Source organism: Crotalus tigris, unplaced genomic scaffold (assembly GCF_016545835.1).
Source record: "Crotalus tigris isolate CLP2741 ecotype Arizona unplaced genomic scaffold, ASM1654583v1 scf7180000018867.1602434, whole genome shotgun sequence".
NCBI lineage: Eukaryota > Metazoa > Chordata > Lepidosauria > Squamata > Viperidae > Crotalus > Crotalus tigris.
The window spans coordinates 532,496-674,787 of record NW_024097246.1 but is presented as its reverse complement, the minus strand read 5'-3'; the positions used below and the strand labels follow the sequence as shown (position 1 = coordinate 674,787).

General features: G+C 43.0%; 7 protein-coding genes across 12 annotated transcripts in view; 4 read left to right on the top strand and 3 right to left on the bottom strand.

Moving 5' to 3' along the window:
- The window catches only part of LOC120314265, a 7,890-nt gene extending 5,085 nt beyond the window's left edge, over window positions 1-2,805 (top strand). The window contains exon 2 of the mRNA XM_039357167.1: window positions 1-2,805. This exon is cut by the window's left edge and continues 1,928 nt beyond it. Coding sequence (XP_039213101.1) covers window positions 1-722 — 722 coding nt within the window. The 3' untranslated portion in view covers window positions 723-2,805.
- Window positions 2,806-8,911: 6,106 nt separating this feature from the next.
- Window positions 8,912-17,141, bottom strand: LOC120314275. Of its 3 annotated transcripts, none has more exons than XM_039357199.1 (2): window positions 17,004-17,141; window positions 8,912-11,160 (listed from the first exon to the last, which is right to left on the bottom strand). In XM_039357199.1, exon 2 carries the CDS (start codon window positions 10,833-10,835, stop codon window positions 10,068-10,070), a length of 768 nt encoding a protein of 255 aa, XP_039213133.1. In that variant the 5' UTR covers window positions 10,836-11,160; window positions 17,004-17,141; the 3' UTR covers window positions 8,912-10,067. The 3 variants fall into 2 exon arrangements, with proteins under 3 accessions (XP_039213133.1, XP_039213135.1, XP_039213134.1); XM_039357200.1 differs by lacking the exon at window positions 17,004-17,141 and adding an exon at window positions 14,533-14,654.
- On the top strand, window positions 13,852-18,795 carry LOC120314274. Its single transcript, XM_039357198.1, has 4 exons — window positions 13,852-13,887; window positions 14,830-14,901; window positions 16,786-17,286; window positions 18,282-18,795. The coding sequence occupies exons 3-4, from the start codon at window positions 16,809-16,811 to the stop codon at window positions 18,779-18,781; spliced, it is 978 nt and encodes a 325-aa protein (XP_039213132.1). The 5' UTR covers window positions 13,852-13,887; window positions 14,830-14,901; window positions 16,786-16,808; the 3' UTR covers window positions 18,782-18,795.
- Window positions 18,796-22,398: 3,603 nt separating this feature from the next.
- CCHCR1 (coiled-coil alpha-helical rod protein 1) lies at window positions 22,399-49,177 on the top strand. Of its 4 annotated transcripts, none has more exons than XM_039357148.1 (18): window positions 22,399-22,530; window positions 24,911-24,997; window positions 25,857-26,064; window positions 27,537-28,041; window positions 28,862-29,004; window positions 29,092-29,212; window positions 30,217-30,327; window positions 31,551-31,700; window positions 33,740-33,850; window positions 35,420-35,526; window positions 42,644-42,756; window positions 43,859-43,931; window positions 45,274-45,404; window positions 45,752-45,961; window positions 46,943-47,044; window positions 47,470-47,621; window positions 47,716-47,821; window positions 48,468-49,177. In XM_039357148.1, exons 2-18 carry the CDS (start codon window positions 24,928-24,930, stop codon window positions 48,566-48,568), a joined length of 2,514 nt encoding a protein of 837 aa, XP_039213082.1. In that variant the 5' UTR covers window positions 22,399-22,530; window positions 24,911-24,927; the 3' UTR covers window positions 48,569-49,177. The 4 variants fall into 4 exon arrangements, with proteins under 4 accessions (XP_039213082.1, XP_039213083.1, XP_039213081.1 ...); XM_039357149.1 differs by lacking the exon at window positions 22,399-22,530 and adding an exon at window positions 22,537-22,669 and having other exon boundaries at window positions 31,563-31,700; XM_039357147.1 differs by lacking the exon at window positions 22,399-22,530 and adding an exon at window positions 22,537-22,669.
- A 2,908-nt stretch (window positions 49,178-52,085) lies between these two features.
- TCF19 (transcription factor 19) lies at window positions 52,086-58,117 on the top strand. The gene is made up of 3 exons (XM_039357144.1): window positions 52,086-52,454; window positions 54,858-55,494; window positions 57,186-58,117. The coding sequence occupies exons 1-3, from the start codon at window positions 52,181-52,183 to the stop codon at window positions 57,418-57,420; spliced, it is 1,146 nt and encodes a 381-aa protein (XP_039213078.1). The 5' UTR covers window positions 52,086-52,180; the 3' UTR covers window positions 57,421-58,117.
- A 6,603-nt stretch (window positions 58,118-64,720) lies between these two features.
- On the bottom strand, window positions 64,721-91,608 carry POU5F1 (POU class 5 homeobox 1). The gene is made up of 5 exons (XM_039357121.1): window positions 90,416-91,608; window positions 77,014-77,125; window positions 75,472-75,602; window positions 70,356-70,520; window positions 64,721-65,314 (listed from the first exon to the last, which is right to left on the bottom strand). The coding sequence occupies exons 1-5, from the start codon at window positions 91,055-91,057 to the stop codon at window positions 65,024-65,026; spliced, it is 1,341 nt and encodes a 446-aa protein (XP_039213055.1). The 5' UTR covers window positions 91,058-91,608; the 3' UTR covers window positions 64,721-65,023.
- Window positions 91,609-106,763: 15,155 nt separating this feature from the next.
- LOC120314258 (neural proliferation differentiation and control protein 1-like) lies at window positions 106,764-132,552 on the bottom strand. Its single transcript, XM_039357146.1, has 9 exons — window positions 132,446-132,552; window positions 127,566-127,718; window positions 120,195-120,308; window positions 117,873-118,088; window positions 116,520-116,586; window positions 116,179-116,263; window positions 115,014-115,090; window positions 111,545-111,638; window positions 106,764-107,977 (listed from the first exon to the last, which is right to left on the bottom strand). The coding sequence occupies exons 1-9, from the start codon at window positions 132,519-132,521 to the stop codon at window positions 107,912-107,914; spliced, it is 948 nt and encodes a 315-aa protein (XP_039213080.1). The 5' UTR covers window positions 132,522-132,552; the 3' UTR covers window positions 106,764-107,911.
- Window positions 132,553-142,292: the final 9,740 nt, after the last annotated feature.

Sequence of the window (142,292 nt, the reverse complement as noted above, 5' to 3'; positions counted from 1 at the left end):
CAGATATGATACAATCCCAGACAAAGATTCAAGAGAACCCGGCGTTCGCAGCGGAAAATTTAAAAAAAAAAATAAACGAAATTTTGGAAATGCTGAAGATGAGCCAAGACGAATACCACAAAAGTTTTGATAACTTAATACGACAGAATAAGGATTGGCTGGATGTGCTCAATGAAATCAGGGAATGGGAAGCAAAACAGAACGATTTTGAAACAGCCAAAAATGTGCTGATCAAAGGCCTGGATGCCATGGGACGAGTGAAAGAACAGTGGGAGAAAATGGTGTGTTTCTTCCAGATGATCTACAGTCTCACTGAATCCTATAGGAATAAAGATCTTACCGAATTTCTACTATCCGTTGAAAATATTTCCAAAATTTCAAGTTACTCCCAGCACCTCATAGATGGGTTCTCTAAGCAGGCACTCAATGCATCTAATATGTCTCACTTGGTAAACATGATATCCGAAACTTACACAGAAGTGTCCTCAGAATGCCTGATGGATAAAGTAAACATGCCAGGGAGGCTTATTTCCATGGACCCTTCCGATCCCCAATTCCAGATAGAGCGTGTCAACTTAGCAGAAGATTGTGACAATGCCCAACTGGCCATAGAGGACAGGGTCATTACGAAAAAGGAAAAATTTGAAAAAAATATCCTTGTCAGAGTGACAAAAATCTCTTCTGAGCTGAAGGCTGTCTTGCCAAAAATGACTGAAATATAGAGAAAAGCTACTGAACATAATGAGCAGAAGGGGATGAGGGAAAACCCCCAGGATAGAGCTGATTAATTAATTAAAGACTTGTCTTTCAATCCAGGAGGGAAATGGAGGCAGTCTAGGCTTTTCTATATTATTGTATTTCCCTCAGAATAATAGAATGTGAAGTGGGCAACTTGGTCATCTCTGTATTTGCTAAAACTAGAAAACTAAGAAACAGCTATAGATATTGCCATTTAGGATCCTTTCAAAAACCGTCTTGGCTCATCGTTTCTGAGGTAGGGGCTCATGTTAGCTCCTACTAAATATTTCTATTTTTGTTTCTACTTTCGCGTACCAGTTCCCTCTTCTCTCTCCAGTCAATTTTTATGGACCAATAGCTCTTCCTCTGAGCTGATGTGGCTACTAGTTTGTCTGCCCTACCACTCCTCTCTTTTGAGGCTTTTTCTACTAGAAAAAAAGCTGAAATGTGCCTTGTTTGCTTCTTTTTTCACCATCGTTTGTGTGTCTGTGGTAGAGAAAAGGGTTGAGAGAGAAAAGGATTGAAATATATGATGTCTAATTTTGACATGCCATTCATTTGAATTCACTGCTATTAATGCTATTATTGTTTTTGCTCCTATTGTCATTGCAGGCTTCATTCATTTTTGGAGTGAAGGAACAATCAAAAAGCATGAGTCTATCTGTCTGTCTGTCTATATACCTACCTACCTATCATCTATCTGATATTTGCATGTATCCATGTGCAAACCTATGTGCAAGCATGTAATATACACATACTATAATTTGTCATGTTTTCCTCTGTTTGAAAAGCATCTACTCTTCATTTTGGTTCAAACCTCTAAAATTCAGTTGGTCATCTTTACTCTAAGTAAATATATAAGTAGCTGCTCAGTCTCTCCCCTTTTATATAACCAGTCTTCTTTTTGATTATTACATTTTTTTCTGTTCTCTTTCTTTCTCTGGTGGGTAACATAGGAAAGCAAACCTGTGGAGTCCTTGGTGCTCTCTGATCTTGGTTGTTTCCTTGCAGACGTTTCATTACCCAGCTAGGTAACATCTTCACAGTATAATTCTTGAGCTACTCTTCTATTGAAAGCAAATGTATTGGGTAGTAAATAGACTGCTTCAAAATTCTTGAGTGGAAGATCTTCAATCCTTGATCCAACAGACCAATATGTCATCTCCAAGACAGATGTATCCTTAATGGGGAGATGGCTGCCTGGATTACTAAACCCATTGAAAAAAATAGGTGGGAGATTCTCAGTTTTCTTGGGTATAAGTGTATCTAAGGAGGAAAAGAATGACAGCTCAGAGAGATGCTCCTCAAGTACTTTCAGATGGTAGTTTTCCAGGAAATCAAGAGAAAGAGGTTGACCAGTCAGCCAGAATGAACTGAGTAATTAAATATTGAGCTTTTTGGGTGTAGTAGATGTTTTATTAATAGGTATTAACAAATATTAAAAGATGTTTAATAACAGGTCTGGTAGTTTTCCAATACATTGGCATGCCACCATCAAGAAGTTCAGTATCCAGAAATTGTTTGGGACTTCTAATCAATACAAATCAGAGTGAAATGTGAGCAATATTTGAAAAGTGTTGCTGTTCCTTCCCTCTAACCCAGTGATTCTCAACCTTTCTAATGCCGTGACCCCATAATACAGTTCCCCATGTTGTGGTGACCCCCAAGTGGGTGTGGCCACCAATAAGAGGGAGTAAGACAGCTAGGGAAAAGGGGAAAAAATGGCGGACAGCATGGTTTGGTGACCCCCGTGAAATGGTCATTCGACCCCAAATGGGGTCCCGACCCACAGGTTGAGAACCACTGCTCTAACCACTGTTTATTAGATTATGGCTATCACAAACGGCATTGGGTACATGTAGATTTTAAACCTGAACTTTTTTTTACTAGGTATAATACCAGAAAAATCTGATAAGCAAAAGGTTTAACATTGCATGTACTAACAGCAGTGAGGATTGTATTTGCTCAGCACTGGAAGAATGAAGAAACGCCACTGGTCACAGAGATAATCAAGAAGATATTGGACTGTGCTGAAATGGACAGACTTACATTGAGGATCAAAGAGTAAGAAGATACAGAATATTTTCAAACATGGAATTTATTTTATTAATGATTGGAAAAAGGGAGTAGAGACTAAGAATGTAACTTGTATTATTAAGCAAACAAATTAACCCAGACAACACAATGTTTATTAAGCACTAATCAAATGTAAAAATAGAAAATTAATAAAAAAAACCTGCATTACATGCATTTAATTCACATAGGCTTAAGATCAAATGAACTTTGCAAATCCAACCATTGAGTTTACAGCTGAACTGAAATTTTACCTGAATAACTCAAGAGTTTCCTGCATTGAGACACAATCTCCCACAGTACTTTACAGAGTTTTGACTTATGGCCACAATTATGGGATAAGAATCTGAGTCATTAGGCAAAATGGTCAGTAAGCAAGATGCCCATGGAACTGCTTCGCTCACTGACCGCAATCCTGGCACTCCCGGCTGCAGTCATGCAGTTGCGAGAGGTCGTGAAGCAGAGTGGAGGGGTGGGAGAGGCCCTGGGAGACCTGACACAGGCCATGTGTGGCTGGTGGGGTGCTGTAATATGGTGCAAAGCCACAGTCATCCCAACTCAGCCCTGCAGTGTGGGATGAGGCAACAACAGTTCCACACAGGACCTGAAGTAGAGGCCTGAGGCCTTCAGCAGTCTCAGCCAGCTGTCACCACTATAGTCTATACCAGGGGTAGGCAACCTTGGCTCTTTTATGACTCATGGACCAACTCCCAGAATTCCTGAGCCAGCTGGCTCAGGAATTCTGGGAGTTGAAGTCCACGAGTCATAAAAGAGCCAAGGTTGCCTACCCCTGGTATAGATTAAAGTTGTCTTCAATCAAGTCAAACTAAAAGAAGCAATGACTTAATAAGCTATTGTTAAGTCAGGTCGTGATCAAACAACAGACCCAATGGAATGTGTGAGGAAAGCTGACAATTGCAGCACACTTTCCATGGGGCTTCCACCCATCAAATTGCAGTGGTTTGAGCAGAAATGGACATGTTTCAGTGTACTTCAGAGGTTGCATTGGTTGCCGATTTGCTTCCAGTCCAATTCAAGGTGCTGGTTCTCTTGGTAGCCCTCCACAGCATAAGGGATCATCATCACGATTATTGCAAACCTCTCCGAGTTAGCTATCCTCATATCCCTAGGTAGCCCTATAAGATCTGGGCCACAAAACATGAGATGGCAGCAAAGCCCCACGTTTTGGCCTTCCCTAAAGATGCCTTTTCAAAGATTGGTCATTATTTCCAACAGAAAATAATAAATCCCTTTGCTTTTGTGCCCAGTTTGCTATCTTGACTTCTCCATTATTACACGTTTGGACCCCACAGAATTTTGGAAAGCAGTTATACATAAATGATCCAGACTTACAGCATCAGAGTCTGGTTTGGAAGCATCACTGCTTCAGACAGGAAGGCGATGCAGAGAGTGGTGAGGATGGCCGAAAAGATCATTGGCAGTTCCCTCCCTCCTATCCAGGATATAGCACAGAAGCGTTGCTTGAGCAGGGTCCATAAGATTATCTGGGACGCCACACATCCTCTTCACGACCTGTTTTCCTTGTTACCTTCTGGGAGGAGGCTTCGTGGTATCCGTAGAACATCCAGATTCAGCCGTAGTTTCATTCCATACAGTAGTAAGCTTGTGAAGTCTCAAGCTTCCTCCTTCCGTTATGTATTCAAGATGGACAGTATTTAATATTTATTTGTTATGTATATGTAGGGGTGTGGGTTTATACATATATTCTATATAGTGTGTTTTAGGTGTGTGTCACGTGTTTCACTTTGAGAACGGGCAACTAAATTTCGTTTTTGATGTGTGCCGTTGTGCCCACAGTAAAAAAAAAAATGACAATAAAGGTTATCTTATCTTCATCTGTTTACCTACCTTTCAAGATAATGCTCTGAAAATCAAAGAAAAAGGGGTCACATAGAGAGTGAAACCAGAAAAATAAAGATAGGGATTTTAAAAAGGCAGGTTCTGGAGCATTTCTGAAAGGTCAGCTTGGTGGGAGATGGGGGTTACAGCTTGAAATGCTGCCAACAGCTCAAGGACCCCCTCCCACCTTCTTCCTGGTCATGTGACCCAGAATAGCCTATACCAGTGATGGCGAACCTTTTAGTGCCCAAAACCTGTCCCTACCCCGCCCCTGCTCTGCTCCACCCCGCCCCCCTCCGCCTTCACGGCCTGCCGCAGCAGATCACTCAGGCAGCCCAGCAGCTATGGTGGCCATGTCCTCTGCCCGTACCCCGCAGCATCATCCATGCACAACAGGGCATGAGGGCGGAGTCTTGTCCCCACTGCCCACCTGCCATGTCCTTGGCTGTGCTGCTTCACACAGGCCACGCCCGGAGGCAACTCTCCTCCAGGGGGCTGCTGGTGAGAAGGGGAGTGTGGGGGGAAATGGGGTTGAGGCAACAGCATGCATGTCCACAGAGAGGGTTCTGAGTGTCGCCTCTGGCACACGTGCCATAGGTTCGCCACCACTGGCCTATATCCAGCCCAGACCAGCCTTTCCAGGGCTCATCACACAAACCAAGACAGAGGTAACAACCTCAATAATACTTAGACTTATATACCGCTTCACAGTGCTTTACAGCACTCTCTAAGACTCAGTGGTTTTCAGAGTCAGCCTATTGCCCCCTTGTACCTTCATTGCACAGAAGAAAATAAGAGATGTTCCTCTGAACACTGTTGATAAGAAGATAGCAAAAGGTTCAGGTTTACATCCTTATCCTTCTTGGCTTAGAAAAAAGTACAGTAAATAGAAGTTTAATAAATACGCTCAATCAATCTCCTACGTTAGAGGAGATGCTGGTAATACACATAGTCAGAAAAATAGACACAATTCCCATGAAACTGCCTGAGGTTTTCTCTATGTTTTCAAACTACTGCAGTGGCTCAAATTCCACATAAATCGCATGAATTTTCTGTTCTATCCGTGCAGGAGAGCACAGGTAGATTTCTTAGTGACTGCCTTGTTTATCAACCATTCAGTTGAGAACAGGAGAGAATTTATCCACATTTACCCATGTGGATGTCATAATAGTAAGGGTCACATTTTTTAATGCCGTTGTAACTTTGAAGGGTCACTAAATGAACTGTTGGAAGTTGAGGACTATCTGCATATGTATTATGGCAGACATGTCAAACACAAGGCCCAGGAGCCGGATGCGGCCCGCAAAGTGGTTTCATGTGGCCCGCAAAGCCATCCTGGAAAGAGTGAGGGAACGGCCCCCTCTGCCCTGGCCCTGGCCCAGGCCGGTTGGGAGCCAATGTACAATTTTGTGGTGGCCATCTATGCTGAAACGCATTTAGTCTTAGCTCCATAAGCCCCCCCCCCTTGCATGGCCTGAGGGGAACAGTGAGGCTGCTCCAGTGGACCATGCCTTGGCACTTGCCCGGGTCCCACCCCCTTCTGCCAGAGATCCTCAGATCTGTCCCACTTCTGCCCAGGCCCCCACAGGCACCCTTGACGCAAACGATGTAGAGCTGGCCACACCTACCCAGTAGGCCACATCCATTCCCTCCAGGCCCACCCAGTAGGCCGCACCCACCCTGGCCACACCCACCTGACCCCCCAAGGGCAACCGCAATGCTGATGCAGGCCTCAATGAAATTGAGTTTGACACCCCTGTATTGTGGTGTCATAAGGTGCATGGAGGGAATGGAGCTTGTGCAGCAACATCCCGAGGCTGCTTTCTTCAGTTTGACAAAAATGACGGATCCTGCAGATGCAAAAGCTGGTAAAAGATGCAAAAGCTGGTAAAAGAGCAGAGGTGGCGCAGCAGTTAGAGTGCACTACTGCAGGCCACTTTAGCTGACTGTGTTCAGCAGGTCAGCGGTTCAAATCTCACCGGCTCAAGGTTGACTCAGCCTTCCATTCTTCCGAGGTAGGTAAAATGAGGACCCAGATTGTTGGGGGCAATGTAAATATATATATATACATTGCTTACTGGTGTACACTGCTTAGAGAGTGCTTGCACTTAAAGCGGTATATAAGTCTCATAAATAAATAAATTTATTATGTGCATTTGATTCCCTTTAAATAAGATGTTGCTTCTCCTTCAAAATAAAACTAGCAATCCTAAGCATCTAAAGAAAGCAAATAGTTTTTTGAAAAGGCACAATAAAATAGCATAAAGCAACAAATCAAGATCTGTGGTCTCACTAAAAGATGCAATAGCCCAGCTGTGATGAAACTATTAAACGGTTTCTGTTTATTTTTTTAACTGAATAAGCAAGTGAGAATGCCCATCAATAAATCAAACTACAATGTTTTTTCACTATTTTACTGAACATAAACATATACAGGTAGTCCTCAACCACAATTGAGCCCAAAATGTATTTGTTGAGCGAGTTTTGCCCCATTTTAGGACTTTTCTTGCCACCGTTGTTAAGTGAATCACCACAGTTGATAAATTAGTAACCCGATTGTTAAGTGAACCTGGCTTCCCCATTGACTTTGCTTGTCAGAAGGTCGCAAAAGGGGATCACATTTAACCCTGGGAAACGACAACCGTCATAAATATGAACCAGTAACAAAGCATCCGAATTTTGATCACATGAGCACAGGGATGCTGCAACGGTCTTAAGTGTGAAAAACAGTCATAAGTCACATTTTTTCAGTGCCATTGTATTAAATGGTTATTAAATGAATTGTTGTAGGTCGAGGACTACCTGTAACTTTATTTCCAGAAAACATGTCTTAATTACCAGCTACTATAAGGAGATCAGAGTTATTATTTTTTTCTGCCCTTAAAGAAACTGGAAAACATATATAGGTAGTCCTCAATTTACAACCGTTTGTTTATTGACTGTACAAAATTAGGATGGCGCCGAAAAAAGTGACTTGTTGACCATTTTTCATACTTACGACCATTGTAGCATTCCCCAGGCGCCATGGGATTTACATTCAGATGCTTGATAACTGACTCACATTTATGACAGTTGCAGTGTCCTGAACTCTTGTGCTCCTCTTTTGCAACCTTTCAACAAGCAAAATCACTGGGGAAGCTAGATTCACTTAACAACCAGGTTACTAATTCGACAACTGCAGGGATTCACTTAACAAATGTGGCAAGAGAGATTGTAAAATGGGGCAAAACTCACATAAGAAATGTCTCACTTAGCAACATTTAGGCAAAAAAAATCATCACAGTTTTTGTGATGACTCAGACTGGAGAGGGTCCTGGAGATGCACCTGAGAGGATAAAGCACAAAATTAGACACCCAACATACTTATCACACCTTTCTACTCAGAAGGATCGCAGATACCAGGGAGGACAAATGCATCATTGGTAGCATATAAAAAAACAACAACAAAGTCTTGTTCTCATAAATGCTAGACATTTCAGATGCAAGTAAAAGCTTCCACACACAAAACTGAAAAATTATCAAGCTTTTTAAAAGCCCCTGGAAATCCACCATTTCAGCAAGGTTCTACATTTAGGCAAGAAAAACCAAATGCACAAGTACAGCATAGGTGGCACTTTGCTCAATAGTAGTAACTGTGAGAGGGACCTCGGAGTCCTAGTAGACAATCACCTAAATATGAGCCAGCAGTGTGCTGCAGCTGCCAAAAAGGCCAACACAGTGCTAGGCTGCATTAACAGAGGGATAGAATCAAGATCACGTGAAGTATTGATACCACTTTACAATGCCTTGGTAAGGCCACACTTGGAATACTGCATCCAGTTTTGGTCACCATGATGTAAAAAAGATGTTGAGACTAGAAAAAGTACAGAGAAGAGCAACAAAGATAATTAGGGGACTGGAGGCTAAAGCATACAAGGTACAGATGCTGGAATTGGGTATGATTAGTTTAATGAAGAGAAGGGCGAGGGGGGACATGATAGCAGTGTTCCCATATCTCAGGGGCTGCCACAAAGAAGAGGAAGTCAAGCTATTTTCCAAGGCGCCTGAAGGCAGGACAAGAAGCAACGGGTGGAAACTAAGCAAGGAGAGAAGCAATCTAGAACTAAGGAGAAACTTCCTGACAGTTAGAACAATTAACCAGTGGAACAACCTGCCTCCAGAAGCAGTGAATGCTCCAACACTGGAAGTTTTTAAGAAGAGATTGGACAGCCGTTTGTCCGAAATGGTATAAGGTTTCCTGCCTGAGCAGGGGGTTGGACTAGATGACCTCCAAGGTCCCTTCCAATTTTACTATTATTATTATTATAAATTTTGGGCTAATGGCAATTGTAAGTTGAAAACTACCTGTAATAGCCAAGTAAATATAACTACAGTGATCCAATTTTAAGGGGGGGGTGGGTTATATTGCCAGAACGGCCCTGTTCCTCCCTCCAAGTGACTGGGTTCAGTTCCTCGGCTTCCATGGCAAGCAGGTGCCCTAAGCTGCTCACCCGCTCCATCAGGTACTTCTCTGACACCATGGTGTAAGCCTCCGAAATCATGGCGACCAGCTGAGCCACACTGGAGGCATTGAAAATATGTCCGTAAACCAGATCAGCCATGAAAGCTTTGGACGAGTAGCTGGAGACCTTTTGGGCACTGTCTACGGTGTCGGCAAATTCTTTCACGCTCCACACCAGGCTGGTCTCGATTAAGTTGGAGATCATTTGGAAAAACCTCACCATCTTTTCCCATTGCTCTTTTACCCGACTCAGGGCTTCCAAGCCTTTTATGAGCATTTTCCTGGCCGTGTCAAAATCCACTTCCTTAACTTGGTACCTTCTCATGGTGCAGAGGATCTCGGTCAGTTCTTCATTCTGCTTCTTGAAATTTTCAAAGCTTCTTTGATACTCCTCTCTGGTGGCCTTCAAGGCCTCTCGGCTCTGCTGCACTTTAAGGCGGGCATTTTCCACTCCTGTGTTTCTCACTTCCCCCATCTTGGATACGTTGGGGGGGTCTGGGTGAAAACGCCGGTGATCGGGTGTATATTTTGCTGTAGGAGTCAAATTCTGAAGCCTTCTTATGGAGCTGGTGTATTCCATCCAGCAAACTCTTCCCCACTTTCCCGACGTTACCCACGGATGAAGCTATTTGCTCCAACTGTTGACAAATATCCAGGGCAGCTTGGCAAATCTCCTGGGCTTTGACTTTAGGGTCACACTCTTCCTCTTTGGCAATAGAGTCTCTCAGCCTTTGTAAATTCTTCTTCACCCACCCTGTTTTGATCTCCCCAGTCTTTTCATCGAGAATCATGGAGATCTTAATGTTTCTGTGATCATCCAAGACAATGGTTCTCAACCTTTCTAATGCCGCGACCCCATAATACAGTTCCCCATGTTGTGGTGACCCCCAACCACTTATATATCACCGGGTGCCGGGGCGTGGCCAAAGAAAAGGGGGGAAAATGGCAGACAGCCTTGTTTGGCGACCCCAGTGAAATGGCCATTCGACCCCAAATGGGGTCCCGACCCACAGGTTGAGAACCACTGATCCAAGAGATTTCTCAAGCTAGTAGCAAAAGTCAAAAGCTCAGCTGACTTTGAACATATGACACTGGCTGAAATGAAAGGAATCATCCTCTTCAGTCCTTCACCTCTGCCCATCTCGGCTGCTTCTCCAAGATTCTTCTGCTTCCCTGCTAGCATCCGGCTAAACTCAACTGAAAACGTCCCCAGAGTCTGGGTGAGAGTAGCAACCAGCTCCATTCCTACCACATCCCATCCTGTAGGGATGGAGTCCATGGCTTCTTTATACTGCTGGAAAGACTCCTCAACTTGCTCCTTCATCTGATGATGGTATCGTTCGGCCATCTCCTTGGCTTCCTTGGCTGACTTTTCTCGGATCTTGGCTTGTTCCAGAGCAATCTGCACTTCCTTCAGCTCCTTCTCATAGCCCCGCTTGGCATTGAGACAAGCCTCCAGGAGTTCTTGGATGAGGAGGATGACATCTGTGAACTTGGCCCTGACCGCCTTGGCCAGCCCACCGCATTGCTCTGTCGCTGCCTGGAGGTTTTTGAGCTGATTCGGAAGCAAAGCCGTGACGACCTCTGTGTCCTGGATGAGAGTCCGTACAATGGTTTTCATCTGTTCCGGGATGCTGCTTGCCAGCAGTCTAATCTTGTCCATGTTGACGTGGGCTTCGTTGAAGGCAATCCAGCCTCAACTGCTGACTTGGCACAGGGAGGCTTTGAAGGATTCTGGACATTTGAGGTGCTGGAAGCCTCCCTCAGGAGGTAACGTGTTGAGGGAGAAATCCCCCTGTCCTGTTGAGATGAAGATCAGCTTCCCTAGGATAGCAATGGAGATGGGCGCTGGCATGAGAATTTCCTCCCAGTTGGCATAAGACTTCATGAGAAGCTCCGTTTCTCTCCGTACATCTTGCCCTCTGCTCAGGGTCTCCACAGCTTTGACCACCGCATGCGATTGTCCTGCTGATGCCATAGTGAATAGCCTGCGAAGAAAAATAGACATCACTCTTAACAAAGGTGATTATAGGTAGTCCTCAGTTTGCAACCGGTCACTTAACAACAACTCAAAGTTATGACAGACCTCCCCACAGCAACTTACAACCTATTTTCACTTGCAACAGCTGCACACACTCACAAACCACGGTCGCATGATCTCATTTTGGGCACTTGGCAAGCAACCTTTATGGTTGTTTGCAGCTTCCCACAGTCACTTGACCACAATTTGTGACATTTTTTTTTTTTGCCAGTTTTCAGTGTTTATGATTTCTGGCAAAAAAAAAAAAAAACGCCCATTAGGGAAAACTGATTCATTTAACAACCATGGTGTTTGGTTAATGTCCACCGTAACATATTTTAAAAAAAATCTGATCTGGTCAGATACTGCCTCAATTTATGACTGCAACAACTTACCACTCACTTCTAGGCTTAATTACGGTTGTAAGTTAAGGACTAGTTGTAAAAGAATTATTCAGTTATATTCTGTACTGCCCCAGGGAGATACAAACATCAGAACCCTAAAGCTGGCAATCTGATGTTAGCAGCAATAGATTTAACAATAGGGCTCACAACAACAACATTGCAGAAAGCTTGACATTTCATGTTGCTTTGATCATTCCACCTAAAGTTTTGGTGCTATTGACTGCCATCCCAAATGGCCACAGATGAAAGAGCTGTTCAGGGCATTCATTCAAGTGATTCTTACTTAACTCCAGAGGACAAAACTAGAACTAATGGGATGAAACTTCAAGGCGGTAGATACAGATCACACATCAGAGGTCTTATAGTCCAACCTCCTGCTTAAGCAGGAGATCCTATACCAGGGGTAGGCAACCTTGGCTCTTTTATGATTTGTGGACTTCAACTCCCAGAATTCCTGAGCCAGCATGGCTCACCTTGGAAACCTCTCCCTTTCCCCTCAGCATGGCTGGCTCAGGAATTCTGGGAGTTGAAGTCCACGAGTCATAAAAGAGCCAAGGTTCCCCACCCCTGTATATACCATTCCAGACAAGTGGCTGTTCAGTCTCTTCTTCTTAAGAAGAGAAGTTTAAGATGCTCAGGAAGAACATCTTGACAGTAACAGGCTACGATAGGCTTCCCCTTTCTTGGTGTTTTTTATACAGAGGCTGGAAGTTATCTCTTAGGGATGGTGTGATTCTGCTGTGTGCAAGAGGTTGGGTCTGATGAGTTCTGAAATCCTTTCCAGTTAGAAGAAATTATATATTCTCTTCTCACCAGCTCTCTCCCCACTTTCCAAATTAAGATTCATTGCATGTAGTCTACTTCCCCACCTCCTGCCAACACCTTCCAATACAGAACAAGTGTATTGTCACAACAGAACCTGCAGAACTTCACATTATTTGGTCTACAGCAGACATGGAAGAAAAAATTCCTAAATTTTTGGTGAGCAGCTCAATCAGCTTAATCAATAAGGAGCTGAGAACCAGGATAGCCAAGTTTTGTGAAATGAGAGGAAAATACAGTCAGTCTTAAAAATAAGGGATCTTTTTTAAACAGGTTCCTAAACCAGAGGTCTCCATGCTGGCTGAGGAATTCTGGGAATTAAAGCCTACAAGTCTTAAGGTTGTCAAGTTTGAATATCCTTGTCCTAAACCGAGATAGGCTCCTCTTTTGAGTTGTTGAGCCTATCTACAGTTTGCCTAAAAAGAATGGAAGGGCTCAGACAGCCTAGGGCTATTATTACCTCATCATTTGTCATCTGATTTTTTTTTTTTAGTTTAGTTTACTCTGGATCAAAGATTGACAGGCCGGTGGATTGCAGCAATGCAAGACCAATTAGTCATCCTTCACTGAGATGCATAAGGGCAGCAGATTAGAAAGAGGCCAAGCCTTAACTCTTTCCATCTGGATGGGTTTATTAGTTCTTGCTTAATATGCCCTCATAAAAATTAAACAAAAGAGAGCTGTCTCCCTGTTACTTGGCTATTAAAATGTTTTATGCTGATAGGGATGGTCATAAGAAGGGAATGTAATCAGTTAAGAACTACACATACAAGTCAGCATTGAGACAAATTGCCATAGTTAAGTGGTTTTAAATTCAATTGTAACAGTGGTACAAGAGCATTTGCTGGGTTAAGGTCATATTGTGTTCATATTGTGTTATAATAGCAATTTTATTTAGTATGAACTTACAACTAAAGTCAGTACAAGTAAATTAAAAATACACAACAACATAAGCAAACACAAGAAAGCAATATAACAATCAATGTAAATAATTTTCTGACTGTAAAATTACTATGATGATTAAAATGTACTTTAAATTCTGATGGATTTCTGGGCTCAATTCAGGGAGCTGATTCTGACTTTCAAAGTTTTAGGTGTTAAGAAATTATGATTAAAACATTGTCAGTTTCTATATGAAAAAAATCCTCTTAGAAATGCCTATAGCAGGAGAAGCATAATAGCTATGAGGAAAGGGAGAAGTGGCCCTTTAGCTACCAAATGCCATTCAAGCTGCAGGCTAAGACTTTTTCCTCTAATGCTGAATTTGCTATGCTTGTTTTCCTGAGTGAAGTGTAGTAGTATAGAATAGGTTCTCTGATTTGCAGTCCTGATCAATGTTATCTACCATATACACAGGAAGAAGAAGAAGAAGAAGAAGAAGAAGAAGAAGAAGAAGAAGAAGAAGAAGAAGAAGAAGAAGAAGAAGAAGAAGAAGAAGAAGAAGAAGAAGAAGAAGAAGAAGAAGAAATGTATGTGCCATATCACTCTTTTCCAACTAAGTTGTTAATTGTCAAAGAAATATCTAATTTAGGCTTCAGAAATGCTTATCATTTCTTACATGTTAATGGCTGATTGAAGCTTTTTCATGGCTTCAGTTTTAACTTTAGATACTCTGTTTAGTTTTTGGCGTTCCCCCCACCCTGTATAATATAAATGTATTACATGAAATGTTAGATAAATACTCTCCTTCTAAACTCATTTTCTCCATGAAAAATTGTATTAATTTTGATAAAACTCAGTTTCAAGATAGCATGACACCCGCCCCCCCCCCCTTTTCTTTTTCAAAGGAAGCTATTTATGGAAGAATATGTAGTTTCCTTAGGAAAATAACTAAATAAATAATCAGGATACCATTACATCTCCCTCCCTTTTTCAATTCCATCCTGTTCTTGCTTTTTTTTTTTTAACAGCAATCAAAATCATTTGTCCCTTTCTTGCTTTCATTTCCTTTAGAGTCTTAGGATCCTCATTCCTAGATTCCCCTAATAGGATCAACTTTGCGCATTCTCCCATTCAGCCCACCCCCAATTTTGCCATTTTTTTCTTCTTTTTGGCGTACGTCTGAGAGCACATTGCAGATTTATATCACCCCGCCTTGCCCAAAATTCACTCACCTTTTACTGAACCAAACGATAAGGATAAAATATGCTTAGGTCTCAGTGCAAAAGCCAATATATGTGTCAAGGTATGTGCACACACACATAAAACTTCCAAAATCTTTCAAAATAACCTGACTGCACCAGGTTATTTTAGTTCCTCCCAAGCTGAGATTTAAAGTATTTGTAAGGCTGGTGGGATGTGGGACGGAAAAGTTTCATACCCAGGGAATTAGCACAAATACCCAAGTTGGAGAGATCTGATTGGTTGGTTGTCTCATCCATCACTGATTTTTATCCTTATGCCTGGAAAAGGAAAAGTGATATTGGAAACAATAGTGAGACTGCAAGCAAGAGGAGGGAACGCACTCAAGATTTTTCAATTGGGTAAGTTTTTACAGCACTACTCTAAAGAGGTAGGTGGGCAATTGCATTTTGTTTCTGATACTAAAAATACGTTTTAGGTCATACATGCTTTGGTTGAAACCAACTTGGTATACACATGAACAGGAGAGGAATCATACCTTGAGCACCCTACAATCTTCTCATGGCAGAAAGTAGTAGGTTTTGCTGATTTTTTTAAAAAAGGCCGAGAGAGATTAAATAGTAGGGGATGTGAAAAATTTTGCTTGGGTTCTGCTCGTCCAGCTGATGGGTAAGTAATCTGATATAAAGTTTCCCTATGCAATTTTCACAGCAACCCGGGTTTTTTTCAAAGCAGGCTAAACTTGCCTCAAATCTCTATGTGACACGAATCACAAGGGAACTGAAAGTCATGTCAGTTGGGAAAACAGAAGTACCAAGTGGGTGGAGATAGCTAATATGTTCAGCATTTGAAAAAAATATATAAAAAGATATTGTAAATGTTTTTTTTAAAATTTGGAAAGCACGTATTAGGCTATAGAAAATGAGTGAAACACATTGAAAACTACTCTGATCATTCTGATTTTAGTGCAAGTCCATCCTTAGTTTCTTACTGTGTTTAATCACCCTTTCTGACATGTATAATGGAAGACTAAATATCTTCTGCCAGTTTGAATATCATAAAATGCTTGCAAGTCATAGGTAATCTTCACGGGTCTTTTCTGCTACAGCTACTGTTAATTCAAGATCAATTCTCTTGCACTTGCTATGAGCTGCTTGTTCATATATCTTGAATAAATCTTTTCCCAAATCATGAAAACAGCCATGCTTGAGATCAGCATATTGTCAAATCATGTATTGTATCTGTTATCTACGGGTAAATGCAACATCAACCTCTGAAAAAAGGAATACCACCCACTTTCCCCACGGATTAAAGAAAAGTGAAAATATTATGACAATTTTCTAGCAAAAATCATAACTGACTATATTGGTGGAGCTACTATACTTCTATGAATGCACCAAGCTTTTGTATTCACAGCAATGGGTATATGTAGTTATGTGGTTGAGCAAGGAGTGATCCAGCTTTGAATGTCTGGTAAATGGTTTTGATACCAAAAATCACAATATTTCATGTTACTTTTAAGAAGGGCAAAAATGTTTTCCAGACTTGTAGTTTTCATTCAGGTGGACACTGAGTCCTAAGTATATAATCCAAGTTTACATAAATTGAATTTATTTTAAACGGTTCTATGGCCTTCCCCTTTTAAGACTGACTTGGGGGAATGCCCTAGATAGAATCCTCTAATTTAGTCTATAATCTACAGATAATTCTCGATTTACGACCACAATTAAGGCCAAAATTTATGTTGCTAAGCAAGAAATTTGTTTTGCCCCATTTTACAACCTTTCTTGCTACAGTTGTTAAGTGAATCATTGCAGCTGTTAAGTTAGTAACACAGTTGTTAAGTGAATCGGGTTTATCCATTGACTTTGCTTATCAGAAGGTCACAAAAGGTGATCATATGATCCACTGCAACAGTTGCCAACAGTCTGAATTTTGATCATGTGACCATGGGGATACCGCAATGGTTGTAAGTGTGAAAAATGGTCATAAGTCATTTTTTTCAGTGATGTTGTAACTTTGAACGGTCACTAAATGAATAGTTGTAAGTCAAGGATACATCAAGAATTCTAAGAATTGAAGTCCATACATCTGAAAATTGCTAAGGTTGAGAATTACTGATTTAGTGAGAACCCAACAGTTCTGAGAACTCAATGAGGGACTTTTAGATGCTGCTACTGGCCACAGTGCATCTATTCTAAAGTTTAAATGAATAGATTTTGAACACAAATAAACCAGTGTTCTTAATTTTAATACAATCTCTGTTGTTGTATTTTGCCTCCTAGCTCTGACTCCATCTCCACTTCTCATGGCTCCCTTGCAAAATGAGAGTTGTAATGCGTCCACCAAGGAACAGTTGGAGGCAGGAATGCAACAACTTGTGTTCCTGGCTGAGTTTCTACTCCTTGTACGGCCAGACGAAGAGACCTGTGTTAAAATCTGTAATTATGTTGACACAGCCCTTAGCTATTTTTCAGAGGCTGAACAGAAGGTAGCATCTCACCTGCTGCTGGTTGATTCTCAATCTGAGGCCCTGATAACAGTCAAGAAACTCATGCAAGATAATCTGAGGGAAAAGCAGAAGAACTTGGTGGATTTGAAAGTTCAGACTGTTGCCCTTCAAGAAGCTGAGGAGAAATCAAGGGGAATGTTGCAAACTGCAGAGTTGTACCTGGAAAACACAAAGGAGAGGCTCAAATTAGCTCATGAGGAAACAGAAAAAAACCGTGCAGGACGAGAGATTGGTATGCACTTGATGATCCTTCCAGGACTCGGGACAATCATAGGTAGGTCAGTTAATCCCCCAACCAATAGATTTTGAATCTGAAAGGGATTCCTTCAAGACTATAAACTCTTTCTCTGTAGAGATTTATAGCATATCTGTTATCCCTCATGCACAACTGAGGTAATATAAAGCCTGTCTTCATTGCTGTTAGTTTAATGCAACATTATTTAGATGATAAAAAATATTGTAAATAGTTCATTACTACATCCCATCAATTAAATGTTTTTTAAAAGTATTTTATTAGTTTTCTATCATTACAATTTATTTGTGCTTCATAAACATGTTATCCGAGCTGATTTTTGCCTAGTCATAACAATTAAGTTTTTACTCTCTATCTCGCTTTTCCAACCATCGATAAAATAAGTTCCATGTTTGAAAGTATACTGTATCTTCTTTCCCTCCCATCAATTAAATGTTGATTAACTTACAGCCTGTGCCCTGGAGATCATAGTTTCTGGAATTTTCTTGAGACCTGGTTTAGTTCCCAGGCCTGAGGTTAGAGTGTTATAGAGCCCCTGATGAGTTTTCATGTATCGGGGAAGTGTTGTTTTAGTCTGGGCAGTTATGTGTTGTTTAAAAATCAAGAATGTATCTTTTTTAGAAAAATGTTGCTGAATGAGGGAAAAAGGAGTGAGTGAAGCTTTGATTCAGAAATTATTTCAGCGGACCCAAAACATTTTTTTTTCTAAAAATAAACCCCCTCTTGATTCTTCTGGCAGCATGGCCACACATACAGACTTGGACACAACATAATCTGTACAGCACACTATAAAACAGATTCTCTAACAATCAATTGATTATTAATGTGATAATTGGTGATTTATTCTAACCAGTTTTGGTACTGACACCATGCTTGCTGTCCTTTCAGACAAAACTCCTTCCAAACTTTTCTTAGTTCAGTAGCTGAAATTTGGAGGGATTTTTTTTTAATTATTGTTGCTGATGGAAAACAACTGGGAATCAAAAGCCATATCACTGATTTATCTTTGCTTCTAGGAGCTGGTGTGTTACTTGGTTATCAAATAGCCCTGGAGTCAGCTGAAAATCTAGTCGCAGAAGCTCAACAAGCAGTAGAAGAATATACAACAGAAGTGGCTGGCTTCCACGATAAGATTACACACTTCTCCCAAAAGGAACAGAAATTAAAAGACGGGATAAATGCCATGAATCAGAAGATCATCCAAACCCAAGTCCAGTGCGATGAGCTGCTTGCTTTCCAAGGGGATGTTATAATGAAGCAGTCCTGGATCAGAAAATGCCTTGTGTTCCTGGACATGCTGGCAGGCAAGGTTCATGCAGCCGCAGTCATGTCTCACCATGCTTTTATCCCTGAGCTGCTGGTGGATATCTTAGGGGACATTGCACAAGTGATGGGTGAGAAGGGTGTGGAAGCGTTCCTTGAGAATCAGAAAATCCAGGCTTCGGTTCTAGAAATAAGCAAAGCAGTGAAAACTCTGAAAAGCAGAGGAGGAAAGAGCACATTGCAAGATTATTAATGTTTCCATGGCTTCCTTCATGCTTTTAATTAACATGACTCAGTACAGGTAGACCTCAACTTATGACCGGTTACTTAGCAGCCATTCAAAGTCATGACCAACCCTCCCACCCCAAAAAAGCTACTTATGACCCAGATTCGAAGTTCTGATGGCTACCCTTCCTAGTCACATGATTGCATTTCAAGTGCTCAGCAATCAGCCCACATGTATGGCCATTTGCAACATCCTGCGGTCACATGAACACATTATAGAATGATTTTACCAGAAACTGGCATTTATTTCTGATTTTTGGCAAAACTGGCCTATAGTAAACCACTGGGCAGTTTCCATTCTAGCAATAGCACTTACACTTATATACTGCTTCATAGTTCTTTACAGCCATCTCTAAGCAGTTTACAGAGCCAGCATATTGCCTCCCAACAATCTGGCTCTTCATTTTACCTACCTTGGAAGAATGGCAGACTGAGTCAACCTTGAGCCGGTCAGGATTGAACTGCTGGCAGCGGCCAGAATTAGCCTTCAATACTGCATTCTAATTACTGTGCCACCACAGCTCTGATTGGTTATAACCCAAGGAGTACCGGTGTTCATTCTATTTACCAGTCCCTTCCTTATATGGTGCCAGTTTAGAACGAATAATTTTCTAGCAGGTGCTTCCAAGATGAGTGTTTTATTATACAAATGCCCTGCCTCTTTGTCAAGAAGGTAGATGCTACAGTCTTCAATTTGAAAAGCTCTTGTGTTTTCTGGTCACTTTTGTCTCCCCCTCCCCAAGAAGACTTCTTTTCAGGTGAGAAACGTAGAATGAATGCAGCGTGTTATGCGTATGCATAACCCAAAGAGCCATCTTTGTTCTAATTCACTTTCCCCAACCTTTTCCCTTCTGACCGAGCGTTTTTGGAAACAACACTTCTGGACTTCCAGCTGAGGAAATCCATTCTAATAAAAATATTGTCATTTGCACTTTTAATCCAAATGTGACTGAATGCCTGCATTTACTTTTTTATTTGCAATCCACTGGAAAGTGGCCTTCGTGTATTTCTTGAAGCTTGCTTGTACAACAATGTCAAAGCTGCTTGATGGAAATACTGAGGCTTTGAAAAATGCCAGATTTCAGTGACAAGCTCTCTCTTGCTTTATGAACATATATACCTCTGCTACACCTGTAACCTATTGACCCAAGTATTTTTAGATGCAACATTAACATTCCTTCAAGAGAGGAACGGTCCCACATTTGGAAAAATATCAGGTAATTTGACAGGTGGCTCAGGCTCCTTTCACTAAATCCCAACACCCATAAAAGAGTAATTTTTTTCCCATAGCAGACAAAACAGCACTTAGGGGAGAGAAAAGAGGCTCTCCATCAAAAAGCAGCCACATTTGAAAAACATTATTTTGTCCTGTCCTGAATGAATAGCAACACCAGCACTCTCAGGAAAGGTGACTGGAGTATAACATGGTTTGGAAATGAAGATAACGCAGGTTGTTTATTCAGTTTAGTACATAAACTGCTTGATCGTCCATGCAATCAAGGCTTTTCAACCAGTGGTACAGGTACCACCTGTGGTACATTGGCACCTGGCAGGTGGTACGCAACCATCCTAGAAAAGTGGTAGTGGGGGAAGGAAATGAGCTGAATCGGTGGCAGCATCGCACAAGCCTGAGCGAGAGATGATTGGAGCTGCAGGGCTGTCAGGGCTCAGTGGAAGCGCCAGGATCAGCACCAGGCTCCAGCTGGAGCTCGGTGCTGATCCTGGTGCTTCTGCTGAGCCCTGAAGAAACACCAATCAGCTGGAAAGCAGCACTGATTCTGGCGCTTCTACTGAGCCCAGAAGAAGCGCCGATCAGCTGGAATGTTGCACATCTCCAGGGTTTTGTGATTTACATTCAGATGCTTGAGAACTGATTCATATTTTGACGGTCAGTGTCCCAGGATCATGTGAAGTGACCAAAACCTGCTGCAACTATCCAGCAGACGGGGGAATAAAAACCAAACACCCACCCACCCCATCCCTGCTGCCAATCCTCAACAGAAATGCTCACAATGAAAACCTCGGACAGGAGGAAGAGCACCGCCGGGCGGGCAGGCAGGTGTCTTCCTCGGCTGTGGCTTGGGAGGCACTTTTTTCAGTGCCATTGTAACTTCGAACAGTCACTAAGCTAAGTGTTGTAAGTCTAGGACTACCTGTACATCACTTTTTCCAGGTTTTTTTGGTCATCAAGTTTTTGACACCTTGCTAGGCAACTGTGGTACTCGGATATTTCCATATCCTAAAAGTAGTACAATGGGTGAAAAGATTGAAAAGCCCTGCATGCAATTCTAGATGACATAAATGATTTAAGAAAGAATAAAATATGTTAAATTTGGCTGGCATACTTTTCTTCTAGCTGAAGGACTGGATTAAGCCCTATTTAAAGATACCTGGCTGTATTTTAAGTGAGAAAATGGGTGTTATGGATTATTTGAGTTTGTTGACCTCCCCAAATGCCAAAGATCATCTTAGTTGCAACAATTACAATGAATCTCTTATTATCAAACTTCACATTATTTTCATCAAATGATACTGAACAAAACTGTTGAATAAATGTTAAATGTCACAATGGATGAAGAACTCAGATTCTTAGCAACAAAACTGTAATATTGTATTGCTAGTCATGTGCTGTTTATTGCAATGAAGAATATTTGTAGCTCAGGGTTGAAACGAGGGCTCCCTCAGCTTGCTTGTTTTCTTGCAGACGTTTCATTACCCTAATTAGCATTGGTGATGTTACCTAGTTAGGGTAATGAAACGTCTGCAAGAAAACAAGCAAACTCAGAGAGCACCAAAGACTCCTCGTTTATTGCAATGCAAACCAATATGCCCGCTGTCAATGCTGGACCTATACTGTACATCCCAGGTGAAAGAAGGCAGACATTACAAACACAACAATACCGAAGGTCAAAGAAGTGATAAAATGCACTTCAGGAATGATATTTTCTCCTTTTTGCAAAATTCTTTCACCTGCAGCCGAGCTTCTTCCTAATGAAAGCAAGCAAACTCTAGAGTCCGCTAAGATTACAAGCAGATTACAACTAGATTTGGAATCCTCATGTTTCCTGATTAGTTTCTGGTTAGTCTAAAAAAAAAAGCAGTGTTTCTCAAGTTTGGCAACTTTAATTCACGTGGACTTCAACTCCCAAAATTCCCCCAAAGAGCCATGCTGCCTCGGGATTTCTGGGAGTTGAAGTCCAAACGAATTAAAGTCGCCAAGGATGAAAAATACTGGTTTAAGAGTAGAAGCCGCACTTCCTTTTCCCTTAATTCACCGTTTTGGATCAGAACCATCGAAGTTCTCTTATTGGACGAAATCTACAGTATTCCTTTACCCTTCAGAGTCCCGTGCTCACTTATCTTAGCGCCCTCATCGCTTATATTGCTCTTCTCCGTTTTCATTGGCTTAGCGCTCGCGGATGGGCGTAGCTAATGCTTTCTCTTTCGGGAACAGAGGCTTCTTTTCCTAACTTCCAATCCACCCGCGGCATTACGCGCATGAGCAGTTTGGATCCTCGTCTGTTGACCGAACGTTAGGAACCGTTGGTGACGGTTCGAAAGGGGCGGGGGTGGAGGCGGAGTTCTGTTCTGGGAGGTGGCAAATTGGAACGAGGAACCAGCCAATGAAAAGACGGGAGGATCTGGGGAGCAGGGGTTCCAGCACATTACAGCCAATCAGAAAACTTGCGGATGCTGGATGCGCTGAAAGTGGGAACGGTGTGTAGGGGAACTGCTTTGAAGGGCGGGCGTTTGCCTTGAATCGCCAGTTTTTATTTCTTACTTGGGTTTATTGTTTCTCTCATTAAGAACTGGGGGACAAAAATTGGAATTGAACCAAAGGAGGCTTCATGCGCAGGTAGCTATGAAATGTACAGCAACGTAGCCAGGAGAAGTACATTACAACTTAATGTGGGGTACTGGGTTGTCTTGAATCGCCGATCCTGTAGGGAATCCTTAGTAGGTATGATTTATGCTGGATTTGCCAACCAGGAAACTAGATTAGAAGTATATACCATAAATTACTCCGAAACAAAGCACTGCATGAAGTAACGTGAATGATGTTTCATCAGATTGTTTTAAAAAACAGTCATAAGAGTCAGAAGATTTAAAAATCTAATAAATGAAAGGAAAAAAAAAAAACCTCCTGGAGTTGCCTATACAGGAACTAAAACTGAGAATCAGATTGTGGCTAAAACAACTTTCAGTGGAGATTGCAGCTTCTTGTCATGTGGAGTCCCATGTTGGTTGCCTGGCCCTAGCCTAAAGCATCTGAGATTGTAAGCCAGTTTTTAAGCCAGTTGTTTTTTTCAAACTTGGCAACTTTAAGATGTGTGGACTTCAACTCCCAGAATTCCCCAGTCATAGACACTCAAAAATCTGTTCATGTTATCCCTCTTGGATAATGGAAGGATCTCCCTCAGTGCTTGTCTACAGGTAATAAATAATAGGCTCAATGAGAAATAAACTGGAATGAATCCAAGCAAACTGAAAGGTTGTTTTTGTAAGGGGGCATGATCTGGAAGATGGAAGTCTGTTCCTCTTCCCAAGAAAAAAATATGTGATCTCAAGTGTTTCAGGCTGATGCTTTTATCAACTGAAACTCATTTGGTAGCTCCAGACTTTTCTTGGAAAAAAAAAACTTTAAACAGTGCTGCATCATAAGGTTTCCTGCAAAATAGAATGCTGCAATATGTGCTATACAGTGAAGCAAATATACATATCACACATCTGCATATACTGTAGTTCAGAAATTTCATTAAGGTGGCAGAAATTTTTTTATAGGGTTATTTAGAAAAAAAGTGATTTGTCTGTTCTTCAATAGCTAGAATGATTTCCTGTAGATTTCCAGATAAAATACTGTATAAAGCATTGGCTGTCATCTTAAACCCCTACATTAGGTTAATTTTACTTAAGAGAAGACCATTTATATATAATTGCTGCTCTGCAATAACAAGAAAGTACTGTATGCTATTTCTCTATGTCAGTGTTTCTTAAACTTTTTTTCTTTTAGGATTCCTTCCCATTTTTTAAAATTGTGGAGAACCCCCAAAAAGCTAATGTTTATATGGGTTATATTTATTGATATTTATTATATTAAAAATTAAAATTGATACATTCACAGCCATTACCACTTCTCACAACTTTTTTATAGGATTTTAATATTGTATTATCTTTCAACATAGGCTGGCAAATAATTTTGATTTTATGGATCACTGAGAGGGTCTTGGGGACCCCCAGGGATGCCAGGATCACCCTTTAAGAAATGCTGCTTTATGTAATCCTTCTCAGATAGTGGAATTATCTTGAAAGATACTCTTGAGTGTCATCAACGCATCAAATTGTGACTTGTGATCAGTCCACTGTCATTGGACAGCCATTTGGTATAGGGCAATGGTGGCGAACCTATGGCACGTGTGACAGAGGTGGCACTCGGAGCCCTCTCTGTGGGCACACACACTGTCACCCTAGCCCCACCTCCCCCCACGGCCCCCTCCACACCAGCAGCCCCCCTGGAGGAGAGTCACCCCCCCAGGCGTGGCCCGCACAGAATAGTGCAGCCAAGCACACAGCTGGACAGCAGGGACAAGACTGCCCTCGCGCCCCATAGCGTGCAGATGATGCTGCGGGGTGTGGGCGGAGAGTGTGGCCGCCATGGTGCTGCAGGGCTACCTGGGCAATCTGTGGTGGGCCATGGAGGCGGTGTGTGGCCCTGCGACTGGGCAGGGCAGGGCGGGAGGCGGAGCGGGGGCGGAGATGGTTTTTGGGCATTCCGTCTCTAAAAGGTTCCCCATCACTGGTATAGAGTCTCCTATTTGAGCAGAGGGTTTGACTAGAGGACCTCCAAAGTCCCTTCCAATTCTGTTATTCTGTTATTTTTAGTCATTGCCTTTAGGGTTATGGGCCATTTTTCCTTAATCGGGGCTCTAGCATCTTTAGAGTCCTGCAGAGAAGCCTTTACTTGTAATCGATTTAATTAATTTTCACATCAATGTTCTGTTCACTTGATAGTGAAATTTTGTTTTAATAACGTGTTTCAACTTTAAATTGCCATGAGTAGAATTGACATTATTATGCAAGGTGTTTGTATATTTTGAAGGACTGTGAAGTGAGGCCATGGCCAAGAGGAAAGATTCAGACAAGCACCTGGACCCCCCTGCTGTGTTCCAGACTACAAGGCCAACTGGTAAAGAATTAGCAAATTCCTTCTTAGAGATAACCTTGATAACCTTGATAGGTTGTTGTTCTGGTTGCAATTTCTAAGTCAGCCTACTTAATGCATTATGTGTGTTTGGTGGAAATGTACCTGAAGCCCATTAAGAACAAAGCAAATTTACTAGATTATTTCTTGAAACTAATCACAAAAGGCATAGCTTGCCAATTGGTTAAATTACAAAGCTGATCTGCTTTTGGTTGCAGTTTAAAATGTTGCCTATACAGCCTTTACAGGGCCAGTTTGGTATAGTTATCGAAACCCTAGACTAGAAAAATGGGAGACTGAATTCTACTCCTCCTTTACTCAAGCTGGGTAACCTTGAGCCAATCGCTGCCTCTCACTCCAGGAAGGAGGCACTAGCAAATTACTTCTGAAATCTTGCCAAGAAAACTGCAGGACTTTTCTAGGCAGTACACCAGGAGTCAATATTGACTTGAAGATGTACATGTACAAACACACACACACACACACACACCATACCCTTTAACAAAACAGTCCTATATCTCACTATGGTAGTCTCTGACCTCTGAAGGTTTCTGATACTCTGTGATAAATTGATCAGGTAGCCAGAAAAAGCAGAGAGAGATCTGAGTTTTTCATTTCTTTTGATTTTTTTTCACTCACATAATTTCCTTTCTTTAGTTTACAAAGGTAGCACAGGTACACTTAAACCAGCACCAGAGCTGTCTGGGTAAAACTAAGATCCCCATTCTATGTTTTCATTAACAACTAGCGGATTTCTTATCTGGTGAGAACCTGGTTTAGCATTATACATCCAAATAGAAATCCATTATCTAGGTGTTTTTTTCTGTGTTTTTTCCTCCCCTAGGATTTAGAGAATTGATTCCACCTTCACATTTCCAGAGCCAATCAGCACCACCTCCAACAGTGGCTACTACTGGGCCCTGGGGAGCCACAGCTTACCCTAGCTGGGAAGAGGCTGCTGAACTCAGACGAGAGAATTTGCGTTTGAAAAATGAACTCGAAAGAAGGACCACAATAGTAGATAAGACAGAAGACTCAAAAGATAAAACCAGGTGAACAATTCGGTATCTTATTTATTTTCTGTCAACCTTTTAATTCTGCGCGCAGTCAGTGAGCTGGGCGAGGAAATTACTAGAAGATGGCTTTGAGCTATTTCTGAGCTGAACGATTGAGAGTGGCACCTTTCAGATTCATTATATTGTTTTCTTTGGACAATCTACAGGTAGTCCTCCACTTACGACCACAATAGAGCCCCGGTTAAGTGGTGTTTGCTCCATTTTATGACCTTTCTTGCCACAGTTGTTAAGTGAATCATTGCAGTTAAATCAATAACATGGTTGTTAAGTGAATCTGGCTTCCCCGTTGACTTTGCTTGCCAGAAGGTCGCAAAATGTTATCGCCTTACCCTAGGACAGTGGTGGCGAACCTATGGCACGAATGCCAGAGGCGGCACTCAGAGTCCTCTCTGTGGGCACGCACACCATCGCCCCAGCCCCGCCTCCCCCCACAGCCCCCTCCTCACCAGCAGCCCCCTTGGAGGAGAGTTACCCCCGGGTGCAGCCCGCGCGAAGCAGCGCAGCCAAGCACATGGCAGCTGGCCAGCAGATGATGCTGTGGGGCATGGGCGGAGGCGTGGCCATCATGGTGCTGTGGGGCCGCCTGGGCGATCTGCGGCGGGCTGTGGATGGCCCTGAGGGTGGGCTGGGTGAGGGCGGGCTGAGCGGAGGCGGGGCGGTTTTGGGGCATTCGGTCTCTAAAAGGTTTGCCATCACTGCCCTAGGAAACTGCAGCCGTCACAAATACATGTCAGTTGCCAAGCGTCTGAATTTTAATCACATAACCACGGAGATGCTGCAACGGTTGTAGATGTGAAAAAACAGTTGTCAGTTGTTTTTTTTCCAGTGCCATTGTAACTTTGAGTGGTCACTAAACCAATGGTTATAAGTCAAGGACTACCTGTAAATCAGATCAACCCATTTATGGTCTCTCTGACTCATGGCTTTTAGAAGGAAAATCGTATGCATTCCGTTGTTCCTCTTACTGAATGAGCAGTTCCTAGAACTGTCCTTCCTAATCTAGATGCCCTTCAGATTGAATGGACATCAGATATTTGGATTCTCAGCAATAGCTATGATGGCTGGAAGATTCTGTGAACTGAAGCTCACACATCTAGAAATCTATGGAGTTTCTCAGTCATCCAGGTTATAATTGTCCCAAAGATGCTTTTTCACGAGGCAATGGGACGTTCTTGTTTTTCTTGGAAGATGTTTTGCTTCTCATCCAAGAAACTGGAAGGTTGCAGTCGGGATGGGGAAGTCTGCCTAGAGCAGGGGTCTTCAAACTTGGCCCTTTTATGACTTGAGGACATCAACTCCCAGAATTCCTCAGCCAGCATGGCTGGCTGAGGAATTCTGGGAGTTGAAGTCCACAAGTCATAAAAGGGCCAAGTTTGAAGACCCCTGGCCTAGAGCCTTCTCCCTTGAGATAGGAGAACGTCCTGACATCTTCCTCTCTTCTATCCAAGGTCCTTGGATAGGTTGGCTGAGCCTTCAAATGTGACCCTGGCAATGTCTCAACAGGCCGAAATCATCTCCCATCAGCTCCACGAGATCCAGCGCTTGGAGTCAGACGTTGGCGCCCTCCGAGTTTCCTCTGCCCAACAGGAGGCAACCATAGCTGCTCGGGAAAATACCTTGTCCAATCTCCAAGGAGAACTAACATTGCTCAAAAGCCAGAACCTTACTGAAGTTGCTGCCCTGAAGACCGAACTCGAAGAAGTCAGGAAAAGGAGCCAGCAAGAGAAAGAGGCCCTAAGGAATGAGTTAGAAGAGCTTAGGAAGCAAAGTCAGATGGAAGCAGGTTCCCTGAGGGAGGAACTGGAGTCAGCCAAGGAAAGGACCAACCATGAAATCACCCTGGCGCAGGGAGAGCTGCAGCAGATGAGGGAAGAGAGAGAAGTGGAGCGGAGGAGGCAGGAGGCCAGGGTTCAAGAATGCCGACAGTCAGTGCTGAAAGAGTACCAAACGAAGGTAACCGCAGAGTGCAAAATAGCAATAGCGCTTAGACTTATATACCGCTTCCTGGTGCTTTACAGTCCTGTCTGAGTGGTTTACAGAGCCAGAATGTAAACCCCAACGATCTGGCTCCCCATTTTACTGATCTCAGAAGGATGGAAAGCTGCGTCAACTTTGAACCGGTCAGGATCGAACTCCATACTATGGGCAGAGTCAGCCTGCAATACTGCATTCTAACCGCTGCATCGCCAGAGCTCTCAACAAAACATGTTGAGAGGTGATTTTTTTTATTATTTTTTAAGAAAAGACATAGAATAAAATAAGTTGCAAAGCTCTCCGGAAAAGAAAGCATTGGAGAGCAGTTAAAGGCAGTCCTTGACTTATAACAGTTCATTTATTGACGGTTCAAAGTTACAGCAGCACTGAAAAAAGCGACTTAAGGCCATTTTTCACGCTTAATCATTATTTCAAAATTTTGGCGATCAAGATTCATGGTCACATGATCAAAATCCGGATGCTTGGCAATTGACTCATATTTATGACGGTTGCAGTGTCCCGGGGTCATGTGATCCCTTTTTGCAACCTTCTGACAAAGTCAATGGGGAAACCAGATTCACTTGACAACTGTGTTACTAACTTAACTGCAGTGATTCACTTAACCACTGTGGCAAGAAAGATTGTAAAATGGGGCAAAACCCGCTTAACTGTCTCACTTAGCAACAGAAATGTTGGGTTCAGTTGTGGTCATACGTTGAGGACTACCTGTGGTTTCAAATAAGACTAATAGAGGTAAGCCTATGTATCAAGTCTCCAGCTTCTCTTTTTCTTCCCACAGTTGGATAAGCTGTCTGAAGTCTATGAAGCTGAAGTGACTTCCCTGAAGCAGCAGATCTGTGCATTCCAGCAGGATTTGGAAGCTCGGCGTAAGGAGGCCAGCCAGTTAAGGGAGAAAAAAGATACAATCCAGAACCAACTCAGGTTGATTTATTTCTTCATCCCCTCTTCACACCTCTCCCTTCCTTGGTTCAGGGATTTTATTCAAGGTCTCTGGTTTCTTTTTTCCAGCGTGACTGAGGCAGAACTGGCTTCCCAGAATGCTTTGGTGCTGCAGTTAAAGACCTATGTGGGGGAGCAGAAGTCATGTAAACCTGGTTTTGAACAGGAGCAGCTGATAAATCGAATACAGGTGAGAACAAATGCAAGGTCCTGACACATCTAGTTCAGCAGCCTGTTCTTTCAGCCAGCTCCATTAGGAAGCCCACTAATCCAGGGGTCCCCAACCTATGGTCCGCGGCCTGGTGCCGGGCCATGGCTTGTTGACCACCGGGCCCCAGGAATAGCTGGCGAGCTCCACTCACTCACAGTAGCACCGCCATATGGGCACTAGTGGCCCCATTTGCGCATGCGCGGGGGACACTAGCACTGCTGCCAGAGTCACGTGGGTGCACGTGACCCACTTGTGTATGTGCGCACATGCAAGTGCCGTCGTGCACAGGGCTATCTGCATGGACATTTCCCTGCTGCTCCCTTTCCTTCTGGGCCACCAAGCTGGAAAGGTTGAAGAACTCTGCATTAATCCATCAGCAGAGGTTCTACATCTCATGGTAGCAAATCCTAAAGTTGATTTACGTGTGTGTGTGTGTGTGTGTGTGTGTGTGTGTGTGTGTGTGTGTGTGTGTATAAAATCCTCCTGATACTTTCAGGACCACAATTCAGTTCATCGGGTGACCTCTAGTTCTACAGAGCTGAAAGGAGAATAGCATGCACACTGAATGAGTAGGTCATGTTCTTTTTTTTTTCTCTGAACGCAACACTCCTTGTCTTCCAAAAGTGAAAGGAGTCCAAAATTTCCATTGCTAAGCAAGGCTGTTGTTAGGTGAGTTGTGCCCCATTTTATGATCTTTTGGCCACAGTTAACAAAGTGAATCTGGCTTCCCCATTGACTTTGCTTATTGGAAGCTAGCTGGGAAGGTTGCAAGGTCTCATAGCCCCAGGACAGTGCAGTTGTCATAAATACATGCCAGTTGCCAAGCACTTGAATTTTGTTCATGTGACCATAGTTGTAACGCTGCAATGGTTGTAAGTGAAAAATGGTCATAAATCGCTTCCCCCCCCCGTGTCATTGTAACTTTGAATGGTCACTAAACAAAGTCAAGGACTAGCTGTGCACCATTTTTTCTTTTGTTTCAGCAACTTGAGGATGAGAAGGAGGCTCTGAAAATGACAGCTGAACTTCTGCAAGTCCGGGTGGCTTCGTTAGGCGATATCTTGACTCTACAGGAGACTGAGCTTGGTAAAAAGGTGAGACGACAAACATTCTTAACAACAGTGCTGGAGACAGAGTTGCAACTCATTTTTAATTAGAGAAATTTTTAAATGTAAAAAGTCAGATGGGGTGGTGGGAGCCTAGCAGGATCTAAGAGTGATGTCCATTTTCATATTTCTCTCTGGATACCATGTTGTGCATCGCGGTCCAAGTTACAGAAACAGAAAAAGTTTGGAGGAAGGGATATTTAATAGTAGTAGTAGTAGTAGTAGTAGTAGTAGTAGTAGTAGTAGTAAAGTTGGAAGAGACCTTGGAGGTCATCTAGTCCAACCCCCTGCTCAGGCAGGAAACCCTATACCATTTCGGACAAATGACTGTCCAGTCTCTTCTTAAAAATTTCCACTGTTGGAGCATTCACCGCTTCTGGAGGCAGGTTGTTCCACTGATTAATTGTTCTCACTGTCAGGAAGTTTCTCCTTAGTTCTAGGTTGCTTCTCTCTTTGATTAATTTCCACCCGTTGCTTCTTGTCCTGCCTTCAGGCGCTTTGGAGAATAGCTTGATTCCCTCTTCTTTGTGGCAGCCCCTGAGATGTTGGAACACGGCTATCATGTCCCCCCTCGTCCTTCTCTTCGTTAAACTGGACATACCCAATTCCAACAACCGTTCCTTATATGTTTTAGCCTCCAGTCCCCTAATCATCTTTGTTGCTCTTCTCTACTCTTTCTAGAGTCTCAACATCTTTTTTACATCATGGTGACCAAAACTGGATGCAGTATTCCAAGTGTGGCCTTACCAAGGCATTGTAAAGTGGTATCAATACTTCACGTGATCTTGATTCTATCCCTCTGTTAATGCAGCCTAGCACTGTGTTGGCTTTTTTGGCAGCTGCAGCACACGGCTGGCTCATATTTAGGTGATTGTCTACTAGGACTCCGAGGTCCCCCTCACAGTTACTACTATTGAGCAAGGTGCCACCTATGCTGTACTTGTGCATTTGGTTCTTCTTGCCTAAATGTAGAACCTTGATGAAATGATGGATTTCCAGGGGCTTTTAAAAAGCTTGATAATTTTTGAGTTTTGTGTGTGGAAGCTTTTACTTGCATCTGAAATGTCTAGCATTTGTGAGAACAAGACTTTGTTGTTGTTTTTTTATATGCTACCAATGATGCATTTGTCCTCCCTGGTATCTGCGATCCTTCTGAGTAGAAAGGTGTGATAAGTATGTTGGGTGTCTAATTTTGTGCTTTATCCTCTCGGGTGCATCTCCAGGACCCTCTCCAGTCTGAGTCATCACAAAAACTTCAGTGCCTGCTGACCAGATGGCGGGAGAAAGTATTTTCTCTCCTGGTGCAGCTGAAGTCTCAGGAGCTGAGCCATAGGGATGACACCAAACGTTTGGGGAAGAAGGTACGGTATATCCATGAACAGGGACCGGAGGCTTGAATGGATTAGAGTACACACAGAAAATACCAGTTGTTGTGCATTTTACAAATAGAAACTCCTTATCAGACTTTGTTGATTTGGTTGGATTGATTAAATACGTATACTGATCTTCCCAATACATTCCTTGGGAGGTGGGTATGTTCTCTAGAACAAGGCTTTTCAACCAGTGGTACAGGTACCACCTGTGGTACATTGGCACCTGGCAGGTGATACGCAACCATCCTAGAAAAGTGGTAGTGGGGGAGGGGAATGAGCTGAACTGGTGGCAGCACCGCACAAGCCTGAGTGAGAGATGGCTGGAGCTGCAGGGCTGTCAGGGCTCAATGGAAGTGCCAGGATCAGCGCCAGACTCCAGCTGGAGCTCGGCACTGATCCTGACACTTCTGCTGAGCCCAGAAGAAGCGCCGATCAGCTGGAATGTTGCAGCATCTCCAGGGTCATGATTTACATTCAGATGCTTGGCAACTGATTCATATTTATGATAGTCACAGTGTCCCAGAGTCATGTGAAGTGACCAAAACCTGCTGCAACCACCCAGCAGATGGGGGGAATAAAAACCAAACACCCCTCCCCACCCCACCTCTGCTGCCAATCCTCAACAGAAATGCTCACAACAATGAAAACCTTGAACAGAAGGAAGAGCGCCACCGGGTGGGCAGGCAGGTGTCTTGCTCGGCTGTGCTTGGGGGAACACTTTTTTCGTGCCATTGTAACTTCGAACAGTCACTAAGCGAACTGTTGTAAGTCGAGGACTACCTGTACTTCATCACTTTTTTCCTTTTTTTTATTTTTGGTTAGCAAGTTTTTGATACCTTGCTAGGTGACTGGTGATACTCAGATATTGCCATATCCTAAAAGTGTACAATGTGTGAAAAGGTTGAAAAGCCCTGCTCTAAAATATCCCAAATGGAGTCTGAGCACTGTAAACTAGGATTTCTAGGATTGTCAGGAAAGATTGGGAGGAGGAAGCGGGAGAGAATGCTGAACACCTAGATTTTCTGATGAGATGTGAGTGGTGGTTATGAAAAATTCTAGTTGCCTACTTGACACCATATGGTGTGGCTGTTCGGCTTACTAGTTAATATGAATGAGGTTATATGAAAAATTCATGGATTAAATTTGGTTAGTAGCTAAGAGATTGAATCTGAATCAAGAAATCCGTGGTTGAGATTTTGCCTTTAGCTATGAGTTACTAGATGGCTTTAGGGAAACCAATTTCAGCCTCAGCACCTACATCATCTGCATTATAATACTGACTCTTTTAAATTAAGAGTGCACAGCCTCTTGACTTCCCAAAGCTTCCCAAAATTTTCTGAAAAGTTATCACAGAACGGTATGTTTTAGCATTACAGAAGGGGGAAGTTATTCAAAACTAATATGGACTGTTCATATTTATATAATTGGTTTCATGTGATTGGTTTTGATCATTGCCGTGCCTTCAGTTTTCACTGGGTCCTGTATTATTTGAAGTGGAGCTCACAGTATGCCACTTACATTGCCGATCCAACTCATGGTTTTGTTGTTTCTTTGGTTTTATTGTTTTATCCATCTTTGTTTTAGAATCTGGTGGCGATGTGTGAAAAATAAAATGTATAAATAATGCACGTAAAGGATTTCACATGCTTGGAAGTACAGTACAATATAAAACTTAAATAGCATTGTATCTGGCCTTATATAGGCTTTTAAAAACTAAGCCCTCCAGAGTCTTTGGAGTTGGCAGCCTTGAAACCCAATAAATATGAGCTGATTTAGTGTAATGGTTAAGGTGCTGGCCTAAAAACCAGGAGACTGTGACTTCTAGTTTTCTTTTAGCCATGAAAGCCAGCCAGGTGACTTTGGATCAGTCTTTCTCAGCCCACCCTATCTCACAGAGTTTTTTGCTGGGGAAAATAAGAGGGGGGAAAAGAGTATCTTGTATGTTCACTGCCTTGAGTAACTTATAAACTAATAAAGGTGGGATAAAAATCCAATAAATAAATAAATGGCTAATTCACTGTCCCCAGGTGAAAGAGCTGGAAGAAGAGGTGGCATCTAGTGAACAGAAAGCTGTGCTGTTGCTCCACAGTCTTGAGGACAAAACTGCTGAAGCTGATATGGAAAGAGTAAGAAACAAGGTAATTTATTATCATGCAACCCCTCTTGAAGCAGAAGGGTTTGTGACTCCCTCTGTATTATTTGGAAATGGTTGTCCCTGGAGGGACCGACAGCAATTGGTAATTGATGGAGGAAAATCAGAGAAGGAGGATTAGCTGTGTTTCAGGAGAGATTTTCTCAGTGAAGGAAAGTGAAACCACTGTAGAAAAGGGGTGCCGCTTGAATTTTGATTAAGTGCAGTCTACTTATTCTCTAATATTCCCTTTGCTTGGATAACCAGTGTGTATGTATTAAAACACTGATTTCATATTCTTGGGTGCACTGTTCCTTTTCCTACAGAGAAGAGTGTTCTGAAAGCTGAGTTTAGTGTGGCCAAAGTAAAAAGTTTATAACAATCCCGAGAATGAGAAAAAGCGGTCTCTATCCTAGTTACATTCTGCCTTGCTGTAGAATTGGGACTTTTCGCAGAGCTGTACATAATTTAGTTTCTCCTTAATTTATTATTTGAGCAATATGGTGACTGGCCTTGGTGGACCAACCTGTTACAGCCATCAAATTGCTTTGATCCCTTTGGGCAGGGGTAGGCAACCTTGGCTCTTTTATGACTCGTGGACTTCAACTGACTCTGGAATTCTGGGAGTTGAAGTCCACGAGTCATAAAAAAGCCAAGGTTGCTTACCCCTGCCTTTGGGTGTAAGGAGATACGCAAATAAGGAGGTGTCTTCTGTGAGTCTGGAGCGACTATAGGGATCATTTGGGATCCCTTCATCTCCCAGGGGATGGGCAGATTTCAGGCCTAATAGTTTGCTTCCCATAGGTGAAGAACAGAAGGGCAATCTCTTATTAATTCAAAGCATCAGGGAAGCCAGGAGTTGGTTCTCTTCACAGCGTAAGACTGGAACAGTTCAGTTCTCATATTTTCCTGTTATCCATGGCTCAGGACTATTTTGGGTCTTTCATTTAAACAAGGAAGAGATTCTAAATGAACATGCAGCTTCTGATGCTGGTGCTTTTTTCAGTCCCCTGAGTGGTGGCTATTCTCTTCCCTCAGAATTTCACCTCTAATGTTCTTCCCAACCAAAACAGATGATAGCAGCCCCTGCCCCTGAATAAAGAAACTGCGGTGCCAAGGGGTAACCTCTGTGTACTTTTTATTGCTATCTGCCTAGGAAAAGCTGCTGGAAATTCTTGGTAGCCATCAGAAGATGGGAGGTAAATTAAAAAAAAAATAGACTTGATCTAGCAAAAGCATTAGCACTTAGACTTACATACCGCTTCATAGTGCTCTAAGTGGTTTACAGAGTCAATCTATTGCCCTCAACAATCTGGGTCCTCGTTTTACCAACCTCGGAAGGATGGAAAGCTGAGTCAACCGTGAGCCGGTCAGGCTACTGTTTCCACTGGCACACACCCAGAAACACGGTTCAAAATTGGAACTTAGAATGAGAAAGATAGTTAATTAATTCTAAAATAGGGCCTTGCAAGACCATTAAGAGTTTCTACCTTGTACAGCATATTCTGAAGAGATCACCAGAATTAATTTTTTAGAACTGTTCAACAGACCACAAAGAATCTCCCTTTTCTTACAGACTCTGCAAGCAGAGATGCTGCGCTCCAATGAACAAATGCATGGCTTTCAACAGAGGGCAGAGGCTGGTGAAAGAGCCCTTCGGGAACTGGCAGACTTTGTCAGCAGGTAATGGGGGGAAATGGATTCTTGGCTTTTCATCCAATTCCGATTCAGTTTATTTGCCTTAGCCTGTTGCTGTAAGATGCCTCACACTCTCTCTCACCTTCTTGTTTTGTTATTGCAAATAACAAAAAGGAGACTTTGCACAAGTCACTTGAGAACCTAAGAGCAGAGGGTCCCAACCGGGGAACCCTGGGGGTGCAAGGGGCTGCAAAAAATTGGGTTTTCAAAATTATAGCGCAGTGGTGGCGAACCTATGACACTAAGAGCCCTCTCTGTGGGCACACGCCCCAGCCCTGCCTCCCCCCACGGCCCCTTCCTCACCAACAGCCTCACCGGAGGAGACTCACCCCCAGTTGTGGCCCGAGCGGGGCAGCACAGCCAAGGACATGGCAGCCGGGTAGGAGGGACAAGACTCCTCCCTCATGCCCCATCGCATGCAGATGATGCTGCAGGGTGTGGGCGCCATGGCGCTGCAGGGCTGCCTAGGTGATCGGCAGGCCGTGGAGGCAGTAGGTGACCCTGCAGGCGGGCAGGGGGATGGGCTGGGGCAGAGCAGGGGCAGGGGGGGGGGCGGTTTTTGGGCACTCAATGTCTAAATGGTTTGCCATCACTGTTATAGTGTATATGCATAATTTGTTAACCGTTATTTCGAACTTTTGTAAGGGGTGCAAGAATACATTAGGAGCGTTCTAGGGGTGCGGGGTATAGAACTGCTGACCTAGAGGAAAGGCACAATAGAAATTGAGTAACAGATTAGCTGTCTTTGGTGGCGCCCCTTTCATTTATGAGACATTTTGTTGGACAACAACAAACGGTGCAGGATCCACTGACTTCTCCAGTTGTTTTCTTGGTGCTCTCCCCTTTTAATCATAAGAAGAGCCATCTAGGATCATGCAGCTGACTTATCTAGTCTAGTTTTCTGTGTCAATATTGACCAGCCAAGTATATCTGGAATGTTTACAAGCCTGGACAGGAGGGCCCAGCCCTTTTCTCTTGTTGCATCGTGACAGCTGGCATTTAAAGAATGCTTATAATTCTGGAGATGGTATCAGTAGCATAATCGTTCATGAATTTTTAAAATAATCTACGTTTAGTAGCCATCAGCACATTTGACAGCAGCACGTTCTACAGTTTAACTATGTGTTGGGAAAAGAAGGGCTTCTGATCTAGAGGGATCCTGACTGTCTCAGCATTTAGTTTCAGTGGATTACATAAAAACGTAGTATTGCGAGAGGGAAATGTTCCTAACTTTCATTTTCTATGTCTTGAATAGTTTTATGTCTTCAATCAAGTATCCCATACTTGCCTTACTCCACATTAAAAAACTGGAATCATTGTAGTTCTTCATTGGAGTACGATAGTCCTCAAGTTACAACCACAACTGAGCCCAAAACTGTTGCTATAAATAAGGCAATTAAGTTTTGCCTTATTTTATGACCTTGTTTGCCACAGTTGTTAAGTGAATCGCTGTAGTTGTTAAGTAACACGGTTGTTAACTAGAATTCTTTATTGGCCAAGTGTGATTGGACACAGAAGGAATTTGTCTCTGGTGCAGAAGCTCTCAGTGTACATCCAAGCAACAATATGATAGGACACAGGTCGGCAACCTGCGGCTCCGGAGCCGCATGCGGCTCTTTGAGCCTTCCCCTCTGGCTCCCAGCCTCCTCTGCCTTTGCAGAGAGAGATAGAGACAGAGAGAGGCAATTGCACTTCCCTGCTTCTCTCTCTCTCTCTCTCTCTCTCTGTGTGTGTGTGTGTGTGTGTTTTTGTGTGTGTGTATGTGTAAAACAGAGTGTACTCACAGTGTTCTCCGAGGAGCTGAAAAGCTTTCTGGGCGGAGCTCATCCCTTTGCTGCGTCTCTGCAGGAAGCAGGAAGGGCAGGAGAGAGCTAGCTAGCCCAGCTAGGCTGACTCAGGAATTCTGGGAGTTGAAGTCCATGAGTCATGAAAGAGACGAGGTTGCTTACCCCTGATCTTGTTGGACAATAGCTTGAAGCTTGCCAGGTGAGCAGCAGATAGGAGGGAGGGGAGAAAGAGAGAGAGAGAAAGAGAGAGGGAGGGAGGGAGAGAGAGAGAGAGGGGGGGGGGGGAAGAGGAGTGGCAGACCAAGGGCAGATAGAGAGGGAGGGAGGGAGAGAGACAGAGAGAGACCCTTTTGACATCTAAAATGAAGATAACACTGCATATATCCTTTTTTTTACCTTTGTGTGTATGTAATTTTATTCTCTTAAAGCATTCTCTTGGTGATCATTGTTTTAATAGTATGGATATTCCCAAGAGTCATATTTTTACTTTTTTTTTTTAGTGTGTGTGTGTGTGTACACACACACACATACATACATACACACACACGCGCGCGCACACACACACACACACCTATAATAAAGGTAAAAAAGGATATATGCAGTGTTATCTTCATTTTAGATATCAAAAGGGTTTTGCGGCTCCCGGTGTTTTGTTTTTGGTGGGAAACGGGTCCAAGTGGCTCTTTGAGTGTTTTGGGTTGCCTACCCCTGTGATAGGACATATATTATAGATCGTAGTAGCAATCATTGATCATAAGATACTAGAAGTGATAAATCATAGATGTTGTTGTTAATTGCGAAGTCGTGTCCGACCCGTCGCGACCCCATGGACAATGTTCCTCCAGGTCTTCCTGTCCTCTACCATCTTCTGGAGTCCATTTAAATTCACACCTACTGCTTCAGTGACTCCATCCAGCCATCTCATTCTCTGTCGTCCCCTTCTTCTATTGCCCTCAATCTTTCCCAGCATTAGGCTCTTCTCCAGTGAATCCTTCCTTCTCATTAGGTGGCCAAAGTACTTGAGTTTCAACTTCAGGATCTGGCCTTCTAAAGAGCAGTCGGGGTTGATCTCTTCTAGGACTGACCGGTTTGAACGCCTTGCAGTCCAAGGGACTCGCAGGAGTCTTCTCCAGCACCATAGTTCAAAGGCCTCAATTCTTTTGCGCTCAGCCTTTCTTATGGTCCAACTTTCACAGCCATACATTGCAACTGGGAAAACCATGGCCTGGACTATACGCACTTTTGTTGGCAGGGTGATGTCTCTGCTTTTTAGAATGCTGTTTAGATTTGCCATAGCTTTCCTCCCCAGGAGCAAGCGTCTTTTAATTTCTTGGCTGCAGTCCCCATCTGAGGTGATCTTGAGCCCAGAAAAATAAAATCTGTCACTACCTCCATTTCTTCCCCATCTATTTGCCAGGAATTGAGAGGGCCGGATGCCATGATTTTGGTTTTCTTAATGTTGAGTTTCAAGCCAACTTTTGCACTCTCCTTCTTCATCAAGAGGCCGTTCCTCTTCATCCATAATGGTATCATCTGCATATCTTAGGTTGTTGATATTTCTCCGGCAATCTTAATTCCAACTTTTGATTCATCTAGCCCTGCCTTTCTCATGATGTGCTCTGCATATAAGTTAAATAGGCAGGGTGACAGTATACAGCCTTGCCGGACTCCTTTTCCAATTTTGAACCAATCAGTGGTTCCGTGTTCGGTTCTCACTGTTGCTTCTTGACCCGCATATAGGTTTCTCAGGAGACAAATGAGATGGTCTGGTACTCCCATCTCTTTAAGAACTTGCCACAATTTGTTGTGATCCACACAATCAAAGGCTTTTGCATAGTCAATGAAGCAGAAGTAGATGTTTTTCTGGAACTCCCTAGCTTTCTCCATGATCCAGCGTATGTTGGCAATTTGATCTCTAGTTCCTCTGCCTCTTCGAAATCCTGCCTGTACTTCTGGTAGTTCTCGATCCACATACTGCTGGAGTCTAGCTTGTAGGATTTTAAGCATAACTTTACTAGCATGTGAAATGAGTGCAATGGTGCGATAGTTTGAACATTCTTTGGCATTGCCTTTCTTTGGAATTGGAATGTAAACTGACCTTTTCCAATCCTGTGGCCACTGTTGAGTTTTCCAAATTTGCTGGCAAATTGAGTGTAGCACTTTTACTGCATCGTCTTTTAAGATTTTGAATAGCTCAGCTGGAATACTGTCACCTCCACTAGCTTTGTTGTTGCTCAGATTTTCTAAGGCCCATTTCACTTCACATTCTAGGATGTCTGGTTCGAGGTCAGTGACCATCTCATTGTGGTTATCTGGGATGTTAAGCTCATTCTTGTATAGTTCTTCTGTGTAGTTTTGCCATCTCTTCTTAATCTCTTCTGCCTCTGTTAGGTCTCTGCCATTTTGGTCCTTTATCATGCCCATCTTTGCATGAAACGTTCCCTTCATATCTCCAATTTTCTTGAAGAGATCTCTGGTCCTCCCTATTCTGTTGTTTTCTTCTATTTCTTTGCACTGTTCATTTAAGAAGGCATTCTTATCTCTTCTAGCTATTCTCTGGAATTCTGCATTCAATTGGGTGTATCTTTCTCTTTCTCCTTTGCCTTTCGCTTCCCTTCTTTCCTCAGCTATTTGCAAAGCTTCCTCAGACAGCCATTTTGCTTTCTTGCATTTCTTTTTCTTTGGGATGGTTTTAGTTGCTACCTCTTGTACAATGTTGCGAACTTCCATCCATAGTTCTTCAGGCACTCTGTCTATCAGATCAGTTCCTTAAATCTATTTGTCACCTCTACTGTATATTCATCAGGAATATGATTTAGTTCATACCTGAGTGGCCTAGTGCTTTTCCCTACTTTTTTCAATTTAAGCCTAAATTTTGCAACGAGAAGCTCATGATCTGAGCCACAGTCAGCTCCTGGTCTTGTTTTTACTGACTGTATAGAGCTTCTCCATCTTTGGCTGCAGAGCACATAGTCAATCTGATTTCTATGTTGACCGTCTGGTGATGTCCATGTGTAGAGCCGTCTCTTGGGTTGTTGGAAAAGAGTGTTTGTTATGACCATCGTATTCTCTTGACAAAATTCTATTAGCCTGTGCCCTGCTTCATTTTGTACTCCAAGGCCAAACTTGCCTGTTATTCCGGTTATCTTTTGGCTTCCTACCTTAGCATTCCAATCCCCCATGATGATAAGGACATCATTTTTTGGTGTTAATTCTATAAGGTGCTGTAGGGCTTCATAGAACCGGTCAATTTCATCCTCTTCAGCACCAGTGGTTGGGGCATAGATTTGGACTACTGTGATATTGAATGGTTTGCCTTGGATTCGAATTGAGATCATTCTGTCATTTTGGGGATTGTATCCCAGTATTGCTTTTCCTATTCTTTTATTGACTATGAAGGCTACTCCATTTCTTCTGAGGGATTCTTGCCCACAGTAGTATACCTGATGGTCATCTGAGTTAAATTCACCCATTCCTGTCCATTTTAGTTCGCTGATTTCTAAGATATCGATGTTCAGTCTTGTCATCTCTTTTTTGACTACGTCTAGCTTGCCTTGATTCATGGATCTTACATTCCAGGTTCCTATGGAGAAAAAATCTTTACAGCATCGGACTTTCCTTTCACCACCAGATATATCCACAGCTGAGCGTCCTTTCGGCTTTGGCCCAGTCGCTTCATTCTTTCTGGCGCTACTAGTACTAGCCCTCTGCTCTTCCCCAGTAGCATATTGGACACCTTCCGACCTGAGGGGCTCATCTTCCAGCGTCATATCTTTTTGCCTTTTAGTACTGTCCATGGGGTTTTCATGGCAAAGATATTGGAGTGGTTTGCCATTTCCTTCTCCAGTGGATCACATTTTGTCAGAACTCTCTGCTATAACCTGTCCGTCTTGGGTGGCCCTGCACGGCATAGCTTATAGCTTCATTGAGTTACGCAAGCCCCTTCGCCACGACAAGGCAGTAATCCATAAAGGGGCAAATCATAGATACCAACAGGAAAAAGTATTAGGAAAGATGAGAAGAAGAGAAAGATGAGAAGAATAAAATGTTTTCAAGAAAAAAAATCAAGGAAGTCCAGTTGCCTGTTGGGAAAGGACCTTTGGATCAGCACTTGAAGAACACAACCGTGTGTGTGTGTGTGTGTGTGTGTGTGTGTGTGTGAAGACACCACAAAAATCGCACATCAAGTACAGGTAATCCTCAACTTACAACAGCAATTGAGCCCCAAATTTCCATTGTTGTCAGTTCTATCCCATTTTACGGCCTTCCTTGCCTCCGGTGTTAAATGAATCACTGCAGTTGTTAAGTTAATAACCCTGTTGTTAAGTGAATCTGGCTTCCCCATCGACTTTGCTTGTCACAAGGTCCCAAAAGGTTATCATGTGACCCCAGGACACAGCAACCATCATAAATACACGTGAGATGCCAAGCTTTCAAATTTTGATCGTGCAGTGGCCATGTGAAAACTGGTCAAAAGTCACTTTGTTTCGTGCTGTTGTAACTCCTAACGGTCACCAAAAGAATGGTTGTAAGTCGAGGACTATCTCGTATTTCCTAGAAACTCTTTTTTTTTTTTTTTTTTTTTGCTTGCCTTGTTTGCATCTTTTCCAGCTCCTTTGTGAAGTACTGACAGGATTGGTGCAGTATCTATAGGATGTTCTGTTTATTGCCAGCTAAGCTGGGAGATGCACATTCAGCTTTAGGAGATTGTAAAAACCTGAAGTGCTGAAGGGCCCCAATTCCCCATCTGGATGATTGTCATTGTCAGTGTGATACCTCCTGCGCACTGAAATAATTTATTCGTTGCCTGTACCCTTGGGAAGAGTCGCAAGATTAGAATAAAATGAAAGTGTAAAAAGAATTCATTACCATACATCCACAGCTGTTACCTGCTGAAGAAGGACAACTGATTAGGAAATCAGTAATTAGACTGCTTTTACAAGACATTCCCAATTAATTAGACACAATGTTTTGCGAAAGTTAATTGATTTTATGTACAGACAGTACTGGTTTAGAGCCTTGGTTACACTATGTTTCCCCGAAAATAAGACTCAGCTGGAAAATAAGCCTAGCATGATTTTTCAGGATGCTCGTAATATAAGCCCCACCCCAAAAATAAGCCCAGTTAAGATCGTCAGCCAGACAGACGCATTTAGTACCGTATTTCCCCGAAAATAAAACCTAACTGGAAAATAAACCCTAATGCGTCTTTTGGAGCAAAACACGGGAAACATGGGAATTATGAGTCCTCAACTTTACAAGTTAGAGATACCAAACACCTTGAAAAGTTTTGAAACAAACCAATTACTTTTTAGGCTAAAGCAGCAGCTGATGGGGCAGGAAGAGAAATGGAAGACAGCTTTGTCACGGCTTTTGGGCCTAGGAAATAGGGTCAGTTTTGCAACCAAGAGAGTTGATACTATCCAAGGTAAGCTATGGAGCAATCTGGGCATTATTGCTCTTCACTGTAATCTTGTCTGCATGTTTTCCCCCATTTATTTATTCAGTTTCTATAGCCACCCATAACTCTATTCAATTAACTCTTTATACCAGGGGGAACCATGGCCCCTTTATGACTGGTGGACTTCAACTCCCAGAATTCCTGAGCCAGTTGCTCCAGAATTCCTGAGCCATTCCTGTGTAGCTATGCTGGCTCAGGAATTCTGGGAATTGAAGTCCACCAGTCATAAAGGAGCCGTGGTTCCCCATTCCTGCTTTATACCATGAAATCTTTATATTACTTCCCATACAACAAGAAAAAGTAATTCAACTGTGGTTTTACAAAATCCCATGCTTCAAGCTAATTGGGGAATGTGATTTATGACTGTTAATTGGAAGAGGAAATTGCACTTTGCTACTTTGTGCCAGGAGAGGGGAATTTTTGGCTTCAGCTATGTAGTGCCGATACTTTGTTTCTCGAATAAAAGATTCTTTCAGGAAAACAATGCCTCAAAGTTTCTTTTGAAGATATTCATCTTTCGGAACCATGACATTAAGCAAACAAAAAATATAAAAATAGAATGTATGCTGAACTAATGAGATGATGGTTATGAGAATAATATAAGCTATGTATTCAGGGGTCAGGGGATAGTTTTGTTTGAATTAAATGTAAATGTATATTCCGGCATATAAGACGACTTTTGAGAGCGTTGAAACAGCCTCCGACCTCGGGGGTCATCTTATATGCTGAGTCGTCTTATACACCGGAAATAAGGTAGTTTCCGGCGTATAAGACGACTTTCTAGGCATGCGACTCGGCGTCGATTGTCTTGTGGCTCGGCATCAATCGTCTTGCGACCCGGCATCGAACTCAGGGGTCATCTTACACGCCGGGTCGCCCTATACACCGGAATATACGGTATCCATTATGTTGTGCATTAAATGGCTTCCTGCACTCTGGTACTTATGCACTCATTCAGATAACCATTACATTTCATATAATAGCTTCTTCCCACGCTGTAATTATACCCTTACCTACATCTCAATTCAAGCAGTTTATTTTTACAGTTCATTTCTATTTTGTGTTCTAGGGCTTGTATGCCGAAAAATAGCATTGGCAAAACTTCAGCAAGAGGAAAAACACTTTGCAGGGATAGACCAAGAGTAAGTTCATAATTCCAGTTTTCAGAAAAAGGACTGTAAAATGCAGGTTAGATGAGCCCTTGACAATTCAGTTTATTTAAAGGGGCAGTGTCAGTTAGGTTCTCCACTCATTTGCACATTACAGTTTATTCTGACTCAGGTATTATGAATGGATATTGAGGCTGATAAACAACTTCCTATGGCTAGTCAGTACACTTATGGCTAAAATGGGGTTTTGAATCCCAACAAAATGCTGCACTTTTCTGCAGATAGCCCATCTCTGGGTTAGACCTCTAAAGCAGAGGTCCCCAACCTTTTGGGCATCAGGGACTGGTTCTGTGGAGAGAGGTTTTTCCGCAGACCAGTGGGGGGGCTGGTTTCATGTAGTCTGCATCCTGGAGATGGGGCTTTGCTTGTTTGCATGGACCACTTTATAGCATGCCGCGGCCCGGTGCCAGTCCACAGACCTGGGGTTGGGGACCCCTGCTCTAAAGTGCAAAATGAACTGCCTATGACCCGAGGGCCATATGTGGACCCCAGCACCTTATTTGTGCCCTCATACAGTTTTAGGAAGGGTTGAAATTTTTGTAACTTTTAAAACTTCCATAGCCCTCCCATCTCCCATGCAAACATGTGGCAAAATGTTCCTGTCTGTTGACTTGTAGGGGTGACTTCAGATCATCCAGATCCCTTTATAGACTCCAGATAGGACACAACTATGCTGGAATCTCAAACCCCCCAAAAAAGGTTTTCCACCTGTGGTGTATGTATGGTGAATTATATCAGAGAAGAGAAAAGGCTGGAGTAAATGCCCCCAGTTTGTTAGGAAAAATATTTTGAGTACAGGTAGTCCTTGACATACAATCGCAATTGAGCTCAACATTTCTGTTGCTAAGAGAGACATTTGTTAAATGAGCTTTATTCCATTTTATAACCTTTCTTTCTTGCCACCGTTGTTAAGTGAATTAACTGCAGTTGTTAAGTTAGTCACATGGTTGTGAATCGAATCTGTCTTTCCCATTGATTTTGCTTGTCAGATGGTTGTAAAAGGTGGATCACCCGGCCCCCGGATAAGGCAACCATCATAAATATGAGTCAGTTGCCAAGCATCTGAATTTTGATCATGTGACCGTGGGGATGCCAGAAGTCCAAAATCACTTTTTTCAGCGCCATTGTAACTCCGAACTAAATGAACTCTCATAAGTCGAGGATTACCTGTATTGGGAGGTAGAGTTAGAAACCAGAACTTCTAAGCATCAGTGCAGCTAAGTCACAATATATATTTTGTCGGCAGACAAGGCAAAAAGAGAAAGCCCCAAGTACGATTCAACAGTTATGGTTCCTGCTCACCATTTCTTTCCAGGATTCAGCCATCGTATGAAGACCTACAAGCTGAGTTACGTATGCTGCATGAAGAACGAGACCGACTCTCTGCAGAGCTTAAACATGGGGCTCAACTCATAGAGAAGAAAGTGGCTGAAGCAAGAGAGAGAGGTGATTTCACTACTATTATATTTTAGACAGTTGGTGTAGGCTGGCAAGACATTCCACACAGATCAACATTGTAGGAAACGAGCAAGTCAGGAAAAAACAACGTTGTTTTAGCCTGTTCTTCACCCAGAGATACAGGAAATCTTTCACGTGGAAGAAAATCCATCTGTGTCCACAGCTGCAGTCTGAAATGGTGTGGCCACGAGGCCTTGTTCATTCACTGATGCTTCCCTGTTTTTAAGGCTGAATTGAACAGCTTTTCCCAAGTTCTGAAGAAGGAATATAACAATATCGCTCTGCTGTCTCCCGTTCTCATTTTGACGCTTTCTTTTCACTCTTCTACCAAACAGCGGAGTCTGATCTGAGCAAAATGAGGGAAACTTTGCAGAACCTGCAGGAGACGATAGAGGCAAAGACAGCGGTAGAGCAGGAACTGAGGCAACAGTTGGAAACTACAGAAAAGCAACTGGAAACAACAAATCATGAGCTTCTGAGGAGTGCCGGAGCTGCAGATGGTTTGAGAGAAGAGGTGGGACAATTAAGAGGAGAGTATGAGAGAGGTATGTTTAAGTTCTTCAGAGGTGGGAAGAACTTATTTCTAGAGATAACAAGCGCTTGCATTAGAAGGTTCTTTTTTCTCTCTCTGTTATGATGAGTAGAAACAATTAGAAATTCCTGTAGCTGCAGGAATGCAATTGCAACACAAAACACATTGAGAGCTACAGCTCTGTATTAAGATTTACCTTGTATCTCAGATACATTATCTGTAAACTGAATTTTCTGTGGTGTTTCAGAGACTTATCTCTAGACTTACTCCTTCCTAAAATACTGGATTAGTTCCTTTCCTGAATGTGAACAACTGTGGTTTTTTTAGCTTCATGAGAAAGGCTGGATTGGAAATACACCTGAAATATGAAGTTTTTTTAAAAAGGTTCACATCTATTTGAAGTCCCCCTTAATGGACACTTGGTTTTTTTTCCCTGGTATTATTCCTTATGAGATGGTTAGGTAAATTTTTCAGGCTAACAGAACGTGATTAGATTGGAGGACTTCCTAAGTTTTTTTTCCAGCTCCTTCGTTTATAGTATTCATTCCGACTTCCTCGATGCAGTAATATTCTCAAATACTATCATTAATGATATAACAACAAAATGGCTATTGATCTATTCACAAAACAGGTGTCTCAACATATACTAGATGGGCCACTCATTGCTGGAGTCCTTATGGGATGTATACAAAATCCCCCAAATCTCCCTAGTTAAAATATAAAAATTATATAATTGAGATTGGAGGCTTATTACCTATGAGTGGTGATATAACCAATGAATCTGATGAGCAACTATGCATAACAAAAGGGCTCTATTTTGGTTTGGTAGTTGGATTTAAGCATGGAGAGCTGGCGGCGGTGGCAATGATCAAATGAGAAAGAAGCATTCACCAATAGCAGAAATCACATGGGATTCAGGGTATTAAGTTTATAAAAATGGGTTACAAGCAATAGTGAGAGGCATTTATTTAAGGTCGATGCCATTTCTTCTCAGCCCTGCAGGACAAGATAACAGAAGTCGAAACTCAACTGCGGAAGGATCTCTCAGAAATGGAAAAAGCACTTAATACAGCACGGAGAGAGCATGCTAAAGCAGGTAAGAGTTGTTATACGGTTGTCAATGGAAAAAGGCTGAAGATGTTTTATCTATGGCAGAAGTATTTTAAAAAGCCTTTTGTGGTAAAAGGATGACAGAAGATTTTTACACAAGGCCGAGCTACAGTTGAAGTTGAGAGATGGACTACTGGGGTCCATGCTGAAAAATATTTATTAAATTTATATGCTGCCCATCTCACTATCAACTGACTCTGGACGGCAGATTGCAATCCATTCTACCCAGAACTCTTACACTTAGCCTGAAATGACCTTTATGTGAACTTCCAAAGAGCTCCTGCCATTCACAGTAGATGGCCTGCATCAGTTGACTGACCTTATAGGGCAGTCACGTATATGGTAGCAAGAGGCTTGTGTTCCTCACTCTCCGCAATTTGAATCCCTCTTTAAATGTGCTTATCTCCTTAGTGGTTGCCCTACGGCAAGCTGAGCGGCAGGCAGCCAGAGACAAAGCAAGGAGTGAGGAACTGGCAAAAATTCAGGAGTCTGCAACACAACAGGAAATGGCCCGTCTTGAAGGACGTCTGCAAGAGCTTGAGAGGGACAAAAACTTGTTAATGGTATGTTCAAGCAGTAAGGGGGGAATTGCTGCCCCGTGTGATGGCTTTTCATTAAGATTGCTTCCTTCCTTTCTTCCTTCCTCCCTCCTTGCAGGCCACCTTGAGGCAAGAAGGGCTATTAGCCCAGTATCGACAGAACCGGTTGTCAGCAGTCCCAGCTAAATCGATTCGAAAGGCAGGAACTAGTCCTCCATCTAAAGGTATAGATCTGTTCTCTAGGAATTCTATTTTTTCTCTTTTTTTAAAAAAAAAATATTATGTATTGTTTTATCAGGAAAAATAAAATACAGAACAGTAAAACAAACAAACAATGTGAAACAAAACAAATAAAGCATACATTCAACCGTAACAACAACAACAAAAAAAAAAATCATGTACAAAAAGTGAGCAATACATTTAACATGTAGGGTTAACATGTAGGGTGCTCTCTTTTACCAATGTTAAGCTAAACATTACACTAATCTTCAAATCCTTCTGTTAACCATCTGGGATATTTAGCGCGTAGAAAGTCCCACAAACGGTTTCCAGTATCTTATAAAGCTGTCTAGTCCATTATCTCTAATTAAAGCAGTTAATTTCACTATCTATCCTAATTCATTCTCAAAATCCATTCTTCAACAGTTCTATTTTTTTCCCTGTGTTATCTCTAGTTAACATTAAGTGTCATATCTTGCTTCCTGTAATCCTTTGCAATTCTTATTCATAGCTTATTTGTAAAAGTTCCAGAGCCTTCTAAATTTTAGTGTTACTTTTCCTTCTAGCTTAAGGATGTTTGATCCAGGATTTTGTGGATGACTTCCTGCCCCTATCACATCATATCCTTTTAAAAAAAAAATCTTTTCACAGAATCCCTATTTGCTGTGTTGGATAACTTACAAACTCTGGGTGCTGCTATCTTGGAGGAGGAAGAGCCTGACAAAAATATAAACACCGTTATGGACACTTAAAAATACAGTGGGAAGATCATTGGAAAGCAAGAGAGAACAGATATTTGTAATAAAACATGATGTAAATAAAGTTTTTATTTTACTTCTTTTATCAAGTTCTGATTTTCTCAGAAAGACTATCACAGATCTCCCACATTTTTGGATTGGGAAAAATAGTTTAGGACCTTTGAAAGTCATACCAATTGATGTTACATAACAGTTAGGCCTGTTACTTGCTGTAGTGTTCTTGACATTAATTAGATTCAGTTTCAAGGCACCTGGGATGATCTCATCAAAGCCACACCAAAAGCCGTTAGAGCAGGGGGGTCAAACTCGCAGCGTGACGTTTCGTGACGTATCACAACTTTTTTGCCATTGCCGGCAATGGGGTGGGCGCGGTTTTGCTGTGATGCATCCAGCCCGCGGGTCGGCAGTTTGACACCCCTGAGTTAGAGGATTCACTTCTTTAGATATTAAATTATAACATCCATCCCATTGTAATTCTATGGCTCCATATTGTGATTTTATTATGGTTTTATCTTAATATATTATCTCCTATACTGTATTGTATTGTCCATATACCTTACACACACACATTCTGATGCTTTAAATAAATTTGAATATCAGTGATTGTCTGTGGAGGTTCTCAGTCATTTTGGTATGGTTGTCCCAAAGGTGCTTTTTCAGGAAGCAACTGGACTTTGTTTTTCTTCGAAGACATTTCACTTCACATCCAAGAAGTTTCTTCAGCTCTGACTGGATGGTGGGGAATGGAAGGATTTATACTCCTTGCAGACAGCTGGTCATTTGCCTTCTTTTAGAGAGTTGATGCCACCTGAAGGTTTATCTGTCACCAGGGTCACCTGAATGATGCAAATGGGTGTGGAGCCTTCTTGGAACTGCTGAAAGGAATTTGTTGTAGACTGGAGATAGATGATGTCGTATCCCTCCCCCTCTGTTGAGAGAGGGCTGTTTTGACATAGATGGCCTCTTTGACCCCTTTTTCAAAACAGCGGTCCTCTCTGTCCAAAATGTGGACTTTGCTGTCTTTGAAAGAGTGGCCTTTGTCTTTTAAATGCAGATGGACTGCTGACTCTTGTCCTGATGGGTTTGTTCTCCTACATCAGACATGTCAAACACAAGGCCTGGGGGCCGGATGCAACCGCGAAGTGGTTTCATGTGGCCTGCGAAGCCATCCTGGAAACAGTGAGGGAACAGCTCCCTCTGCCTTGGCCCTGGCCCAGGCCAGCCGGGAGCCAATGTACAATTTTGTGGTGGTCATCTATGCTGAAATGCATTCAGTCTTAGCTCCATAAGCCCCCACCCAGCCCCCCCCCCCCCAGAGCAACCGCAATGCTGATGCGGCCCTCAATGAAATTGAGTTTGACACCCCTGTCCTATATTGTGCCATGTGTTTATGAAAAGAAAAACAAGAAAGTCCAGTTGCCTCATGAAAAAGCATCTTTGGAATTGCTAGCCTGGTGTTCCCTCTCTGCTGCTTGTTTTTTCCAAAATAGAGTGTGGGAAGAACAGAAGGATTTCTTTTGCCTGTTGACTTGTGGCCCCTTAAATAAAAGAATAACAGAGATGGAAGGGACCTTGGAGGTCTTCTGGTACAACCCCCTGCTCAAGCAGGAGACCCTGTGCGTTTCAGGCAGATGCTGTCGATCTCTTCTTACAAACCTCAAGTGATGAAGCACCTATAGCTTCTGAAGGCAAGCCCTTCCACTGATTGATTTTAACTTGTAAGAACATTTCTCTTTATTTCTAGGCTAGTTCTGTCCTTGATTAGTTTCCATCCATTCCTTCAAAGGTGCCACATTCAGCTCTTCAAACAAGGAACCCTTCTTGCAAATTCCCATGCCATGTCACTTCCTGCCCATCTTTTGAGGATAGTCCTCAACTTAACGACCACAATTGAGCCCAAAATTTATGTTGCTAAGAGAGACATTTGTTAAGTGGGTTTTGCCTCCATTTCACTACCTTTCAGTTGTTAAGTGAATTGCTGCAGTTGTTAAGTTAGTAACCCAGTTGTTAAGTGATCACATGACCCTGGGACCCAGCAACGATCATGAATATAAACTAGTTGCCAAGCAGCTGAATTTTGATTACATGACCATGGGGATGCTGCATATGTGTGAAAAATGATCCTAAATCGTTTTTTTCAGTGCTTTTGCAACTTTGAACCGTCACTAAACGAACTGTTGTAAGTCAAGCATTACCAGCACTTGGCAACTTTATCTAGAAAGCAAAGTTCGGAAGGCGGGGCCAAAGAGGCCCATCCCGCCAATAGCTATCGCTCCTCCTGCCCCTCAAGGACCCGCCCTCCCCCTTCCACCACCCAATCGCCTTCCGCCGGCCGAACCCGCCACGACGCCCAAGCCCACCCTGACGCTCCCACCAATCAGGGCCTTCCTCCGCCCCAGCCCGGGTCGGCCTCGCGCGCGCTTATGCTCGCCGACCGCCCTCGAGCCTTCCCAGCCAACGGGAAAGCGGGCTTTCGCTGCGAGCGGCCAATAGGGATCGGAGGCTACTGTCGTTCCTCCTTCCGCTCGCTTCAGCTGGGCCAATTAGAGGGCAGCGCGCGCCGCTCGGAGCCCGGGGAGCGGCATTGCAAGGAGCCGCCAGCGGAGAAACTCTCAACTCGCCGCCCCCGACGCCTGGACGAGATTCGAGCAGACAAGATTCCAGAAGAGCATTCCTAGGTAATTCGAGACGTCGCCAAGGAGACGGCGGTTCAAGAACCCTCCCCCCCAAGATATTGTTGCTACGGCGAATGCCCGGGTTCTGGAACTGCGTTACCTGGTAGAGCGGGGCGTGGATGTTCCAGAATTGCTTGCAAGGAAGGGCGGTCATCGTCGGCTTCGCTGTCGGGAAAACCGTAGAGACTGACAAAAAACCTGTAACTTGGCCGCTGATATAAAACCCGAATTCACTTGAAGATCCCGGTCTGCTGAGAAAGTCGAGCCGGTTTCGAGCCTGTCCATCGAGATCTGCATCCTGATTTCCGCCAACTCGGGAACTTCCAGTAGTTCTAAGGGTCGTGATTTATTTATTGTCCTGCAGTTGGAAGTCTGGAACCTTCCTGCACTCACGGCAGAGTTTAAAAAAAAAAAAAAGCAATGACAATTTGCAGAAGCGGGTGTTTGCTCCCGCAATGCGGGTTGGGAGTCAGTGTCCTCAAAAAATTGCTCTTGAGGAAATTGTCCTTAAATGTCTGAAGGGGGTCTTGCAACTGATAATCAACCAATGAGTGTCATGATGAGATGAAACAGGTTGCCTGACTGAGGAAGCCTTGTTTTTTTTTCTTTGCAGTTAAATCAGTCAGGATTAATCTAGGAAGCTGTGTGCTGATGGAAGCACCCCTGTCTGCCCCCCCCCCCTTTTCAGGTAGAGATGAACCTGTCATCGCACAAGCTGTGGTTTGGGGCATTCAGCCAATTTTTGTAGCAATCTCAGCTTGCAATTGACCCTATTCTCTTGCACTTGGTATTGCTTTTTTTTTCCATTAAAAAGTTTGCTGCTGCCATAGGTGAAAGTCAACTTGCTGGCATTTGGTGGAGTGACTGAACCTTGCCAGACCTGCTTGTCACCTGACACTAACATTGTCTTTGGAGTGAGGGAGATCTAGCCATGCTTTCTGAAGCTCTGCCCTGCTTCCAGTTACTCCGAATGGGCCCGGCCTCTTCTGGGGATTTGCCAAACCGGGATCTCTACACTTTTCGACCTGCCAAGCCCAGCTGCATTTATCGTCTGGGTCGCCGAGCTGAAGTTTGTGATGTCATTCTGGTGTCGGAGCAAAATCCAGCCTTGATCTCCCGGGTCCATGCAGAGATACATGCAGAACGGGATGCTGACAGCATGGCAGGGGAATGGCGAGTGGGCCTGGTGGACTGTAGCAGTTATGGTGAGTTCTTGTGAATACAAGTAGTCCTCGACTTACAACAGTTCATTTAGGGACCTTTTCAGTTACATCATCACTGAAAAAAGTGATTCTGACCGGGATTTTTTTTTTTTGCATTTACTTCCGTTACAGCATCCCTGTGGCCATGTGATCAAAATTCAGACACTTGGCAACTGACGTGTTTATGTTGGTTGCAGTGTGCCAGGGTCATGTGATCACTTTTTGCAACCTTCTGACAAGCAAAGTCAATGGGGAAGCCAGTTTTACTTAACAACCATGTTATTAACTTAACAACTCTAGTGATTCATTTAACAACTGTGGCAAGCAAAGTTGTAATAATGGGGCAAAACTAACTTAACAAATGTCTTGCTTAGCAACATAAATTTTGGGCTCAATTGTCGTAAGTCGAGGACTACCTGTATTATGCTGCTAAATTCTGGCCTAATTGTTTATTTACATCCCACCTTTGTTATTTTTATAAATAGCTGAAGGTGGCCAACACATTTTCCTGTCAGATGGGTTGGGCTGAGAGAGTGATTGATCCAACTCACAGTCTCTTGGTTTCTAGCCTGGTGCCTTAGCCAATGCACCAAAGAGTTCAGACACTTCTTCCTAAATGTATTGAATTTGAGCACATTTGGATTTTTGAGAATTAAGAAGAATTGCTTTTATCTGTTCATTTATTTTGAGAGCTTCAGAACAAAATCCACAACTCAGAAGTTGAATAATTGCTTAGATTAGTACAGGTAATATTTATATAAGGGGCGTCAACCTTATACTTGAAAAATCAAGTTCATTTCTGAAGGAGAAACATGCATTCCAAAAGGCCAGATCTGAAACAAACTACAATACAATTATGTATGACCATAATTGAGCCCAAAATTTCTATTGCTATGTGAGACAGTTGTTTTGTCCCATTTTATGACTTTTTTGCCACAGTTGCTAAGTGAATCGCTTTAGTTGCTCAGTAACACGGTTGTTAAGTGAATCTGACTTTTCCATTGACTTTGCTTGTCAGAAAGTCACAAAAGGTGTGATCACATGACACCGGGACACTGCAGCCGTCATAAACACGAATCTGTTGTAAAGCATCTAAATTTTGATCACTTGACCATGGAAATGCTGCAATGGCCATAAGTGTGAAAAGGATCATAAGTTGTAACTTCGAACAATCACTAAATGAACTGTTGTAAGTCAACGACCACCTGTAACTCACACTTAGAAAAAAACACTTCTTTTTTCACTTCTCTGCTTCTCTCTTGGTATTTTGCAATGCGTGAGAACCTGACTTGGTCCTGCACATGTGCAATATTTTAAAAAATGCCTCATTGTAAACTTGTGTATTAAGTGGCTACAGGTACTTATGACAAAACACTTTTCTAAATGTCCATCATCTTTTATCGTTGTCTGCTTCTGCTAAATGGGATGATTGCAAAGAATTCCACAAATTAGTGTGTCTAACTAATACTGGCCCATACACACTCAGAGCCTGAGGGGAAGACTACTGGCTACAAAGTTGTGCAGTGGTGAGGGCCTTGTGTGGCCAGTTGCCCCTTCCTGACATAAATCAGTTATGTATCCTAGGTGAAGAACAATTTCCCTTCATATGTTTTGCACATATAAGCCCATTTGAAAAAGATAATAGTTTGGCTAACCAGCATTTAAGTACATTTAAACCTTGACTAAGGGTGATATGATAGTGTTTCAATATCTCAGGGGGTGGTCACAAAGAAGAGGGAGTCAAGCTATTCTCCAAAGCGCCTGAAGGCAGGACAAGAAGCAACGGATGAAAACTAACCAAAGAGAGAAGCAACCTAGAACTAAGGAGAAACTTCCTGACAGTTAGAACAATTAACCAGTGGAACAACCTGCCTCCAGAAGCGGTGAATGCTCCAACACTGGAAGTTTAGATGACCTCTAAGATCCCTTCTAACATCATTATTATTAATATTATTATTATTATTATTATTATTATTATTATTATTATTACCACCATAATTGAACTCAGAATTATGGTTGTAAGTCATACCTGTCCTTAAAGCTAGTCATCATAAGATTGACCTGATTTTACAACTTTTCTTTTTTTGCAGCAGCAGCAGCAGTTCTTAAGTGAATGCCAAAGTTGTTAAGCGAACCCATCGTCTGCTGTGGGTATTTTTTGCCAGAAGCTGGAAGTAAATGCTAGTTTCTGACAAAAAAACAACATAAAATCAGGTTCATGTGACTGGGATGCTGCAAATGGCCGTCAATGTGCCCAATATGTGATCATGGGGTGCGGAGAACTGCCTATCAGAACTTCAAACCTGGGTCCTAAGTACATTTTGGGAGTCTGTGGTGACTTCAAACGCTTAGCGGCCGATCGTAAGTTGAGGACTAGACTACTTGTAACCCTTTTCCTCCTTTCAGGTACATACATCAATGCCCTCCGCATGTCCCACGGCCAGCGGGTGGATCTGAACGATGGGGACCTTCTGACTTTCGGCCATCCCAGCCCGGTGGCCGAGGGTTGCGTCTTGCCGCCGCCGCACGGCGACTCCGAGTTTTATTTCCTCTTCCAGAAAGTCCGTGTCCGGCCGCAAGACTTTGCAGCTATCACCGAACCCAAAGCCCCCTGGGCTTCCTCCTCCGGTTTCCGGCCCGTCTTGCCTTCCGACAACCATCGCATCCGGCCCCTGTCCCGTCATTCGCCCACCTCCCTCTCTTGCCGTCCTAAAGCCACCCTCATCCTCAGCTCCATCGGCAGCCTTAGCAAGCTGAAGCCCCAGCCCTTTACTTTCTCTTTGAGCCGGAGCCAGTGCAGGGATCCTCCTGCCCAGCCGAAACCATCCCGCAATCGCCGAAAGTCAGTTCACACGGTGCTTCCTGAACTAGAGGATGAAATCGCCCGTCTGGAAGAAGAGCAGCCACCCCCAGACAAGGAGCAGCGCTTGGGGACTTACCGGTGTTGCCAGAGTAGCAATTTGAGGCTCCAGCAAAGAACGCAGGAAGGGAGCAAAACGACCCAGGAAGATGTCGAACCAAAACTTCATATCACACCAAGTGGGTGAGTCCTTTTAAGGCCTATGATATATGCAACATTATTTCTCTTAAGGGGGGGGTGCGATGGCTCAGCGGTTAAAGACCCTGAGCTTGTCAGCTGGCGAGTTGACAGCCCGGGTTCAAGACCCAAGCTCCGTGCAAGGGGGGAGCCCCAGTTCCTGCTCACCTAGCAGTCCAAAAGCATACAAATGCAAGTAGATAAATAAGTTACCATTTTGATGGGGAGGTAAACAGCATTCTGTATGCCTTTGGTGTGTAGCAGGGGTCCCCAACCTGTGGGCCGTGAGGGGTTTGCAACCAGGCCGCAGAAATGGCCGGCTTGCACACTTGCATCCTCACTTGCACGAGCTGCTGGCGAGCGGGTGAGCGCTCCATTTAAGTGAGCGGCAGGTGTGCGTGCCTGGCTGAGGAATTCTGGGAATTGAAGTCCATCAGTCATAAAAGGGCCAAGTTTGAAGACCCCTGTCTTAGAGGAATAATATAATGGTCTAATAAGTGATTATCACCATTTATTTCATATATTTATTAGGTGCTTAGTGACAAAGGTCTTGCATTGGCTGGCTCTGAAGTAGCTTCCAGTGAGAGAAAGGCCTAACACATTAATCTTTCCTTGTAGGAAACCTACAGCAATACCCTGTTTATTTATCTTGATTGCCCTTTCCTGCATCTTCTCCAGTTTTGCGACTCTAACCTCTCCTTCCCTTCTTTCCTCTCATACTTGAGTCTGGAAATGTGAACTCTATATTCTCTCTTGAATGGAATTTAGACAATACAATTTAGTACAGCAAATTGAATAATAGAAGATGGAATGGCTGGTTCTCAGACTCATAAAAGATTTAGGCGATTGTTTTGTTAATGCAACCTTCTCTTGTTTTCAGTGGGGAAAAAAGCCTGTCCCAGGCATAGAAAGGTGACTTGAAGCAAACTTTAAAAATACAAAACAAAAACACCTTGTCCCTAATACACATGAGAATAAATTAGTTCTAAATGGAAAACACTTCATTTGTTGGAATTCTTGTAAACCCGTCCTATTCTTTTTTTAAAAAAAATAAATCTCGCTAAAGAAAACTCTGGGAATTGTGCTTGGAATCAGTGTTAGGCTTTGCTACAGGGCCTGACAGAAGATTTGGGAGATGTTTGTTTTTAAATGGACAATTCTGACATGATCTTGACTATTTGTCAGGTCTGCCATCTTCAGTTGCTTCGCTTTGCTTCATTGGCATCCTGCTGTAAACTGAAAGGGGAGAGGGAAGGAATTTGGGGAAGCTTGGGCTGCAGAGAAGATGAATGAAAGGGGGGAGGGAAACAAGCTGACAGGAACCAGAAGTGTCAAACTGGAATAAACCAGCTGTCAAGGACACCTATCCTGGGAACTATTTCAAGAAGAGTCCAGCTTCAAAGCAGTTCCCAAAACATCAAACCTGGATGTTATTGGACACTGTTGAACTGGTCAAGGGGGGAGGCCAGGGAAAGGGGAAAATTGTAAAATGTTGCACAGGCATACTCAGATCTACCCTTACTTTCGCTGCAATCATTTGTCTTTAGTAAAAGAACCTATCACTTCAACCAAATGGAGTCGAGGGTCTCTCTTTCCTAAAGATCTAAGTTGGGGCAGGTGTGACACTATTTCAGGAAATGAGCTTGGGCGATTATGACATGTTACAAATGTGTTATCTCTGTTTTGGTTCTTTCCAGAAAGCGTCGTGGCCGGCCTCGGAAGAATCCTTTGGGAAGCGCTGGCCAAGTTTTCTCCCAGTCACTGTCTGCCCTGGAGCCGTGTGCGGCTCCCCGGTGCCGCCTTCCCCAGGATGAGATGGTGGAGTGGGTCCAGTGCGATGGCTGCGACGCCTGGTACCACGTGGCCTGTGTGGGTTGCAGTTACAGCGTGGTGAAAGAGGCGGATTTTCGGTGTGTTGCCTGCCGTTCATAATGCCAGAAAATTCTCCACAGAAAACGGGTCCCATCAGTGACCAAGAAGATTTTTTTTAAAAAATAAGATCCCTGATGGATGCATGTAGACTACTGAAAATTTGCACAGGGTAAGCCTTCCTTCAAAGATAAGGAAGCAGAGATTGAATAGGGTGAGCTGTGGCTATGTAGAAAGGAATACCCCCTTCCCTTAGACAGAATGGGGCGAGCAACGTTGGACACGTCGTCATCCCCGTTTCTTGGGAAATCATTGCCGTGCTGAGAACGTGCCACGCTAGCCTTTGTGGGAATGTATCATGCTGTCAAACTGCTACCTGGTGATCATCTGGAGAAGGTCCACAAGAGCCTGGAGAACAAGGCAATGGACTCTTGGTGCAGAGGCGTCACTCCTGAAGTCGTTTGATCCTTCCAGCCCTGCAGAAGATGTTCAGGGAAGAACAATCCATACGCCAGTTGACTTGGGTAACAAATTCATAAAACAGCCAAACAGGCCAAAGTCAGATTGGCACCAGCTTTTGGATCCACACCAAATGGTCTGATCGCCATCAGTGCCTCACAGCAGGGAGAAAACACAGAAAAAGCAAACTTGGGAAGGCCGTTCCAAGAATTGCACCTCCAGATTTGAGGCTCTTCAAGTTCACGCATGGGACAATTTTCCAAGAATAGGAGATGCCTTGAAAGAGGGACACCTGCTGCTCTTTCTCAAGCCTTTGGCGGGGGTGGGGTGGGGTGGGGGGTGGGGTGGGGTGGGGGGTGGGGGGTGGGAGGAATGGCAGATGGAGAAGCAAACATGGAGTTAAAAGGTGAAGAAGTAAATGAAAAGAAGAAAAAAGAGTTCTAAATTCCAGAGAAATGAACAGGCTTTTGTTCGAATTGATGAGGCTGGGGCTGGTAGCGTTCACCATCTGCTTTGTCCATATTTAAAGCGACGGGTGTCTGCTTGAATGTTACACAAGGAAGCAACAAGGAAGGAAAGGTTTTCCATTCTCACTTTTCACCCTCTGTTCTCGCCTGAGACTAGTGGGGAAAGAAAGGGGAGGATCTTATTCTTTTAGCAATTGCTTTTTGACTTTTTAAATAAGCTCCTTGCACTTTATACGCTAATAAGGCAGACACATAACTGAGTGCTCCTTCTGATTTAACTTGGCTCCTCTTATGCATTAAAAGAAGCAGCCTGGTACAGTTATTTCTCAACCTTGGCAGCTTTCAGATGTGCGGACTTCAATTCCCAGAATTCCCCAGCCAGCATATGCGGACTGGCTGGCTGAGGAATTCTGGGAATTGAAGTCCGCACATCTTAAAAGCTGCCTAGTTTGAAAAGCACCAGTCTTGCAGCATCTTGAAGGCAAACGTGTTGCTTTGTTGGTCTCAGAAGGTTCCTGCAGCATTCTCCACAGTGTACATTGAGTGTCTATTTGCAGACAGAGCGAAGCTATTCTGTAAAATAAAAAGCAAGCGGCGAGTCTGGTGGTTTTCAAGGAAGACCCAATTCATATTCCTTTCCCGGATCAAACAATACTGCAGCTCCTCGTCTAGCCAAAATGGCTGCAAAAGCTTATGCTCCCATAAGTTTTATTGGGCAGTGTGGTGTGTTTTTCGTTTCTCTAAGGGTTTTTTGCATGTGATAAAGGAGGCGAGTTGCTGGTTTTAATCTTTCTCGAGAATGCTCAGCAGCTGCAATTTCTAGCATAGAAATGGAAACCATTTCTTAAATCTAGCCATAAGATGTGTGCAGATGTGTATGCACAAGGCATCCCAGCTACATAGGCACTTCACTTGACTGAAAAGTGGGGAGGTACCTTTTCCCCTTGGAAAAGGGAAATCCTCATTCAACTGTGGTACTTAAGCTATAGATCAATGCCAAACGACGGGGAATCTGTGCTTGTCTAGATGTTGAACAGCAGATCCCAGCCTCTCTCGGCTACACATCTGGAACGAACCGTATCTTCCAGCTTAGGAGGGAAGACGGGACTGGTCAAGCCACAGAATGAAGAATCTTCAACCTGGGGAAAGGGCTAGAAGTGGGCTCCATCTCCGGGGGAATCTGTTCACATACATTGTAAGGCTTCTGCTAGCAAAAGACACAACAGGAGATCAAAAGCTGAACCCCTCTCGAAAAAGGATATTTGCTGTAAACCATAAGTTCTGCCCCAGTGGCTGCTTTGTTTTCTCAAGATGTGTCAACCAAAGCACTTTGCAGTTAAAAAAGGAAAGGCGATTCTTAATTTCAATCCCGTTTCTGTTCATCTTGGCTTCACTATCAGACTTCTGTGCAGCGCATTTGCTCGCATTTGCCGCCTCCAGTGACTCAATCTGGGAAACCCGCTTTTTAATATGCCAAAATGAAAAATAAGCTACTCCTGTAGGTTTACAGGGAAATTGCTGCCACAGAAGCAAACAAGAAACTCAACCAAAGACTTCCGTAATTTAGGAAAAAAGAGGCATTAAATTTTTATTCTTGTGCATTTGGCAAGCTTGTTTTTGCCTTTTTAAGGGGGAAGGAAGGAAGGAAGGATATCCTTTTCCTGTAACAATATTTCTCATCTTGCAACAGGCTTGATCTTATCTTAGCATTGAAATAAACCTAAACTACAAACTTAGTGGTTGCATAAATGGGATAAGACTAGAGGTGTTCAAACTAATTGTTTTTCCTTGAAAACAGTCTTATGGCAGCGTAATTACGGTTTTCACTTGTTGAAAGAATGCTCAACATTCTCGCTGTGATCTCAGATACTACCAACTTCACAAATACAGGTAGTCCTCGACTTATGAGCCCTAAATTTATGTTGCTGGGACATTTGTTAAGTGAATTTTGCCCCATTTTGCAACCTTTTCTTGCCACATTTGTTAACTGAATCACTGCACTTGTTAAGTGAGTCACACAGCTGTTAAGTGAATCTGGCTTCCTCATTGACTTTGCTTGTCAGAAGGTCGCAAAAGAGGATCACATGATCCCAGGACACTGCAACCGTCATAAATATGAGTCAGTTGCCAAGCATCTGAATTCTAATCATATGCTGCAACTGTCATAAGTGTGAAAAAGGGTCCTAAGTCGCTTTTTTCAGGGCCATAACTTTGAATGGTCACTAAGTGAACCGTTGTAAGTCGAGGACTACCTGTATTTGTGCCTCAGGGTAAGGTTGCAGGATTCTACTCTTGGTCGGTCACTGGGACCACAGGTTTAATCTTCCAAGCTTTCGGAGTCATGCTGGAGCCCATCCTCAGGGAACTTCTCTCTACCAGAATGTGAATTACTATACATAGAACGGGTGTGGAACCTTGGCTCTTTTATGACGCGTGGACTTCAACTCCCAGAATTCCTGAGCCAGCATGGCTCAGCTTGGAAACCTCCTTTTCCCCTCAGCATAGCTGGCTCAGGAATTCTGGGAGTTGAAGTCCACCAGTCATAAAAGAGCCAAGGTTCCACACCCCTGGCATAAAACAACCCAAAGCCCACATTCTGATAACCCGAAAACCCAGAAGACTAAAACCTCTGGTCCTGGTTACCGACCCAGCTTGGATCCTGCATTACAAGTCCCTTGTGAGAACTTTAAAAGGTGGAGTGAGGGTTTTTTTTTTTTAGTGTTGTCCTCCTGTTCCTTTCTAGCTTCCTTTTTGATATGAAATGGCCTCATGGGTGTCTTTTGCTCAATACAGTACAGGTAATCCTCAAAGTAACATTCATTACGTTCAAAGTGACTCGTTACCATTTTTCACACTTGCCATAGTTGCAGCATCCTTGTCACATGATCAAAACTTTGCGTGCACACCAACAGGCGTGCATTTTTGACAGTCATACTGTCCCCGGTGTGTGTGTATATGTGTGTGTCATGTGAATCACCATTTCTTAAGTCGTAGCTGACTTGATAAATAGTCAATAGGGCTAAGTCAGATTTGCTTAATGGTTGCATGATTCACTTAAGAACTGCAGCGATTCACTAAACAATTGTGGCAAAAAAAGATCATAAAATGAGGCACAACTCACCTAACGACTGTCTTGTTTAACAAGGGAAATTTTGAGCTTGACTGAGGCCATAAGTCAAGAACTGCCTGTATTATTTAAGCAATGGTAAACCTTGAGTGGAGGCGTCCAGCATATACGGCAGAAATTCTGCAGAGATACTCACTCAAATATCCCAATGTTATAATAATAATAATTTTAAAAAAATCTGCCTGAAAGATATTGCAGCAAAGAGAGTTCTAGTTCCCCATCTAGATAGTCTATCTTTTATACAACTCGGTTTAATTTTTGTTACTTCCCATTTTTTTCAACCAACATGTCATTTTATCCCACTGGATTACATTCAGGGCTTGTTCAGCATCTTCCTATCCTAAACAACTGTTCCCCAACCTTGTTTTAATTTTGTAAGTCATCTGGATTCACCACATGTACATTGGGGGGAAGGGGGCATGGCACATGGGTGTAATTATTTAATAAAAAAAAACTGTTGCCATAATGCCTCAGCCAGCATGGGCATTGCTGAGAAGGCTGGGAATTGAAATCCACAAATACCAAAGCTGGGATTTCCTGGAAAGAGTTTCACAGAGTTTTGTGCCCCTGAACTCCTCGGAGGGACTGGCAGAGAAAACCCCGTGCATCGGTAGCATTTGGGATGCTAATGGCAAAATTGCAGAAATATAATTGGAAGTGATCTAGAAACTTAAGGAGGAAGCTAAGATAACATGAAGCTTTGAGTAGAGTTGAACAATTCACACAGTATGCTGAGCCCAATCCAGTCATTATCATATTTATTTATTTATTTATTATATACCGCTTTAAGTGCAAGCACTCTCTAAGCGGTGTACACCAGTAAGCAATGTATATATATATTTACATTGCCCCCAACAATCTGGGTCCTCATTTTACCTACCCGGAAGGATGGAATGCTGAGTCAACTTTGAGCCGGTGAGATTTGAACCGCTGACCTGCTGAACACAGTCAGCTAAAGTGGCCTGCAGTACTGCACTCTAACTGCTGCGCCACCTCGGCTCTTATGTTAACTGCTTTCTTCCTGTTCCTTCCTTCCCTCCCTCCCTCTTTTACTACTTCAGGTGTCAAAGGACATATAAAGTTCCTCTTCACTTCCAGAAAAAAATATCAACCAATAATTTCAAGAAAAAAAAACTAGCCCAGAAACTGAATAATAAATGAAGTTCTCGATCTGATTAATTGGAAAGCAATTATGCCAATAAGCGCAAAAAAAAATGTAACTATGTAACTACAGCTTGCTGGGTGACTTTGGGCTAGTCATTCTTGGCTCATCTATTTTCCATGGAGGTGGTTGTGGACAAACACAACCCCTGGGGCTTCTACTGCACTTAGATATACCGTATGCACATGCCAAATAAAGAGTGTTAATGCTAAGACTCATCCCAAGAGTGGTCTCTCTGCAAAATGACTTGGTAAGTTGCCGGTATTCAAATAAAAGTTGCAACCAGGAGATCAGGAGAATCCCCTTATGGGCAATTGATTAGAAAGCATGGAGTAGGAATTAATGACGTTTTGTCATTAACAAGTAGTCCTTGACTTATGACCACAATTGAGCCCAAAATTTCTGTCGCTAAGCAGAGCAGTTGTCAAGTGAGTTTTGCCCCATTTTACAACCTTTTTTGCTGCAGTTGTTAAGTGAATCACTGCAGGTGTTGAGTTAGTAATATGGTTGCTAAGTGAATCTGGCTTCCCCATTGACTTTGCTTGCCGGAAGGTCGCCAGAGGTGATCCCATAACCCACGTAAGCGCAACCATCATAATTGAGTCAGTTGACAAGCACCTGAATTTTGATCACGTGACCATGAGGCTGATGTAACAGTCATAAGTGTGATACACAGTCATAAGCCACACTTTTCCAGTGCTGTTGTGACTTTGAACAGTCACTAAATGAACTGTTGTAATTTGAGGACTACCTGAATACAAAACTGTAAATGGTATGCACACTGCATTCCTCCATCCCCAAATAATAGGCACCTGGATTCAGAGAGATGTGGATAAACATTGAGGTCAATCATGTTTATCGGGTCTTCAAACTTGGGCCCTTTTATGACTTGTGGACTTCAACTCCCAGAATTCCTCAGCCAGCGTGCCTGATGTTTATGGACAGCACTTTTTATGTACGGAGTGATATTGGCCACAAGCTATGGTTTGAGTAACCCCTGGTGTCCTGATTTTGCAACACTGATCCATAGCATGCATTGGTGTGTGCAAACTAGACCATTTGAACTAGTATGATGTGTGAAGTAATCCACAGGCCAGGAAAACAAAGAAAAGGGGTATTTGCTTGGTTTAATTGTGGCCAGTGCAACTTTCTTGATACAAAGATACTCCTGATTTAAAAAAAAACACTTTCATGCTTATGTTAAATCAGTCAAGATTTTTTTAATAGAGGCCTCTTATGTCATGCAAACAATTGAACAAATTAGGAAAATCAAATACAAAGTTAAATCATTATGAAGTTATGATTAAAATAATACTGCCACCAACATTCTTCTCCCATGCCAGATACAATAGTACGTTACGAAAGAAATGAGGAACGGGTTATGACTTTCAATATTTAGAGCTAGCTTCCTTTTCCATGTTTGGTTTTTTTTTCCTTTGATGTATTGGCCTGCTTTTGAATTTGTAGCAGGGCAGGGAGGAAAAACGTGACATCTGGCCCTTGAAAAAATATCCTGCTCAAAATATATCTCATACCATGCGTTCTTGTGTCTCTAAGAGTGTGGATTTTCAGAGAGGGAGAAGATGCATATCCAGCATCTTGTGTGTACTCAGGAGAAAAAGGCAGCATCTGGAATCTGATATTTTGATGACTGCAATGGCAGTCAAAGTCAAAAAGGGGAATGTTTCTGGGGACACAACTAAGGGCTCTCCATCTCGGGTGGACAAAGAACCAAACCAAAAGATTTCAGTAAGCTTTTTGGTTAGATCGCACACATTTGGACACAAGAATGCTTGGACACAGGTCACCCATCAAAGAAATTTTGTACTAAATGATAGGATGGGGAGGGAGAGGAGAAAAATGAAACCCAAGTCCTTTCTATCTGCAGGGGAGTTGTGTTCCACAAAGAAGATCACAAAACCATGGGATTTTTCAGGTTCACAAAGAAGTGAACCTCAAAATCACATGGCTTTGTGTTGGATAGTTATGAAAAGCCTTTATAAGCCCTACCATCTCAACATGCATTAATTAAAAGTGGTCAATGCTATCCAGTTATGGTCCATTCCCCAAAATCTGCTTGGTCCTTGGAAGACAGAAGCATCTGGATTTGGGGTGGGTCAACGTGTGCACACCAAACTAATAAAGACCAACTGTTAATGGATCCTGAGGAGACAAAAAGGGTTGGGAATGAGAGCCACTTTCAGAAGCAGCTGTTGCTTTTTCAAAATATATAGGACATCATTGTAAAAATCTTTTTTTAAAACCCTGATTAGAAAAGCCTCACCAAGAAGTTCTGCATCCCTGAGTGTAAAAGAAAGACGGACAAAAACCTAAGCTTTGGCCTCTTCTTCCTTTCCTGAAGGATAACAAATCTAAGAAATAGAAAGAAAATGGCTGGAGGACCTCCCTGAGATTAAAAATTAAGACACCGAGGTTGGCTAGACAGGCTCCTCAGGTGGAATGCATTGGGTGGCCCATTACAGCCGAGGTCGGGGTGGGAGCGATAAAAACATCTCCTTCGTGGAACTGGGGCACGTAAACGGCAGCAAAGGCAGTTGTGTTGTAGCCCTGGGGTGGTGGAGGCAGCTGGTGATGGACAGGGCCAAGCCCATGGGGCGGAGCTTGGAGTGGCCCATGGGGGCATGCTTGGGGGACGGTAGGACCATCGCACTCATCCCGAGACCCAGCACCTGTGTTGCGCTTGCCCTTTTGGCGGCGGTTGCAAAACCAGACACGTACTACCTACAGGGATGAGAGACGAGACAAAGTACATGTAAGTTATAGCAAGAGCACTTAGACTTACTGTATATACTGCCCCATAGCGCTTTACAGCCCTCTGGGTGGTTTATAATGTCAGCGTATTGCCTCCAATAATCTGGGTCCTCATTTTACCGACCTCGGTAGGATGGAAGGCTGTGTCAACCGTGAGCCTCGTCAGTATTGAACTCCTGCTGTGGGCAGAGTTTGCCTGCAATACTGCATTCCAACCATTGTGCCACCAGGGCCTATGATAAAGCTGATATGTTGAGAGACAGAGGACTGTGCTAATGCTCTCCACAATGATCTTCCCCTCATAGTTCCTTGCACAGCCCACCCTCTAGAACAGGACTCTTCAAACATGGCCCTTTTCTGATTTGTGGACTTCAACTCCCAGAAGTCCTCAGCCAGGCAGGCTGGCTGAGGAATTCTGGGAGTTGAAGTCCACAAGACATAAAAGGGTCAAGTTTGAAGAACCCTGCTCTAGAAGGACTCTATATCACCTGCCCAACAGTAGAAGAAAATCTGTTAATCTCTGGTTTTGACAACCCTGACATCTACTGAACAGGGCAGTCAGAGTGTTCTCAGATTTAGTTCACATCCTTTAAACAGGAATCATGGGAGATTTTAAGAGACAATGTAGAACCAAAGAAGCTTCTTGGGATGAGAAGTGAAATGTCTTCAAGCAAAACAAAGGGAAGTCCAGTTGCCTTTTGAAAAAGTACCTTTGGGACAGCCATGACCCAAAGTGAATTTTACTCCATTTTATGATCTTTCTTGCCACAGTGAAACACTGCAGTTAAGCCAGTAATACGGTTGTTAAGTGAATCCCCACTGACACTGTGATCACATGACACTGCAACCGTCATAAATATGAGACAGTTGCCAACATCTGAATTTTGCTCATGGGATGCTGCGACAGTTTTAAGTGCGAGGACCAGGTGTAAGTCACTTTTTTAAATGCCCCTGTAACTTTGAACGATCCCTAAGCGAATAGCCCAAGGACTACCTTTTATCTGAAGATATCCCATTGACTCCCAAGTATCCCAGGACCTAAATTATTTGTGGATGATGGAAGAAAGGAACTTGAGACTCAAAATACAAACAATTTCATCAAAGTGTCTTGTGCCAGTAGAGTCAGTGTTTAATTTTTAATTAGCATAATGCCAGCATATAAATGGGCACAAATGCAGCCACTCTTGGAATAATAATAATAATAATAATAATAATAATAATAATAATAATAATAATAATAATAGTAATAGACTGAAGAAACAGTGGACCACTTGGTAAGCTGTTGCAAGAAGATTGCACAGACTGACTACAAGCAGCGGCATGACAAAGTAGCAACAATGGTGCATTGGAAGATCTGCAAAAAATATCATTTGCCTGTAAGCAAAAACTGGTGGGATCATAAAATAGAGAAAGTCATAGAAAATGATAAAATTAAACTGCTCTGGTACTTCAGAATTCAAACAGACAAGCACCTGCAACATAACACCCCAGACTTAACAATTGTCGATAAGAAAGACAAAAAAGTCTGGATAGTGGACGTGGCAGTGCCTGGAGATAGCAGAATAGAAGAGAAAGAACTGGAGAAGATAACAAAATACAAAGACCTACAAATAGAAATAGAAAGACTGTGGCAAAAGCAAGCAAGGGTAGTACCAATAGTCATAGGCTCCTTGGGTGCAATCCCAAAACAACTGGAGCACCACTTGAACACCATTGGCATTGACAAATTCGCTATTAGTCAATTGCAAAAGGCGGCCTTACTAGGAACTGCTTCCATCCTGCGACGATATCTGTAATACCATCAAACATTCACATCTGCCTATCTCAGGTCCTGGGTAAGGACTCGATAGGTAGACAAAATGCCAAATCCAGTCTGAACATCTGGCTGACTGTGCCATGATCCATAATAATAGTAATAGTAGTAACAACTTTATTGTCACTTTGAATGTACACCAATTGACATATATCAAAATGAAATTTCGTGGCATATGGCTCTCAAGGGTCACCACCTCTGATATACACTCCTTGTTCGTGGCCAGCTCAAGTTTCAGAACTTTCAGAAGTTACAGAATATTGTAAACAGTCAAGTAATCTCCCAAATAACTGGCAATCAGAGCTGGAAAAGAGTGCAGAAAGTGGCAACAATGCAATCAAGAGACAAGATGTAGTCTCATTTAATCAGTAGGACTTCCCTTATGTGTAGAGTTCAGGTAGTCCTCAATTTATGACTGTAACTGAGGGTGTAAAGCAAGTCACTCTGTGACAATGGATTTTTTTGCAGTGGTTGTTAAAAGCCACGGTCATTAAATGAACCCATTGTTTGTTATGGGGCGGGTTTTTCTGGAAATCAGAAGTCCATGCTGGTTCTCAGGAAAAATATAAATCAATAATATGACCCCAGGGTGGTGCAAATGGCCCTAAATGTGGGTCAATTGCCAAGTGCCCAAAATGCGGTTAACATGACCATAGGAGGTGAAGACAGATGTTGGGACATCTGGGTCATGCAAGTCCCTTTGTTGGGGTCTGTCATAACATTAAATGACTGGTCATAAGTTGAGGACTACCTATAGATGCTTGGAAACACAAGCAGATTCATTTGTGCCTGTATTTTCCTTAGCATCTGGCTGACTATTATGGGACATTGATGCTAGGCTATATGGAACCTGAACTGATCCATCAAGATTGCTCTTATACTGCATTCTGAGAACAGAAGAAGCTTCTGGGATGAGAAGCGAAGTGTTTTCAAAGGAAAAACCAAGAAAGTCCAGTTGTCTTTGGGACAGCCATGACCTGGATGATTGAGAATCTCTGCAGGTATGTTCTTAGAACAAAGATTGTGAGTAGAGGTTGCTGTGATCTTTATATATTTCCAGAGCAGTGGTTCTCAACCTGTGGGTCGGGACCCCATTTGGGGTCGAACGACCATTTCACGGGGGTCGCCAAACAACGCAGTCCGCCATTTTTTCCCCCTTTTCCTTAGCTGTGCTACTCCCTTTTATTCTATTGGCTTTTGAAAGCCAATAGAATAGACTCTCTTGAATAGAGTCTAATTCTATTGGCTTTCAAAAGCCAATAGGAATTGTCCAGGTTGTCTCTGCCCTGCTGAGCCCGCCAAAAGTCCCATTCTGCAAACAGTGCTGCACTAGTTGAGTAGTTCTCGACTTACGACCAGTTGAGTAGTCCTCGACTTACGACCGGTTGGGGGGTCACGGCATTAAAAAGGTTGAGAACCACTGTTCCAGAGGCATCTGTCTGGTTGATGCTAGTAGAACACAATCTCAAGAGTTGTATGATGGGAATAGCTTTAGGCTCATCACCACAATGTTAAGAGCCAGAAGCAGGAATTCAACTTTAGCATATATAAACAATAAACAATGGCCAGAAAGAGAAAAAAAATATTTTCTGCAACTAAATAAAACTTGTCTTGTCATCCTGGGTTAGAATTATACAGTAGTGGCCAAAATTGTGGAAACCTTTTGGGAAAGGGGTATTTTTGAGGGTTTTTTTTGGGGGGGGGAGTAGTACTATAAAACTATGTATCAATGGAAAGATAATTTAATCAAGAATGTAATGCAACAAAGTTTGCTCAATTATCTGTACTGTTTTCTATGAAAAGTTATAGCCAAAGAACCAGAAAAAGGAAGCACAACTTGCTTAGGTTGATAGTAGGTAGCTTTCCTTCATCTGATTGTAGCCAATGAGCATGAGTGTTTAGAGAGCCTGTAGAAATTATACTCCAACACATCTTAGTGCCACCAAGTTGAAAAGAGTGCTTACAATCAGGTGTAATGGAACTGTAATTCAACAGGCAAACCTTTTTTCAAATTAAAGAGGATAGGTCTATTATGACAATCACAGGGTTATTACGTCACTTGAGGTTTTTCCAGATTGACAGGTAGAGTGTCCTGAACTCAGAAGAAAATACCTCACATTTTGGCATTTTGCCCTAAGCTTTGACAATATGCCAGAACATCTTTGTTCTATGGGTTCTGCAGTAACCATACTGTTCCCTTACTTTTATCCTGAAAAAGTAAGTAATCTGTGCAGAGTACTCTTATCACCCAACCTGAAAAAATCGTCTTCTAAACCAGGGATGTCAAAGTGCCGGCCTGTGGGCCGGATGCATCATAGCGAAACCGCGCCCACCTCATTGCCGGCAATGGAAAAAAAGTCATGATACATCGCGACATGTCATGTAATGTTGCAAGTGTTAATTGTTCTCACTGTCAGGAAGTTTCTCCTTAGTTCTGGGTTGCTTCTCTCCTTGATTAGTTTCCACCCGTTGCTTCTTGTCCTGCCTTCAGGTGCTTTGGAAAATAGCTTAATTCCCTCTTCTTTATCTCAGGGGCTGCCATAAAGAGGGAATCAAGCTATTCTCCAAAGCACCTGAAGACAGGACAAGAAGCAACGGGTGGAAACTAATCAAGGAGAGAAGCAACCTAAAACTAAGGAGAAACTTCCTGACAGTGAGAACAATTAATCAGTGGAATAGCCTGCCTCCAGAAGCAGTAAATGATCCAACACTGGAAGTTTTTAAGAAGAGACTGGACAGCCATTTGTCCGAAATGGTGTAGGGTTTCCTGCCTGAGCAGGGGATTGGACTAGATGACCTCCAAGGTCCCTTCCAACTTTACTACTATTATACTATATTAAGTTTGACACCCCGGTTCTAAACCAATTTTTCTCTAAATTAGGTAGCTGGAAGTACTCAGAATAGACTATCACTCTAACTTCTTCTTTGACCCCAGGGCAGAACAAGAATTGTTTGCCAAGGTAAAATATACATAATAATATTTATATTTTAAAAGGAAGTGTTTTGTTCTTTTGGAATGCAACCCACTCAAAATTGTCAGCCTGATTTTTCCCAAGCTGTAAATCAAAATAAAACAAAACAAAAAAGTATGCACACTTCGAATCAGGACACCAAAATCTCTTATCCTGGAGAGCTAGGATTTAGTGCACTGAGATGGTTGGATGCTTGGGGAAATGCAATAAGATGGGGATCACTCACATCCTTCTCCAGGCAGAGGTCATCAGCAATCTGTGAAATCTCCTGCAGGTTGGGTTTGGGGCAGCGCAGAAAGTACGACTCGAGTGAACCCCGCACGTTGTTCTCAATGCTGGTGCGCTTGCGTTTCCGGGCCTGGATCATGGCCGACTCCATGGAGCACAGCTGCTGCACAGAGGATGAGAGCTATATTTGGTGCCACTGCTTGAAGATCACCACCCCTTCTGACCCACCCAACAGAGCAGTGGTTCTCAACCTGTGGGTCAGGACCTCATTTGGGGTCGAACGACCATTTCACGGGGGTCGCCAAACAATGCAGTCCGCCATTTTGTTTTCCCCTTTTCCTTAGCTGTGCTACTCCCTTTTATTCTATTGGCTTTTGAAAGCCAATAGAATAGACTCTCTTGAATAGAGTCTAATTCTATTGGCTTTCAAAAGCCAATAGGAATTGTCCAGGCTGTCTCTGCCCTGCTGAGCCCGCCAAAAGTCCCATTCTGCAAACGGTGCTGCACCAGTTGAGTCGTCCTCGACTTACCACCGGTTGAGTCGTCCTCGACTTACCACCGGTTGGGGGTCGCGGCATTAAAAAGGTTGAGAACCACTGCAATAGAGAATGCCTTCTTCACCTCCATTTAAAGTTATCACAGCCACAGAGGGAGCAAAAAAAAAAACAAAAAGGGCTAAATATACAGGCTCTCCTAAGGCAGGGGTCCCCAACCCCTGGTCCGTGGACCGGTACCGGGCCGCAGCATGCCAGCAACCAGTCTGCACAAACAAGAAAAGCTTCATCTGCGAGATGCAGGCAGCACACAAAACCATGCACTCTCCTGTCCGTGGAAAAATCTCTCTCCACGGAGCCGGTCCCTGGTGCTCAAAAGGTTGGGGACCTCTGTTCTAAGGCATCATGAAGCACTTCAGATGTCATAAATGAAGGCAAATAAGGTTCACTGGGACCAGAAGTTTGTTCTTCTGAGCTTTCGGATTCATGCTGGAGCCCATCTTCAAGGAACTTCTCTGTGTCACGTAGAGATGACTGACCCAGATTGCATCACGCTTCAGATGTCTCCAGGATCTGCTACTTACAAGAGTGAGCAACCTATGCTGGGATAAGTCCCATTCCAACAGGCTAAACGTTCTTCCTTGGTATCCTTTGGTCTTTTTAATTCTCCCTCTCTCTATCCTTGTCATTTCTGCCTAGAAGTAATGTTCAACTTACGATCACAATTGAATGTCAACGTTTTTGTGGCCAAGCCGCACGGTTTTGTTGAGTCGCACGGGGTTTTACATCTTTTTTTTGTCAGGGTTGTTAAGCAAATCACTGCCGATGTATGATCATTAAGTGAATCTGGCTTCCCCCTATTAACTTTTGCTTTCAGAAGTCCGTCGGGAAGGTGGCAAATGGCAATCGCATGACCCAAAGATGTGGCAACCATCGCAAATGCATGATGATTGCCAAGGCCTGGATTTTGATCATGTGACCATGGGGAGGCTGAGATGGTTGTAAGTCACTTTTTCCAATGCTGTTGTAACTTCGAATGATTACTAAACTGATGGCTATAAATCAAGGACTATCTGCCCTGTCACCCTAACCTTATCCCATCCCTCCATTTAAACCTGCTGTCCTCTCCCCCATTTTGTAAAGCCCTCCCTTTGACCCATTTTTCAACGAGCGACAGATCCAAACTGGATATTCCTTTTATCCCCAAACCTAGGAAACTTTCTAGTCACCAATTTCCTCTACCATCTCCAACTCTGCGTCCTCTCCTTCCAAAATCTGCACACATTTTCTTTCCCATGTCAGGATAAAAGAGCATATCTGCTAGATCAGGGGTTCTCAACCTTGTCAACTTTAAGACTTGTGGACTTCAACTCCCAGAATTCCTCAGCCAGCTTTGGGAGTTTGGAGTTGAAGTCCACAAGTCTTAAAGTTGACAAGGTTGAGAACCCCTGTGCTAGATTAAGTCAATGGACTATCTAGATCAGGGGTGTCAAACTGCTGGCCCATGGGCCGGATGCATCATAGCGAAACCGTACCCACCCCATTGCCGGCAACGGAAAAAAAAGTTGTGATACATCGCGACACATCACGTGACGTTGTGAGTTTGACACCCCTGATCTAGATGAAAATTCTGCCTCGCAGAATGGCCAACCAAGACGCACTTAGAAAGCTCAACAGCCCAGAGCAGAGGCTGATTGTTTCTTCTACTGTTAATCTCAACCAGCTGTTACCTATGATTCAGGAAGAGTAAACAACCATAAAGTTTAGGACAGGGATGTTCAAACTTGGCCCTTTTATGACTTGTGGACTTCAACTCCCAGAATTCCTCAGCCAGCATGCCTGGCTGAGGAATTCTGGGAGTTGAAAGTCCACAAGTCATAAAAGGTTGAACACCCCTGGTTTAGGAGTCATGGATAGCCTGGATCTACTTGAATTTGTCCCATTCAAAATGATCTAAAATGGCAACTATCATCATGTCTGATGACAGTGATTTTCATAATTTAACTCTGTACGGTGGCTTCTGAATCTGTAGTTCCTCTCTAAAGGATGACCTTTACCCTTTACTAGCAAAGGAATATCTGTGTCATGTTCACACCTTTTTCCAGCTCTACAATATACTTCTGGAGATGTTGTGACCAGAAGTCAATGCAATATTCCAAGAGTGATCTTTCCATTCGTTGTTAAGTTTAATTCTAAATTCCATTCTCAGTGATTCCAAGCATAGAATGTCCCCTTTTAAAGCAGCAAACCATGAGTTAATATGTCATCCACCATGATCTCAAAATCATGGCATCTCAAGTCCCAATACTGGACGTGGAAACTGAATTTTTCGTGCTGGCGTGCCTCATTTTGCATTTACATGTATTGAACTATATTTGCTTTTCTGAAGTCCATTCACCAGCTTGGGAAAATCCTTGTGGGGTTTCTGTACTCTTATTTCGATTTTACTACCATGAAAATTGTCCGATAGTATCAACTAATGTGATCTCCTTATCTTACTCTCCACTTAAGCATATAGAAACTATTTAAAAAGCAGTTGATCCATGAAGGACTCTTTTTTTTGAATATCTAATTTGAAAAGGGTTCGTTTTTAATTCTTCTGTTTTTTTTTTCTAGAAAGCATCTCCCTTTTATGTAATGGCTGTTGAATTTTGATTACAAACTTTACACAAGAAAAATGTCAAAAGCACAAGTATGCTGTCTACTAAATTACCCCATCTACATTTTTGTTGACATCCTAAAAAGAAAGTTAACGAGACAAGACTCTGAGGGGGCCACTTTAGTTCCTTTTCAACAAGATTTGTTCTGAATGTTAAAATGATTTCATCTTTAATAATTTTTTCAACATTTTATCCAGAATGGACATAAAGCCCATTTTTAATTAAGGTTCTCACTTCATCGCTCAGTTCAATTGATTTCCTTCTTGAGAAAACTCAGTCAAGGATGTTCTACATTTTCAACAATGAAGACAGAAAGAAATTTCTTATTCAATTTCTCTAAAATTTCTTTTCTCCTCTTTTTAACGTATTTTCAAATTCCATTTATTTCCCTTTCCACTATATGCAAAAAAATCAAAGTATTGTTCATTGTGTCTTTCTGGGTTGAATTGTTTTGCAACTTTTATGTAATGCTTGCATTTTAGGGGGGCTATTTCATTCATTCCTGCTCAACTCTGCCTTAGAAAAGGTGCGAAATTTTGTTTTCTGCTTTCTTTCTGCTTCTTCCCCCCCCCATTTAGTAATGACATAGCAGAAATGAATAATAGGGTAATATAAAATGCGTGTAGATTTTGATGCTGTGGTAGCATAGTTACAGAGCATTCAATTGATCGTTACTAAGGAATTAACGAGCACTATTAGAGAGCTTTAAATAGTGACATGAGAGACATTAGAGCAGTGGTTCTCAACCTGTAGGTTTGGGACCCCATTTGGGGTCAAATGAGCATTTCACGGGGTCGCCAAACAACGCAGTCCGCCATTTTTTCCCCTTTTCCTTAGCTGTGCTACTCCCTTTTATTCTATTGGCTTTTGAAAGCCAATAGAATAGACTCGCTTGAATAGAGTTTAATTCTATTGGCTTTCAAAGGCCAATAGGAATTGTCCAAGCTATCTCTGCCCTGCTGAACCCGCCAAAAGTCCCATTCTGCAAACGGTGCTGCACCAGTTGAGTAGTCCTCGACTTACGACCGGTTGAGTAGTCCTCGACTTACAACCAGTTGGGGGGTCGCGGCATTAAAAAGGTTGAGAACCACTGCATTAGATTGATAATCCCTGCTAAAGAACATTCAAGTTCCAGTGAATGAAGGAAGCTGATCTACATAACCAAACTGTATCTTTGTTGAGCTATATAGCAATCCAATTTCCTTTGCTACTGCAGCCAAAACTCGAGCTTTGCAACTTTTTCACCAGCCTGCTCTTCCCATGCTTAGAACATAGAATCTGAGGTCTTCTAGTCCAATCCCCTGGCTCTAGGCAGGAGACCTTATACCAGGGGTAGGCAACCTCGGCTCTTTGATGACTCATGGACTTCAACTCCCAGAATTCCTGAGTCAGCAGCTGACTCAGGAATTCTGGGAGTTGAAGTCCATGAGTCATAAAAGAGCCAAGGTTGCCTATCCCTGCCTTATACCATCCTGGTCAAATGATTGTCCAGTTTATTTTTGAAAACCTCCAGTAATGGAGCACCTACAACTCCGAGAGACAAGCTATTCCATCGATTAATTCATTTTATCACTCCAAGTCAAAACTGTACTGCAGGATGTGTAAAATGTGAGAAAATAGTGTTCCTGCCTTTTTTTTGGGGGGGGGGGGGGTATAAGTCTCACTGTTCAGGAGATGCTCTGAATTTCCAATCAGCAGATCCCTTTTGAAATAACAAACTGTTCATGACATTCTGCACCACCACAATTCTGAATGATGCTCTTTTCATTTCAAACATTAAACAAAACCCTTTAAATTCTATACTCCTTGGGAAAGAGGGCAGGCTCACATTTGCCTAGAACTCTCAGTGAGATGCCACTATTAATAATTCCTGGTAACAATTAATAACTTAGCCTCCCAAATGAAGAATTCTTTCAGGTCCTGGGGACACGATATGCTTGCATCCATGCTAGGAACTCACCTCCTGCAAATTCTCATTGCCATCAGCCTCTTGAAGCCAACGCTGAAGGAGAGGCTTCAGCTTACACATGTTCTTGAAGCTGAGTTGCAAAGCTTCAAAGCGGCAGATGGTGGTTTGACTAAACATTTTCCCTGCATGAGTAAATAAAAAAAAAAGAACATTGATATTTACAAGAGGAATCTAGTAGGTCAGAAGCTGATCTGCAATAAGCATTAATGAAGAGAATCCTATAAAGGTCAGAACTCAGTCTCATTGACTTAAAGCATTCATGCTTTGTAGTAACTAAAGAAAAATAGGGAATATTCAATATTGTTGTCAACTACTTTGCTAATAATTTAAGTGTTGGAAGAATCTTTAAATGCTTTCTAAGCCAACTTCTTGCCCAGTGTTTTCCATACATTTTAGATTCAAATGCACAATTATTCAGTAGAAAACCAAATGAAATTAGGCTCTCTACTTATTTGGGAGGGAGGGTGGGTGGGAGGTGGGTGGGAGGGTGGGAGGGAGGAAGGAAGGAAGGGAGGGAAGGAAGGAAGGAAGGAAGGAGGGAGGAAGGAAGGAAGGAAGGGTGGGAGGGTGGGAGGGAGAGAGGGAGGAGGGAGGGAGGGTGGGAGGGAGGGAGGGAGGGGGAGGAAGGGAGGGTGGGAGGAAGGAGGAGGGAGGATGGGAGGAAGGGTGGGTGGGAGGAAGAAGGAAGAAGGAGGAGGGAGGGGAGGAAGGGTGGGTGGGAGGAAGGGAGGGAGGGGGGGAAAGGAAGGAAGGAAGGAAGGAAGGGAGGGAGGGAGGGAGGGAAGGAGGGAGTAAGGGTGGGTGGGAGGGAGGGAGGGAAGGAGGAAGGAAGGAAGGAGGGAGGGAGGGAGGAAGGGTGGGAGGGTGGGTGGGAGGAAGGGAGGGAGGGAAGGAGGGTGGAAGGAAGGAAGGAAGGAAGGGAGGGAGGGAGGGAGGGAGGGAGGGAGGAAGGAAGGAAGGAAGGAAGGAAGGAAGGAAGGAAGGAAGGAAGGAAGGAAGGAAGGAAGGAAGGAATGGATTCCAGGTCTCAGAAAAAAATCCTATAGAGTAGACAGTGAGCAATGTCTCTGGAAATGCTATAACAAGATTTAATTGATAAATCAAAACACTTTTTAAAAAAAAAATTCCCTGCAAATTAGGTGCCAGTTACACCTTTTAAAATAAAAAGCTCTAAAAGGAGTATTGGTAGAGGACAGGAAGACCTGGAGGAACGTTGTCCATGGGGTCGTGATGGGTCGGACACAACTTCACAGTTAACAACAACAACAACAAAAGGAGTATCCCTTGTTAGATAACAATGCATTAAAGGAGAGATGATTCCCACTTTGGAACTACTGCTCGGACTAATGGGTCAATCTTATCAACAAATCAAGATTAATTCAATGTAACACATCTCTTTAGCTCAGCTGGCCTCCCTCCAACTCTTTTGTGCTATATAAGTTCTATTATTCTGAGCCAGGGCTATTCAAGTGCCACCTTCAAAAAAGTTTCCATTTCTTTAAAATTTAACAAGCCTAAAAATCAACTGCTTACCATAGAGAAAACCCAGGGCCAGTCCCACATCTGCCTGAGTGAAGCCCAAGGTAATTCTTTTGTGTTTCAGTTCCTTAGCAAACTGTTCCAGCTCCTCTGTAGTGGTTGTTTCCTAAGGGGAAAAAAAAAACAAAGAAAAAGATAGGTGTGGATTTCAAGACAGTAATAAGACATGCTCATTTTTCAGAAAAGTTACAACTTTGGGCTAAATGTCTATGGAGACTGATTCTCAATCATCTATGTCATGGTGTCCCAAAGTTGCTTCCCCCCCCCCCCAAGGCAACTGGACTGTCTTGTTTTTTTTTTTGTCTTTGAAAATATTTTGCTTCTCAGCTAAGCAAAGAGCTGAAGAACTGAGAAGATGCTTTTTGGATGCAAAATGTTTTTCAAAGAAAAAAAAAAAAACAAAAGTCCAGTTGTCTTTTGGGGGGGGGGAAGTACCTTTGGGACAACTTTTGGTGACTACTCTCTCATCTGGAATTTATTTGAGCAATTTTTAACTTTTTGCTCCTACCACCTCATCTGGAATATACTGTATACAGGCTTGTCCTTAACTTACAACCGCAATTGAGTCCAAAATTCCTGTTGCTTAAATAAAACATTAGTTAAGTGAGTTTTATGATCTTTCTTGCCATAGTTGTTAAGTGAATCTCTGCAGAAGTTAAGTTAGTAACATGGCTTCCCCACTGACTTTGCTTGCCAGAAGATCACAAAAAGTGATTGTGTGACCTTGGGACACTGCAACTGCCATAGGTACGAGTCAAGCCTCTGAATTTTGATCATGTGTCCACGGGGATGCTGCAATGGTTGTGTAAAAGTCACCTTTTTCATTGCCATTGTAACTTTGAATAGTCACTATATGAACTGTTGTAAGTCAAGGACTACCTATATTTACTTATTTTTAAAACTGTAAAAAAAAAGGGGGGGAGGCAGGTTTAATTCCACCCTCTGACACAGAAGCTCACTGAGTGATTTTGAGCCAGTCACTATTGCTTACTTACATCAGACAGTTGTCAATGGAGGAGGGGGGGAAATCTGGAGGAAGAGGGGATGCATAGTTAACTATTAAGCAAATAAATAATCATTGGGAAAGTGAGATTTTTCTTTTATATTAATCAGGATAAGACCACCAAAGTCAAGACTAGAGGGAGGGCAGTGTTTTTAATTCTCATAGAGAAATCAGTTGATGGGCTGGTGTTGAAAGAGGCTTGACAAGAATATGGACAGTTTGTAAACCAGAAGAAGATAAGATAACCTTTATTGTCATTTTTTACTGTGGAAACACTGGCACACATTAAAAATGAAATTCTGTTGCCTGCTCTCAAAAGTGTAGACATACATAACACACAAATAAACATGCTATATACAAGCTATGTATATACCTACATCCTTGCATAAAGACATGAAAATATTAACAGTGATTAATATTTATATGTATTTACAGTAGTGGCCAAAATTGTGGAAATCTTTTGGGGAAAGTGTACAGTAGAAATGCCACCTTTGGTTAAGTTTCCACCCATTTTTTCTTCTAATTTCTTTATAACTGTAGCCTTGTTCACTTAATAATATTATTTTACATCGCTTTCTGGGCAACCAGTCAACTCTTTGCACCATTACTTTAATTTTATTATGTTTTACAAGCTCGCTAAATGAAGGAACACAAAAAAACCCCAACCAACTGATAGTGATCACATAACACACTGACAAATGTCCTCCTCTCAGCTTCAATACATGACATCAATCACTGAATCCTACTGTGACCTGATTGGCTCATGGCCAAAACAAGATGACACCCGATTGGCTCTCTAAACACTCATGCTCATTGGCTACAATCAGATGAAGGAAAGCTACCTGATATCAACCTAAGCAAGTTGTGCTTCCTTTTTCTGGTTCTTTGGCTATAACTTTTCATAGAATACAGTACAGATAATTGAACAAACTTTGTTGCATTGCATTCTTGATTAAATTATCTTTCCATTGATATATAATTGTATGGTACTACTCCAAAAAAAAGTGTTATTAGCCATCAAACCTCAAAAATACACTTTTCCCAAAAGGTTTCCACAATTTTGGCCATCACTGTATATGTAAGGGTGTAGGTATATATACATATGTTGTATATAGCATGTTTATATGTGTGTTATGTGTACACTTTTGAGAGCAAGCAACAGAACTTCATTTTTAATGTGTGCCCACAATAAAAAAAAATATTCCAATGAATCACTAGAAATCAACCGCCTCCACATCCACAAATCTTGGTGCCTCGCCATACCTAAACTTCTCTCTGCTGGAGTGATTTATTAAAAATCTCTTGCTGCAAGGTGGGAGTTCAAGTTCACCTATCACTTTTCATGGTTTCTAATCTCTGTCTTTCTCACTCTCTTTTGAGCAGTCACAGAAGATAATCTTCAGCAGACAATCCTGGGTTTCTTCAGATTTATGATAAGAAAAGGAATACAACCAACAGCCTTTTTTCTTTTGTGTTGCTTCTAAAAATAGTAAGCAGCCAATCTTTCTAGCCTGGAGCCTTCTTAATTGCCCATCAGAACTAATCTTATCTTCTCCAGAAGAAAATCTGCCAGGTTTTTCTTTTTCTTTTTTTTTTTGTCCCCTCAAGCTCACATTCTTCTTAACTATCAAGTACAGACTCCAAGAGATAATAGTTAAGGCTGCAGAAAGAACAACTGCAACCAGACAGCCTTCCACAGAAGACTTGTATATTGGGTGGGGTCAGAAGGATATCTGCAGACCCCCTCCCACCCTGAGACATAAAATGTTTCAACTCCTTCCCTCAGGACACAGCTATAAAGCATTGCAGGCCAAAACAGCACCATCGCTCTCCTGCACCCCCTAATTCTCACAATGCTGTCTAATGCAGTGTTTCTCAACCTTGACAATTTTAAGGCATGTGGACCTCAACTCCCAGAATTCCACAGCCAGCAATGCTGGCTATGGAATTCTGGGAGTTGAAGTCCACATGCCTTAAAATTGTCAAGGTTGAGAAACACTGGTCTAATGTCTATGCATATCAACCCATGAAGTGTGGTTGTGGTATTATTATTTATCCTGATTATCTTCTTTGCTCCCCCCCCCTTTTATTGGTATTAAAAATCAGCACCGAGTGCTTCTGTACCGGAGACAAATATCTTGTGTGTCTAATTACACTTGGCCAAATAAAGTATCCAATTGGATTCAGCTCGATTCAAGTTCAATTCAATCTTGTTCCTGTCACAAATAGCATTATGGCTAGCATGCACACTTTGGTTCTTCAATCAATCAGAACAGAGCTGGAAGGGACCTTGGAGGTCTTCTAGTCCAACCGTCTGCTCAAGCAGGAGACCCTATATACCACTCCAAACAAATGGCTTTCCAGTCTCTTCTTTAAAATTTCCAGTATTGGAGCATCCACAACTTCTAGAGGCGGGTTGTTCCACTGATTGTTCTCATTGTTAAGCAAGTCTCTCCTTAATTCTATGTTGCTTCTCTCCTTGATTAGCTTCCATCCATTGTTTCTTGTTGCTTCTTTCCTTGATTAGCTTCCATCCATTGTTTCTTGTTGCTTCTCTCCTTGATTAGCTTCCATCCATTGTTTCTTGTCTTGCCTTCTGGTGCTTTGGAAAATAGTTTGACCCCCTCTTCTTTGTAGCAGCCCCTCAAATACTGGATATATTGCTATTAAGTCACCCCTGGTTCTTTTTTTCTCTAAACTAGCCATACCCAGTTCCTGCAACCATTCTTCATATCTTTTAGTCTCCAGGCCTTTAATCATCCTAGTTGCTCTTCTCTGAAACCTCTCAGAGAATCTTCTCCAATTCTCCATGATCCGGGGACTGTGAAGGAGGTTTAGAGAGGGTGTGTCTCCTCCTAAGATCTATTCTGCTCCAATTGCCTCTTGCAGCAATTAACCCACATTCTCCACTTAGGGTGTTTCCTCCAGAACTCCTCATGACCTGAGATGAGCTGGAGATAGTCAACGTCGAAATCTTCACACTTGGGAGGATTCAAAATTTGGAAAGTTGAGCAGACCACCATTCCTGGAAGCTTATGCTCTTTAGAAATAGCCACCATACATGCAGGGGTGAAGAACAATCCAAGGTCCAAGCCCCAGATTCCTTCCACAGGCTGGAGGCCAACCACAAGGTCTAGCCTGGCCCAGGGGCAAGAGGATGAACTCTTTCAAGGCAACAACAAGAGTGCTTTGAAGTGACTTTAGCACTCCAAGTGGCTCTCCAAAAGCTTAGCCAGACACTACTGGGAGACCTGTGTGTGTATGTGTTGGTGTTGGAAGCCCCTGGGGAATGTAGCTTTCAGTGAGGAGGGGTCTTGATTGAAAGCCCCAAAGGCAAGATGAGCAGACAGGATAAAGTATGTTATCTGTAAGGGTTGTTGGGCAGACATCAGATCCACAAGGGGTGCTTTGTTTGAATATGTTGCAAAAAAAAAAAAAAGGTCAGGGAAGTCATAGCAGATACTCCTGATGTGGCAAACTTAATACATAGGCTGAGCTTGCATTGAGCTTAACCATGTGGTTCTGACTGTGATGTGAAAACTAGATATTGTATAAACCATGGTCTATGTCTTAAGTGAACCAAGATGCTGTTGTTTGTTCAATGAATTATTTATTTTATTATTTTTTTTTTAAATTTTATTTTTATTTTTAAAATTTATAAGCCGCCCCACTCCCGAAGGACTCTGCGCAGCTAACAATAAAAAAACACATAAAACATAACAAACAAACAGTACAAAGACAGTCATCCAGGGGTCAGGTTTTATAAACCCCAGGCCTGCCGGAAAAGCCAGGTCTTAACTAGCTTACGGAAGACCAACAGGGTGGGAGCGGTCCTAATCTCCGGGGGGGGGGGAGCTGGTTCCAAAGCGTGGGCGCCATCACAGAGAAGGCCCTCCCCCGCGGCCCCGCCAAATGGCACTGCTTGGCCGACAGGGCCTGAAGGAGGCCTAGCCTGTGGGATCTAACCGGACGGACGTAGGGAACTATGAGGTAGTAGGCGGTCTCGCAAATAGCCTGGTCCTGAGCCATATAGGGCTTTAAAGGTAATGACCAACACCTTGAATTGGACCCGGAGACCAATAGGCAACCAGTGCAGCTCAGGGAGGATAGGTGTATCGTGGGTGTATCGAGGAGCACCCACTATCACTCGCGCGGCTGCATTCTGGACCAACTGTAGTCTCCGAATACTTTTCAAGGGTAGCCCCATGTAGAGCGCGTTGCAGTAGTCCAAATTATGATCTTCTGGTGCAGATCTACCTTCATTCATGGACGTTTACTCTGCAAATCTGAGCCCATCTCAATCTAACCTCTTCTCTTCTCTCCTCCCCCTCACTTTCTTCCTCCTCCCCCCCTTCCCCGTCTCTCTCCATCTTCCTCTTCCCCCTCCCTCCCCTCCCCTTCCTCTCCCTCTCCCCTCCCTCTCACTCTCTCTGGAATACCTGGAGAGGAAATGCCATTTACACCATCCTGAGTTTCTGAAAGACCAGCAAATCTAACAAAGAAAAGTCTTTCCTGACATGTGTTGGACTACAACTTCCATACTTCCTAATCAGATAAGAGGGCTGATTGTGGATTATTTGGAACAGGGGGCAGTCCAATATACCAGGTGGACACCACTTTGGGCAGTTCTGAATGAGAATATTAAATTCAAATGCTAGTTTCTTATTAGGATCTGGGTAGAAAGGTCCTGCAGATATTTCATCTTGCAGACCAAAATATGCCATGACACCATCTCAGGATTCCAAGTGGGTCCACTCATTGCAAGGAGTGGAGGACTTCTGTAAGACAGATTGCTTCATATTTGCATGCTATTAAGTGTTATCTCCATCAGATTCCAATAGCAAAATGAGAAGAGCTTTCCATAACCATAACAGCACCTGTCTTTTGAATTTACATTTTTTAAAATCTGCATTGGTCTTAACTGTGAAAAACAGTCATACATCACTTTTTCGGTGCCGTTGAATGGTCACTAAACAAATGTGTTGTAAGTTGAAGACTACCTGTATTTATTTAAAGCATTTCAACTTGGGTATGACTCTTAAGAGAAAGAAAAAAAAAATCAACAAATATGAGCCCAACATTTCTGTTGCTAAGCAAGGCTGTTGTTAAGTGAGCCATGCCCCATTTTATGACCTTTTGCCACGGTGAACCAAAGTCATTAAGTGAATCTGGCTTCCCCTGTTGACTTTGCTTGTCAGAGGCTCGCTAGGAAGGTTGCAAATGACAATCCCGGGATCCATTGTAAATACATGCCAGTTGCCAAACACCCCAGACCAGGGGTAGGCAACCTCGGCTCTTTTATGACTCGTGAACTTCAACTCCCAGAATTCCTGAGTCAGCATAGCTGACTCAGGAATTCTGGGAGTTGAAGTCCACGAGTCATAAAAGAGCCGAGGTTGCGTACTCTTGACCCAGACTTTGATCACGTGGCTGTGGGGGGGGGATGATGCAACAGTCATTAAGTATGAGAACTGATCCTAAGTCATTTTTTTCAGTGCTGTTGTAACTTTGAATGGTCATTAAATGAATGGTTTTAAGTCAAGGACTACCCGTACTTAAAGACAATACTACGGGGATCAGATTGCTTTATTAATTTGCCCATCCCACTACCCAAGTGACTCTAGGCAGCCTACAATACAATAAAAGCAAAGGTGCAAAAGCAATAAAAACATTAGAATTAACAGGGATGAATAATATGTGATATGTGAGGATGGAATAAGAAGGATGGCATTTTACTTTCCATTTTTAATCCCTTAGCAACGTACGAAAAGTCAGGTTTTCTTATAGCATGAAAATTAAAGTTTCTCAAGAGACCGATTACTAAGTATACTCAAGCACTTCTGAGAGGCAAAACAGCAGCTCAAGATAGCGATTACAAAATAAAATGTCTCTCAGCATAGGTCAATCCAGGAATTTGCATTTAGAGCCAGGACAGAAGCTACACTGCAAGATGCCAAAAAAAACCCCAGAGCTACACCAGCCCCAACTGAAGGCTCTCCAGCTATTCCTTAAAGCAGGGGGTGGGGAACGATGGCCCTTTTATGACTTGTGAACTTCAACTCCCAGAATTCTTGAGCCAGCCAACTTCTGGGAGTTAAAGTCCATAAGTCATAAAGGGGCCATCGTTCCACATCTCTGCCTTAAACCAGTGTTTCCCAAACTTGACAATTTTAAGGCATGTGGACTTCAGTTCCCAGTATTCCCCCAGCCAGCACGTTGAAACACTAGCTTAAAAGTCTTTCTATTTCCATAACTTTTATTAATATTTCTTCTATAACTTTTATTAATGTTCCTTCTAATGTTTAAGTAAATCTGTTCTGTGATGCAGGTCCAATGTACCCACAAGGCCTTCTCTCTTCACTGTACAGGTAGTCCTCAACTTACAATCACAACTGAGCCCAACACTTCTGTTGCTAAGCGAGACGGTTGTTCAGTGTGCTTTGCCATTTTGTGACCTTTCTTGCCATTGTTAAGTGAATCGTTAGTAACACGGTTGTTAAGTGACTCGGGCTTCCCCATTGACTTTGCTTGTCAGAAAGTTGCCAAAGTGGATCACATGACCCCGGGACACTGCAACTGCCATAAGTATGAGTCAGTTGCCATACGTCTGAATTTTGATCATGTGTCCATGGGGATGCTGCAACGGTTGTAAGTGTGAAAACCGGTGGTGAGTCACTTTTTTCCATGCCATTGTAACTTTGAACAGTCACTAAATGAATTGTTGTAAATCTAGGACAAGGGTAGGCAACCTTGGCTCTTTTATGACCCGTGGATTTCGAATTCCTGAGCCAGCCATGCTGAGGGGAAAGGGAGAGGTTTCCAAGCTGAGCCATGCTGGCTCAGGAATTCTGGGAGTTGAAGTCCATGAGTCATAAAAGAGCCAAGGTTGCCTACCTACCCCTGGCCTATACAAACCATCTTCTCTCCTAGCTTGATTTTAATGCAGTACTCTATGTTAGCGTTTCTCAGCCTTGGCAAGTTTAAGATGTGTGTATCTGAAGGACTGTATAGGTAGTCCTAGATCTGGGGTAGGCAACCTTGGCTCTTTTATGACTCATGGACTTCAACTCCCAGAATTCCTGAGCCAGCCATGCTGAGGGGAAAGGGAGAGGTTTCCAAGCTGAGCCATGCTGGCTCAGGAATTCTGGGAATTGAAGTCCATGAGTCATAAAAGAGCCAAGGTTGCCTACCCCTGATCTAGGACTACCTATACAGTCCTTCAGATATTTGAATAGTGTTTTAGTTTCCCTTCCTTTCCCACTTGTCATTTCTCTTCCAGGCTAAACACACCAACTGTCCTTCATCCTTTCTTCACAGAACATAATTTCCACACTGGTGACCATCCTCTTCTCTGTATTCATTACAAATTACAATCTGGAGCCAGACCCAGACCCAGGATTCTGGATAAGGTTTATTAATGCCCAATAAAATGGAACACATTTTAATTTGGAAATGATCTAGTTTAAAAACTATAGTATTCTTAATACAACTTTTTTTTCAATTAGATGTTAGTCTTTTCTGGACAACACTTCTGAGCGACACAGTTAGCTTAACCAATATTTTTCCTACAAGGTAAGTATTCTTCATCCCATCCCTGTGCATTTGATTATTTTTGCTAAATACAGCATTTTGAATTTTCACGAATCTAGCTATTTAGTTTTGAATTTTTATCTGCTAAACTTCATTCCTTAGTTCAGTTGTTTATTCTACCAAAAACACAGCATTTTTTTCTGATTTACATTGAGCAACCCAAGTTAGGTCTTTTGAGAACCTTCTAACTCAGCCTTTTCCAACACATTTTGAACTGCAAGTCTCATCACCCAACCCATAACTTCAAAGAGTGAAAAGAAACTACAGGATTCCAAGACATCTAAGTAGCCAGACTGAAGAAAAATCATTTAAATAATTGATAGAAAGGTTGAAGAGTACTTTCAGGCAGAGAAACTCAGTTTCTCAGTCAAAATCCTGCTCAGTTCTGAGGTAGAACCCAATGAATCCATCTCATTCCATCATCACATATACCACCTAAGTTTTATTAGGTGATAATAAAGGACCAAGATTTTTTTTGGGGGGGGGCAATATGCTGACTGTGTAAACTGCTTAGAGAGGGGCTGTAAAGCACTATGAAATGGTATACAAGTCTAAGTGCTATTGCCTGTTAATTCTAATATTATTGATCCCTGTTCATTCTAATTCTCTTTTTATTTTTTTTTCATGCTTTTATTGTAAGGAGCCTAAAGTTGCTTGGATAGTGAGATGGGCAGCATGTACATTCAACACAACATTATCCTCACAGATTCAACTGGTTAACCATAGGGAGTGAAACTGGGAAGAGACAGTCTCTTTGTCAAACGTTTGTTGCTGCTTTCTTTTTGTTTTGTTTTTTAAAAAGTACACCTTTCCATTCCCCAAATCCATCAAATCAGAGACTCCTAGATTATCTACTGTAATCTGGGTTTTGCTTTTATTATTTACCTAGAATGAATAAGCATTAACTCTTTAAGTATTTATAAACTTTCACTTTAATTTCAATACCTGGCTTTGATTGATAGCTGTTGGATTCAAGCAAAATTCAGTGGATTTGAGAAGATTGGTCTTCCTGCCTGGTTCTGCAGCAAATAGTAATCTGATTACAGAAAGAGACTTGGGAAGACTGACAGACCCATATTGGCTCCCGTCCAGTTATTATACCATTAGCAAGGGGCTTAAAAATTAACTTTATCAGCTCTTTTTGCATCTGCTCAGAAATTCAAGTTGGATCTTTGGGCACTTTGGTAGATCTTGGGTTGACAATAAGGGAAGGGGGAGACATTTGGTTGCTTCTTTTCTCTGGAAACTTGACTCTTTTTAAAGAAATGCTGCACAATTGCTTTCTCCTGCCATCGTTTCATTAATTAATGTTCCCCAAGGAATGAGAAACTTCAAAGAGTTTTACTTGATCAGGCCAAGGGCTGGTCTGATCCACCACTCTATATCTCACAGTAGGCAGTCATATACATTCCAAAAACCACACAAACATGAATAGAGGGGTTGACACACCTCCTTCGCTGTGGCTCCCCAGCAGCTGGTATTTCAGAATAGCAAACAGCCCTGAAGATCAACAGCTGTTGATTCCCCTATCTTTCTTTCTTGAATTTGTCCAGTCCTCTTCTAAAAACAAAATCCACACTGATGGCTATCCCCACCCAATGGCAGTGAATTTCATGCCATGCATGGTATAAAAAAAAAAAGTTCTGTTAATTGATCCTGAATCACTAAATATTTCATTTCAACAGATGATACACAATTCTAACACTGGGAGGAGTAAAACCTGCATTGATTTTATACTAAGCTTATCACGTTGTTCTCTATGGCTTTAAAGAAAAAACTTCAATTGTTGTAGTTTTTCCATACAGGAAAACCTTTTAAACTGCCTGATTAATTGGTATCATTTTTTGTTTTGTTGCATTCTTTCTAGCTCCATAATCATCTCTGAAGAATTTTATTGTACACTACCCAGAATCACTTTGGATAGTGGAATGAGGGGCATATAATTTTAACCATAAACTACCCACACTACTGAGATACCAAGCAGTATCACCTTGTGAGAACATTGTTATACTGCATTGCTAGTTTGTGGCAAAACTGGCATGGATTTCACCCCTTGCTGTGCAATACAGATGTCATAAACTATGAACAAACTGCAATCGTGTCAAAATATCCCAAAATTCCCCCCCCCCAGCTAGGGGGGCATCAAATTGGGGGACACTGATGGGATCCTGCATGTTGGCATAGAAGAGAATTTTTTATGGCTGATATGCAGGAGAAAAACAGGGCAAAAGCTAAAACCTTCTCAGTTTGCTTGGGAAAAACACCACTTTCTGCAGTACCTGAATTTTAGAAACAAATCGGAGCTGTGACTCATTTTACTCATTATGGTTTTGTACCCGCTATGGGGCCTAAAAAGTGGCCAGGTTTACCAAAACAGTAGTCTGCACATCATACAACGCCAAAATATGATTTTTGACATACCAGGTCAGGCTAACCCAATCAACCAGAGATTGATGTATTGTTTATATACATCAATTGAATGAATCCAGCTGATGAGTGAGCAAAACAGCTGGAACACACAAAAGAGGAAGCAACTAATCAAGAAATCCAAGTCAATGGAGCATCTTTTCTGGGAGGAAATCTTAAAAGAGCTTTTTAGTTTAAAAGGGTTAATCCTCAGTTCCATTAGAAACCTAGAGTTCTACCCAATAGGGGTGAGGAGAAAAAAACTTTCTCTAAATTCTCTAGAGGTTTATAAGAAACATTTTCTTTTACGGCTTCAGAAGTTTATTAGCTCTACCAATCAAGTCCTGCTTCTTGATACTGTTCATAATCAATTTATTAGTTGACAACTTGTAACAGCAAATGTTGCATTAGGAGACTTTAAACAAATTGGGAGGGGTAGTGATTTTTATGGCCCTTAATTAACATATTTATATACTGCTTCCCATTAAAAATCTCAAGGCTGTTTGTAACATTAAACACATCCTGGTGCTAATTAATCACAGTTAATCCTCCTGATTTCAGCGCAGTAGATCTGAATATTAGTTCTTGAATGGGGAAAAAGGGGAAGCTGTTGGCTTTATATCCTTCTCAGCAAGTAAGGCAAAGGATACTTGAGTTGATGGGAGTAATCTGATACAGCTTTACTATGTAATTACTTTTAGAAGAAAGAGGCCCATTTAGAGCCTTTATCTCTAAAAGTTCAAGGGTGTAAAGAAACAGACCAGACCATTTTATGAGGAAACTAAAACAACCTTTTCTCAACTTGATCCTCTGTAGGAAGATCTACATGACAATTTTAATTTGTCTGCTTCTAATTTTTGGCACCTTAAAGTGATTATACAATATGGCATGAGCTTTCATCAACTACAATCTGCTTCCAGCGTATAAAATATGAACCTGAATAATTTTTTTTCCAATTTCATATATATGTAACAGGTGGTCACCTTGGTTAGCATTCAACTCAGAGATTTGGAATTTAGCATGATTAGGTATAACCAGTAAAACTGGCGACTAAGATTCAGTGTCTTGGGCAAAATCCAAACTGTGGCTAATAAAGAAACCAGGTTAGCAGTTGTGTGAAGACAGTCACTGAGCTACAAACTAATTAGACAGTCAATATAATGTAATGTAATGTAATATATAATATACAATATAAGTAAGCTAGGACAGAGTTAGCTAGTTTGTGATTCAGTCTTGCAAACCCAACCACATATTTATGTTTCAATATAAGCTTAGAGATTCTCATTAAAGCATGACAAAAAAAAAGCACCATCAGGGGGAAAAAAGTTGCTTTCTTTACAATAATGAAATGATGGCACTATTTCCAAGCACTTGATGCTGAGCTGGAATCTAAAACTCTAGTTGCAAATCTTCCAGAGACTTAATGGATTCCACCTTTAACACAGTTTTTACCAGCTCAGAAATCTTATCCATAGTACTTATAGTAAGATCCATAGTACTTCTTGGATGAAAAGCAAAATGTTTTCAAAGAAAAAAAGCAAAAAACTGCAGTTGCCTCTTTGGAAAAAAAAAAAAAAACACCTTTGGAACAACCATGACCTGGATGACTGAGAATCTCCATAGATGTGAAGCCCCAGAGCGCTTCATACAATTCCTCAATCCTTCATTAGCTGCCCACAACTTAGGAAGCATTTGCCTAGCAATCTCCAGAGTCTCAAAAAGACACTGATGCTAAAACCCTTTGCTGAAATCTTCCGCTAAACCGCTGTGCTAAAACAGATGCTCCACTCAAACTAGATCAGACCCAGCATTGTTAGGTGAGTGCAGAAAGGAGACTTTTCCTCCGGATTGCAACATCCACCCACCCAAGGCTGAACAGGGCATCTTTTTCTGAGTAGGCAAGATGCAATGAAGAAGGGGGGGGGGGAACACGCTAGAAATGCCTTCCTATCCCGAGTAGGAACCAGCAGTTCTAAAAACAACCTTTAGCATCCTGTTCTGGAAAATGAGCAACTCAAAAAAAAAAAAAAAAAAAACCGGGCAAAGACACAATTATTCTTTATTGGCCAAATGAGATTGGACACACAAGGAATTTGTCTCCGGTGCGTAAGCTCTCACTGTACATACAACAACCAAGTGATAGGTCATATATCATAGGTCACAGTTGCAATCATTAATCATCGTAAGATACAACAGCGGGAGAAATCAAGACACCAATAGTAGAAGGTGGTAGGAAAAATGAGAAGACGAGAATGCAGTCCTACTATACTATGGTCCTCAATTGTGTCTTTCCCAGTTTGTTGCTCATTTCTTAATCTTATAAGCCTTACTTTGGGAAGCCCCTTGTGAAAACCTCAGGTTGGCCCACATCATCGCCTCACCCACCCCCAATCCTACCTCTTCTCCGCTGCCCTCTTCATCTTTCGCTTCCTCCGAGGCCATCTGCTCGCTGGGGCTTTGACTAGCCACGCTCCGGGGACTGCTCTCCCCACTCCCCACCTCGTCTGGTTGGCTGGCGGGGCTGCTGGAAGGGTCGGGATCCGGACTGGGCGAAGCAGCCTCCTTATTGTTGCAAGAAGCCGGCCGGGCCGGAGCCGGAGCCGTGGCCGAGGCCGTGGCCGCAGGGACCAGGCAGCTTCCGGCCCAGGGATGCCCCCCATAATAAGGGCCCGCTTGGTCGAAGTCACGCTCCACTTTGATCTCGGCCTTGGAGGCCTGGCAGGCTTCTCCGGGCTGCGGGAGGGCGTAAGGGCCCACCATGATCCCGGGAGGGTGGCCCCAGGCATCTGCCCCGGCAGCAAAGGGGTACCAGGTGCGAGGAACTTCACCCCCGCCGGGATAGGGCTCCCCGAGCCCTCCCTGGGGGCCGTAATCCGGCTTGAAGGCAAAGGCCTGCCCGGCGGTGGCCCCACTGAAAGCCTCCGGCAAGTAGCCGCCCGGGTTTTCGTGCTGGGGAACAGGCGGGAGGTTGTTGAGATGAAGGGTCTGCACCGGGAAAGGGTAGGAGCGGCCCAGCTCTCGCCTCAAGGGCCCCGCCATGGTGGCCGGTTGGAAAGGCGGTCAAGAGCCCCGAAGGTCGCGACTCTGGATTGGCTCGGAAAAGTTAGCCAAGATGCCCGGGAAGAAACGGGGGGAAGAGGCCGAAATAACCTCTCGGACGGGTTGGGTTGAGGAAGAAGGAGGAGGAGGAGACGGACCAAGCTGGAAGGCGTTAGGAGTCCAAGGTCTCTTCTCAGCGGGCCAGCTTCTTCGGAGGGAGCAATTGGGAAAACCCCCAAGCCAATGTTTGGGGAGCAAAGAGGCGACGGAGGGAGCCGCCGTCGTCCCCCCGCAGCTCAGAAAGGTCCGATGGAAAAGTCTCAGGTCGCCGTCCCAAGAAGGGACCCCCGACCCCTGCAGGAGAAGTCAAGTCCAAGGAGAGGGCTGAGCCCCTGTCCTTAGCCCAAGAGAGGAGCCAGACCCGGGGCAACGTCCAACAAGTTCCCCCCCCCAAAGGCCAGCGGCGGAGCAGGGAGCCCCACCGCCCCGCAGAATGAAGACTGCTTTGCCCCCGGGCTCGGACAGCTGGAGGGGGTCCAAGCCTTCCTGGAAGCGACCCGCCCTCCTGTTTAAGTGGCCCTGACCACACCTCTCCTCCAGGTATTGGCCAAAGACCAAGAAAGACCCCTGGCCTTCCCACCTCTGTTGATGCCTCTCCGGTGGCCTCTTCAAAGCCCAGCCAAGGGTTGGGATCCAGGGAGGCGCCCCCCCCCCTCGCCCCCTCCGCCGCCATCCTTGCGCAAGAGAGCTTGGGCTGCCCCGGGGGAAAGCCAAGCTGGAGAGGAGGGGGCCAACCCCACCGAGGGCTTCAAAGCCAAGGGGGAAACGAGGGAGGGGGGGGTAAAGGGGCCACCGAGGGCCTCGATCCCGGGAGGAGAAGGTGGGGGGCGATCCAGCTCTGCGCTTGGAGGTCCCCGAGAGAGGAAGGGGTGCTAAGTGTTGGGTCAATGATAACAAAGAATAAGTTAAGGTAACTTTTATTGTCATTTTTTTACTGTGGAAACACTGGCGCACATTAAAAAGGAAATTTTGTTGGCTGCTCTCAGAAGTGTAGACATACATAACACACATATAAACATGCTATGTACACCATAGTGACTCCGCTGCCTCCCGGTCCTTTTTTGCAAGATGCTGCCTTCCAGGATTGTGCAGCCTTGCAAAAGGGTGGCTTTCTTTCTTTCCAATCTTTTCCGACAAAAGAGTATATAAATGCATAATTGAGGCCTTTCCAACTGGGGTGGGAGCTTTTCCAGAGGAGAAGGGGCTGCATCTGTTGGATAGGTGCCTGTTAGGCTGCAGTGCAAAAGCGAAAGAATCTTGCAGGAGAGGAGGGCAGAGCAACCTCAATGCACAGCTTTAAAAGCGGTTAAGAAACAAGGGCTGATTTATTTGGAAAGCGTTTCCTTTTATTTATTTGCAGAACTTGCAGTCTGTGGCCATCTGTACCATATCTAGGCAGCTCACAACCACAAATAAAAACACCCATAAGAATTTACTATATTTATCTCTGCATTCTCCCATTGAGATCAAGGTAATGTAGAGTGTATTTTTCCCTTGCAACTATTTCATGGAGGCAGGTTAAGGAAAGGTAGTTGGACCAAAATGTCACAGCTATGGATATTTAGATCTGGTTTCCCTAGCCTAGACCATGTTAATTAATGTAGAGACTGGGATTCTCTAATATCTATATTAAGATCATTTATAAACCTTGATTATAAATGTCTCAAAACCTGAGATTATGCAGATTAATATACCTAAACAATTAATTGCACTTTACTCAGTTCTGGTAGCTTTACTGCCTCCCTTTAAGAAGCTTTTTTTTCCTCCCCTCTTTATAATATTGTTAATTTACTTGTAGGTAAAGGTAAAGGAGTCCCTGCTACTAGTAGTTGCCAACCTTAGGGGTGGTGCTCATCTGTTTCATTGACTTACAGCCCTATTCAAAATATATTCAAAATTAAAACCTACTTAGGTCAGTGGAACTAGAAAGTGTTAGAAAGAACCCTCACTAGTATGTCTTTAGGAGTGGGGCATTTTAGCTGCAATCTTATGCAGATCTGTGTTTTTGCAATGCAAGTCACTGGTGTGTAACCTTGCCTATTTAGAAGGTAATTCTAAAGTTGGAGTTTAGCATCATTCTAAGTTGTTTATTCAAAAGTAAGCATTACTGCCTTCTGTGGAGCTTATTGTCCAGGCAACTTTAATAAGGTCACAGCCTTAAAACTAAGTTGTATATTTCTTCTCAGAAATAAGCCCTGCCGAGTTCAATAATTCTTACTCCCCAAGTGAAAACGAATAAAATTGCAGCTTTATTGTTTGGGATCCTACTGCTTTGCATTCCATAATGTTTGTATCACAGAAGAAAGCCCAAAGTGACTAATAATAAATATAGTGCTAGCTTATAAAATTATGAAAGTGTGCAGGAAAATAAATAAAGAACTTTTCTTCAAAAATGGAAAGTTTATAAACTTGAATCAATAGGTCTCATCTGTATAAGCATTCCCATTGCCATCATGAAACTGGATCTTATGCCTGGATACTGGAAGGAATGTACAGCTTGAATACAGTGGTGTGCACTTTCAAGAAGATTTGTGGAATCCCTTGTGGGTTTACTTTTTTTATATTACTCATATCAAGAAATAGAATTTTAAAAAGGTGGGGGAAGCATACTATGTTATTTAAGGGATTCATCCCTCTTAGAATGACATGTATATTCAATTTTTGTTCTATTTCTTTAACCATATTCAAAAAAATGTTTCTTTTTTAAGTATTCTCTTTGATAACTTAGAATTCCTGGTCTTACTTGCAAAGAAATCCCTCAAAACCATTTTCCAATATCAGCACTCTGAAAGCGGCTTGCAATTCTCAATTTCAGTCAATAAGGCTCTCATCTTATAGTTGCTGCCCTCCAACACATCCCAAGGATACAAATAATGTTATATGTGCTTATTCCAAACCCATTTGAATTTAGCAATTTACTTCCAGGAAAGTAAATTAGATTACTGTGATGGTGGAGTTCCTCAGGTGAAACTGGTCACAGATGCTCTGAGTTGCAGGAACAGAAGAAGTAAATCAGAAGTTGAAGTTTAGAATAGATTTCTGAGCACACCCAGACCATGTTTCCTTTATTTGTGCAAATAAAAATATAAATTTATATTGAGGCTACAATGAAATAAGAGGAATCAAATAAGGGGGGGGGAGAAGCCAGAGAAATTAAAACAGTAGCAGCAACAATCTGGACCGAGTTGCTCAGAAAATTTCTTCCTTTTCCTTTGTGAAACAAACTTAATTCAAAGGTTGCTAAACAACACACACTGGGCAGGCAATTCACTGCTGCAAATTAGACACAGATTTCTATTTCAAGTAGTATATGATGATTCAATTGGTCACTTCCATATTTAAAAATTCCTTGGTTGTCAAGTATATTGATAAGATTTCAGATAAGGGGGATCTTTAAGACACCCAATTGATTTGGTGTCTTATTCATAAATACATTAATGTAGTAGTGTCGGTCCAATATAGTTTACTTTGTGAAAAGTGAAGAAATGCTTAATCTGCATTTACCATTTTATCTTCTCTTTCCAGATATCCCTGAGGAGTGCATAATGTGATTTACTTTCACATTTTTTCATACAATAGCTCTGTGAATAAATGAGATTGAGAGAGAACAAAAGTAAAACTCAAAGGAAAGGCAGAATAGTTTTTTTTTCTGTCTGCTTTATACATTTCATTAGACTTTTTTTTAAGGAATGGTTTTTAATGTCTTTTTAAAAAATGATTCTTTTAAATCCCGTAAATCATCTGAATGATGATGTGTATATACTTCAAAGGAGAACTGGAGGTGGTATAAATAAATATATATATACTTTTTATGTAAATAAATAGAAAAGCAGCTTAGGGAGCTTCCAGTTTCATTCAGTCTTGCAGGTAAAGCCAAAGAGTTATTTATTCTCTTTTTATATCCCACTGTTCCTTCAAGAACATCAGAGGAAAACTATTGTGTGATGTGAGGATAGGCTCAGAAAGGATTAACCTAAATTTCAGCACTCTAGGTAACTACTGTATTCTAATGGTGTTTTATTAATAATAAAAATCAATTTCATGAGTATTTTTTTTTATTGGCTTCCATACTGAAAGTATTCTCAAACATAGCACATGGTACAGGCATTGAAAGTGTTGGACTGTGTTGGGAGGGAGGGAAGATCTAGGTTGTAATTCACTCACCGTCACAATACTCTCTGGATAATTATGGACTAGTCACTTTCATTTCTGTCCAGTCTACCTTGCAGGATGATTGTTATGAGGAAAAATGGGAGGAAGAGATATTTGTGTTCCTGAAGGAAAGGCAAAATGTAAATATGTTTTACAGATACGTGAAACAGCAGGAGATTGTTAAGATAACAAATAGATTAATACTATGTACCAGCCTCTCTTAATCTCAGCAACTTTGAGATGGGTGAAATTTAGCTCCCAGAATTCCCCTCGCTGAGTGGGGACTTCTGGGAATCGAAATCCACCCATCTTAAAGTTTCTGAGGTTGAGAAATACTGCTGTACGGGTAGTCCTCGATTTACCACATTTTGCTTAGTGAGTGTTTGAGGTTACACCATGGCTGGAAAAAGTGGCTTATGATCATTTTTCATACTTCCAATCATTACAGCATTGCCATACTTCCAATCATTACAGCAAATTCAAATGCTTGGTAACTGACTCATATTTAGGACGGTTGCAATGTCTCAGAGTCATGTGATCACCTTTCGCGACCTTCTGACAAGCAAAGTCAATGGAGAAGCCAGATTCAGTTAACAACCAGGTTACTAATTTAACAAGTGCAGTGTTGCACTCATTTAACAAACGTCTCACTTAGCAACAGAAGTTTTGGGCTCAGTTGTCGTCATAAGTTGAGGACTAGCTGTATACTGTTAAAAACTTATCTGTATGAATAGTAGCCGGGTGATCTTGGGCCAGTAACTCTCAGTCCAACTCACCTCACAGGGTTGTTGTGAGGAAAATAGGAGGAGGAAGGAGTATTGGCCAATGATTGGTGTCTTGAATTAATTTTATACAACAATAATAAAGGTGGGATAGGAATGAAGGAATGAAATGCTCTGGCTGCACTAGCCCTTTATTGTAACAAGTCACAAATCATGAAACAAAGAAACAAAAATGTTTTGCCTCAATATTATCTCCAGGATAATCTTTACGACTCAGACTGCTGTGGAATCAAGATGTAATGAAATCATTTGTGAATCTAGAACTAGATTGGATTAATTCTGGCAGAGGAGGAAAGACCATTTTTCTCTTTCTTTCTCTCCTTACTTTCAGAAACCTTGTTTTGGCACCTATTGTTGTGAGCTTAAACTTAGATGTGTTCTAAGTTTTCACAGCAAGATTTTCTGCTGGGTGAAGGCAGAGAGAAAAGACCTGTTTGTAGAACTCACCTGCCCACTTTGACAGCCATCAAACTTAATGTAGTTTCAATTAAAGAGATGGATTGTATTTTTAAGGCGATTCAAAAAGCAATGAATTTTACGAGCCTCCATAATGTCGGCTGGCGTGTTTGCTCTTAAATCAGCCCAATATCCCTTGCCTTGCCAAAGGAACCTTTCAGAGCACCCAGAATTAGACCTCTTAAGGAACAACCTGCTTTATAAAATAAAATCCAGTAGATATTATTATACATATTAAATATCAATTTAACGTTCCATTGGGGGGAAATAAAAGAGCTAGCTCCCCAGAGAATTCACACCCTTGATGGATACATCCACAATTGCCATCAAGGGTATATTTTTGATGGTACAATCAATACTTTCAGGTCTTACTCTTGAGGTAAATGCCAGCACACTTTCCCAACCTTAAAAAAAACCCTCCTTTTTGAAATATCCCAATCCTCCCCAGGGGATTCTTGCCCTAACCACTAGGCCCCATGGCCCCCAGACATTCCAGAAGACATGACAAGGCTGGCTTGGCCTGACGGTTAGTGCTCATCAAGGCTTATAAAGTGATAAAACTCCAGCTGATAGGTGAGAGATAAAACCACAGGAGTCAAGGTCTCTCCCTCTTTTCTCAGCCCCTCCCCTCCAGGACAATGTATCAAAGGGCCTTCAGGCTCCATTATCTTGCTAAATGGGCTGTCAAGTTATCAATTGCTCTTCTCAGGTCCTTGATGGCTCTCCTGGTGGGCTGGTTTCCTGGACTCCTATTTTCTCTTGCCTAGGGGGGCTGCAGCCTCCCCTCCTCCCAGCTCACTTCCAAAAGGATCCATCAGCTCCCCCCAACAATGAGGCATTCACACCTCGGCTGCTTTCTGACAAGGCCTCCTCCCCAAATTTATCTGATTCCAGTTGTAAACAACCTTCATCCTTTGCTTGGCAGAAATCAAGGTCATTTGATCCTGCAAGGAATCAGACTCTGCTATACTTATTCAGTGCATTTTGTTATTTTAATTTTAATCGGTTATTTAACCGATGTCCTATCAGGGCTGAGAGACCGAGTTACAAAAATCAGACTTTGGTCAGGCGGTCTCAAGCAAGCCAGTCTGTAGAATTAAGCCCACCCATCTGCAAAGAGACCAAGATGGGGGTTTTTTTGGCAGAAGTGTATAGATGACAACTAGATCCAAATAATATTTGCAACAGCTTCTTGAATGACAAGCAAAATGTTTTCAAAGAAAAAAAAAACCTCAAGAAAGTCCAGTTGCCTTTTAGAAAAAGCACCTTTGGGACAACCATGACCTGGATGATTGAGAATCTCCATAGACCTTAGTGTGTGTTGTGAAAGCCCATTGATTGTCATTTATTTAGGGTTGTGTACAGTGTGCAAACCAGGTAACTTGGTTAATTCAGTAAATTAAGGCTGAACCAAACTGAAATGAGCAAATTGTCGCAAATATTATTTGGATCTAGTTGTAATCTACACACCTCTGCTAAATAAAAAGTCTCTTTGAGAAGTGAAATGTTTTCAAGGAGGAAAAAAAACCAGAACACGTTTCAGTAGATTCTGCACCAAGCAGGGGACTGGCCTGGGTGACTGGGTACCTGGTTCAATAGTAATAACTGTGAGCGGGATCTCAGAGTCCTAGTGAACAATCACTTAAATATGAGCCAGCCGTGTCTGCAGCTGCCAAAAAAGCCAACACAGTGCTAGGCTGCATTAACAGAGGGACAGAATCAAGATCACGTGAAGTGTTAATACCACTTTACAATGCCTTGGTAAGGCCACACTTGGAATACTGCATCCAGCTTTTGGTCACCACAATGTAAAAAAGATATTGAGACTCTAGAACGAGTACAGAGAAGAGCAACAAAGATGATCAGGGGACTGGAGACTAAAGCATATAAGGAACGGTTGCTGGAATTGGGTATGTCCAGTTTAATGAAGAGAAGGACAAGGGGGGACATGATAGCAGTATTCCAATATCTCAGGGGCTGCCATAAAGAAGAGGGAGTCAAGCTATTTTCCAAAGCACCTGAAGGCAGGACAAGAAGCAACGGGTGGAAACTAGTCAAGGAGAGTAAGCAACCTAGAACTAAGGAGAAACTTCCTGACAGTTAGAACAATTAACCAGTGGAACAACCTGTCTCCAGAAGCGGTGAATGTTCCAACACTGTAAGTTTTTAAGAAGAAACTAGACAGCCATTTGTCCGAAATGGTATAGGGTTTCCTGCCTGAGCAGGGGGTTGGACTAGATGACCTCCAAGGTCCCTTCCAACTTTACTATTATTATTACTATTATTATTACTATTATTAAATATTCTCCTTTATTCTTGCCAAGAAAGCCCAAGCTATCTCCATTTCTTCTGTCTTCCCACCATTCAGGGCCCATTCAGTGGGCTTAATTTTTTTTCTTTGCATATATCTTTGTGGATAGCCTCACTTTTATTGGAAAAGGGGTTACAGTTTTGGAAATAGGCAGATTTTAGATCATTTTCCTTAATAAATAATTGAACAAGTATGATGTTTTTGACTCATTTATTTAATGGGGTTTTCTTTACCTAGTTTAAGGATTTGTGCGGCAAGCAATTGTATTTTAGCTGGTATTTATGCAGAAATGTTGAACACTGATAAAAGGAAATCAGACCTTCAAAACAATGGCTGGACACCCTCAAAGCTGATCCCAGCCAAAGCATAGAAAAGTTCAAAGAAGTAGAGCAGGATCAGAAGAGGTAGAGAGATCTGGCCCATAGAATCGCCAAGAGTCAAACACGATCGAATGGATAACGTCACCATCACTGAATTCAGAAGGGATCACAAACTTTTAAGTGCCATTGAAGTAGACTTTCATTAGACAAAACCCAGAAGAAGTGTGAAAAGTAGAAAGGCAGAGATAAAATGGAATGTACTTTAATTCAATCTAATTTACCCCAGTACTGTTCACAATTTTTCTCCCTGTCTTTACTTTACATCATCTCTTGTTTCTTTGTTTTAACACCACCTCTCTTTCATGAGACCTTATCAATGCCATCCAGTCAAGATATTTTTGGTCTTTCTCTTTCTTTTAATGCATTCATTTTTCTTTTCTTATCTTGCACTCCACATATCTTCTCTCAGACTAAGCCAGTGGTTCTCAACCTTTTTAATGCTGCGACCCCCCAACCGGTCGTAAGTCGAGGACTACCCAACTGGTCGTAAGTCGAGGACTACCCAACTGGTCGTAAGTCGAGGACTACCCAACCAGTCGTAAGTCGAGGATTTTCCCTGCCCGGGAGTGCCACTCATGCGTAGTGCCGTCCCCTGCACCGGCCGAGGCGTAGCTGAAAAGCGGCAGAGACAGAGCAGGCCAACCACCGGCTGGGCCACCAGCTGGCCCAGCCCAAGGGAGGTAAGGGACCCGCCGGACCCCACGTGCGCCAGCAACCCTCCCTGTGCCCGCTGGCCTCCCACCTCCCTCCCCTGGCCCTCTTTTACTTAGATTTTTAGTAGTTGCTCAGCAGGGAGGGGTGGAAACTTCCAGATAGCTCGCCTTCGCTGCAGACAACTTGCAGCACCGTTTGCAGAATGGGACTTTTGGCGGGCTCAGCAGGGCAGAGACAGCCTGGACACCTTGAATAAAAGGGAGTAGCACAACTAAGGAAAAGGGGGGGGAAATGGCGGACTGCGTTGTTTGGTGACCCCTGTGAAATGGTTGTTCGACCCCAAATGGGGTCGCGACCCCCAGGTTGAGAACCGCTGGACTAAGCCACCTCAATGTACTTCCTTCATATGGATCCCTTTTGCATTCAGTCTTTGCTGATTTCTTGACGTTCTCTCTCCTTTCTGCATATCAAGCCTATGATGGCGATATGAAAATTTAGAAATGTCTTGACATCTGAGTCTCTCTACTAGAAATAACTAAGGAGGGTTAAAAAAAAAAAAAGCACCCTCCCTAGAAAATGACTGAATTTATCTGAACATGCCCAGTGTAGGAACAGCAATGTTTTGGTGGTCAAGAGTCACACTTAACACTTTTAGCCTTTCTCCTCTTTGTTCCATTGTTGGGGAATGACACAAAGTTGGTGAGTCTGGACTGTTCATTTTCAACATTGGTTTTGGAGTTGAAGCTGGGTTAAGTCTAGTTTGAGGCTTACACTCATTTTAACATGGCGGGTCAGCCCAAAGGTGCTTTTCCAAAAGGCAATTGGACTTTGACTTTTTTTTTTCTTGAAAACCTTTCGTTTCTCATCTAAGAAGCTTCTTCTTGGATGAGAAGTGAAACATTTTCAAGGGGAAAAAAAGAAAGTCCAGTTGCCTTTTAGAAAAGTACCTTTGGGACAACCATGACCTGGATGATTGTCTCCGTAGACACATGGGCGGGTTCTTAAAATATCAGGAAAAGGCACTACTGAATTTAGTTGTCCTATCCTTGAAATTTGGCAGCAAAATTGGAGGGAAATCCAGGGGTCGAGAAAAGGAGAGGGGCACACCCAGCCATTTTTAAAAAATTCAAACAGGGGACACACTCTGCGGCCGTGTTTCTCAACGTTGGCAACCCTAAGATAGGTGGACTTCAACTCCCAGAATCCCCCAGCCAGCATACACAGCTGCACAGATGTTGAGAGACAGTGAAGGATTTTGCTCTGAGCTCTACCTGAGCCTACTTTCTTTAAAAGGTAGGACTGGCATCAGAAGATGGGGACATTTGTCCAGATCTGCAGGGTCTAAAGCAGAGCCGAAGAAAGCAGGCCTTCTTCATAAACCAGCACTAAACAGGGATGTGTTCTAATCTAAAACACAAATCTGCCATGATGAAGGCATATTGAAGAGCTAGGTCTTGAAGAGGTCTTTGGTAAGTATGAAAGAAGAAAGCCTTCTTGAATTCTGTAAATTGGTTTCCTTTTTTCCCCTTTCTTATCCAGTTCTTGCCATCTTTTTAAATTATTTTTGTCCCTTATTGTATTTTTTGGAAGACATGTTTTTATTGATGAGTCACCCCAAGTTGTGTGAAGTCAGGCAGCATATAAATTTAATAAATAAATGGATAGATGAAAGTTGAGTGCCAGATTATCTTCTCTCCCCAGCATTTCACCGATGAAAATAAGACCATCCTTGTTTCAACTCCAAAGGATCACATGCAAGATTGCTGTTCAAGTTTGTCTAGGCTTCCTATGATGCGCTATTGATGGAGGCTCAAACTCTTGAGTGCTTTGGACAACAATTTGCCAAACACCATCACAGTTGAAACATTACAATATTTTAATTTTAATTACCTGACAAATTGTGCTAGGTCATGGTTTATTTAACTGCAGTTTGTTGAATAAATTACAATTGTTTGGTTTGACACAACACACTAAAGTCTATATTATAGTCTGCAAGCCACAATAGCTAGTTTGGAACATCATGCCAGGGCATAATCTGTTTTGTTTTGGTGTGGCTTAATTATGCTAAGCAAGGATTTCAGAGTAACTGATATCATTTTGTGGATTCTTCTTAGCTTCCAACTCTTGACTTGTTCTGGAAGAGACAGAAGCTAAAGGTAACTTCAGAAGAAGCTTCTGCAGTCTGCTGAAATGCCACCGTAAGGATGTTCAATTCATCCACAAGAAGACCGAATTCCAGTTTTAACATGGCGTGCAATGCAGCCAATGTATGATCAGAATTTATTTACACCAGGGATCTTCAAACTTGGCTCTTTTATGACTTGTGGACTTCAACTCCCAGAATTCCTCAGCCAGGGTACCTGGCTGAGGAATTCTGGGAATTGAAGTCCACAAGTTATAAAAGGGCCAAGTTTGAAGATCCCTAATCTACACATTGGCTGCTGAAAAATGGTCTACTGTAGTAGAAGGTCCTGTGCCTCAAGAGTTCACACACAATATTTGTGCACATGTTTCTGAATCAAGAGACATCAAACCTCATATAAGAGTATGAATGCTTTAAGAGATGGAAAAGAAGTCAACAATAACTTTCTAGTAACTTGTTAACTACATTTATTAAGGTATCTCCTTAGGTCTCCAAAATAATCATTTTAATTTCATATTAATTAAATTTACATTAAATTAAATTAGCCAACATGGTGAAGGCATGGAGCTAGAAGTAGAGAGTACCAGATTCTAGTTCCCTTTCAATCACAAAGCTTCCAGGATGACTATGAGCCAATCATTCTCTTACAATTTAGCCTATCTCAGTGTGGTGGTGGTGTTTTGGGGAAAAATTGGAGGAGGAAACACTAGTATATGTCTTTTACCCTTCTCAGGAAAAGGGGGAATATAAATCTAAGATATAAAATAAATAAATTTAGGGGAAATTATCCTTCAAAGATCCCCCAAAATGTTGCATTCCTATTAGATGTATCTTAGAGTTAAGTTCTATCAGAATCACCTGAACTTCTTAACACAAAAGTATACATCCACAATTAACCTACACAGAATTCCTGCCCTTTTATTGTGACCTGCTACTGGGAGCCAGTATTGGCTATTCACCTTCTAATCCACGCTCCCTTGATTGATCTCAATTGCCTTTTATTTCCATATTCTACACAATGACCATTTAATTTAATCACCCAGAGTTAATTAAGGGTGCATTTTACCCAGAAATTCTCTCCACCCTTCATTCAAGGCCATACTTTTTAGATTGGCTTATACTTCCATTAGCCCATGGGTCATCTTTGGTAGATGTATTCCATGACAGAATGTCATACTCAGGAAAACTGCCTTTAATTCCTCTTGTCTGGCACATGACAATTCTTTGGCCTACTATTCACCAGCTTGGATGAGTCAAAGCAGGACTGGATAAACTGAAGTGGGTGACATGGGGTAGCAGCTTTTTCCCATCTGATGCCTCCTCTGCCATTATAGACCAATTTGGGGCACCCTTCTGGTAGGCACCCCACCTAGCAATCCTGCATTCTCCCTCAGTGGGAGGAATAAAACCCCAACCAATATGATAACCATTGATAACTTGCAACAGAAAGACATTTTAAATGATTACTATTAGTTCAACTCCGTTCAGTTGCAAATGTGCTAAGATGTGCTTGGTCTCATCATGCTTTCTTACAGTGGTTCTCAACCTTTTTAATGCCACGACCCCCAACTGGTCATAAGTCGAGGACTACTCAACCGGTCGTAAGTTGAGGACTACTCAACTGGTGCAGCACCGTTTGCAGAATGGGACTTTTGGCGGGCTCAGCAGGGCAGAGACAGCCTGGACAATTCCTATTGGCTTTGAAAGCCAATAGAATTAGACTCTATTCAAGAGAGTCTATTCTATTGGCTTTCAAAAGCCAATAGAATAAAAGGGAGTAGCACAGCTAAGGAAAAGGGGAAAAAAATGGCGGACTGCGTCGTTTGGCGACCCCCGCGAAATGGTCGTTCGACCCCAAATGGGGTCGCGACCTACAGGTTGAGAACCACTGCGGTGAGCTAGTATTACACAAAGGCACACATTAGGCTTTTAAAAAGTAATGGTGCATATAATATACTGGATCTGCACTGCTCAATTCAAATAAACCCAGCATGTCTTCTAGTAGGCATGAATATTTTTGCTGCTTAATTCCAGCTACTCTACACTAACCTAAAATCAAAGGGGAACATCCTATTTTTTTTCCCTGAAGGCAAATTTATATACAGGTGGAGTCAATTTCCAGGTTAAAAAGACCTTTAAAAGCACAAACCAGTGTTTTTCAAACTGTGGACTTCAACTTCCAGAATTCCCCAGCCAACCAAGCCCATTCATTCATGAAGAGGATATGTGTAAAACAGTGTTTTCTCAACTTTGGCAACAGATGGGTGGACTTCAACTCCCAGAATTCCCCAGCCTGGCCAAGGAACTCTGGGAATTGAAGTCCACACATCTATTGCTAAGGTTGAGAAACATAGATATATAGAGGATCCAACATTGCCAGGCCTGTTCCCATCTAGAAAAACAGTTATTCCTCATTTGCAAATGAATTTCATTTTCCCCCCCACATGGCTTAGTTCTATAAGAATGAGGAATAAAAACTCCGAAACAAGTTGTCTGCAACACTGACTGTATATGGTGTGCACATATCTGCGCACACAATCTAGGTAGACTACTCCAAATTAGAGGACCAGGAAGGAGAAATGGTGAGCCCATTCACAAGACAAGTATAAGACTACAATGCTGTTGTTTAAAGTAGCAAACTAGAAGGTCTTCTATAATCCCTTTTGTCTCAGGAAAGAGGATGCGTATTTTTTTTTAAGACAGGGAAAAACATGCTAAGGTTTAGAGGATTCCCACTATGACACATGATCACATTGCTTCTCAAAAATAGGTTCATGCTTCTCTAATTTAGAATGGCTTTTCTACATTTGCACATTAGCTTGTGGGGTGGAATTCAACTAGAACCTGATACAGGTGTGTATGTATACACCCGCACACATTGAGATGTTGTAGAGGCCATGCAAAGCCACCCAGCAGTTTTGCATTCCATGCATACCCTTGTGTATGTTTGCACACATGGAAAAGAGATCTATATGTGACATGTATGCAACCCCGCAGGCAATGAGCCGATTTCATGCCTGAAATGGTGCAGCTGTGGGGTTGTGGTGCAGCTCCCCTTGTTTGATCCAGATTCAACTTAATACAAGTTGAAGGGAAGGTGACCAATTGGGCATCAACATGTATAGAATTACAACCTATTTAAACAAACCACTCAAGTGCTATTTAGGCCTTTGCGGATGAAAAATATACTATAATATCTGATCAAAGGGTACCACCTAGGGCAGGGGTCCCCAAGTCCCGGGCTGTGGCCCACTACTGGGCTGTGGCCCGTTTTGACTGGGCCACGCAAACAGTGGGCAAGTGTCACATGTGAAGCTCCATTTGCATGAGTGGTGGGCACGTGCATCCGCCACTTGTGTAAATGGAGCTGCACGTGCCCGATATTCACATGGAACCATTTCCTCTGCCATCCACCCACTGAGCAGCCAAGCTGAAAAGGTTGGGGGACCACTGATCTAGGGTACCTTAAGTGGTATGTTCCTGATGTTCACAAAGTTGCAACAAAGTGAGGCAGGGACCCCAAAGCACATCCGTGGACCTCTCATCAGAAGCTGTTCAAGCAAATGAGAGCTTCTTTCATGGCAATTTCTAGCTGAGAGGAAGGGAATTCAATTTCCCCAGGACCTACACATCCAAAGTATGAATTTGAAACGAAAGGATCATTTCAAGGCAGAAACATGAATCACTTAAAAAAAAAGTTCTTTCAGTGTTTCGGATTCCTCCAAATCCTTTTGACTTGACCACTGACTTCAGTAGATGAAAAATAATAGGCAAAAATAGCACATCAGCATGCAATGAGAGAGATTAGGTCTACGTGTTGGGGATGGGGTGATATTCAATGAGCATCTTGTTCCACATCCTTTGGGAGTTTGTTTGCAATCCCCCCAAAAGGAAGCCCTCTATAGAAACATCTTATTGCTCTTCCTTCTCCTTTCTTTATACAATCCCAAAATCTGTTGCCACAAAGAAATCCACCAATGAAAAACCATCAAAGTAGAGAAGACTAGTGTGATCTCTTGGTCTTGTGATCAATGACTCCAACATCTAGGACAAATCAGGTCCTTCGGAGGAAGCCATAAACAAACAAGATTTGGATGGCTAAGTATGTTATTATATACAGTGCATGATATCCAATCCAGTCCACACAGGGCAACTGCCATCAAACTCTGTGATTGTCAGATAGTTGAAGAGGAGAAAAGGAATAAGGAAGGAAAAACAACATAGTTTTCAGCTGGTTAAGGGTGGGTGGAGAGTACATCAAGAATGGTGACTCTCTCTTAGACCTTGCTTCTTGTATGTTTTGGCCGCTGGGTTGCAGTGGAATATTTTTGCATTTTGCATTGCTTAGGTCTCTTAAAAACAACAGCGTGGTTTTATAAATACACACATACCGTATATTGCGGTGTATAAGACGACTTTTGAGAGCGTTGAAACAGCCTCCGAACTCGGGGGTCATCTTATACGCTGAGTCGTCTTATACGCCAGAAATAAGGTAGTTTCTGGTGTATAAGACAACTTTCTAGGCATGCGACTCGGTGTCGATCGTCTTATACGCCGGAAATAACGTAGTTTCCGGCATATAAGACGACTTTCTAGGCATGCAACTCAGCGTCGATCATCTTATATGCCGGAAATAACGTAGTTTCCGGCATATAAGACGACTTTCTAGGCATGCGACTCGGCGTCGATCGTCTTATACGCCAGAAATAACGTAGTTTCCAGCGTATAAGATGACTTTCTAGGCATGCGACTTGGCGTCGATCGTCTTGCGACTCGGCGTCGATCATCTTGCGACCTGGCGTCGAACTAGGGGGTCGTCTTATACGCCGGGTCGCCCTATACGCCGGGATATACGGTAAATAAAAACTACCAGGTCCCTGGCCCCAGTTGTGTTGAACTTGCAAACTCATCTAAAAGGATTGGTGATGTAAAAGATGATCAGGCTGAGCCTGATGGAAGGGTCAAACTGTGATAAATTATGAGGCCACGAGAGATCTAAGTCCAGCCCACCTTGAATTCCTTTTTTAATTCCCTCACATTCCCTTAATGGTCACTTGGCCAGATTCTTGTAGAGAGCTAAGCTTGCAAAGAATCTTTATACTCATTTGAACTGCATGAAGTCTCCTGAGCTCTCCGGTGTCTGACAAGTGGTCTTAAATAGAAGTATGCTTTTTTTACCCATTTAAAATGATATCCATCCAGCAACATCACCCAGATGACTTATGCAGTTGGGGTGGGACAAGGGCTGTTCCAAGCATGGAGCAAAGCGAGGCAGGAGACTTAAGTTATCATCATGAAAATGTAGCAAATTATATATTGTCGCTATGGTTAATATTATTGCCGAGGAGAGCTGTTTTGTGGGATTTTCTGCCTCTGGTGACACAACAAACTGACTAGCTTGTATATTATATACAGTATGTATATATATATATATATATCGTCCAGGAAAGAGTGGACACCACTGATGGGCAAAATGCTTTGGGGCAATCTTAGACATCTAAGCGTGCCTAGGAATTCTCTTTTTGTACGTGACAAATGAAGTCTTCTGCTTCTTAGGTCTCCACAGCTAGACTGGATACAATAAACCCTTCCAGTTCAAGAGCTGATGGCATCAGGAGAGCTTGAATCAAGGTCTCCAAATGATAGTAGGAATTCTCAGGATAAAAGTTCACTGTCAGAAGACCTTCAACTGAAGCAAAGCTATGATAGAAAAATCTCCTAAAAGCCTGAAAGCATTCCTGTATTATTAGCATAAGAGGATAGAGGAATACGTGGGACGGATATGATCTTCCTTCAAAGGAAGAGGATGGAGAAACAGCACCACGGGGGTGTTGGCCAGTTTGAATCTTCCCTACATGGATCCAGAAAATGGCAAGATAGATGAGGGAAGGGAGAAAAATAGGGGAGGGGGGGTAATTAGGGGGGACATTGGTGGAGGGCGGAGGTGTCGAAGAGAGGATTGTGGATCTCCATTTCTCCACTCTGGAATGAGAAGAAGACAGAAAGTTAGTCAAAGCATTCTTTTAGAAGGGCGACAATGCAAGACTTATTGTCTACTGTACTGCCATATCCATCAGTGGATAAGGAAACTACAAGGTAGTCCTCAATTTACAACAGTTTTGCTCTAGCAGATTCCAAAATTGTGTGGATGATCTGATCATGCTGTTCGAGGGTTGGGTCAGAAAGCTTAAGCGTTGGGCTGGCCATTTAGCCAGGTTATAGATAAGGGTGTCAATAGGTCTGAAGGGGAGAAAGAGAGAGAAGATATCTGAGGATTGGCTCCTGCACGAGCCCAAAAAGCTTGTAAGACTTAATCTCTGGTCCCACTGATCCACCCAGATTGGATCCTGCAATCTTATCCTGGGCATTTTTGTCATCACTTTGGAACTCTCCAGCTAGAAATTGATTAGGCCAGTGGTGGCAAACCTATGGCACATGTGCCAGCGGCAGCACTGCTGAGCCCAAAATTTCTGTTCCTAAGATAATTGTTAAGTGAGTTTTGCCCCACTTTACGACCTTTCTTAGTAATACGGTTGTTAAGAGAATCTAGCATCGCCATTGACTTTGCTTGCCAGAAGCTTGTAAAAGTTGACCTTTTAAAATAAACATGACCCCAGAATACGGCAACTGTCATAAATATAAGCCAGTCGCCAAGCATCCAAATTTTGATCAAGTGACAATGGGATGCTGTAACGGTTGTGAGGGTGAAAAGCGGTCATAAGTCACTCTTTTTGGAGCTGTCATAACTTTGGATGCTGTAAGTTGAGGACTACCTGTAATCCTTACCATATAACCTAAGACTCCACCATTTGTGATACATAAGCAAAATATCTCCAGCCCCTTTTCTCCATCCCCTGGGCCCATCCACTGTTCAACTATTGCATCTGATGGCAAACTGTCTGGTTATGATGGCTTTTCCCCCGTATTTCAAAAGTAAGCAAAAATAAATAAATAAATAAGTGTGATTTAATGCTTCTATTTTTCTGAAAGGGAAAGGAAAAATACTGAAAGGGAATTAAACATTATATTGTCACTGCTTTTACATGACAATGCTTCCCGCCACCCCCAAGGCTTAAAAATATTTTTACCAAGGGCAGGCCACACCTAGAGAAAGGTTGTCCTTCCATAAATATTAATTGTTTTAGTATATTCAATCAATTCCTCTAGAACCAAGGGCTCTCCCTGGGTATAGCCATCTACTATTACCGTACAATGCTTAATGGGCAAAGGATCTTTATCAGCAAATACTTTTTCCTGCTTTTTTCTTCTGTATGCTCTGTATGCTTAGATCAGGGGTCTTCAAACCTGGCCCTTTTATGACTTGTGGACTTCAACTCCCAGCACACTGGCTGAGGAATTCTGGAAGTTGAAGTCCACAAGTCATAAAAGGGCCAGGTTTGAAGGCCCCTGGCTTAGATTTACCTCATAATGTTCCTGTGTTCCTGACTATCTTTGTCAGGAACACAGGAACATATATCTTATAAATGTAAAATATATTTATTTATATAAAACTACAGGTTCATGTTAGTGTCTCCGAGTTCATTTGGACACTTGCTGCACAATTCCATGAGAGGATATTTATTAGCAAAAATAGGCCAAGGAAGGGTGGACGAATGATGGTTTGTAGCCTTATAACTAGGATAGTTTCTTGGCTGTGCCTAAGGGTATGGGTTGGGGGTAGGGGGAGCTGCGGGTTGGAGAGGGTTAAGAGATCAATGCAAAATACATATCCTAACAATCTCAAAAGGACTACACTAAAGTTAACACATTACTAGCATTTTTTTTCTAAGAAAAATTCACTCAGTATAATTATTCTTTTGAAAATCATCCTAGTGGCCTTTGTGCCTGTTGGATATAAGGCCTCCAGAGCAGTTTAAAACATAAAATTAAAATAATACCAATCAATTGCATGACTGGTAGTCTGAGAAGCATATTTACTGCTTATTGAGCAACTTAGCTAAGAACCGTTTGCAAAGTTGTGTCTCGACTCCAGCTGTTATTGTTTAGCAGCAAACCTGGGGCTTTGTTGTTACATCTTGCTATCTTACTCCTCATAGGAAGCAAAACATATCTGGAAGGATTTTCTGACCAAACCCTTCAGAAATGCAGAGCGCCCAGGAGACACAACCTGACTCACTCACTAATACATTTTAGGAACACATGGAAAGCTTGGGATTAGCAGGGCAATCAAAACCACTAACCAAAATGTCCACTTGTGAAACTAATTTTTTTTTTTTTTGTTGATCTTTCTTAAAATGAAAGTGGACATTTCAAACAACTTGGCAGAAGGGCCAGCTCTACTGCTCGGGTAGACTATTGATTATCATGCAATGATTTCATGTCTGTCATAGGACTGTAATATTTTTCTTGCCTGGAAGGTGGGATTTTCTAAGGTATTAAAATAACCTGGTGTGCGTTTTGACTTTGGATGGGTTATTTGCCTCGAGCAGCAAGAGGTTTTTCAGATGGGACATCCCACAGCTCTTTGGAAGCCATCTTTGTTGTTCAGCACGGACTGAATGTACGTATACATGAGAGCCAGATTGATCTTGTGCAGGGGTCTTCAAACCTGGCCCTTTTATGACTTGTGGACTTCAACTCCCAGAATTCCTAAGCCAGGCACGCTGGCTGAGGAATTTTGGGAGTTGAAGTCCACAAGTCATAAAAGGGCCAAATTTGAAGACCCCTGGTCTACTGGTTAAGGATCCAGGCTAGAAAGCAAGAGACCATGAGTTCAAGACCTGACTTAGAGCCTGCTGGATAACCTTGGGGCAGTGACTCTTTCCGCCCAACCACCTCACGGGATTGTTGTTTTGGGGAAAACAGGAAGAAGAAAGTGTGTTGGATACGTTCACCACCTTGTTGTTGTTCTGTTGCTAAGTAGTGTCCAGCTCTTTGTGACGCCATGGACCATAGCACACCAGGCCCCCTGCACTCCACTGTCTTCCTGAGTTCTGCCAAAATTCATGTTCATTGAATCAATGACACTATCTAACCATATCATCCTCTGCCATCCCCTTCTCCTTTTTGCCTTCAGTCTTTCCCAACATCCGGGTCTTTTCCAATGTATCTTCTCATTAGGTGGCCAAAGTATTTGACTCAACTCACCGCCTTGATTTATTTTTAAAAATAATAAAGGCAGGATACAAATACTTAGACCAGTGGTTCTCAACCTGTGGGTCACGACCTCATTTGGGGTCGAACGACCATTTCACGGGGGTCACCAAACAACGCAGTCCTCCATTTTTCCCCCTTTTCCTTAGCTGTGCTACTCCCTTTTATTCTATTGGCTTTTGAAAGCCAATAGAATAGACTCTCTTGAATAGAGTTTAATTCTATTGGCTTTCAAAAGCCAATAAGAATTGTCCAGGCTGTCTCTGCCCTGCTGAGCCCGCCAAAAGTCCCATTCTGCAAACGGTGCTGCACCAGTTGAGTAGTCCTCGACTTACGACCAGTTGGGGGTCGTAGCATTAAAAAGGTTGAGAACCACTGACTTAGACACATAGATACATGAATACATACATACATGCATACATCATACATACATACCGGGGCCAATCCAGGACATTCATATACAGTGTAATCGCCACTTTCACTCTCTGATTCTGTAGGGATCTGCTCCGTTGCTTTGGGAGATTGTCTCCTGGGGAGCAGAAAAACAAGATGAAGTGATTGGATGTTAAAGAGATAGAATCAAATGACCTGAGTTCCTCTTCTGTTAGCCTCCCCAGGTAGATCAGACTAAGAAGTCAATTCCACAGGAAAACTAAAACTGCCCCTATCGAGATCAGTCGCAATTACAGAATCTTGCAAGTCTGATTGAACCTCCTCCTCTTTTTTATACTCCAGTGAATGTGTGTGTGTGTGTGTGTGTGTGTGTGTGTGTTGGTTTAAGCTGCCTCCAAATGTTGTCTTATAGTTCTGGACTTAAAAATGTTTCAGCTCCTGCCTATCTGTCAGCCCTCCCAGTCAACCAGGCAGGAAACATTAGATGAGCAAAGTCTACCTTATTGTAAGGCTACATTAACAGGATCTTGCAAGTCTGAAAGTACAAACTTCTCACCGACAATTTTAATGGCTTGATCCAGACTAGACCAGGGGTGTCAAACTGTCGGCCTGCGGACCGGATGCGTCATTGGGAAACCACGCCCACCCCATTGCCGGCAATGGCAAAAAAGCCATAGTCCGATACATTGCACGACGTCACGTGACGTCACAAGTTTGACATGTCTGCACTAGATGCAGTGTTGGCTCAGGCCTGGCTCAGGAATTCTGGGAGTTGAAGTCCATGAGTCATGAAAGAGCCAAGGTTGCCTACCCCTGCACTAGAGTGTTTCTTTGCTAAGTTTCTTTCTCTGTTAAGCCACTGGGGGCTCCTCCTTCCCTTATCTGATTGTTTTCTAGGCAGAATCTCTTCCCCTTGTTCCCCAATGTCATCCACACCTTCCATTACAATATTTCAGTTAAGGTCATCTTCCTTATTGTCTACAAGGCTGCTTGCTCAAATCTCCACCCTGCCTTAACTGGAATCAGAATCCCACAGTTCCATCATCTCCAGATAGCAGGGAAATATAGAGGAATGCAAGTGTGGGAAGCACTAACAAATTAGATTACTTAGTCTCAATCTCCCAAAACATATTACAGGTAGTCCTCGATTTACAACAGTTCATTGAGTGACCGTTTGAAGTTACCACGGCACTAAAAAAAGTGACTTATGACAATTTTTCACCCTTACGACCATTGCAGCATCCCCATGGTCAGGTGATCAAAATTCGGGCACCTGGCAATTGAGTCATATTTATGACAGTTGCGTGTCGCAGGGTCATGTGATCAGCTTTTGACAGCAAAGTCAATGCGGAAACCAGATTCACTTAACAACCATGTTACCAACTTAATAACTGCAGTGATTCATTTAGCAACTGTGGAAAGAAAGATAGTAAAAAGGGGTAAAACTTATTTTAACAAATGCCTCACATAGCAACATCAATTTTGGGCTCAATTGTGGTTGTAAGTTAAGGACTACTTGCATATAGGTGTGGCCCTCTATGCACGAGAGAAGGAGCTGATTCAAATAAAATAACTTTTTATATAAATACTGACTGGGAAGCAGTATAAGATAACAAAGAAGCTCCTACTAAGAATATGTCATTTCAGGTTTTTTGAAATCTCTGTTCTAATTTATGCTGGTTTCAATTTTTTCAGTTTCTTAAACCAGACATGTCAAATACAAGTCCCAGGGGCCGGATGTGGCCCGCGAAGTGTTTCATGTGGCCCGCAAAGCCATCCTGGAAACAGTGAGGGAACGGCCCCTGCTGCCTTGGCCCTAGCCCAGGCTGGCCGGCCGGAAGCCAATGTACAATTTTGTAGTGGCCATCTATGCTGAAACACATTTAATCTTAGCTCCACAAGGCCGTCTGGAAACAGCGAGGAACCAGCCCCTGGGTGCATGCTGGGGAGGTGTCACCCTTTGTGAGGAATGAAGAAATGCATCATTATCTGGAAGTGGTCCTGATCCCACCCCCTTCTGCCAGAGACTCTCAGATCTGTTCCACTCCTGCCAAGGCCCCCACAGGCACCATTGACGTGAACGATGTAGAGCTGGCCATGCCCACCCAGTAGGCCACACCCACTCCACCCACGCCCACTCAGTAGGCCGCACCCACCCTGGCCACACCCACCCCCCGAGGGCAACCGCAGTGCTGATGCGGCCCTCAATGAAATTGAGTTTGACACCCCTGTCTTAAACATATAAAATCTTAAACAAATGTCTACATTTTACATCATGTGATTAAGTATAGTATATGGGACAAATACTATTCTAGGTCATAGACAGCTAATGATAACAGGGTAAGAGTGAACATATTGTATGTGACAAGGCAAAGATCACCCTTGAGAGTTTTTAATATCTTATTTTTGATGTGTGAAGGTTTGTGTGTGATGGAGTGTGCACCCTTATCAGACACACTTGTAATATTTTCCCACCTATGGCTTGAGAGTCGCCTTGGACAGGGAGATGGGCAGCATATAAATTTAATAATTTAATAAACAAATAAATCCTATCACAAGCAATGGATTCTTCCTAAAGATAAGTGTCTAATAAGTAATCAAGAATTTGTCTGCTCAGCATGGAAGATCAGTTTCCCAGCTCTGGAAACAAATCTTTCAGTGATGTCCCCAACCCAGAGATCTTTTCTCTGTAGGTAAGAGAGGTGAAAGTTCTGCTCTCCCGTTTCCTCTCCCAAGGATTTTTTAACAACAACAACAACAACAATAGAGTTGGGAGGGACCTGGGAAGTCTTCTAGTCCAACCCCCTGCTCAGACAGAAAACCCTATGCCATTTCAGACAAATGACTGTCCAGTCTCTTCTTAAAAACTTCCAATGTTGGAGCATTCACCACTTCTGAAGGCAGGTTGTTCCACTGGTTAATTATTCTAACTGTCAGGAAGTTTCTCCTTAGTTCTAGGTTGCTTCTCTCCTTGGTTAGTTTCCATCTGTTGCTTCTTGTCCTGCCTTCTGGCGCCTTGGAGAATAGCTTGACTCCCTCATCTGTGTGGCAGCCCCTGAGATACTGGAACACTGCTATCATGTCCCCCCTCGTCCTTCTCTTCATTAAACTAGACATAGTCAATTCTAGTAACGGTTCTTTATATGTTTTCGCCTCCAGTCCCCTAATCATCTTTGTTGCTCTTCTCTGCACTCTTTCTAGAGCCTCAACATCTTTTTTACATCGTGGTGACCAAAACTGGATGCAGTATTCCAAGTGTGGCCTTACCAAGGCGTTGTAAAGTGGTATTAACAATTCACGTGATCTTGATTCTATCCCTCTGTTAATGCAGCCTAGCACTGTGTTGGCCTTTTGGGCAGCTGCAACACGTGGCTGGCTCGTGTTTAAGTGATTGTCCACTAGGACTCTGAGATCCCTCTCAAGGTCTTTTCCAGTTCTGGGACTTGCTTCGTTCTCACAGCTCTTCCATTCCCTCCCACCTCCAGGGAAAGTTCTAGAGAAGGACACTTACTCCTCACCAGCAAGAAGTTTCTTTCGATGCTGATAGTGGTGAACTTGACAAGACTGTGCTAGCCTGGAATCCATGTACTAAGAAAGGTGAACAGAAAATGATTAAGGAGAGCCTTATGAGATCAGGAAAATCATCTAGTCAAGCATCCTCCACCAACCCAATGTCTCTTGAAAGCCCATCAGTAAGACAGTTGTGATGGAATGTTATCCAGATTCCCAGGAGGGAGGGAGGGAGTGCATTCAAGAATAGCAAAGGACAATGCAGCTTAAATAGCTTGTGTGGGAGAAAAAGGGTGAAAACCGCTCCTCCCTAACGGTTCCCAGAGGTATGTCTTGGGGTACAAGTAGCCTGCTTTGGTTGCGCAAGATTTCTCTCTATAGGCAAGAAACAATAAAGAAAAATGCTTAGAAAATTCTCAATATGTCTGTCTTGATTTTTTTTGGAGCCTGACATCAAACTTACCAAACTAGCTTTATTTCTCTGCGGGCAATAATGCCAGTTCAATCTAACCCTGATTCCTGGGACTTCATCTAGCTCAGTGGTTCTCAACCTTTTTAATGCCACGACCCCCAACCGGTTGTAAGTCGAGGACTACTCAACCGGTCGTAAGTCGAGGACTACTCAACTGGTGCAGCACCGTTTGCAGAATGGGACTTTTGGCGGGCTCAGCAGGGCAGAGACAGCCTGGACAATTCCTATTGGCTTTTGAAAGCCAATAGAATTAGACTCTATTCAAGAGAGTCTATTCTATTGGCTTTCAAAAGCCAGCAGAATAAAAGGGAGTAGCACAGCTAAGGGAAAGGGGGGGGGAAATGGCGGACTGCGTTGTTTGGCGACCCCCGTGAAATGGTCGTTTGACCCCAAATGGGGTCCCGACCTACAGGTTGAGAACCACTGATCTAGCTGTCATCATGACTACTAGGCTTTAATAACAACCTCCTCCTCCTCTTCCTCCTGTCAAATTCATCTTCATACCCATTCCATTGAACACAATCTATTAAGCCTCATTTGGTTGAGCTCATACAATATGCTGTGAACTATGATTTCCAAGCAATAATGGCTGGCTTCGCACAACATGCTGTCAAAACATGCTACAGTTTCACATGTCTTATAAGCAAGGCCTTCATCTTCCATTAACAAATTCCATTTTGCAAAGCCAACTTACTGCACTGGGTTGATGGTATCGGTACTGGTTCCCTCGAGTAGCTGTGTATGCCATCTTTTGAGCCAAACGTACTTCTTTCTGAAGCCTGCAAATTAATCATAGATATTTTGAGTGAAATACAAAAAAAAAGAACCCACGTATGAATAACTCCAACGCATGGTTCGCATTTTCCTGATTCATAAATCATTAAATCTGCAGTCAAGTTCACCACCCTCAGCAATGGGAAAAACAAAGGAATTTACTGAGCACAGAAAGAGTTTCTTCCATCTCAAACATGAGAATAGTGCTAATTATAATAATGGAGAAACAACATATGGAAAGGGGGACAATCGGATTCATACCTGTACCAACAAATGGCTGCAACCACCAATCCAGAGACTCCTGTCACCGTGCACATGACCACAAGCGCTGAAAGAAACACAGTTAACTCTGAGTGTTGGACTCACAAGTATATGAAAACATTGCTTAGCTAGCTGTGAAAATGCACATATCTCACCATTCAGCTGTCCCAAGCTCTCTTCTTCATTCTTGCCCCCTCTTTTCTGATCCCTTAAAGAAGACTAAACTAATGCCAAGAAGTAATGCTTCTTGCACCTGTTTACCATGAAGTTATCAAAGTGCTGGATAGCTTCTGCCTTCAGAATCAACCATCAACAGTAAAGGAACAAGCAGTCAAGAATTACGCTATAGGCTAGCATGGGGTAGAACATGATATTCAAATGTCATGATGTGTCTATACCTATAAAGATAAATAAACCGTGGTATTAACAGAATAACTGAGTTGGAAGGGATCTGGGAGGTCTTCTAGTCCAACCCGCTGCTCAGGCAGGAAACCCTATACCATTTCAGACAAATGGTTGTCCAATCTCTTCTTAAAAACCTCCAGTGTTCTCTCCATTATTTTCCACCCATTGCTTCTTCTTCTCCCTTCAGGTGCCTTGGAAAATAGGGTGACCCCCTCTTCTCTGTAGTAGTCCTTTGCATTCCCTTGTGATACTTTATAGAAATGAAAGTTGGATTTTGAAGAAGCAGGATAGAAAGAGTATGGACTCTTCTGAACTTTGGTACTGAAGAAAAACTAGAGTAAAATTATAAAATTATTCTACTTTGAACACATGATGTATTCTCTTTAGAGATGGCTCTGATGCTATGAAAGAAAAGATCCAGCAAAGGGATGGATTCAGCTATAGTGACAATGGGAGCACATTGGAAAACCAAGTTAGAGATAAATTGTCATGGAGAAAATCTATCCATGTGGTCAATAAATGTTGACAACAATCAGTCAGTCAATGTCAGGCACAAAGAATCAGGACCACATGTTAACATCTAGTTAAGTTGATTTATTGCTCATGCCTATATATAAGGATCTAGTCCAGGGGTCTTCAAACTTGGCCCTTTTATGACTTGTGGACTTCAACTCCCAGAATTCCTCAGCCAGCATGCCTGGCTGAGGAATTCTGGGAATTGAAGTCCACAAGTCATAAAAGGGCCACGTTTGAAGACCCCTGATCTAGTCAACTAATGATCAGCACTAAATTGGTGCTAGTTAAGAGTTAACAGAATTCAAGAGGGGTTGAACTTAGACTGCTTAGGGGAATGTAATGACTGATTACTCTAATGACTGATTACTCTCTTGACTCCACCCCCAGACTCTGCCAGTCCTTCTCCTATGGTCAATCAATTGGTCTACTCACTAAGAGTCACAGCTTTATTCATGCTAGTAACTGGAGGACGGGACCTCTGCTTGAAGTCCACTCTAACTCTCCTTGGTGGTGTAGTGGCTGAAATTGGAGTGATTTCATATGACTGAGAGGAAACTGGAGACGTATTCCCGGAGGAAGAGACACTTGTTGAATGAGAAGTTGGGAAGTCAGTCTGAGAGCTGGATGGTTCAAATATTTCAGTAATGCCTGTAAAATCAAAATGCATTAATTTTAGACAATGGCTGCTTTCTATTCACTGCTCTTTAGTATCAGATCTGGAAAATTTCTTTAAGGGACAAGTCTTTGTAATGGTTTCATTAATCTAACAGTAGAGCTAAACCTAAAATTTGGCAATAAGCCATTCTAAACATTTTTGGAAATATGGTCTAGTAAGCAATGTTACTCAGATGTGATAAGGAACTGACAACATGTGTAACATTCTGTCTTTTAATCTATGAGCTATTTTTTACTTTACGTGAGAAAAATAATAAAAATAATACACATCCCAATCCATTCAGTTGTTCTCTTCCTGATACACAATACCTTTCCATTCCTATTCTGCTGTTATCTATCTATCTATCTATCTATCTATCTATCTATCTATCTATCTATCTATCTATCTATCTAGTGCTTTTTTTGTAAAAAAAAAAAAAAAAAAGGTGCCGGAACACACACATGTCATACAACCTGCCTTGCCTACCCTACAAGGTTCCATCCAAAAAAGGTGCCGGAACTCTGTTCTAGGCGTTCTATGACAAAAAAAAGCCCTGTATCTATCATCTATCTATCTATCTATCTATCTATCTATCTATCTATCTATCTATCTATCTATCTATCTATCTATCTATCTATCTAAACTCGAAGAACTGGAAGCCACTTCCTTCAAGGTTGTTTATGAAAACTTTCCAGTACCGTTTCCTGTGGGTTTGGAACAGGATTTCTCAACCTTGGCAACTTTAAGATGGGTGGACTTCAATTCCCAGAATTCTCCAGCCAGCCATCCTGGCTGGAGATTTTTGGGAGTTGAAGTCCACTCATTTTAAAGTCACCAAGTTTGAGAAACATTGCTCTGGAAAATGCTGTGCCTTTTGATCGAGAGAAAATGTAAATCCTTGCCTGTAGCTCATGTGCTTTTTCCCTCTTCCTTATTTTCCTTGCCTTTTATCTTCTTTCTGCCAATTAATTGTTATTATTATTGTTTACATTAGTTGATGTTTAATCAATAAGCCTAAGGAATGTTGAACTGAACGGGCTGTGGGCTTGCTCTCATCTGGACACAGGGAATGACTGGGAGAATGCTGGATGCAGTTTGAACTGAAAATTATCCCATTTTCCAACACAGCTAAGAGATAAAAATAGATAGTGGATAAAATCATAATGCATATTCAATCTTTCCCAGACAGTACAAATATCAGAGAGAAGGGGAAATAAAAAGAAAATACAGAGTGAAGTGCTTTGGGTCAGAATGTATTGGAAAAGTAGAGATTGCCAAGTAGTTTGAAGTGTTGAGTGAAGCACAACCCAGCATTAAGCTCTCCAAATTCGATGCCAAAGTTTCCATGACAGTGGCAATCACAAGATGCCACATGACCCAACCATCTCTTCAGTCATGAATCATTCCAAGGCATGGCATTATTATGCAAGTACTAAACGCACTTCGAAATGAATGCAAAGCTGAATTTAATCTTGTACAGGTAGGCCTCAACCCATGACTACAATTGAGTCCAAATTTTCCATTACTAAGCAAGACAATTGTTAAGTGACTTTTGCCCCTTTCCTGCCACAGTTGTTAAGTAAATCACTGGAGTTGTTAAGTAGTAACACGGTTGTTAAGTGAATCTGGCTTTCCCATTGACTTTCCTTGGTGGAAGCTGGCTGGGAAGGTTGCAAATGGTGATCACATGACCCCAGGACACTGCAACCGTTATAAATACATGCCAGTTGCCAAGTGTGTGAATTTTGATCACATGACCATGGGGAAGCTGCAATAGTCGTAAGTGTGAAAAACAATCGTAAGTCACTTTTTCTAGTGCCAGTGTAACTTCAACTGGTCACTAAAGGAATGGTTGTAAGTAAAGAACTACCTGTATACAGTCACTTGCCCTGCCAGTGTTAAGAGTGTATGTGTGTGTGTGTGGTTTCCTCCTTGATAGTTCTTTAATTAAGCTGCCTGATTGTTTGAAATTATTAAAGAGAATTGGACCCCTTATGTCGATTCCTCACGTTAGATAGGAAAATAGTACAACACCTGAAAGCACCTCAAATAATTTGTTCCCTTTTGGGGAAAGAGAAAGAGTTGGTGAGTTCACATACCAGGTACGGTGGTCTCCATCGTGGACAACTGCAATGTCTTTTCATGCTTAGCCAGAAGGTAACGCAAAAGACCTGGCAAATCTTTAGGTCTCTTCTGAGTTTTGAGTCTGCTTTCTGAAAGAGAGGAAAAGAGGGAAAGCCCAGCCAGTAAACATAAACACTTACACAAATACTGGCAGGGCAAGTGTTTAATGTTTCACATTCAGTATCATGTTGATGTGGATGGTGAGACTCTGGAAAGAGTGCAAAGAAGACCAATTAAGATGATTAGAAGGCAGGAGGCTAAAACTTATGAAGAATGGTTGCAGGAATTGGGTATATCTAGTCTAGTGAAAAGAAGGACTAAGGGTAACATGATAGCAGTCTTCCAATATTTAATATTAATAATAATAGTAATAAAGTTGGAAGGGACTTTGGAGGTCATCTAGTCCAACCCCCTGCTCAGGCAGGAAACCTTTTATTGAGTCTGAAAGCTTGGAAGAGTAAACCTCATCCCCGTGATTGACCCATGTTGGATACATATATTTGCCTTCATTCATGATAGAAAGTTGGTTCCAGTGGAATTTTCCTTGAGAAAATTCCTTCAGAATGTTTGGTGATATATCTGAATCCCAGGTGGGCAACATGATTTGAAAAAGTGGAGCAGTAATTGGTGCAGCCATGTTAAATGTATGAGAAGGATCAGCCTTTTTTATATGTGTGTTTCTGTCTATGTGTATTTAAAAGGGATATTTTTTAAAAAAATAGATTAGAATTTGCATGTTACTATTCATGGACTTCCTAGTAAGAATTTTTTTTTTAATATACGGAAAATAGATCAGGGTGTGCAATTTGAGGGGTTGCCACAAAGAAGAGGAGGGTCAAATTATTCTCCAAGGCACCTGAAGGCAGGACAAGAAACAATAGATGGAAACTAACCAAGGAGAGAACCAAGCTAGAACTAAGGAGAAACTTCCTGACAGTTAGAACAATTAACCAATGGAACAACCTGCCTCCAGAAGAGGTGAATGCTCCAACACTGGAAGTTTTTAAGAAGAGACTGGACAGCCATTTGTCTGAAATGGTATAGGGTTTCCTGCCTGAGCAGGGGGTTGGACTAGAAGACCTCCAAGGTCCCTTCCAACTCTGATGATGATGATGACCAAGACCAGGGGTAGGCAACCCAAAACACTTAAAGAGCCACTTGGACCCGTTTCCCACCAAAAACAAAACACTGGGAGCCACAAAACCCTTTTGATATCTAAAATGAAGATAACACTGCATATATCCTTTTTTACCTTTATTATAGGTGTGTGTGTGTGTTTGTGTGTGTGTTTGTGTGTATGTGTGTGTGTGTATATATATATGTATATATATGTGTGTATATATATACACACACACACACACACACACACACACAGGTAAAAAAAGGATATATGCAGTGTTATCTTCATTTTAGATGTCAAAAGGGTCTCTCTCTCTCTCTCTCTCTCTCTCTGTCTCTCTCTCCCTCCCTCTCTATCTGCCCTTGGTCTGCCACTCCTCTTCCCTCCCCCCCCGCTCTCTTTCTTTCTTTCTCTCTCTCTCTCTCTCTCTCTCTTTCTCTCTCTCTCTTTCTCCCCCCCCCTCCTATCTGCTGCTCACCTGGCAAGCTTCAAACTGTTGTCCAACAAGCAACCTCGTCTCTTTTATGACTCATGGACTTCAACTCCTCAGAACACAAACACACACACACACACACACAGAGAGAGAGAGAGAGAGAGAGAGAGAGAGAGAAGCAGGGAAGCGCAATTGCCTCTCTCTGTCTCTGTCTCTCTCCGCAAAGGCAGAGGAGGCTGGGAGCCACAGGGGAAGGCCCAAAGAGCCGCATGCGGCTCCGGAGCCGCAGGTTGCCGACCTGTGACCAAGACTCTTAATCAAGCCAATTGCTATCCTACTGCACTTGTTTGAGACAGCATGTTTTGCAGAGGAAATTAAGTAATAAAAGTAGACCTCTGGCTCAGTTGAATGTGCAGTCAAGCTGTCAAGAGGAAGTGACGAGAGGAGCAAAATTGGCTAGAACAGTGGTTCTCAACCTTTTTAATGCCGCGACCCCCAACCGGTTGTAAGTCGAGGACTACTCAACTGGTGCAGCACCGTTTGCAGAATGGGACTTTGGCGGGCTCAGCAGGGCAGAGACAGCCTGGACAATTCCTATTGGCTTTTGAAAGCCAATAGAATTAGACTCTATTCAAGAGAGTCTATTCTATTGGCTTTCAAAAGCCAATAGAATAAAAGGGAGTAGCACAGCTAAGGAAAAGGGGGGGAAAAATGGCGGACTGCGTTGTTTGGTGACCCCCGTGAAATGGTCATTTGACCCCAAATAGGGTCCCAACCCACAGGTTGAGAACCACTGGGCTAGAAGATGTGAGAGTCACAAGAGAAAGTTACAGGGGAAGGAGTCATCCTGTGCAGGGAATTCCCTTACAAGACGGCCTTGACTTACAATCATAATTTAGCCTGGCATTTGAATAGTGAAGGTTGTAAAGACGCTCATCATGTGACCAGACCCAATTTTACAATTTGTTTTTTTGTGTGTGTGCAAAGGTTGTTAAGCAAACCCATTGTTTGCTATGGGGCGTTTTTGCAAGAAACTAGAAGTGGATGTTGGCTTCCAGAAAAGCCATTGTAAATTGCACTCACATCACCGTGGGGCACTGCAAGCAGCTGTAAACGAGGGCCGGTTTCCAAGTGCCCAAAATGCAGTCACATGACCATGGGATGGGAGGGTTCAGAGCTTCGGAACCATGTCATAAATAGCTTTTGGAGGAGTTCATCTTGAACAATCACTAGGTGACCAATTATAAGTCGAGGACTACCTCTATATTGTGGCTGGAAATTCTGGACTTTTATTTGACCTGTGGCAAATCATTGTCTGGCTAAACACAGGGGAGCAAATGCAATAGTTTCACTGGGATATTGTGTCCCTTTAAATCAGGGGGCTCCTAATTTGGCAACTTTAAGATACATGGACTTCATCTTCCAGAATCCCTCAGCCAGCCACGCTAGCTTGGGAATTCTGGGAGCTGAAGTCCACAAAATCTTAAAGTCATTAAGTTTAGAGACCCCTGCTTTAAATAATAGATTTATATATACTGCGGGGTCCTAATATTCTCCTTTATTATATATACTGCACTGGGCAGAAGGAATAACCATGAGGAACAGGAGGAAAAGCTGCAGTCAAGATAATTGTCAGATAAAAGAATCTGAGTCTGGTGCAGAACTATAATTTGAGTAAGCTTCTCTGACAAAATCCTCCCTAGCTCTCCTGTAAGGTGGGGAGGCGGGGGGGGGGGAAATATATTCAGACTTGGATTGTATTATTTAATCTTATAATAAAAGTAGTATTAGCATTCATAAATTTCCTACTCTGGTCTACCTTGAAGGGCTGGCATCATGCATCTAAATCAAGACGTAGCTGCTTCTTATCAGAAATTTTAGATATAAAAATCAGAGTGAAAGTCAAGTGGAACGTGATGAAATTCAAGTATTCAAAAAAAAAAAAAAACACACACACACAAACACAAAAATCTAACTACTCATCCTTTTCCCAGCAGTTAACTCTCCCCAAGAGCCTTCTTTTATTAGCTGGTAGAATTAAAATTGCCCGTTTTATGATGATGGTGATGAGTTATGACAAGCAATATAAAAACATTTCAGAAAAATAAAGAGGTATGTCAGCACCTCTTCTTCCACCACAAAACAGCCCCATAATTCCTTTTTATTGGAAGAAAAGGAATCAGAGAAAAAGAATACAGAGTTTGTATTAATAAAGGAGAACTAGCACGACTAGCATTGATGATGTTACCTATTTTGGGTAATGAAACATCTGCAAGAAAACAAGCAAGCTCAGAGAGCACCAAGGACCAGTCAGAGTTTGTATTTGTTCCTGTTTTGACCCAGGGCTTAGATCAGAGGGGGAGGGAAATGTATCTAGTCTTTGGCAGAATTTTCAGCTCTTGTTCTCCGATCTTGACTGGTAGCTTCTGATCCTTTAATAACACTCCAATCTCCAAGTGGAGATACAGAGAGTACAGTGACAGATTGCAAGGTCATCATTTGGAGAGAAAATCTCTTTGGGCGTCAAAATCACAACCAACCCTGAATATAATTAATACTGGTAGGAGCTGGCTATGGAACACTTTATAAGCCATGATCAGAGGCAGAAATGGTTGCTAGAAACATTTTTTTCTAGCTCACTTGGCATACTAATGGCCAGATACCTCCACTGTGAACCATTCACACAGATAAGTTGACCTTCAACTGTGACGATAATGATGTAAAAATTGCGACCCTATTCAGTTCCCGTGCTTTGTTTCTTGATTCTTGACCTTAACACAATAACAGAGTTGGAAGGGACCTTGGAGATCATCTAGTCTAATCCCCTGCTCCGGCAGGAAAACCCTATACCATTTGAGACAAATAGCTTTCAAATCTCTTCTTAAAAACCTTCAGTGATGAAACACCCACAACTTCTAGAGCAGTGGTGGCGAACCTATGGGACGGGTGCCAGAGGCGGCACTCAGAGCCCTCTCTGTGGGCACGCATGCCATCGCCCCAGTCCTAGGCCTTCAGCTGGGTTTTATAAAACCTTTTCGCTTTAGGCCTCTGCCACCGTGTGCAAAAAAAAAAAAAAAGGTTCAATCAATCAGTCAATTTCAACTTCTTGCGAGAAAAAAAAAAGATCTTGCAAAGTTGGAATTGATTGATTGAACTTTTTAGTCCCACCCAGTCTGCCGTTACCACCGCAGCCACGCCCACCCAATGGGCCACACCCATCCAGCACCCGACAATGCATAAGTGGGTTTGGGGTTGCAATTTGGGCATTCAGTCTCTAAAAGATTCCCCATCACTGTTCTAGAGGCAAGCCATTCCACTGATTAATTGTTCTGTCAGGAAATTTCCTCTTAATTCTAGGCTGCTTCTCTTTTTTGTTCAGTTTTCATCTTGTCCTGCCTTCAGGTACTTTGGAGAATAGATTGCCCCCCTCCTCTTTGTGGCAGCCTCTTAGATATTGGAACACTGATATCGTGTCATCTCTATCATGTCATATCTAGGCTAGCATGGCCGGTTCAGGAATTCTGGGTATTGAAGTCCACAAGTCATAAAAGAGCCAAGGTTGCCTATCCCTGAGCTAGACATACTCAATTTGTACAACCATTCTTTATATTTTTTAGCCTCTTGTCCCCTAATCATCTTTGTTGCTCTTCTCTCTAAAACCTTCAGACTGGTTTTAGATGATACTTTGGAACTGAAACATAAGTGGGATTGGCTGAGTGGCTCTTGAGTTTGATCCACAAACTATTCTCTCTCTAGCTCTCCATGTCTCTTTGGGTTAGAACATCTTCTTAGATACAAGATGTGTTGCAAAGGATGCAGGCTAGAAAATAAGGAGAGCTGGAATGTACAGAAGAAATACAGAGAATATTAGATGTTGACAATGATGAAGGGCATTGGTGCCTAAAATTAGAGAAATGGTTTTGTTTTGTTTTGGGCTTTTGAGAATGTTGATTTCAGGCAACTGCCTGGACAAGTCCCTATAGTTTTCTTGGCAAGATTTTGGAAATGGTTTGCCATTGCCTTCTTCTTCTTTCTAGGGCTGACAGAGAAGGAGTGGCTCAAGGTCACTTCAGTCTCCTGGTTTCTAACCTGTTGCCTTAACTACTATTCTAAACTTAATGTCCCACTCCTCATGTATATCTATATACCACTAAAACTGTCATTGTCATAATCTTTAGCATGGCAAAACACGCTGGTAAAATGAGGACCCAAATTGTTGGGGGCAATATGCTGACTCTGTAAACCAGTGGTTCTCAACCTTTTTAATGCCGCGACCCCCAACTGGTCGTAAGCCGAGGACTACTCAACTGGTGCAGCACCGTTTGCAGAATGGGACTTTTGGCGGGCTCAGCAGGGCAGAGACAGCCTGGACAATTCCTATTGGCTTTTGAAAGCCAATAGAATTAGATTCTATTCAAGAGAGTCTATTCTATTGGCTTTCAAAAGCCAATAGAATAAAAGGGAGTAGGACAGCTAAGGAAAAGAGGGAAAAAATGGCGGACTGTGTTGTTTGGCGACCCCCGTGAAATGGTCATTCGACCCCAAATGGGGTCCCGACCCACAGGTTGAGAACCACTGCTGTAAACCACTTAGAGAGGGCTGTAAAGCACCGTGAAGTGGTATATAAGTCTAAGTGCTATTGCTACTGCTACTTCATCTTTCTTCTTCTTCTTGTGCCATATCTGTTATCGGACATTGGCGATCATGTTGGTGATCCTGTTTTTATCAGCCGCCGTACAAAAAAGTGCTGCTGAGTTTTGTCCAAACCAGTCCCTTAGATTTTGAAGCCATGATGTCCTTCTTCTGCCTGGACCTCGTTTGCCTTCAATCTTTCCCTGGAGGATTAAATGAAGTATGCCGTATTTTTCTGGGTGTCGCATCACATATTCTAGTTTTCATTTTTTAATTGTTTTGACGATTTCCCTTGGCTTTCTCAGGCGGCTTATCATAGGTCAACAATTTTTGAACTAAGGTACCTCAAATATGCTAATTTACAGAACATCTCTAAAATCCAGGACCCATGACTTTTGGGGAATAAAATTTGGGAAAGCTGTGGCTGCTTAATTACTACTGACTGCTGCTATGCTGCTGATGCACTCACATGATCTTCATTTTCTATGTTCTGTGACAGTTTCCCAGCCAGTCTCACAATCCTTTGCTTCCTACCCCATCCAGGAGCAGCCACTTATCTACCTACTGGGAAGGGAAGGGGAGATAGGAGGGGAGGGCAGCGAACTCAGTGGGGGAACTGGCAGGAAGTTGAGAATCGGTCCTGGTCCCGCTACTTTTTTGCCTGTTGTTCCTCTGTTTAGGTAAAGAAATACCTCTGAAACAATGACACAGAATGAATGCTCTGTTTAGTTGCAAATCTTACTCTCCTGAAATATTATGATAGATATGTAGGAGAACAATCCATGACTCTGGGAGATTTTACCATTAGAACTCTTATCCTTCAACACAATTTAATAGCACCCACATAATTTAATACTGGAATTCCATAATTTAATGGGAGAGAGACATTCGTTCCTGTGCTTTTTCCCAATCAATTTCACCACAATCCCCACAAATGGATTTTTGCATCTCCAGAGAAACATCATTACTATCTTTTCTTCCTTCAGTGCAGCAGTGAAAGTTAGATGCCACTGCTAACCTATGCCCTTTATTAAACTCCGGGTAAAAAGTCCTCTTTGCTGCCATGAACCTCTTGGTCAAGTTGCCTTGCTCTTTCCAATAAAATTTTGGAAAACTCCATCCCTGCTGATACTTCAAGCTTCCAAACCCCACAGGACTTACCATGCTTAGAACCTTTTTTCGGCACACAGTCTCCATTAGAATCCTCTTCGTGACCTGGGAAACAAGAACCACAACTTGGTGCCCCATCTGGTCCGCAGCCCATTCGCTGGTGAAGTAGGCAGTTGATCTTGTACCTGGCAGGACACAGGGGGTCTGCAAAAAAGAACACACAAAGAGATGAGGAAGAGTAGCTTCAAAGATGGTGATGTCGATGTTATCCATTCAATCCTGTCCGACTCTTGGTAATTTTACAGGCCAGATCTCTTCACATCTTCCGACCTTGAACTACTTTGAGTTGTTCTATGCTCTGGCTGGTGTCAGCTTTGATGGTGTCCAGCCACCATGTTCCTTGGTGGCCTGGTTTCCTTTTATCACTAATTCTTCCAAACATAACTGCTTTCTCCAGTGAATTCCCTCACATGATATGGCCAAAGTAAGTGAGACGGACTTAAGGAAGAAAGGCCGATTCCTCGGACTTCTCTGTGCTTTGCCAAGAAACTTCACTCTCAGTCCAAGCTACTCAGTCCAACTTCTTCCCCATAGTCAGGCATTTAGGAACCCTCACATTTAAGGTCCAAGCAACATGAACGAAAGGGATGATGGAAACTGCCACACAACAAACTGCACAAATTATCATGCAATCATAGAATGGATGAATTGTTAGCGACATTGGAGGATATCTAGTCCAAGTCAATTCTCAAACCATGGTACAAGTAGTCCTTGACATACAACTAATGGTTTAGTGGCCTTTTGAAGTTACAACAGCTCTGAAAAAAGTAGCTTATGACCATTTTTTACATTTACAATCTGTTGTAGCATCTCCATGGTCACATGATCAAAACTGGCATGCATTTCTGATGGTTGCAGTGTCCCAGGATCATACGATCCCCTTTTGCAATCTTCTGATCCTCAAAGTCAATGGGAAAGCCAGATTCATTTAACAACTATGCTATTGCTTAACAACTGCAGGGACTCACTTAATAACTGTGGCAAATATGTTGTAAAAGGGGGCAGAACTCACTTAACAACTATCTTGCTTAGCAACCAAAATTTTGGGTTCAATTATGGTCAAAAGTCAAGGACTACCTATATTCCCCATGATATTCCCGGTGACACCATAAAGAAGTGAAATTTGAAGAATCAGGATAGGAAGAGTCTTGAGTCCTTTGAATTTTGAATGTCTCCAATCCTGTGAATACTGCAGATAAGCCAAGAATACAAGCAAGTGGGTTATCAAACAAGCTGACCCAGATCACTCATTTGCAACACAAATGATCAGGCTCAAATTGTCCCACTTTATATATATAATATGAAGACTCTAATGCTGGGAAAGGTGGAAGGAAAGGAAAGAAGAAGATGACCAAGGGGTTGGATTCCAATCAATCAATCAATCAATCAATCAATCAATCAATCAATCAATGTTTGCTTAAGTTTCAGCTTCTCTTGCAAGCCAAAGGACACAGGGGTTTAGTCAAATGAGCAATGAGGCACAATTCTCAAATCCAATTTTTTTTGTCAGCTGTGAATTCAAGAATTAGCCTAGCCTCCTGAGCCTCACCTTGCTATCTTTAAAATAGGGACAATAATTCCAAAATGATTAAGGTGAAGCATTTCAGACATTAATGATCCTGGATCCCCATTACATTATCTGTTGTCAGCAAGGTGTCCGAGGACATCTCCCTTAATAATTTTACATTTCATTTGTTTAAGTAAAACTGAATAAATTGGACAGCCGAACCACAGCTGGTTTGGCAGACTCCGGGACTCTGCAGTACGGGCTCAGACTGGAGCATGTGCAGAGAGCACTCTGCTTCCTGGGTTGGCTGGCTCTAGAATTGGGCAGGACGGGCTCAGCCCTGAGCATGTGCAAAGGGCACTCTGCTCCCAGGTTTGTCAGACTTCAGCATTGGATTATAATGGGCTCTGCCCTGAGCATGTGCAGAGTGCACTCTGCTCCCTGGCTTGCCAGACTCCAGGACTTGGCAGGATGGATTCAGCCCGGAGCATGTGCAGAATGCCCTTTGGTACCTGGCTTGCCAGACTCCAGCACTGAACAGGATGGCCTCAGTTCCGAGCATATGCAGAGTGCACACTGTTGTAAGGCAAAGTTGCACACTCAACCATATTTATATTGAAGGGTATTTCTGGAGCCACTGAGAGACAATCAGAGCTGTTGGAAAGTGGATGGCAAAAATGGAAATCCATCAATCAATCAGTCAATCAATTTATGTCTTAGAAAGCAATAGGATGGGTGATTACAGAACAGTACTTGACTCCCCCCAAAAAAGGTAAAGTTACACTCGAGAAAGTGCTGTTAGCAAGTTTGTGATTTGTGGTTGTGATTTGGCAATCTTGGCAATGATCTTTACACATTAAATGCTTCTAAATACGCACACAGTTCGAAACAATTGGGAACTCAAGAGGAGCTATTACGGATCCTACTTGGTGGTGCCTGTGATATAGTGCAACCATAACAGTAACTCAAATGTGTTTCTCAAAATTCCAGTGTAGTTCCAGAGTCTCCCTTAGGATTACTTCGGATTTCTTTGGTGTTTGCACCTCCCTAAATTGACCAAGAGAAGCTAGACCACATGTGGAAGCAGCGTGAAGAGAAAATAAATAATTGCATTACCTCTAATTGTGTTATGTGTGATAAAGCAAAGCTTTTGCTCAGATCCTGGAAGAATCAATCAATTGTAGTGGACAATATTAGTAGGAGAAAAGATGCTCTAAAATTGGATGGTGTGGTGCTGTTTGAAAGGTCAAATCTTAGGATCCCACCTGTCTCACCTCTGAAAGGTGAGATCCCCACCTGTCTCACCTCCATGACAGATATATCTTTGCCATCAGCTTTTTATGAAAGATTGTAGAATCAATGGCAAAGTTGATGGGGTCAAACTATTCTGCAAAGCACCAGAAGGCAAGACAAGAAACAATGGATGGAAACTAATCAAGGAGAGAAGAAACCTGGAATTAAGGAGAAACTTCCTGACAGTGAGAACAATTAACCGGTGGAGCAGCTTTGCCTTCAGAAGTTCTGAGTGCTCCATTACTGAAGACTTTCAAAAAGAGACTGGACAACCATCTGTCTGAAATGGTATAGGGTCTCCTGCTTTGAGCAGTAGATTGGACTAGAACAGTGGTTCTCAACCTGTGGGTCGGGACCCCATTTGGGGTTGAACAACCATTTCACGGGGGTCCCCAAACAACGCAGTCCGCCATTTCCCCCCCCCCCTTTCCTTAGCTGTGCTACTCCCTTTTATTCTATTGGCTTTTGAAAGCCAATAGAATAGACTCTCTTGAATAGAGTCTAATTCTATTGGCTTTCAAAAGCCAATAGGAATTGTCCAGGCTGTCTCTGCCCTGCTGAGACAGCCAAAAGTCCGATTCTGCAAACGGTGCTGCACCAGTGGAGTAGTCCTCGACTTACGACCGGTTGAGTAGTCCTCGACTTACGACCGGTTGGGGGGGGGGTCACGGCATTAAAAAGGTTGAGAACCACTGGACTAGAAGATCTCCAAGGTCCCTTCCAAGTCTATTATTCTATGTCCTCTATGTTCTATGACTTCAGTGCCATACAATCATTGTTTTGAATTGTGTCCAAAAAAAGGGACTGAAGACACAGAGGGCACACATCTTTAACAGCAGCCCTTTCTGGCTTGATTGATGCCATTAAAATAAAAAATATAATTCTCCCTAAAGTCTGCAACAGAGACAGGCTGGTCTATAAGCTACCAGCACTGAATAAGCTGCAGTTTTATTCTTCCCCTCTCGCTTCAGGAGCTTCTTTGAAAGCAAGATCCCCTTTGAAAAAGGGCGTTTTGTTTCTTTCCATTTAACACGAGTGTATGCACTGATACAGAAGGATTGGTCGTGCTTGTAAGTAAAGTTTGGAACAGAAGATCACGATGGGCATAAAATAAGCTTGCCTCCTTCATTCCACCCCTTTTACAGGGCTGTTGTGGGCTTCCACAGGCAGAAATAAAACTAGTCCAGCAGCAGCTTGCCTGGCACCTGTTGAACATCTCCCAGTCATCCATGTGTCCAAAAAGTGCTTTGGTAGAGAAGAGGAAAGAGGCTAGTTCTTATTAATGGGTGAATTTGTGAAGTGGAACAAAGAGGTTCGGATGGAAATGGAAGGTGGCAGGTAATGGATGAGTCACAAGCCTTTATTCCGCCACAAACCCTTGTGCCTAGTGAATTATAATGATGAAGGCTGGCGAGAAACTTAAGACCTTTGGAAAAGAAAGACAGTTTCCTGGGGTAGAGAATTCTAGAGGGGCAATCAACAACAATTAAGCTGGGCCAAATCTTGGGAGCCAAGACAATTTCTAGAAAGCCATCAAGGACAAGGTGTCCCCTTACTCTACGATCCAGCCCCAAATCTATTTATCATATCACGGAAGGGATATGATCTTTTTGATCCGGACAGAGTGGTGGATTGGGAGAAAGCGAGATTCGATCTCTTAGAATGAGTTGAATAAGTTAAAGCAAAGATGCAACGAAGCCTCGGTTCCTTCTTATCCTAGAACCAAACCTAGCTGGAAACTACTGCATCCCGTTTCTCCATTCATTCCCTCCAACCCAAATAACCAGCAACACACCTCCATTTATTCCTTCATTCCAAGGCTCTGCCATTCTCTCCTTCCTCCATTTATTCCTTCATTCTAAGGCTTTGCCCTTCTCTCCTTTGGAACCCTTCCGCCTTTGAGTGGACCATTTCTCTCTCCTTTTGTTATCTCCCCGCCCTTTCCCCTTCTGCTCTTACATCTCTCTGCTTTCTCTCCTTTCGGCAGTCACTCCCCTCCTCTCCCCTTTCCCGAATCCCCCAATTTACACCCCTCCCCGCACCCCAACCCCCAATCAGGTGCACCCCTCACCTGCTTCCCAGTTGGCCCCCGTAGTAGCCAGGATTGCGAAAAATCCCAGCCATCCTGTGGCTTTGCTCAGCATCATCTCCTTTCAAAGAAATAAATGAATCTGGGAGGGGGAGGGTAAGTAGTAAGCTAGAGGGGGGGCTGTGCCCCTTCGCAGCTCTTGGCACGGAGCCCAATACGAGCGAAGACCTGCTGGCCCAGCCGGTGGGGAGGGACTGCGGATATTTATGAATGAACCGAGGATTGGAGGGTGGATGAGGAGGGTGGTGGTGGATAAGGATGGAGAATTAGACAGAAGAAAAATGTCCCTGGATATTTCACTCACCGGAGAGGGAAAGGTATAGGAGACATTGTGGTGCACCGATAGCTTTAGATTGACAAGTTAATTGGATGAGCTTTTACTAACTATAATGGATCCAGTTAAAATCAATGCACAATTGAATAATTAGAGGTCTGGGAATCATCCAGCTGCTAACGGGCTAGGGAAGGGATAGGGGCGGTGGAACCATAATGTAATATTCTCATTGTATATTTTGGTGCCCATATCAAACGTTTTGTAAAATAATACTTCCTAGAGTCCCAACGTTCCAGTACTGATGTGGATGGTACACTTAAAGGTAGCGTTCCCGCTGCATTTCTGAACTAAAGTTTTCAAGATTCCCATGGGATTTAAACAGCATTCTGGTAATACATCTGCACGAACAGCGGCTTTGGGAAAAATAAAACATAAACTGATGTTGTGCACCAGGGTGAGTCATACGATTTCATCAATCCATCCAGCGTTAGCATAAAGCAGGTAGTCCTCAATTTACAACAGTTCATTTAGTGACTGTTCAAAGTTACGATGACATTGAAAAAAAAGTGACTTATGACTATTTTTCACACTGACGACCATTGAAGAATCCCCGTGGCCATGTGATCAAAATTTAGACGCTTGGCAACTGACCCATATTTATGTCAGTTGAAGCGTCTAGCCATCGTAGGATCACCTTTTGCCAGAAGCCAGATTCACTTAACCACCGTGTTACTAACTTGACAACTGCAGTGATTCACTTAGCAACTGTGTCGAGAAAGGTCGTAAAATGGGGCAAAATTCACTTAACAACTGTCTCGCTTAGCAACAGAAATTTTGGGCTCAGTTGTGGTCGTAAGTCAAGGACTACTTGTATGCACGTATGTATATATTCATCACAGTGATGCAGATTTATAGTTCCACTCATGCCAATATAAGCTTGATAGGAGACACAGGCCACTATTTCTTTGTTTGTTTGTTTGTTTGTATTTTGTATTTCTAGATCGCCTATCTCCCTTAAGGATACACTCAGCAATGTATTATCCCAGTGTTTCTCAACCATGGCAATTTTAAGACACGTGGACTTCAACTCCCAGAATTCCCCAGCCAACTATGAATTCTGGGAGTTGAAGTCCACATGTCTTCAAGTTGCCAAGGTTGAGAAACGTTGTTTAATTATCCTATGTACATTTACCTGGAACTATATTTTACTAACTTCAGTGAAACAAATTTTTGTCCTAGTGAAGTGTTGGCGAACTTTTAAGAGACTGAGTGCCCAAAATCTGGCCCCGCCCCAGCTCCACCCCCTGCCCCGCCCCTGCCCTGCCTGCCCGCAGGGCCACTTACCGCCTCCAGGGCCCACCGCAGATCACCCAAGTAACCCAGCAGCGCCATGGTGGCCACGCTCTCTGCCCGTGCTCCACAGCATCAACTGTGCACGATGGGGTGTGAGGGCAGAGTCTTGTCTACGCTGCCTGGCTGCCATGTCCTTGGCTGTTCTGCTCCGTGTGGGCCACACTCGGGGGCGACTCTCCTCCAGGTGGACCGCTGGTGAGGAGGGGGTCACAGGGGAGGCAAGGCTGGGGCAACAGCATGTGTGCCCACAGAGAGGGCTCCGAGTGCCACCTCTGGCACCAGTGCCATAGGTTCGCCACCACTGTCCTAGTGCATAATGATGCACTAAAAGTCACGATAGTGAGATGGGAAGCATATAGGTTTAATAAATAAATATATAAGTCTGCATTTCTAAAACTAATGTAAACAGAATTCTGTTTACATCAAAGGGTATAATTCATCCAAATTTAGCAAGGAGGAAGAGGAGGAGGAGGAGGAGGAGGAGGAGAGAGAGAGAGAGGGAGGGAGGGAGGGAGGGAGGGAGGGAGAGAGGGGGGGATCAGTATTTGAAACATTCTTTGGCAAAATTTTTCTGCCATATTCATTCATTCATTCATTCCTAAATTCATTCCTTCATTCAGCACATTTCTATACCATCCATCTCGCGTAAATGATACATCCCAATAACGTTTCCTTTATTTTATCCCCAGCCCATGAATAAGAAAATTTTAGTTAAGCTTTGCTGTATCAAGGTTAAAACTAGCATTGTCACCCTTATTCCATCACCCTTGCAATGGGCAATCTGTTAAACCTTTCTCCCACTGTACTGGAGACCTTGTCAGTGACCAGAGACAGGTGTGATGACATCTGCACTTCTTGTCTGTTTCAGGCAGTGGCCAATCCCTTCCAGTCCCAGGACAGTCTTGTTATTGCTTTTCTGCTATTAATTCTCTAAGGACAGGGATGCAGCAATGCCATGGTCAATCAGAAGTGAGCAAAATAGCACTATTCAGCTGGCAACAGGGGCTTTAACTCTACTGTACAAGGTTTATCATGCAGGCAAGGATAGAATAACAGAGTGATGGAATGGTCGAATCAGTTCCCTCTGCCATTGCCTTCCAGACAGAGCAGGGAGAAATCTGAACTCTGACATTCCTATATAAAGGACGGAAAGAAGGGAACAAGTATCTAAAGTAAAAGTGCTGCTGGTGACTCGGCACTCTTCTGGACTTCTCTCTCTCTCTCTCTCTCTCTCTCTCTCTCTCTCTCTCTCAAAACTTTATTTAGCTCAAGTTATGACAGACAGAGGAGGAAGAAGAAAAGGCAGAGGGGGGAGGCAAAAGAAGAAAGAGGAGGGGGGAGGGAAGGAAAGAAGGAAGGGAGGGAGGAGGAGGAAGGGAAGGGAGGGAAGGAGGAGAAGGAGGAGAAGGAAGAGAAGGAAGGAAGGAAGGAAGGAAGGAAGGAAGGAAGGAAGGAAGGAAGGAAGGAAGGAAGAAGAACAGGAGGAGGAGGAGGAGGATGACAACAACAACAACAACTAGGGATGACCAAGAGAATCCTGCAACTAAACCGGCCCAGTTTTCCAACAGTACCATAACTGATGGGTATTTTCAATTACATGCAGTAGAGAGGGATTATAGCAAAACTAGAGCGTGCTTTGTCAATTGCATGCTGTGCATGCAAAACACAACTCATCACCAAGTAACAACGGATGCAGCAGAGTGCAGTGCCTATCAGCAAGAGGGGAGGCAAATTTCATTTTTTCTGCAACTCAGTATTGAGTGAACAACTCTTTTAACACAGCAATAGGAGCAGATCCTTGGAGGGTTGAGCAAACTCAGCAGCTGTAAAGCATATTGCAGAGTTTTAGATACAGGTAGGTGTTGCGTCCTTGGCGGGAAAACAGACACGAGAAGCAGCTGGAGTTCTCAAGTTCTTTTATTCAGCGTTCAGCTTACATGAAGATGGCTTCAGCTCAGCCCAAACGCCTCACAGCCTCTTATATAGGCAACTCCCGGGTAAATGGGTTACTTTCCCGCGCCAGCACCCGCGCATGCGCACGGCGCTGGCGACAGCCTGTCTGGTCCCGGGCAGCTTTGCACCTGCCCGGGACTGCCTGCAAACGCCCGAGCCGTTTGCAAGGCTCGGGACATAACACCCCTTTCCCCCGGGCTAAACTACTACCAACATACAACATTTATTTTATACGACAATTTGCTCCCCAGTGCTCCCACTGTTTACTGGCTTTTGCCTTGCCAGCAATGTTATGTAATCTGCTAGGTACTTAGGAGATTTCTTTGCTCTCTGTGACCTTCTTAGCTCTGGGTTACTGGCATAAGTCCCCTGACTGGAGGGAGGCGTGAGCCTGTTCTCTCTATTGTGCCCTGGTGTCTTCCAAGGACTGTGCCCCGATGCCTGGCCTGCTAGCTTGCCCACCGGGCTCGTCAGGCCAGGGCTTCTGTTGCTTTGTGACCTGGTTGTCCTACCTAGCTGTAGACCCTCAGGCCCCTTGAAGTGATAGCCACTGCTGGGCGTCTCTGTAGAACCCCCTAGGTCAGTCCAAGACCTGTCAGGAGGCGGTCTATTCCCTGAACCCCATTCTGTGTTTGGGCTCGTGTGGGTTTCTGTACTCTCCCAAAACTCAGGTGTCCCCTGATTTGTGCTAGGGATGTTGTAGTCGGGACTTGGTTCCTCGACTAGCTCGGTGTATGTTTGACCCCCTGTAGGATTTGGGGTAAGGTCAGGCCAACCTTGGGCATTGTGTGCCAGCTCTCTTGCGGGGAATGATTGGTTGGGATGCCCCCGGGTATCCTCCGTTGCTGGAGTGCTGTGTGCTGTGTGTGGAAAGTGAGTATGCCCCCGGGGTAACTCCCTGGCTGTAGTAGGCGTGAGTGCCTGTTGTGTGGGTAAGCTCCAAGACTTCCTTTTCGGAGCAATTGCAGAACCTTGGGACGAGCCGTTTGTGGCTCCCTCAGTGGCGATGGGCAGTAGCTCTTGCCCTTCCCTTTGCTCCAAAGGGTCCCCCTCCCCCCCGGAAAAGACCCAGGAGTCTCAGCAGAAAAGTCTCGCCTAGAGCGAAGTTGGTCGATGTGCCGATGCAGGACACGACCGTTGTCCAGGGCAACCTCGTAGGAGAGAGGACCTGTGATCCTGGACACAGAAGCGGGGACCCATGTATGACCAGGCCGTAATTGCGAGCCCAAACCGGGGCACCCACAAGTAGTTGTCTAGGTGCCCTAGGATGTGAGGTAGATGAAGGCAGTCTGTCCGGATGCAACCGGTCAAGTCTCGTAGTAAGTTGGCGCCCCCAACGAAGTTCAGCTGGACTTCTCCCGGTAGAAGTGGACGGTGTGGTGCGATAAGAAAGGAGAAAGTCAGCCAACCTGTGATGCCAGTCCCAGTAGGTGAGTCTCTTCAAGGCGTCCTTTGCGATGCGCACCATGCGTTCAGCCATACCGTTGGTGGATGGGTGAAAAGGCGCAGATGTGGCATGACGAATCAGGTTTGCCTGTAAGAAAGCTTGGAATTCGGAGGAGGTGAATTGAGGGCCGGTGTCAGACACAATGACATCTGGCAGCCCGTGTGCAGCAAAAATCCCCCTCAGTACCTGAATAGTCTTTGCAGTGGTGGTGGACGAGACAGGCACAACCTCAAGCCAATTTGAATGGCTGTCAACAAGGACCAAGAAGAACTGGCCCTGAAAGGGCCCAGCGTAGTCAATGTGCACCCTAGACCATGGGGACTGTGTTTCCTCCCAGTTATGCACAGGAGCTTGGGGCATCTCTGGGCGAGATCGTTGGCACATGTGGCATGCGTGTACCTTAGCCTCAATATCTTTATCTAAAGCAGGCCACCACAAGTGGCTGAGTGCAAGAGCCTTCATGCGAACAATGCCAGGATGACCCTCGTGGAGGGATTCTAAGACCCTAGTCCTCATTGAGGTGGGAATGACAACTCTGTTTCCCCAAAGCAAACAACCCTGAGAAAGGGACAATTCGTTCCTTTTGGACCAGAAACTCTGAAAATCAGGACTAGGGCAGTGCTCAGGCCACCCGGACAGGACCCAGGAGCGGACACGTGAAAGTGTGTGATCTGTACCTGTTTCAGCGGTAACATCCCCGGCACTAAGAGGAAGCTCGGGCAAGGCTTGGATTGATAGAATGTTGACAGCTGGCGCGGGGTCAGCTTCTACTACTGGCAGAGGCAACCTACTGAGGCCCTCAGCATGGCCCATTTCTTTCCCAGGCTTGTGGAGTAATGAAAAATCATATGCAGACAAAAAAATAGACCACCGAAGCATTCTAGGGGAAATGATGTGGGGAGTCTGCTTACGTGTGGTAAACAGTCCCAGCAGAGGCTTATGGTCAGTGAAGACCGTGAAATGCCTGCCATATAGAAAATCGTTGAATTTTTTAATTCCAGCAACAACAGCCAGAGCCTCCCTGTCTATCTGAGCGTAGTTGCGCTCGGCAGAAGACAATGTTCTGGAGTAGTATGCAATAGGAACCTGAGTTCCATCAGACCTGAGGTGACTCAGGACAGCTCCGACCCCGTAGGGGGATGCATCACAAGCGATGCACACAGGGAGAGACTCGTGGAAATGTGCAAGAACACTGTTAGAAGTGAGCAAGGCCTTGACTTCTTTAAAGCAAGCCTCATGTGCTTGTGACCACAGCCACACAGCTTGTTTGTCTAGTAGCCTGTGAAGAGGCTCCGCTACACTAGCTTTATGTGGAAGAAAAGAATTGTAGAAATTCAGGAGGCCTAAGAAGGCCTGAAGTTCGGCCTTAGACTTTGGCCTGGGTGCTTCTAAAATAGCAGTTAGTTTGGATTCAGCAGGATGAATCCCAGCAGCATCAATTTTGAATCCCAGAAATTCTGTAGAAGGCACCCCAATCTTGCATTTGTCTTTTCTGAGCTTAAGGCCTGATTTCCTGAATCTTAACAGGACAGCCCTAAGCCTTTCAGCTAGAATGTGTGTGGAGTCCCCTGCAATCAAGACATCGTCAAAGTAGGGGCAGACCCCTGGTATACCTCGTAGTGTGTTTTCCATTACGCTTTGGAAAATCCCAGGAGCGACATTCACTCCAAACTGCAGCCTTTTTACCTTAAAGGCTCCCCTGTGGGTCACAATAGTCTGAGCTATGGCAGCATCATTATCAACAGGCAGCTGGTGATATGCTTGAGCTAGGTCAAGCTTTGCAAAAACACGCCCCCCCTTGAGAGAGGCCAGGATGTGACTGACCACAGGAACAGGATAGGCATGTTGCTGCAATGCCTTATTGAGTGTGCATTTGTAATCAGCACAAATGCGAATGTCCCCATTTGCCTTTAGAGGCGTGACAATGGGGGTCTCCCATGGGCTGGAATCAACAGGTTCTAGGATTCCTTGTTGGATTAGTTTGTCTAATTCAGTGTCAATCTTACTTTTTAAAGCAAAAGGGACCCTTCTTGCTTTAATCCTAATGGGAGTGACAGTGGGGTCTAGCTTTAAGGACACAGGTGGTCCTTTGAATGTGCCCAGCTGGGGCTGAAAACATCTGCAAATTCTTTGCAGACTTCCTGTAGGTCGAGTGTTTGTAAGCTGTTGAGTCCTGTGACGTGTATCCCCAGGGCCTCAAACCAATCGAGTCCTATGAGACTCGTTCTTTCACCCCCTACTACTAACAAGTCTAGTGGACCTTCAAAACTCTTGTATTGCACGTTAAGGGTGGCCTCCCCCTTAACACACACTCTTGAGTTCTGAAAATCAGTTAATACAATATCAGAAGGCCTTAACTTGGCCTTAGTCCCACTACTGGAACAAATCTTCCTAAATGTATGCAATGAAATGATGGAAAGGGCAGACCCTGTGTCTAGTTCCATAGATAATGGAACCCCTTGTAGCTTCACGTTGAGTGACAGCTTTTTCTTCATGGGCTTGTGTGTGCCTGTCCTACAAATGGTTCTACGCGAAGCGCAAAAACCTACCCTATTCTGGCTGGGGACTCTGGTACCCTTCAGGCGTTCTTCTTGAGGTTGTGCCTTTCGTCGGCCCAGACACACAGCTGCAATGTGCCATTGTTTGCCGCATGCCCGGCAGGTAGCGGAGCGGAACTTGCAGTCGGTTCTCCTGTGGCGACCTCCACAGCCGATGCACTTGAGCGGAGCTGAAGAGCTTTCCTTCTGATTTTCTCCCTTCGCGGGATGTAGACGGTCGACTTCTTCGTCCGGATCCTCCTCGGAGTTTCGTCGGACGTCTTCTTGGTGCACGGACGCACCCTCTGCACTGCTTCTGATCGGCCGCATGTTCTTGACGGCGCCGCCTGCTGCTTCTTCCGCGGTGGCTTCCCTTAAAGCGTCTTGGAAGGATAATTCTTCCTTAGCGAAACGTCTCTGTTGTAGCTCTCGATGCCTCAACCCGCACACGAATCGGTCCCTCAGTCGTTCCTCGAGGTCCTTGAACTCGCAGGGCTTGGCGGCCTTCCGTAACGCGGCGATGTATTCCTTGGCTGACTCCCCGGACCGTTGAGCCCTCTGCTCGAAGGTGTGGCGCCATGAGATAACGGACACCTTGGGGTGGAAGTGGTCCTTCAGCAGCTTCTTCAGGTCTGCGTAGCTTACAGACTCTACTGAAACAGGTGCTGCAAGGTTTTCTGCGATTTCGAAGGCGTCTTGGCCGCAAGCGCAAAGCAGGGTGGCAGCCTTCAAGCTATCTTCCCTCACTTGGTTTGCCTTGAAGTAGTTCTCCATTCTGGATACGTAGGACTCCCACCGCTCTGGCTGTGAGACGTCGAATTCCGCAAGCCTTCCGATTTTCGCCATCTTCGGATCTTCAGGAGACGGGTCTATCAGCCAGCCTACCCCCGAATGCGCACCGGATTGGCGGGCAGCTGCCGAGTCGACGCCGTTCCTCTTTCGCCGCTCAGGACTTCTTGGGTAAGCTTACACTTCTTCCTTTCCAGGTAGTGCAAGGCATCCCATCCTCGTCGCCAGTGTTGAGTCCGTGGCGGGAAACAGACACGAGAAGCAGCTGGAGTTCTCAGTTTCTTTTTATTCAGCGTTCAGCTTACAGAAGATGGCTTCAGCCTCGCCCAAACGCCTCGCAGCCTCTTATATAGGCAACTCCCGGGTAAATGGGTTACTTTTCCCGCGCCAGCACCCGCGCATGCGCACGGCGCTGGCGACAGCCTGTCTGGTCCCGGGCAGCTTTGCACCTGCCCGGGACTGCCTGCAAACGCCCGAGCCGTTTGCAAAGGCTCGGGACATAACAGTAGGTATTTAACCAATCACCATGGTTGATGTAACTGATATAACTGACACATTCTCCCCCCCAGAGGTGAGCCCCCACTCTCTTGGCCTTTTCATAAAAGCTTGTAGATTTGGCTCTGTCAGTTTGCTTGGAGGCCCACAGAGGAGCAGGCAAACATGGGGTTGGCTGAAGCTCCCCTTTCTAACAGAATAACAGAGTTGGAAGAGACTTTGGAGGTCTTCTAGTCCAACCCCCTGCTCAAGCAGGAGATCCTATAATTTTAATTATTTTATTTTTGTTTTTAACTTTTTATTATGTCTATGAAGATTCTTAGTCATCCAGATAGACTTGCCTGGAAGTTGAATCATGGCAACTGGACGCCTTTTCTTTTTAATCTGAAATGCTTCACTGCTTATCCAAGAAGCTACTTAGATAAGCAGCAAAAGGTTTCATACCAAAAAGAAAAGAAGTCCAGTTGCCATGATTCCAGCCAACATTTTATTACATTTATGTATGACTTATATTTTTTATGTCTATTCCTACACCACCCAAAGTCATTCTATGAGGGAGATAGGTAGTTTCTAAATATAATGTATAATGAATATGAATTGTTTGGACAGTGTCCAGGTAAGATTACTTCTAGACAAAATGAGGAGAATAAAATTGAAGTAAAAGCACAGAAAAGAAAGAAAATATATAAGGACTGTGAAAAGGATGAGCGGAAGAACAACTAAAATACAAAATTAAATTTGCAGGGGGGAAAAAATGAGAGAACCAAAAGCCAAAGGCAAATGTTAAAAAAAAGAAAAAGGGTAAAAGAGACACAGACCATTTAGAGAGCAGATATGAGAATGAAAATAAATAGATAAAATATATATACGTTGAAAGTATGGATTCTATAACATTGAACTTCCCAGGACTGATTTTGAAAATAGAAGCCACTAGTCTAGATAGATTAGCTTAGAAAGAAAAAGGATGTATACTCTCAGCTT

What these genes read in the sequence shown, in the direction of transcription:
- TCF19 (XM_039357144.1), top strand. Translation starts at nt 52,181, where the DNA reads ATGCTTTCTGAAGCTCTGCCCTGCTTCCAGTTACTCCGAATGGGCCCG. An exon ending in GGTGGACTGTAGCAGTTATG is followed by an intron (nt 52,455 to 54,857) that starts GTGAGTTCTTGT and finishes TCCTCCTTTCAG; the next exon opens with GTACATACATCAATGCCCTC. An exon ending in CTTCATATCACACCAAGTGG is followed by an intron (nt 55,495 to 57,185) that starts GTGAGTCCTTTT and finishes GGTTCTTTCCAG; the next exon opens with AAAGCGTCGTGGCCGGCCTC.
- LOC120314258 (XM_039357146.1), bottom strand. Translation starts at nt 132,521, where the DNA reads ATGATGCTGAGCAAAGCCACAGGATGGCTGGGATTTTTCGCAATCCTG. An exon ending in GAAAAAAGGTTCTAAGCATG is followed by an intron (nt 120,309 to 127,565) that starts GTAAGTCCTGTG and finishes CCTCTCTTTCAG; the next exon opens with AAAGCAGACTCAAAACTCAG. An exon ending in AAACTTCTTGCTGGTGAGGA is followed by an intron (nt 111,639 to 115,013) that starts GTAAGTGTCCTT and finishes TCTGCTCCCCAG; the next exon opens with GAGACAATCTCCCAAAGCAA.
- POU5F1 (XM_039357121.1), bottom strand. Translation starts at nt 91,057, where the DNA reads ATGGCGGGGCCCTTGAGGCGAGAGCTGGGCCGCTCCTACCCTTTCCCG. An exon ending in AAGAGGGCAGCGGAGAAGAG is followed by an intron (nt 77,126 to 90,415) that starts GTAGGATTGGGG and finishes TTTTCCCCTTAG; the next exon opens with GAAACAACCACTACAGAGGA. An exon ending in GGCCCTGGGTTTTCTCTATG is followed by an intron (nt 75,603 to 77,013) that starts GTAAGCAGTTGA and finishes TTACTCATGCAG; the next exon opens with GGAAAATGTTTAGTCAAACC.
- LOC120314275 (XM_039357199.1), bottom strand. Translation starts at nt 10,835, where the DNA reads ATGGACAAGATTAGACTGCTGGCAAGCAGCATCCCGGAACAGATGAAA.
- CCHCR1 (XM_039357148.1), top strand. Translation starts at nt 24,928, where the DNA reads ATGGCCAAGAGGAAAGATTCAGACAAGCACCTGGACCCCCCTGCTGTG. An exon ending in GGGACAAAAACTTGTTAATG is followed by an intron (nt 47,622 to 47,715) that starts GTATGTTCAAGC and finishes CCCTCCTTGCAG; the next exon opens with GCCACCTTGAGGCAAGAAGG. An exon ending in AACTAGTCCTCCATCTAAAG is followed by an intron (nt 47,822 to 48,467) that starts GTATAGATCTGT and finishes ATCTTTTCACAG; the next exon opens with AATCCCTATTTGCTGTGTTG.
- LOC120314274 (XM_039357198.1), top strand. Translation starts at nt 16,809, where the DNA reads ATGGCTCCCTTGCAAAATGAGAGTTGTAATGCGTCCACCAAGGAACAG. An exon ending in AGGACTCGGGACAATCATAG is followed by an intron (nt 17,287 to 18,281) that starts GTAGGTCAGTTA and finishes CTTTGCTTCTAG; the next exon opens with GAGCTGGTGTGTTACTTGGT.